Genomic DNA, 144179 nt, shown 5'->3' with positions numbered 1-144179 from the left:
CATTTAATATTTCAAAGCAGGGGGCTCTCCTGGTCTCTCTGCAACCCCAGGGACTGCCACGTTCCCAGGGCTCTAATTACATTAAATGTGGGTGGCCAACCAGGCTCCTGTGGCCTTGGGTACAGCCATCTCCCCAGGGCATTTTTGCTATTATAAGCAGGGGGGCTGTGTGGCACCCTCAGAGCCCTAGGGTCCACCACCTCCCCGGGGCATTGTGAAAATTGAGTGTGGGGGCAGCGTGGCCCCCGCCAAGTCCAGGGACCACCACCTCCCGAGGGCTGTTCGTTGAAGTGGGGCACATGGCCCACCTTAAGGAACCAATGATGGCCCTGGGGACCTCCACCCCCTGGGCCGACTCCTGCTATGTCCAGGGGTGCCCATTACCAGGACATAGCTGTTTGCTGTGGCTTGGCGGAAGCTTTGACAGATGCCACCATGTCACAGCAAACACTCTGCTCACAGCAAGGGAGAGCTCCCCCTCGCTGTGAGCAGAGGTTTGCTTTGTCTCCCTACCTGCAAAAATGCAGGCAGGGAGACAGAGGAAACAAGTGCTCTCACGCAGAAGGAGCTCCTGCCCTCGCCATGCACTGCTAATTACCCCAGATATTACAGCAATTAAGACGACTTCTATAACGTCCTTCAAACTATAAATGAAAGATTAGCAGTCAAATTTTTTAAGAAAAAGCTGTATGGCGAGGGAGCGAATTTTAGTTACCTGAGGGCGTGAGTTATAGTTACTAGAAAGAACTCTAAAACTGCTGAATTTTGATGGATTTGTACAAGTAAATTCGAAACCTAACTATAACGTCCCTGTAACCAGTTTTTTCAGTGAATATATATATATATATATATATATATGTATATATATATATATATATCTTTTAACTGTCATCAATGGTAACACTGTGGAAGTGGCTGTTCCAATGGCTACTGGTGGCTACAGCCATCCCCATTCTCCCTCTCTCTCTCTTTCTCTCTCTCTCGCTCTCTCTTTCTTTCTCCTTATCTCTAACATAGTTTGTATCAGCTATTGTGCATGTTAAGACCTCTGACAAGTCCTTGATGAATAACCATGACTTCACTGTGGCAGCTCTTGCACAATGCGTTCTGTGCCCACTCTGATTTGCAGGTTGAATCATGAGGAGGGTGACTACATCTCTGTACACTCCATTTTCAGTTTGCTTTGCGCTTCTGACTTCTTCCAACTTTTTATGAAATTTGTGATGCATTTTGCACTTTGGTGTCCCAGCCGCGTGGGTGTGTGCACCGTGTCATTACCATTTTCCTGTTTTGTTCTGTATGGCAATCTGTGCATGTTATTTGTAGCATTTTTTCATTTGAAATTCTACTTTCTCCTTAATTAGTGTGCTATTGCTGCTGTTGGCACCCATACTGTTTTTCCCTTGGCAGTGTAGTGAAAATTGCATACATAATTAAGACTACCACAATTTACACTGCGCTTTGTACTATACTTAATCTCAGTCCTATTATTTTACAAAGATTCATAAATGCTTGTAAACACATTTCCAGGACTTAGTGGGTGCCATCCAGTATATGACACTTAGGGGCAGATTTACCAAAGTGTATGTCTCATTGCGCTGTGTGGAACTGCTATAGCGCTGTGCTGTGTGTGTTGAAAATATCTGCACCGCATCATATGTACAACATGATACATCGCATCGACATGCATCCGCAAAAAAAAAGAAGTGTCTTAGTGCAAAACAATATTGCATCATGCAAGGCATATCAAGGCACGCATAATAGCACAAAACAAAGCAGAATTTTTTTTAAAGGTGAAGTTAGTAAAATGTCAGAGAATCATACCCCAGACTAGATGAGTGGCACACAACAGTTACCTCATGATCCAGTTTCAAATATCTTTCTAAAAGAAACACAGGAGGGAGGAAGAAAAATAAAGTAACAATTTTCAATGGAGGAGATACAGATCCTAATAGCTGAGGTAACCAAATGTGAGCATCAATTGTTTAATAATTCCAAAGAACCTCAGTATAACAAAATGGCATATGAAGATCCATATTAGTGCAAATAAATGTATTAGCACCTTAATCCAGAACTGTAGAAGAATGCAAAAAGCATTGGCATTATTGCAAAAGGCGTACAAAAGAGAAGTTGGTGAGGAATCGTCATGCTGTCATGGCAACTGGAGGCGAACCTGAGTGCATCACAAAACTGACACCAATTGAGGGACAAGTAACAGCTGTCATTGAACCAGAGCTTTTGGTGGGATAGATGGGCTACATACTGCAGACCATGATGAACCTGAACATCATTGTAAGTTGGTGTTTATTTCATTGTTGTAGAATTTTAAGAGAAGTAGGGAGGATGCACAATGCCTGCCATACCAGCACACAATGTGGCCTAAAGCACTGTGTTAAATGCAGTACAGTACAGCACTAAGGGCCAGATGTAGGTAGAAACCAATTTGCGAGTTGCAAATTGCGAGACCTTCCGACTCGCAATTTGCAACTCGCAAATTGGTATGCAGAAAGGGGTCTCAGACACCTTCTGCGACTCGCTATGGGGTCGCAAAGACCCACCTTATAAATATTTATGAGGTGGGTCGCAGTTTGCGACCCCATAGTGAGTCTAGGCACTCACGGGGATGGTGGCCTGCTGGAGACAGCAGACCACCATGTCCGTGACTGCTTTTAAATAAAGCAGTTTTTTTTTCTCTTTGCAGTCCGTTTTCCTTAAAGGAAAACGAGCTGCAAATAGAAAAAAATACCGAAACCTTTTAGTTTAGGTTTTTTTCAGAGTAGGCAGTGGTCTGTAGGACCACTGCCTACTCTGAAAAAACATTATTGTGAGCATTCGCGGTCACAAATCAACCCTACATCGCGGTGCGACTCGCAAATAGGTAGGGAACGCCCCTTCCTATTTGCGAGTCTGAAACACATTTTGCGAGTTGGTACCGACTCGCAATATGTGTTTCAGCATCGCGTGAGGGCATTAGCGCCTCGCAAACAGCGTTTTTCGCTGTTTGCGAGGCACTAATGCCTTCCTACATCTGGCCCTTACTTCATTTGAAAGTAATTGCCTTCCCACCATTATTTGTGCATGTACTAGTGTGCATGTAAATATATGTCTACCAGGATGTTTGACTTGCATTACTAGAGAATAACACTATAAAAGTTTTTGTTTTGTCAGTGGAGCTGACAGTTTTATCTGCTTTCTGGAGCACTGCTATAGTGTGTGTGCATCCCAGTGAGCTTCACAGTCCTGTAAGTCAGAAAGGATTGGTGAAAGATACACAGCACTGGTCTCAACAAAAAGCTGTAACCAAATGTATGTAAAATGAAGTAAGTGTGAACAGGCAGAGCATTAATTATAATACATCTCAGTGAACTGTGTGGTGAAGACAGAAAGTGTGTTCACTCCAACCTTTAGAACAGTGACAATATGTCATGTTGAAACTACACAACGTGGTCAGTTTTAGAGCTAGTAGTGTCTGGGTTGATATTGTGTGTACTAGTTAGGAATGTAATAGAGAACAAGGAAATATTTTTAACCAAAATCATATGAACACATGTACATGTTGAATTGGTGTTCTATAAAAGCCCTGGCAGATTAGAATAGTATGAGTGGAGTGTTAGTAAGATATACTATAGATTTATGTCATGGTAGAAAGTGCTAATCAAGTGTATAGATGTGTTCAGGTTTAAAGTGGGAGTACAAGCACATTACTACTGTTAAGTAGGGGTAAATCCCATAAAGGCAAATGTGTATATGAGAAAGCAATTTTAAAATTTTGTTTGGCAATATCACCCAAACCTTTTTCCCACAAAAAGTAACAAATTGTATTGAATGCACATGACATTCAAAAGTAAATGTGTTACCCAACAGAATGTGAAACGTACTCCTTAGAAGTCAAAATCAACCACATATGTACCCTTCAAGGCAAAATTGACATCAGTGGAGCCACTATGTATAACACAGGGGTTAGTATATCCCTCATATTAGGGTCCAGTATATGTCTATTTTCAAATGCTCATCTGGGTCCTTCCATGCCAAGTGTTCCTGCACTTTGTTGTCTCCTTGTGCTACTCTACAAGGATGAACCACACTATGGGACCTATAGATGAGCCGGTTTGTGTCACTCTTGCACCACACAACGTGGTGCATGAGTGATGCAAAACATACATGTGATTTATGAAGCCAGCAAGGCCACTTTATGTGGCCCTGAATGGCTCCATAAATCTGGAGTAAGGCAACGCAGAGTAAATTGCTGTGTTGCCTTACTCTGCCCTGGGAAGATGTTCTGTGGGTGTTCCCATGCAACCCCCATGGTTTTTGACACATTCCCTGATTTACCAGAACTTGTAGACCTAAGAATGTGCCAAAAAATATACCTTCTCAGGTGAGGCGTAACAAGGAAAACTGCCTCTTTCCATGTATGCTGCATTCAAATCTGCAGCACACATAGAAAGAGGAATATGCCTATCAGGATTGTTTTTTGTGCAGAGAAGTGTCTCTTTCTGCACAAAGACAATCCTGCATGCAAAGCAGGCACCCTTTCACCATGGTGCAAGGGTTCCGGCATTAGTGCTAGGACATGTGCAGGGGAAAAGGCACGAATGTACCCATTTGCCTTAAATACAGCACATTCCTGCCCTTTCTCTGTCACTCAGTGCACCACAGCAAGGTGACTTGCTGTGCTGCACTGTATGACATTCTCGTAAATAGGCCCCTAACTATGTACTGTCTGTTCTGAGGTCATAGCAGGGCAACATTCCGTCTATTCTTCATGATGCTGAGAAAGTGCTGTTAGAAATGTCTGTCTTTTGGCCGCACATATATATCTGATCTTGGCAGTGTGTAAATTCATGTTGACTCCTTAAATTCAGACAATATCTAAAATTATTCCAATCATTCACTCTACCCGATGTTCCAGTTACACAAGGTCATAAACTGGTTCACCTTGTGGTCTGATTTTGTGCTCACCCAGACTTGGTAGTAGGTGTTAGACCTGACAGCCTTAGGGTGGTCTTCCCCCAAACATTTTGTCTGCTTGACTCACATTTTTGCTGATTTCTTTTTGTTGGACTTCGAATACAGAGCACTTTACCACAGCAGACAAGTGCTAAACTGCATATGCTCTCTCTTTAACACATAGTTTGATTAGTATATACTTAATTGGCATAGTTAATTTATTTATAAGTCCCTAGAAAAGTGCACTACATGTGCCCAGGTCCTGTAAATTAAATGCTACTAGTGGGCCTGTAGCACTGCTTGTGCCACTCACTTAAGTAGCACTTTAAAAAAGGTCCCAGGCCTGTCTTTGCAGCCTGAATGCAGTGCTACACTGCCATGCCGACACAGCATTTAAAACCCCTTGCCAAGCCTTAAAATCCCCTTTTATTACATACAAGTCATAGGGCAGGGTGCTATGTAATTAAAAGACAGAACATGTACCTTTAAGGTTTACATGTCCTGGTGGTGAAAAACTCTCAAATTTGTTTTTCACTACTGTGAGGCCTACCTAGCTCACAGGATAACCCTGGGGATTCCGTATTAAATTTAATGGGCTGTAATTCCTGATTGGGAAGGGGTCAACCTGTCATGTTTAGTAACTATGAATTGTAATGATAAATCTTCTATAGTGGTAAAGTCGGATTTATTGCTACAATTTTGAAAATGCTACTTTTAGTCAGATGGCATTTTCCTGCTTTTAGCCCTGCATAGCTATAGCCTGTCTCCAATACACATCTGTGGTGGGGTGACAGCTGGTTTGTGTATTCCTTCTAGACAGCCACACACAAAGGGAGCTTAGGGGTAACAGATGGGCCATCAAAATCCTGATGGGCCATCCTGGGCAGGATGGGAGAGAGGTGGTGGCCACACCCTCACACTTTCACCTGAATAGGCTGTGTCCTGATGCCACACAAAGGACATCCTAACCCCCTGTAGTAAGTATAGAGCGTGGCAGGAAGGGAGGACCTCTGCGCACTTCAAAGCCCTTCTTTGAAGTCTCTCCCACTTCAAAGTGACCACTGGGTATAAGAACTGAACTTCTGACCCTACTAACTCAATACACTATTGGACCTGTGGATACTCTGCCAGGAAGAAGAGCTGCTGTGGTAATACTAGTACTACTACTCTGCAGGTGAGGTGCTCTGGAAAAACTGTTTTATTGCTGTGCAGACCTGCTGCACTTATTGCCTGGATGAGAAGGACTGGACCCACAACACTTGAACCCAGAACCAGAGTGACCCAAGGGCCTGCTGAGTTGCCTCCTGTTCTTCTGATGTCTCAGGATATCTGAAGTCCCAGAGAAACAAAAGACTCCCACCTTATCACCTGTAGCACCTGGACTCTGTCATCTGTAAGTCTTGCTCTGGCAAGTGGTGCCAGCACAGTCCTTGGCCTTTGGAAGTGGGTATAACGTGCTGCTTCAGCCCAGAATCGATGCATTGATGCTGTTGCGCTGTGCCAAGCAGGCTTATCTCCATCGAAACTGATGCATTGCCGCTGTTGCAAGGATCGGGAACACTGCAATGCTGACTGTGCAATGCATAAGCTCCATTCCCTTATTCATCTCTGACTATATGCGGCTCGGAGCCAACGTATCACCTACATCTGCTGGATCGAAGCCAGTGTATCTTCTTCTTGGCTCCTCATTTCTTGCTCCTGAAGTTGATGCATCTCTGAACCAAGGTACTGTTTCAGAGGACCAAGACTAGTCCCTGTATCCGATTTGTGCTCCATTGCCGTCAGTCTGAATTTTTTACCCAGTCTATCATGACCACACAGCTCCAGTTTGCCCTTTATGCTTTTAAGCACTGCAACTAAGTTTATTATTGAAAAATTCAGATCTTCAACTTATTGGATGTTTGTTGTGATGGTCTTGTTTTGTTCACTAAATCAAGCTTTATATTTTAAACAGGTTTGGTATCTTTTTGTGTGGTGTTTTCACTGTTCTACTGTTTGAAGAGTTGCACAAATGCTTAACACATTGGCCCTCATTACAACATTGGTGGTAAATGCCACTTACCGCAGTGCAGAAGACCGCCAAAACACCGCCACGGCCGCGGAATTCCACCACAGCTATTACGACCCACAGCTCGGAATCCGCCAAAATCTTGACACCCACACAAGTCCGCCACACCAAAGGTCAGTGATAAACTGGCGATAACAAAACCTCCACCGTCACGCCAAAAGGAATACGCCCACACTATCACGACCCACGACTCCACGTGGTGGTCTTTCAACCGCGGTAAACCATTGGCGGTACGCACCGCGGTGCACAAAATACACACCCATTTACAAAACACTATCACATTGTACATTTCCAAATACACACACCTGATACACATACACACACCACTCCCACACACCCAATACAATATAAAACACCTGCCCACATCACCCACAAACCCTTACTACCAAAAATGTAGACGAAGGCCAGAGAGACAGCACAGCAAAGACAACACCAGCATACAGAGGCACACAACACCATCACACATACACATCCACGCACAAAACACCACACACCCCTAAACATCACCCCACACATCACAACACACACCACCTCACACATCACCCACACCACCACATGGCACCGCAAAGACACCCCAGGTTTTCTGAGGAGGAGCTCAGGGTCATGGTGGAGGAAATCATCCGGGTAGAGCCTCAGCTATTCGGATCACAGGTGCAGCACACAACCATAGCTAGGAAGATGGAGCTATGGCGCAGAATCGTGGACAGGATCAACGCAGTGGGAGAGCACCCAAGAACACAGGATGACATCAGGAAGAGGTGGAACGACGTACGGGGGATGGTGCGTTCCGTGGTCTCAAGACACCACATCGCGGTCCAGAGGACTGGCGGCAGACCCCCAACTCCTCCCCCACAACTAACAACATGGGAGGAGCAGGTCTTGGCTATACTGTATCCTGAGGGCCTCGCAGGAGTAGCAGGAGGAATGGACTCTGGTAAGTCAAATCTTAACTATTACATCTCCCACCCTACCTGCATGCTATCACATACCCCCACCCTCGCCCTCACCCCATCACTCCAACTCCTCACATATGTCCCACTATCACAAACCACACATCCCAACACCAGGCCCTGCATGCAGCAACAAAGCATGGACACCCATCACCAATGCATGGCCACTACACATACCCACACAGACCCCTAAACAATTAGCACACAAGGTCCTACACAGGAATGCAAGCACTGGGGTACAGGGTCACCCACCCATTGCACACCATGGCACACACAGATGCAATAATCATGCCTTTACACCCCTGCAGGACCCCTACCCAACGTCACCGGACAGGAGGTTCCAGACATGTCCATTCCACCCACAGAAGAGGTCCACAGTGATGACAGCAGCTCTGTCCATCTGAATCTAGATGACCAGCCTGGCCCATCTGGGCCCTCGGGACAGTCGGTTCCCCTCACACTGGCACAAGCCACAACAGAGCCTCCCCCTCTTGAAACTCCAGCACAGCACCCACCCAGCGGGCCCATACCTCTGTCCGCAGGACACGTCAAGCAGCAGCGTGTCCACCACTACAGGGAACCCAGGCTAACCCACCACCCCAAAAACAGCAGGGACCTGGGGGCAGTGGTAGTGGGCTCACGGTTTGGGGGACAGAGGCCCAGGAACACAGGGGAACTGGGCGGGCTGCTGTGCGACAGGGGGAGGACAGGCCCAAGGAACCCACTCTCCACGAGGCCTTCTCCAACATCACGGGAGCCTACCACCATTCCCAGGAGATGATGGTAACGGTACTGGACAAGTTTCAGGAGACCCAGCGGCTGCAGGAGGAACAGTATTTGGGGTTCAGGGAGGAACTCAAATCCATCAATACCACCCTGGACACCATTGTAGGGGTGCTGAAGGAACTCATGAACACCAGGAGGGACACTGTGGCACAACAAGGGGCCCCTGATACTAGCCTGGACGATGAACTGCCCACCACCTCCGCCAGCACTAGTGGACAGGAGGCACCGCCACAGGACCACGACACCATCACCCCACCCCCTGCAGATGGAGAACCACCCTGCAAGCGCTCCCTGAGATCCAGGACAAAGACAGAGAAGAATGCCAAGACCCCAGCCAAGAAATGAGACCACCCTGATTGTCATTCTTCTGTCCCACTTTGTCACCCTGTCCATCCTTAAACTGCCCCAGCTCCACTTCCTATGTCCCTTTGGACAATGCACCTGTGAGACAAATAGACTGGACTCTGCCATGGACATTCTTCCACCATCACCCCTGACCATTTTACAACCCCCTCCACTATTTAGCACTTAAATAAACACCCTTAAATCACAAAACTATCTGGGGTCAGTCTGTGCTTTCACAAATGTGTGTTTGCAATAACTGAGGGAAATAGCAATGTCCATTGTATTGTCAACATACCTATGTCACACAGCTCTAGTCCATGAGGAAACATAGCAGAGATCCACATCTGTGAAATCGAAAGGGAAAGTGATAAATCAGGGTCCATACACTGGGTGAAAGTGACAGACAGATGAGAGGTAGAACAAGTATATCAGATGTGGGAGGCAGTGATGTCTTCTTACCTGTGTCTCACTGGAAGTATTGATGAATCACTGTGTTTCTGTTGTCAATATCCTCTTCTTCTGCCTCCTCTTCTTCACTGTCCACAGGCTCCACAGCTGCCACAACACCTCCGTCAGGACCATCCTCCTGCAGAAAAGGCACCTGTTGTCACAAAACCAAGTTGTGCAGCATACAGCAGGCCACAATGATCTGGCACACCTTCTTTGGTGAGTAGAATAGGGAACCACCTGTCATATGGAGGCACCTGAACCTGGCCTTCAGGAGGCTGAAGGTCCTCTCTATAACCCTCCTAGTTCAACCATGTGCCTCATTGAACCGTTCCTCAGCCCTTGTCCTGGGATTCCTCACTGGGGTCAGTAACCATGACAGGTTGGGGTAGCCAGAGTCACTTGCAAATGTCGAGGGACAACTGTTAGACACACAGTAACCCTTAGGGACAACCCCAGACCCAGACAAATATTCACAGGGTATAGGGTCCATGTCCTCACCTAATAACCACACACGGTGCCTCTGGAGTTGCCCAATCACATAAGGGATGCTGCTATTCCTCAAAATGTAAGCGTCATGCACTGAGCCAGGAAACCTGGCATTCACATGGGAGATGTACTGGTTGGCCAAAAACACCATCTGCACATTCATAGAATGGTAACTCTTCCGGTTTCTGTACACCTGTTCACTCCTGTGGGGGGGCCAAGGCCACATGTGTCCCATCAATGGCACCTATGATGTTGGGGATATGTCCCAAAGCATAGAAGTCACCTTTCACTGTAGGCAAATCCTCCACCTGATGGAAAACGATGTAGCTGCGCATGTGTTTTAGCAGGGAAGACAACACTCTGGACAACACGTTGGAGAACATAGGCTGGGACATCCCTGATGCTATGGCCACTGTCGTTTGAAAAGACCCACTTTCCATGAAATGGAGTACTGACAGGACCTGCACTAGAGGAGGGATACCTGTGGGATGGCGGATAGCTGACATCAGGTCTGGCTCCAACTGGGCACACAGTTCATGGATTGTGGCACGGTCAAGTCTGTAGATGACAATTACATGTCGCTCTTCCATTGTTGACAGGTCCACCAGCGGTCTGTACACTGGAGGATGCTGCCATCTCCTCACCTGCCCCAGCAGACGTGCTCTATGGATGAGAACAGCGAGCAGAGGGTCAGCCAACACTGAGGTACGAACACACAATTTTATTCCACACATTTGTCAATCTGCTATGTGCCTGTCTTAGTGTGTATGCAAGGCCTAGATATGTGTGACACATTTAAAATTAATGCCATGCGGCCCCCTGAAATGGCGGCTGCCTAACCTGTAAGGTGGGACAATGGGATATGAGGTAACTGCGCTGGCATTGTACACCGTCGCAGTAGGCGGTCAAAGACCGCAGCACAACCCTGCATTGGTTGACATTGGACCCTATGGGTCCCAGGATCCGATGACGATGTACGGCGGTGGTGACGGTACGCACCGCCGTGGACGTGACCACCATTTTCTCTCTGTTCACTCCCTTGATACTGGATCTTCGACAGGAGAGGACCTACACTGCAAGTGCCGCTGTGACCTCAGTCTGGAAGCGACAATGGCTACAGTGTCTGGGGAAAGGTCCTCTGCCTTCACTTCGGAGGGGTTGGAGAAACTGGTGGATGGGGTCGTCCCCCAGTACACGCAACTGTACGGTCCACCAGACAAACAGGTGAGTACACTGTGAGCATGCTGTATGGGCAATGCCTGTTTGGAGTGGTGTGGATGGGAGAATGGGGGGGGGGATGAGGCGTTCAAGAAACAACGGTGAGTGTATCTGCGTCAGGGCAAGGGTGGGTGGGAACGTGGGCCAATGACAGTGACGGTCCAGACGGTTATATCTTCTCCTTTTCCCCTGTACTATTCCTCTAGGTCAGCGCCCACCAGAAGAAGGATATTTGGCGTGCCATAGCCAAGGAAGTCCGGACCCTGGGGGTCCACCACAGACAGAGCACCCACTGCCGTAAAAGATGGGAGGACATTCGCCACTGGAGCAAGAAGACGGCGGAGGCCCAGCTGGGGATGGCCTCCCAATGTGGGAGGGGTGCCCGTCGCACCATGAGCCTCCTGATGTTCCGGATCCTGGCGGTGGCGTATCCGGATTTCGATGGGCGCTTGAGGGCATCACAGCAGCCACAAGGGGGTGAGTACACACTCATTCAGCTGATTCAGCGCATGGGAGGTGTCTGGGTGGGGGAGGTGGGCAGTGCGTTACCCTAGGCCAGGGCGAGTTTTGCAGGCAAGGACCCTTTGTGAGGCAGGCTCAGTGGCACCCCATCCCCACCAGTGGTAAGAGCCATCTATCCCCAATCAGGCTCCTGTGACTTCCATGTCTGCAGCAATCGGGCATAGGCCTTGTACCCCATGGCCCTGTGACTAATTAGGGAACTTGCATGGCGTAGTGCAGAGGGCTGCTGTGTCTGTAGTGTCCGCCAACGGTAGCGGTATTGCATGCACTTAGCACTTTCTACTTTCTTTCACCCCCCCTTTTTGTGGTCTCCCTGTTCTTGTGTGCATTAGCATCATCAGGCGGAGGAGCAGTGCCACCGGAGCAGGAGGGAGCTGCATCCCACAAGGCCCTGGAGGGCGAGACTACGGACTCCGAATTCACCAGTGGGACAGAGGGCGAGGGGAGCTCCACGGCGGGGACAGGAGCTGAGACCAGTGACACTGACTCCTCCTCTGATGGGAGCTCCTTTGCGGTGGCGGGCCCCTCTGTGCCCACTGCATCTACAGGTACAGCTGCCACCCCCCCTACCAGCACCGCCCTCCCAGCAACCCCTCAGTGTGTATCCTGTGGCCGCTCACCCAGGAGGGTGGGCATCTCCTTCGCCCCAGGCACCTCAGCCCCTGCCTCTGTCAGCCCTGCTGCCCTCAGTGAGGAGGCCATTGACCTCCTCAGATCCCTCACTGTTAGGCAGTCTACCATTCTGAGTGCCATCCAGGGTGTAGAGAGGCAGTTGCAACAGACCAATGCATACCTGGAGGGCATTCATTCTGGGCAGGCAGCCCAACAGCGAGCTTTTCAGACTCTGGCCTCAGCACTGATGGCAGCCATTGTCCCTGTGTCCAGCCTCCACCCTCCAACTTCCTCCACCCAGACCCAATTCCCAGTACCTCAGCCTATCCCAAGCACACCATCAGACCAGCATGCACACACCTCAACACACAAGGGTAGCTCTGGCCAACATAAGCACCACACATCCCACAGGCACTCACATAAGCATCATACCCATGCAGACATGCCAACATCCACTGCCTTCACTGTGTCCCCCTCCTCCACGTCTCCTTCCTCCCTCCATGTCAAGTCTCCACTCACACCTGCATGCACTACATCTTCAGCCACTATTTCCATCACCAGCACGCCCATCACCACACACCACTCACGTGCACTCACCAACCCCACTACCATTCACACATCCCCTGTGTCCTCTCCCAGTGTGTCTGTGAGCCCTCCTCCCCAACTACACAAATGCAGTCACACACCCACCCAACAGCCATCCACCTAACGACAGCCTCCAGCCCATGCACCTTTACCCAAAGTCAGCAAACGTACACCTCCTACAACCACTACCTCTTCCTCCACTCCCAAACCCCCTCCATCTAGTGTGTCTAAAAAACTTTTCCTGTCAAACCTTGACCTCTTCCCTACACCTCCCCCACCCCTTCCGTTCCCTAGGGCCCGCCTGCCCAGGCCCCAACCCAGCACCTCAGCCACCACGTCACCAGGCTCAGTGGTGCCAGCAGTAACTGGCTTCTGGAGTGCGCCAAGCAGCAGGGCAGCCAGTGTGACAAGAAGCCAGCACAAAGGACATTCCCTCACCTCAAAAAGTAAAGAAGTTGGCCACAGCCCGGAGAGAGAAGGCCAAAACACCTGCCACCAAGGGCTCTCCCAGGACTACAGTTGTGAGTGGCAAGACAACTGCGCCATCATCCAAGGTGGGGAAGGGCCAGAGGAAGAAAGGGAAGTCACCGCCAACCTGCACGGTGGACAAGACCGCCACATTCACCGCCGCCACGGGCGCCGCCGCCCAGGACACAGCTGCCAGCAGCACGTTCACTGAGCCAGCCACCAGCACCACCGCCCAGGACACCGCCGCCCGCAGCACGCTCACAGAGCCAGCCACCAGCACCGCCGCCCAGGACACCGCCGCCAGCAGCACGGTCACTGAGCCAGCACCGCCGCCCAGGACACCACCACCAGCAGCATGCTCACTGAGCCAGCCACCAGCACTGCTGCCCAATGAGCGCCGCAAGCACCGCCGCCAGCGGTCACGCCACATCCTGTGCCAGTGGTACCACCGCAGACATGGCTGCCATCCCCAGTGGTCAGTCGTACGTGGCTGGTGGTCAGTTCCAGGGGCCTGGGCAGCTTCCATGTTGGCCCACCGTCAGTGGAGAATGACATTCGCTACCTCTGTCCTTGGTAGGATGAAGCACTCTGGGCACAAAGCCCCCTCCAGAACCAGTGAAGAATGGCATCCACTACTTCTGTCCTTGGAGGATGAAGCACTCTGGGCACAAAGCCCCCTCCAGAACCAGTAGAGAATGACATCCACTACCTCTGTCCTTGGCAGGATGAAGCACTCTGGGCACAAAGCCCCCTCCAGAACCAGTGGAGAATGACATCCACTACTTCAGTCCGTGGCAGGATGAAGCACTCTGGGCACAAAGCCCCCTCCAGATCCAGGGGAGAATGACATCCACTACCTCTGTCCTTGGCAGGATGAAGCACTCTGGGCACAAAGCCCCCTCCAGAACCAGTGGAGAATGACATCCACTCCCTCTGTCCTTGGCAGGAGGAAGCACTCTGGGCACAAAGCCCCCTCCAGAACCAGTGGAGACTGTTATTCACTTGAGAGACTGTGGCTTTGCACTCCTCAGGATAAAGCAGTGGGCAAACCACCCACTGGGGAGACTTGTGAGACTGTGGCTTTGCACTCCCCAGGATAATGCAGTGGGCAAACCGCCCACTGGAGGGACTTGAGAGACTGTGGCTTTGCACTCCCCAGGATAAAGCAGTGGGCAAACCGCCCACTGGAGAGACTTGTGAGACTGTGGCTTTGCACTCCCCAGGATAATGCAGTGGGCAAACCACCCACTTGAAACACTTGAGAGACTGTGGCTTTGCACTCCCCAGGATAAAGCAGTGGGCAAAACACCCACTCGAGAGACTTGTGAGACTGTGGCTTTGCACGGCCCAGGATACATCAATGGGCATGGAGCCCCCTAGTGTAGCTGGCCTCATGCACTCATCCGGCTGAGGTGCCCTCCCTTCCCTTCCCCCTGAGGTGCCTGTTTTATTTCGATACAATGCCCCAGCAGTGTTCTCTCCGTTTGGATCGGGTATCTTGTGTGTGCCTCGCCCATGCATTTTGGGCCCAGTGGTCCACGGACTATGTAGGTGCAGTACACGGACTTGAAGTCTTGGTGTACATATTTGTTAATAGTGTATATATATATATATATTTTTGACTAATGGATTTTTACTCATTACAATCGTTCAAATTGTCCTTGTGTTCTTCCACGGGGGTTAGGGGGTGTAAATGTAAAGTTTAAACATGTATTTGTGTATATGTTGTTGTGTGTGAGGGTGGGGGTGGGGGTGTTTCGTGTTGCGTGTGTGTGTCACTCTCTTTTCCCTCCCCCTCCCCTGTGTCGTAGGTGCAGTACTCACTGTGGTGGTCGCCGCCATCGGTTGTGCTCCTAGTAGAGGAGCAGGAAGAGAATGGCAGGTAGAATTTGGAGTTCTGGCTCCATAGCGTCCTGGTTCCTCGTGGAGTGTGTAGAGGTGAGCGTTTTATCTTCCAAGTCCTGTTTCCGCCGCGTTTTTGTTCGCCAAACTCATAGAGAGGCACTTAGATCTTAATTATTTTTCACTTAGAATGCCTCAAGCATATAAGGTGAAAACCAAACCAAACCTAACATATCTGTGTGTATCAACCATACATAGAGACCCTTATTACGAGTGTGATGGTCTTGAGACTGTTACACTCGTGGTGGCAGTCGGACCACTGCCAAAGTGGTGGTCCGACCACCATATTATGACCGTGGCGGAGATGCCACGGTCGGATCGCAGGCACCACCAGGTTGCCGCCGGTCGACAGCTTGGCGGTGCCGGTGATCTTAATCCACCAGGGTAGTGCTGCCCTGGGGATTACGAGTCTCTTCTCTGCCCTATTTTGCATGGCGGTTCTACCGCCATGCAAAGACTGTCAGAGACAGGGTGCCAGGGTCCCCATGGACAGCCCTGTCGCGTTTTTCACTGCCTGAATTACAGGCAGTGAAAAGCTCAATGGGTGCTATCACACCCGACGCACGCAACATTGCTGCGGGCTCGATTACGACCCAGCTTTAATGTCTTTAATGTTGTGGACTGTTTCCCGCTGGGCCAGCGGGCGGAAAGGCCATATCCACCCCCTAACCCAGCGGAAAACTCGTAATAGGGCCAGTGGGGGGACAACTGGAGTGGCAGTTTTCCGACCCAAAGAGTTTGGCGGGCGGCCTCCACCGCCCACCAAACTCTTAGTAAGGCCCAGAGTATTTTCTTACAAAACTAGGTACTGTTGTAAGGCAAGAATTTTTTTCTCAAAGCAGGGCCACCCTTAGCACATGTGGGGCCCAGTGTCATAATTATTCATGGTACCCCTCTTACCTTCTCAATGGATTTGCTCAGTAACACTCTCCAACACTGTCCCTCATTTCCCCATACGCCCTCTCTTCCAGGCATTTCATTTATTCTAAATACTCATAGCAGGGTAGGATGTCTGAGCTATTTCCATCAAATTCAAAATATACCTATACAATGAATCATACATGTGTAAAGCAGTCTATCTCAGTGGTTCCCAAACTGTGGTCCGGGGACCCCTAGGGGTCTGCAAAGCCTCCTAAGGGGGTAACCGACTGCTTGGAAAAATAAATTATATTTACAGATGAATAAAGTGTATTTGAAATAAAGAGGCTAAAGGTACAAATGAAAATTTTAAAACATAGTGTAAATATCACGGAATTTGAACTTGAAGGCTAAAAATCAAATTGGTTCTCCTCAGATTGCTTTGTGGGAGCAGTGCATGCACATCAAACAGAATATAGTATGGCTGATGTGTGGTTTCATTAGAATTTAGAAAAGCTCCAACCTTCCTATTAAAATTAGATTTGTTTTAATTTATATTTGTTTGCAAATTCAGTAAAATGTGTAATCATTTGTGTATTTGTTTCATGAATGCTTGTGTATTTTGTTGTGTATTGCTTTGCAGTTCAAATCATCAACAATGTTTAAGCTGGGGTCCCCAGCTTCCAGTAATGACTCAGTGGAGGGTCCCGGATTTCAACAATGATTTACTGGGGTTCCCAGGCTCTAGTAATAAGGTGGGGGTCCACAGAACTCAAAAGGTTGAGAACTACCAGTCTATAGGAAAAATTACATAGGACAATGTGGATTACAAAATGTAGGAATCACATGTGATCCATAATAGTAAGTACTATAATTAAAGAATCTTTGGTTTTGAAAAGCACAAATTATGGGCCAGATTTACAAACATTTAGTGCTGTTTGTGCTTCACAAAAGTGACACACAGCCGCACAAAATATGTTTTTTTTGTATTTACTTTCCAGCGCAAAACTTGTTTTGGGCTGGAAAATTGTCAATAAGTAACAGAAATAAGTGGGAAGAGCTGCTTTGCATTACGTAGCATCAATGGGGGTGTAATATGGATGGTACATGGGCATTCCCATGCAACCACTCATGCTTTTTGACATAAAATCCTATCTACTAAAAATTTTAGTCTGCCATTTGCATTAGATGTTAACGGCACATGAAAGCAGGTGCTAAAATGAGAACTTTTTCAATGTTCCCTTTCTTTTCTGACTTGGGGTGTGTGCTGCACTGTACAGCACACAAAAAGTAGGAAAAGTTTAGTTATTAAATGCATCTAAGTCAGTCTTATTCCCAGCTAAGACTTACTCACAAGACCTAGAAGGGGTGTTGAATCTACAGATAGAAACACAGGGCTTCAGATATCTGGAGATCTTCATCAGACAATAGCCTAAGCTCGCCTGGGAGAGGAACACTGCACCGTTAATGGAGGGGCCCACAACTGATCAATGGAAATGGACACTAATCTCCATAAGATGATATCACTGCCATGGTTTCTGTATCACCTACAGGATTGCCCTAACGATATCCCATCAGGCACAAGTTAACACTGGTTTGGCATTGGCTCTAAGAGACATCACATGTAAATAGGTAGAGGTGAGGCCCTGTGTAATAGGGGAGTGGAAGAATGGGCTTCACCATTTCATGTACGTGGAAGTAAGTCACTGAGGAAGACAAGCTTGCCTGTAAAGCCTCCCCTAAACAGTTCAGGAAAAATATAACCAAAGCCTGTCTGTTTGCCAAAAAAATTGATGATTCAGAAAACACCCCTAGAACAATCCCACTGCAGATAATCAATCCATCCCGTTAACACAGTAGTTTCAGATAATATCTCTGAATTTTTGCACAACAAAGTTTTTAACATCATCTCCAAATTTACAAATACCAGTACAGACTACCCTATTTTGCCTCCTCCTGATTCTCAGAGTAAGATACCTCAACTTACATCTTTTGAGCACATCTCCCTGAAGGATTCTAAAATTATGATCTAAAAAGCCAAATCCGAATCCTCACTGGACATCTGCCCACTGCAGATTCTCAAACAGGCCGTCCACTCCACTAACCCACAGATCATGTCCATAGAGTCTGGCTTGGTCTCTTCCCACTGGAAAAAGGCATTAGTGCTTCCTCTCTTAAAGAAATTCAGCCTAGATCTGCTATGCCCAGCTAGGTACTGTCTATCTATATTCTCCCAGTTTTAGGAAAGATGCTTGAGTCTCCGGTTAACCATCAGGTTAACAGATTCAATGAGAAGACTAACATCCTATATCCTTTGCAATCTGGTTTCCATGCTGGCTTCAGCAATGAGTCAGCACTCTTAGAAGTTACTAATTTTAATAAAACTCAACTTGATCTAGGCAGAAAATCTATAGTTATTCTGCTTGACTTATCTGCCATTTCGATATGGTGTCACGTGATATTCTACTACAACAGCTGTGAAACACTGGCACATTGGGCCCCACTGGGGAATAGCTACATTCCTTCCTCTTTAACAGAAAGCAAACAGTCCACCTTCCCCCCTTTACTTAAGAGAGGTTAATTGTGGGGTGCTGCAGAGATCAGCCCCATTCTTTTTCACATTTATATGGCTCATTTTGCTTCCATTGTTCAATTTTTGGGCTTCAATGTGGTGTCCTATGATAATGACACTCTGTTGATATGCACCTTCAGTCACCTGGATGGCAGTGTCACAGCCAATATCCATGGCTGTCTGTTAGCAGACGCTGAGTGGAGATACCCACAGGCTGCCTTTGTCTGAACTCAGATAAATCTGAGGTCTTGGTATTTAGCTCATCTTCTATATTCGACCTGACCTGTCTATGGCACACTGGATTGGACCAACTCCCATTACTTACCACCACTGCCAAAAATCTAGGGGTAAACCACACTATTTTTATGCCACAAATCAAAGCCACTGCAGGAGTCTTTTTTCTTTGCTGAAATCCTTAACAAAGATGTTTAAATTTCTACTTGAGCACAACCAAATCATCAATACTCATGCCCTGATCACATCAAGGCTTGATTACGCAAATGTTCTGCTTCTTGGCTGTCCACAAGAACTGATTAGCAAATTACAACAGGTTCAGAATGCTGCAACCAGACTAGTTTTGAACATTCCAAGGCATCAATCAATTCAGAAGGGCTTGAAAACCCTCCACTGGCTAGTTATTAACCAAAGAATAACATTCAAAGCTCCTATGATTTCATTCAGAGCAGCTCAACAGATTGGTCCAGCATATCTCTGCAAAAAGATTAAAAAGTATCATCCCTGCAGAGCCCTTGGCTCACCAAAACTGGTTATCCATCCCCAGGGTTTTTAAATCAAGAGCATGCGGCTTCTCTTTCACTTTCTTAGACCCATAACTATGGAATTCGCTCTCCCTGAAGATATCAAGAGCATTACATCAGAAGCCACCTTAAGGTCCTCTTGAAGACTGATCTCGTTAGAGTGGTTTGTTCAGGCGTAATGCTTAAATCTTCAGTTAGTGGTTTCTCTTGCTCTCTTTCTATAACCCAAAGCCAGGATGCTCCTGCTCAAGCAGCTGTTGTGCTATATAAACCTGTTCATTCATTCATTCAAAAGACAGGTATGTGAGACCAGAGGGTAACCCCAAAAGCAAGGGTATAGGGAGACTGGGTGTGATACAGAATGATAAGCCTCCTTGCAGTGTCCGCTAGGGCAGATATCCTGGAGTCTGAAATATACAAATATGCAGAGTAAGGAATGGTGGGCCTGGAGGGGGTTGGAATGGATGGGCCTGGGTTGGACAGTTACCATACATATTGACCTGATAGAGAGAGGGTGGTGGCGGGAGAAGGGAAGGATTGTCAACTATTCATCTTGTTTTTTGGTTGTTTTCAATGTTCATATTTTAATTCTCTTTTCACACTGCGATGTACCTTAAAAATGCAATAAATTGCGTCTTTAACAAAATCTGTTTAGACATGATATTTTGTACAGGATGGGAACCCTTCCTCTACAAAACTTATGCTAGAGTCACGGACACACCCTTGCACTATGGTGCAAAGGTGTGTGCACGGTGCTTATCAGCATAATTCTGCACCAGCACCAGAGAGGGGGTGATAGAGCCATATCTCTGTATACACAGCCCTCTCCTGCTCGATCTTTCTCAGCCAACGCAGTGCAGCATTTTTAGCTGCAGCACTGCATGAGAATTTAGGAAATCTAGGCCTATGTTTTCAAAAGGTACCATATTAGGTTGGGTTAACCGTTACTACTAAGCATGTCTTTCTACCAATACTTAGCATTTTTAGCAACATTAGGATTATGAAAGACTTGGGAAAAACATAACACTCCAACCCTATGCCTTGCAGTTTGCGTGCAGATATTGCATGATAGTTCATATGGTATTGAGCTATATTAAGCTTGTAACCTCTGAACTTAAAAAAACCAAAAGGATCTTAAGGACAAAATCAGTACCCCACAGAGCTATCACAAGAAATACAATTATGTGATAGGCATGGTAGTAGTTGTTTGCAGCAGGCATGTTAACCCTCTGCACTACTTAATAATTATGATCTTTCCATGCTTTGATGTAATAGTACTTGCACTAAAATGTTTTGCAAACTGATGCAAAATTAGTGAAAAGCCATGTGAAATGATGCAAATGTATGTCATCATCATGCAATGCATGTCAAAGCATGTGATCAGTATAGGGAAAGGTGCGGAAGACATTGTGACGCGAAGGGTTAATTAGCTTGAGCAGTGTAGATGAGCGTGATGCCTGCTGAAACCCCCAGAACAACGTGGTAAAGTTCATGATATTATTTTCAAGCTTGTTTGTGTAGAAGACTCCATCTCAATCTTGAGAACGAGAGTACAGGGAGAAGATGGAATGAAAACAAAGGCTGAGGAAGGGCAGAGCAGCCAAGTGCTGATAACATAGCTAGAAAATGCCAGAAAGAGATAGAATCCAAGCTTCGAGTTATTTAAGCACTAAAGTGTGGGTGAGGGACTTGAAGCTTGCAGGTGGAGTTTTGAAAGCTGCCATGGCCCAGCGCTGCCTCCCTGTTTTGCTGACCGTGATGCTTGAGGGGGAGAGAGGTCCAAACAGGCGGTAGAGGGCCTCCCAGCATTTCGTGGACTAAGTTAAGTTCCACACAGGGATGAAAGGCCTTTGTTTCTCTGCTCTATTATTATGATTGATTATTTATGCTTGCACTGTGTTTATAACCTGAAGTATTCAGCTCGTTTATATTTTGCTTTCTAAACATCGTAGTGTGAGCCTGCTGCAGTAACTGAAACATGTATTTTGGTGTGCAGTAAATAAAAGCTTATCTGAAGTATTCAGCTCGTTTATATTTTGCTTCCTGAACATCGTAGTGTGAGCCTGCTGCAGTAACTGAAACATGCATTTTGGTGTGCAGTAAATCAAAGCTTATCTGAAGTATTCAACTCATTTATATTTTGCTTCCTGAACATCATAGTGTGATGCATTTTGGTATACAGTTAATCAAAGCTTATATCTGTCAATGAACTCGTTGCTTATATATATGCATAGATGCTCTTTGTAGTGTACTTATATATAAATAGATGCTTTTCATTGCTATTCTTATTCTACTATTGTTAATGTGCTAAATGCCTACTTTTACCTGAAATTCTAGTAAAGCTAAATTGTATTTATAATTGGCGTGTGGTCCTTCATTGAGCGTCCTTATGGACTTATACCGAACAGGTGTCAACCAGTTACCTGGATAAGACATTTTAGTACCAGGAGTGGGTAGAAGTCAATAATGCCTCTTTGGGGACGTAAGAAAAGTGAGGCAGAGAGTGGAAGGCAGGATGGGGCAGAAGCCAGATCCATTCCCGGGTGGTTAGCAACTGACCCGTTCTCTGGGGTGGCAGGACTCCTGAACCGGTGGGCAGCGCTGGTGTTATGGGAGGCATTAGATGAGAAAGTGACTCCTCTCTTAGTGGAAGATGCGGTTGAGAGCGTGAAGCTAAGAGGGGCGAAGCTGGAGCTGAAAGCAGCAGGGCAAGTGGGATGGCTTTTCCTGTCTGCGCTCCGTACGGTATACAGGAAAACATTAACACAAGATGCAGAGATAAGAAAACTGCGGGATGAGGTTGCAGCCTTGCAGGAAAGGCAGTTACTTATGAAAGAGACCATAGAAAGTGCAGTGACTAGGGGTGATCAAATGGAGGCAAGGTGCACCGCATTAGCAGTACGAGTAGCAAAACAGAAGAGTAGGCAGAAGCCTAAAATGCCCTCAACTGTGCAAGTGAGGGCACTAGTACACAAACAGAAGAGTAGGCAGAAGCCTAAAATACCCTCAACTGTGCAAGTGAGGACACTGGTACGCAAAGAAAATTGGGATCCTCATACTTGGGAGGATGAGGTGGAAGTACGTGTAACAGAACTAGGTGGAGTTTAAAGTGTAGAAGGACGTGTAGGTGAAATTGAAGGTGAAAAGGGAGTGAATGGTGGGCAAATACAGAATTCTTGTTCGGTAAGAGATTATACGCAGAGTGAGTTGTTGGAGAGAACCCGTATGTTTAGGCAGATGCCTGCAGAGCCTTTGTTTAAATGGTTGGTGAGATCGTGGGACACTGGAGCAAAAGATGCACTACAGAATCCTTTTACGTTACGTCCCATCACAGAAGGAGACCCGTTTGAGCTGGAAATGATAGTACAGGATGATGTAGTGATGTGGAGCTTATGGCAGAGGCAGGGAAAAAAAGAGGGTGCCACAAGATTGGGCCTTAGTGGAAATAGAACGCATAACTGATGATCGGCCGGTCACCTTAAAAACATGGGTCCCCTTACTAGGTTGGACAACAGAAGGAGGGGTTGGCAATAAAGTAGGCAGAGCGCAGGAGTTTGCCATTGTGAAGTGGAAATGGTATCTGCAGCAGAGGGCAAAACCTGGACCAGCAGTAGTGTGGAAGTTACAAGAACATAAGCTAGGGGCAATGGACTTGCAGGCAATGGCCCCTGCGCCAGAGCCCTCTGAAATGGAATCCTCACCATTTAAGACAGCCCCGCCTTTTGAACAACTCACCGAAGAAGAACAGCAAAATGCATGGTTTACAGATGGTACCGCCTAGTACTAACAAGGAAAAAGACAATGGCAAACAGTCACATTCCAGCCTGCTACAGATACGATGTTGCTGCGAGGAGTGGATAATGAATCAAGCCAGCTTGCAGAACTGCAGGAGGTAGCAGCAGTGATCGAACAAGCCCCCATCGGAGAGAAAACATTTGTGTACACTGACAGTCGGGCCACTTACCAAGGACTAGTAAGCTGGGCCCCGACTTGGCGCCAGGATGGATGGAAAATTAAAGGCACCCCCATTTCGGGAGGCGAGCAGCTATGGGAAGAGATGTGGGAGAAAGGGAAAAAAAATTCAAATCTGTGTGGGACATGTGGATGCCCATTGCCCATCGGATACCTCACTTGCATCTCTATTCAACAACACCGCAGATCAAATGGCCAAAACGCGAACGGTGGTCATCAAGGAGGAAGCTGAAGCTGCTTTAGCAAACAGGGCCCATGCAACATCCGGACATCTAGGAGAGAATGGCACTTATGCATGGGCACAGCAACGACAAATTCCAGTCACTAAAGAACAAGTGCAAAAAGCAGTAAAGGAGTACCCCACATGCAACCAGATTAGACAAATGCCCTTGCAAAAGAAGCCTAGCGGCCATATCAGAATAGGGACTGCAGCTACTACAGTGTGGCAATTGGACTATATCGGGCCGCTACCAAAAGAAGGAGGAAAAAGCTACGTATTGACCATGGTGGACACCTACTCTGGCCTTATGTTGGGTATACCCTGTAAGTCTGCAGACCAAAAGTCCACTTTGCGAGGGCTAAATTACCTGATAAAACATTATGGGGCACCTGTTGAGATCCAAACAGATAGGGGCACACAATTTTCATGGAAAATAGTGCCGGGCTGGGAGCAGGAACAGGGAATTCAGTGGATTTTGCACCTTAGTTATTATCCACAAGCTGTAGGCATGATTGAGAGATATAACAGATTGTTGAAAGAAAAGCTAAAAAAGTTATCAGCACATGACAGACTTGCACAATTGATTTGTGAACAAGCGTACACCCCACACATTGAAGAAAGATCTGCCCCCCGATAATACCCAGAGAGGTGAGGGAGGATTTGGAAGCACAGGAAGAACAGTATGGGTGAACTATCCAGGGAAAAAGCCAGAGGCAGGAGAGATATTGAGTCAAGGGGTGGGGAGTACGTATATTGTACTTTTAAAGAATTCTAATGTACCTGTATGTGTACCTGCAGTGAGACTTACCCCACGGTCGTAAATGATGACATCTGCATCGATGATGTGGTTCATGATTATAACCGGAAAAAGTGTATGGGTCCGACTGAATATAGCAGAGAATGTCGTTGCGGACCTTCATGTCACTTGTGCACCTCCAGCCGCTACCGGAACTGATGACCAGGGAAATGTTTCACTTCGCAACGTGGAGGTACCTGGAGGCAAGTGGATGGCTGCCAAAGCTGTGACTGGAAGGTAACTGGACAGCAAATCCAACATGCCAACGGACTGAACGAGGTGCAGGGGACGCCAGCAATAGTACAGGCTTTGAGTTATATGCTAAACATGATATGTAAATATTGTGAAACCAGGACACATGGTGGTCGTTACAATGAACAATGAAACCAAAGGAGTTCGATACTCCAAACCACCAGCCTTCATGTTTTATGTAACCGAAAGACGTATGATTAGCAAATGAAGCAAAGTTTCTATGGTTCGATATAGAATAGGATGTAAGAAAGCTCTGCATGCAAGCATAATTAATTGTATTGTGTTACAGATAAATATTGCCAAGGGGAATGTCTCAAAGTATGATCCATTATGTGCACCATGGACACCACAGTTATGGCCCTTGCCAAAGTTACGCATAGAAGAGATCTAGGGTCCTTGATAGCTGGGGCCACCGGAATCGGGGTAGGGGCCCTGAATTCTTTTGACGTTGAAGCCATTAGAAATAAGCTATCTTCTACAGGAGATAGTACAGGAGAGGCCATAAAAGTAATTTCTCAATGGGGGCCCACACACTAACAACAAGTATGGAAAGTCCTGCGTGGGTTGTATCGCAATTGGCAATGGCAGAATTTCACTTATGAACAATTTGAAGAAGAAAAAAAAAGCTTTTAAAACACACAAGCAGTGTCCAAGGGTATCCAGTGCATACTATGGCAAAGCATTGTTAATCAACAGTATGCAGACTTTAAAGCAGAATGGGGACAGCTTCAGGGTGAATATTGGAGACAACAATTGCATTTGCCTGAAGAAATATGGGTAAAGCCCATACAGTTTCACTGTGAGGAAGAAATGTGTTATGCTCTTTTTGATATAGCAAGAAGTCATCTTCCTCCTGACATATGGGGCCCCTTTATATTGCTCCCCGTAGTGATAAGTAAAAAAATGGTGGATACCTCACACTGACAAAAAGTGGACTGATTAAATAAATCACACTGTAAATCCTACTAGATGTGTAGATTGGTCTAAGGGGTGGGTATGTACCCACACTGGACGGGTGCTAGATCCATGTCTCCACACAATACCGGTAGAATGTGAATGGTTACCTTATCCTATTGAATGGCACAGACTTATATCAGATAGGGGCAGAGAGCATATGTTATGTCATTAATCATCCCTTACTTATTAACGGATTTATACAAACCACCGGAGAGCAAGTAATGTGTATGCGCAATATTACCAGCATTATTGACATAAGCACTCACATCTTGTACCGACCAAGTTCACCATAACCACATTACAGACGCAAATACGTGCGCAGTTAAAGTGGAACATCTCGCTTGTTGTTAAGCTACCCAGATTAGAGGCAATCAGGCACTATGCACAAGTTACCTTTGCTAAATTTGATATGGCAGCTAAATACACCAAGGATACAGCCATACTAATGACCATAAACGCTAAACAGCTTATACACACTGCTTCATGCATCCAGCAAATAACTGAGCATCATTGGTATGACATCTTCTTAGGCTGGGCACTAGGGGCTTTGAAGACGCTAAATATAGTGTTACAACAGCTAATTGGGTTATTGATTGTTTATGTTACGCTAATGACTATACTATGTAGACTATATGTATGCACAAAACAGCTTTATACTAAGATGCAGGCGCTTAGAATAACGCTGACCAGTATTAGTAGCAACCTAGCTAGCGGAATGTCAAAGTAACTGATATCTGTTTTGCATGCATCACACTCATCTAAGGGGTGGAGTGATCAGTATAGGGAAAGGTGCGGAAGACATTGTGACGCAAAGGGTTAATTAGCTTGAGCAGTGTAGATGAGCGTGATGCCTGCTGAAACCCCCCGAACAACGTGGAAAAGTTCATGATATTATTTTCAAGCTTGTTTGTGTAGAAGACTCCGTCTCAACCTTGAGAACGAGAGTACAGGGAGAAGATGTAATGAAAACAAAGGCTGGGGAAGGGCAGAGCAGCCAAGTGCTGATAACATAGCTAGAAAATGCCAGAAAGAGATAGAATCCAAGCTTCGAGTTATTTAAGCACTGAAGTGTGGGTGAGGGACTTGAAGCTCACAGATGGAGTTGTGAAAGCTTCCATGGCCCAACGCTGCATCCCTGTTTTGCTGACCGTGATGCTTGAGGGGGAGAGAGATCCAAACAGGCGGTAGAGGGCTTCCCAGCATTTCATGGACTAAGTTAAGTTCCACACAGGGATGAAAGGCCTTTGTTTCTCTGCTCTATTATTATGATTGATTATTTATGCTTGCACTGTGTTTATAACCTGAAGTATTCAGCTCATTTATATTTTGCTTTCTAAACATCGTAGTGTGAGCCTGCTGCAGTAACTGAAACATTCATTTTGGTGTGCAGTAAATCAAAGCTTATCTGAAGTATTCAGCTCATTTATATTTTGCTTCCTGAACATCGTAGTGTGAGCCTGCTGCAGTAACTGAAACATGCATTTTGGTGTGCAGTAAATCAAAGCTTATCTGAAGTATTCAACTCATTTATATTTTGCTTCCTGAACATCGTAGTGTGATGCATTTTGGTATACAGTTAATCAAAGCTTATATCTGTCAATGAACTCTTTGCTGATATATATCCATAGATGCTCTCTGTAGTGTACTTATATATAAATAGTTGCTTTTCACTGCTATTCTTATTCTACTATTGTTAATGTGCTAAATGCCTACATTTACCTGAAATTCTAGTAAAGCTAAATTGTATTTATAATTGGCGTGTGGTCCTTCATTGAGCGTCCTTATGGACTTATACCGAACAGGTGTCAACCAGTCTCCTGGATAAGACAGCATGTGTATGCCACATACTTTCCACTTAGTCAATTTCTAAAACTACAGGAGCTTGAGGAGAATCACATCTAGGAATGCTATATTGGTAACTGTTTTTGAACAGATACCAGTGCAAGCATAAAACTTTTAATATCGTCTAGCTTACATTGTTTCAGTGGTGTTAGCTAAAGGCATTTTTTGAACATGTTCAAACATAGGCACGGATCACAGGGAGTTAAAAGAGATACCGCCATGAGTCGAATGGATCACTGACACATATCAGAACCAACAATTTTGTGTAACAAAAATATTCTGTAAAAAATATTGTTTGCGAAAAAATCATTTCTGCATTATCATAGCAGTAAGTCCAAAAATATTGAAAAGCTATTCTCTCACACAAATGTCACTAAAAAATAAAAACAAATGTGTTTATTATATATATATTAAAGTAGTAAATCTGAAATATTGTAATATATATTTTAATATATAAGATTAAAAGAAGGTTAATTAAATAAAGCTCACTATTATTTTATACTATATAAATGGATAAATATAATGTTACACAATTAAAAATATCTATTTTACATTATATGCATCTTGGTTTACCCATATAAATAGCACTATAGATATATGTGTGTACATATATGTATACACACACAGACACACAAACACACACCCACATCTTACATGAAACATAAGAAATATTAACAATTCAATTTGAAAACATCAACATATTAAAAAACTAAAATAAAAAATAAAAAACACAAAAAAGACATTTACAAAAAATATACAAATTAGAAAGAAAAATATGAAAAAATGCTATAAAATTAAAATGATATCCATGCATGTGTGCTGTTTTTTGTTTGTGCATGGAATCTTACTAATAATGCATTGACCAATTTTATTTTACTTATATGAACAGGTTAAACATGTTGATTACAACACTGTGTTCACAATCACTTTGTATCATGTCATTAAGCATTTTTAATCATGGTATGTCCTAGTTATAAATGCATGTTATTTCAGAAGGAGCAGAACCCATTGACCCATTTGAGTTTACTAGTGACAATGTGGATGATTTTAAGTTTATGTTCATAAATGCGCTGTATTAGTTTGAGCATTATTTATAGTATTAAGTGTGCAGTTATATTTAGAAGACAGAATTACAATTATGACGTCATTAAATTATGCATCTATCATCATTCATGATTTGTATATGAGCCTCATGCTAACTATTTTATAAAACAAATTCAGACACCCTTTCCTAACATGGTTAACATGTATTTTACATCCCAGTGCAAGTTCTGGCCAGGACAGTTGAATCAGAGTCTCACGAAGCTGGTCGAAGCCTAGCTTTATGTTTTTGTAATGTAAGCTGGATTTGTAGATCACGGCTCAACACCCATGAGGATATTCAGCCGCTGTGTAGGTGAGGGTAGGGGTTGGTGAGGCCTGTAGAGGCCTTCTCTCTTTTTTAAGTGTCATAAAAGCTTTCCATGGGTGGTAAATGGGCATTCCCCTGCAACCACCCTTATTTTAAATTTTGTAAAGGCTACTGTAAGAAATTGTGTTGTTGGTTGACTGGAGTGTGGGCCCTGGTCAAGCAGCAACCACAATCCTTGCCAGGGTGAGGCACAAGTCAACTCTAAATTAACCTGTGCTAAACCCTTTGGTAGGTTTGTGCAGAACAGTCAGGCTTCACTTGGAGGCAATGTATGAAGTCTTTGTGCAACACTTCATACGGTAATAATGTGAAAACAACACACAAAAAGGATCCCACACCAAGTTAGAAAAAGAATTCTTTACAAAAAACAAACAAAATCACAAAAATTCAATGGAAATATGCATTTTTTAAAAATATTTTAGTGAAAATAGTGTCATAAAGAACAAAGTGCCAACTGTGGTTATCCTATTGCACCAGACTGTACAAAGTCATAAGGTCAGGCTGACCACCATGGGGTCTACAGACACCAGATTAACAAAGTGTTGAAGACACGATCTGCAATGCACTGAATACAAAGAGAACTGGTGACATAAGAAGTAAAAAAAAAAAATATATATATATATATATATATACACATATATATATATATATATATATATATATATATATACACGCACACACACATATATATATACACGCACACACACATATATATATATATATATATATATATATATATATATATGTATGCATATTTACCTACTGGCAGTTGCCAGCAGGTAATTATACGTAGTACCATGTTTCCATAGAAAAGGTGTTTTTGGACTTGCCTATATCTTTGGCACTGTTTGACTAATCTTCATGTTATTTTCCAAAAAAAGTGGCCTGGTGATTCTTGTTGCGCACAGGACGTTTCTGGGTGATCTCTCAAACAGGGGCTGAGAAAAAGGGGGCTCAAAAAACATTGCTTTTCCCATATTTATCGCTATAGGACCTGTCAACACGTCTACAGCCCGAACCACTGGACGGAATTACACTAAATTTGGCAGAAAGCTAGCTGCTGGTACGCAGATTGTGGTTTTTGCTATTTGGTGAAAATCCATTCAGTAGTTTAGGAGATATTTAAGGAATATTTAAGGGAAATAAATTTGTATATCTCTGGCTGCGATTAATCACAGCATTTGTGAATTTTTGCGAATACACATGTAAAAAGAAGCTTTGCAACTGGCTGACCACATCCTGACTAAAAAGTTGCGACATTTTATTTCATGCAAAATGGTCCCTGGGGGTGAACATTTTTATTGAAAGTGGCATAAGGAGTCAGGGTGAAGGTACCCTGACCCCAGGGGTATGATATAGGTGTGTTTTGAGGCAAATTATAGGTGAAATCTAATTTTGTGTCACAGTGCATGATATTCATGAAAATTTTTGAATTTTTGCAGTTTATGTGCAAATTATTAGCTATTATGGAAACATTTGAAAGAAAAACCAGAGACTCACTCATACACTAATTTATTTACTCATACATGCACTCAGAGACCCATGCTACCACTCACACACCCACTCAGACCCACTCAGTCTTCCCCATGCACAGCTAATTACTCCACTTATTATGTAATTGATGAGATCGTGTATGGTATCTTTGATATCACTGCATTATGTGCAATAACATTTTTGATAATAAAACTGTGCTTGGCAAGGGCGCGAGTTATAGTAACCTTAGGGCGGGAGTTAGTTACTTGAAAGAACTGCTGAATTTCTATGGTTTTGTACAAGTAAATTCAGAACCTAACTATAACGTCCCTGTAACCTTTGTTTTTTTTCAGTGAATATACAGTATATATGTGTATATATATATCAAAAACGAAGTTGTCCTCATGTGAAAGCGCACTCCCAACAGGTTATATAAACGGGAAGAAAAAGCAAAGCCAGCAACTCACAGTGAATTCTTTAAGCAGTTTCATTATTCCAGGCCTTAAGTTATAAAATCAACTCTGGACACGTGTTTCAAGGTCAATCCTTTCTTCAGCAGAGATTTCTTACTGAAAAGACCGGCATGGCTTCAGCTTGTCTAATTACAGGCACCTGATTAGTCTCTTTAAATACTAATCCGCCCCAGTGGGCCTCTTAGGTGAGCAGTGCATGCTGGTTTTGGTGGTCCTGCAATTTTTTCATTTTGCCCCAAGTGGGTTGCTGGAGCCAAACGAAATAATGACCCAAAGTGCAAAACCTTTGTAGGCGAATCCAAAGTAAAATTGTCAGATTTGCTGTGAATAACCCCACCTGATTGCTCTTATGTGACAATCCATTTTTAGTCACACAGACCTGCTTCGATGTGCTGTGGTGCTGCCTTCCCGGCTGGACAGGCCGGTTAATTATCAAAAACAAAGTTGTCCTCATGTGAAAGCGCACTCCCAACAGGTTATATAAACGGGAAGAAAAAGCAAAGCCAGCAACTCACAGTGAATTCTTTAAGCAGTTTCATTATTCCAGGCCTTAAGTTATAAAATCATCTCTGGACACGTGTTTCAAGGTCAATCCTTTTTTCAGCAGAGATTTCTTACTGAAAAGACCAGCATGGCTTCAGCTTGTCTAATTACAGGCACCTTATTAGTCTCTTTAAATACTAGTCTGCCCCAGTGGGCCTCTCAGGTGAGCAGTGCATGCTGGTTGTGGTGGTCCTGCAATTTTTTCATTTTGCCCCAAGTGGGTTGCTGGAGCCAAACGAAATAATGACCCAAAGTGCAAAACCTTTGTAGGCGAATCCAAAGTAAAATTGTCAGATTTGCTGTGAATAACCCAACCTGATTGCTCTTATGTGACAATCCATTTTTAGTCACACAGACCTGCTTCGATGTGCAGTGGTGCTGCCTTCCCGGCTGGACAGGCCGGTTAATTATCAAAAACGAAGTTGTCCTCATGTGAAAGCGCACTCCCAACAGGTTATATAAACGGGAAGAAAAAGCAAAGCCAGCAACTCACAGTGAATTCTTTAAGCAGTTTCATTATTCCAGGCCTTAAGTTATAAAATCATCTCTGGACAAGTGTTTCTAGGTCAATCCTTTCTTCAGCAGAGAAAAATATAAAAGTGTTTCACCCTCATAGGTGCAGCCAGTGCTGGAAGTGTTCCAGGCATTCCTTTCTTACTGAAAAGACCGGCATGGCTTCAGGTTGTCTAATTACAGGCACCTGATTAGTCTCTTTAAATACCAGTCCGCCCCAGTGGGCCTCTCAGGTGAGCAGTGCATGCTGGTTGTGGTGGTCCTGCAATTTTTTCATTTTGCCCCAAGTGGGTTGCTGGAGCCAAACGAAATAATGAACCAAAGTGCAAAACCTTTGTAGGCGAATCCAAAGTAAAATTGTCAGATTTGCTGTGAATATCCCAACCTGACTGCTCTCATGTGACAATCCATTTTTAGTCACACAGACCTGCTACGATGTGCAGTGGTGCTGCTTTCCCGACTGGACAGGCCGGTTAAATATCAAAAACGAAGTTGTCCTCATGTGAAAGCGCACTCCCAACAGGTTATATAAACGGGAAGAAAAAGCAAAGCCAGCAACTCACAGTGAATTCTTTAAGCAGTTTCATTATTCCAGGCCTTAAGTTATAAAATCATCTCTGGACACGTGTTTCAAGGTCAATCCTTTCTTCAGCAGAGATTTCTTACTGAAAAGACCGGCATGGCTTCAGTTTGTCTAATTACAGGCACCTGATTAGTCTCTTTAAATACTAGTCTGCCCCAGTGGGCCTCTCAGGTGAGCAGTGCATGCTGGTTGTGGTGGTCCTGCAATTTTTTCATTTTGCCCCAAGTGGGTTGCTGGAGCCAAACGAAATAATGACCCAAAGTGCAAAACCTTTGTAGGCGAATCCAAAGTAAAATTGTCAGATTTGCTGTGAATAACCCCACCTGATTGCTCTTATGTGACAATACATTTTTAGTCACACAGACCTGCTTCGATGTGCAGTGGTGCTGCCTTCCCGGCTGGACAGGCCGATTAATTATCAAAAACAAAGTTGTCCTCATGTGAAAGCGCACTCCCAACAGGTTATATAAACGGGAAGAAAAAGCAAAGCCAGCAACTCACAGTGAATTCTTTAAGCAGTTTCATTATTCCAGGCCTTAAGTTATAAAATCATCTCTGGACACGTGTTTCAAGGTCAATCCTTTCTTCAGCAAAGATTTCTTACTGAAAAGACCGGCATGGCTTCAGCTTGTCTAATTACAGGCACCTGATTAGTCTCTTTAAATACTAGTCCGCCCCAGTGGGCCTCTCAGGTGAGCAGTGCATGCTGGTTGTGGTGGTCCTGCAATTTTTTCATTTTGCCCCAAGTGGGTTGCTGGAGCCAAACAAAATAATGACCCAAAGTGCAAAACCTTTGTAGGCGAATCCAAAGTAAAATTGTCAGATTTGCTGTGAATAACCCCACCTGATTGCTCTTATGTGACAATCCATTTTTAGTCACACAGACCTGCTTCGATGTGCAGTGGTGCTGCCTTCCCGGCTGGACAGGCCGGTTAATTATCAAAAACGAAGATGTCCTCATGTGAAAGCGCACTCCCAACAGGTTATATAAACGGGAAGAAAAAGCAAAGCCAGCAACTCACAGTGAATTCTTTAAGCAGTTTCATTATTCCAGGCCTTAAGTTTTAAAATCATCTCTGGACACGTGTTTCAAGGTCAATCCTTTCTTCAGCAGAGATTTCTTACTGAAAAGACTGGCATGGCTTCAGCTTGTCTAATTACAGGCACCTGATTAGTCTCTTTAAATACTAGTCCGCCCCAGTGGGCCTCTCAGGTGAGCAGTGCATGCTGGTTGTGGTGGTCCTGCAATTTTTTCATTTTGCCCCAAGTGGGTTGCTGGAGCCAAAAGAAATAATGACCCAAAGTGCAAAACCTTTGTAGGCGAATCCAAAGAAAAATTGTCAGATTTGCTGTGAATAACCCCACCTGATTGCTCTTATGTGACAATCCATTTTTAGTCACACAGACCTGCTTCGATGTGCAGTGGTGCTGCCTTCCCGGCTGGACAGGCCGGTTAATTATCAAAAACGAAGTTGTCCTCATGTGAAAGCGCACTCCCAACAGGTTATATAAACGGGAAGAAAAAGCAAAGCCAGCAACTCACAGTGAATTCTTTAAGCAGTTTCATTATTCCAGGCCTTAAGTTATAAAATCATCTCTGGACACGTGTTTCAAGGTCAATCCTTTCTTCAGCAGAGATTTCTTACTGAAAAGACCGGCATGGCTTCAGCTTGTATAATTATAGGCACCTTATTAGTCTCTTTAAATACTAGTCCGCCCCAGTGGGCCTCTCAGGTGAGCAGTGCATGCTGGTTGTGGTGGTCCTGCAATTTTTTAATTTTGCACCAAGTGGGTTGCTGGAGCCAAACGAAATAATGACCCAAAGTGCAAAACCTTTGTAGGCGAATCCAAAGTAAAATTGTCAGATTTGCTGTGAATAACCCCACCTGATTGCTCTTATGTGACAATCCATTTTTAGTCACACAGACCTGCTTCGATGTGCAGTGGTGCTGCCTTCCTGGCTGGACAGGCCGATTAATTATCAATAACGAAGTTGTCCTCATGTGAAAGCGCACTCCCAACAGGTTATATAAACGGGAAGAAAAAGCAAAGCCAGCAACTCACAGTGAATTCTTTGAGCAGTTTCATTATTCCAAGCATTAAGTTATAAAATCATCTCTGGACACGTGTTTCAAGGTCAATCCTTTCTTCAGCACAGATTTCTTACTGAAAAGACCGGCATGGCTTCAGCTTGTCTAATTACAGGCACCTGATTAGTCTCTTTAAATACTAGTCCGCCCCAGTGGGCCTCTCAGGTGAGCAGTGCATGCTGGTTGTGGTGGTCCTGCAATTTTTTCATTTAGCTCCAAGTGGGTTGCTGGAGCCAAACGAAATAATGACCCAAAGTGCAAAACCTTTGTAGGCGAATCCAAAGTAAAATTGTCAGATTTGCTGTGAGTAACCCCACCTGATTGCTCTTATGTGACAATCCATTTTTAGTCACACAGACCTGCTTCGATGTGCAGTGGTGCTGCCTTCCCGGCTGGACAGGCCGGTTAATTATCAAAAACAAAGATGTCCTCATGTGAAAGCGCACTCCCAACAGGTTATATAAACGGGAAGAAAAAGCAAAGCCAGCAACTCACAGTGAATTCTTTAAGCAGTTTCATTATTCCAGGCCTTAAGTTATAAAATCATCTCTGGACACGTGTTTCAAGGTCAATCCTTTCTTCAGCAGAGATTTCTTACTGAAAAGACCGGTATGGCTTCAGCTTGTCTAATTACAGGCACCTGATTAGTCTCTTTAAATACTAGTCCGCCCCAGTGGGCCTCTCAGGTGAGCAGTGCATGCTGGTTGTGGTGGTCCTGCAATTTTTTCATTTTGCCCCAAGTGGGTTGCTGGAGCCAAACGAAATAATGACCCAAAGTGCAAAACCTTTGTAGGCGAATCCAAAGTAAAATTGTCAGATTTGCTGTGAATAACCCCACCTGATTGCTCTTATGTGACAATCCATTTTTAGTCGCACAGACCTGCTTCGATGTGCAGTGGTGCTGCTTTCCCGGCTGGACAGGCCGGTTAATTATCAAAAACGAAGTTGTCCTCATGTGAAAGCGCACTCCCAACAGGTTATATAAACGGGAAGAAAAAGCAAAGCCAGCAACTCACAGTGAATTCTTTAAGCAGTTTCATTATTCCAGGCCTTAAGTTATAAAATCATCTCTGGACACGTGTTTCAAGGTCAATCCTTTCTTCAGCAGAGATTTCTTACTGAAAAGACCGGCATGGCTTCAGCTTGTCTAATTACAGGCACCTGATTAGTCTCTTTAAATACTAATCCGCCCCAGTGGGCCTCTCAGGTGAGCAGTGCATGCTGGTTGTGGTGGTCCTGCAATTTTTTCATTTTGCCCCAAGTGGGTTGCTGGAGCCAAACAAAATAATGACCCAAAGTGCAAAACCTTTGTAGGCGAATCCAAAGTAAAATTGTCAGATTTGCTGTGAATAACCCCACCTGATTGCTCTTATGTGACAATCCATTTTTAGTCACACAGACCTGCTTCGATGTGCAGTGGTGCTGCCTTCCTGGCTGGACAGGCCGATTAATTATCAATAACGAAGTTGTCCTCATGTGAAAGCGCACTCCCAACAGGTTATATAAACGGGAAGAAAAAGCAAAGCCAGCAACTCACAGTGAATTCTTTAAGCAGTTTCATTATTCCAGGCCTTAAGTTATAAAATCATCTCTGGACACTTGTTTCAAGGTCAATCCTTTCTTCAGCAGAGATTTCTTACTGAAAAGACCGGCATGGCTTCAGCTTGTCTAATTACAGGCACCTGATTAGTCTCTTTAAATACTAGTCCGCCCCAGTGGGCCTCTCAGGTGAGCAGTGCATGCTGGTTGTGGTGGTCCTGCAATTTTTTCATTTTGCCCCAAGTGGGTTGCTGGAGCCAAACGAAATAATGACCCAAAGTGCAAAACCTTTGTAGGCGAATCCAAAGTAAAATTGTCAGATTTGCTGTGAATAACCCCACCTGATTGCTCTTATGTGACAATCCATTTTTAGTCACACAGACCTGCTTCGATGTGCAGTGGTGCTGCCTTCCCGGCTGGACAGGCCGGTTAATTATCAAAAACGAAGTTGTCCTCATGTGAAAGCGCACTCCCAACAGGTTATATAAACGGGAAGAAAAAGCAAAGCCAGCAACTCACAGTGAATTCTTTAAGCAGTTTCATTATTCCAGGCCTTAAGTTATAAAATCATCTCTGGACACGTGTTTCTAGGTCAATCCTTTCTTCAGCAGAGAAAAATATAAAAGTGTTTCACCCTCATAGGTGCAGCCAGTGCTGGAAGTGTTCCAGGCATTCCTTTCTTACTGAAAAGACCGGCATGGCTTCAGGTTGTCTAATTACAGGCACCTGATTAGTCTCTTTAAATACCAGTCCGCCCCAGTGGGCCTCTCAGGTGAGCAGTGCATGCTGGTTGTGGTGGTCCTGCAATTTTTTCATTTTGCCCCAAGTGGGTTGCTGGAGCCAAACGAAATAATGAACCAAAGTGCAAAACCTTTGTAGGCGAATCCAAAGTAAAATTGTCAGATTTGCTGTGAATATCCCAACCTGACTGCTCTCATGTGACAATCCATTTTTAGTCACACAGACCTGCTACGATGTGCAGTGGTGCTGCTTTCCCGACTGGACAGGCCGGTTAAATATCAAAAACGAAGTTGTCCTCATGTGAAAGCGCACTCCCAACAGGTTATATAAACGGGAAGAAAAAGCAAAGCCAGCAACTCACAGTGAATTCTTTAAGCAGTTTCATTATTCCAGGCCTTAAGTTATAAAATCATCTCTGGACACGTGTTTCAAGGTCAATCCTTTCTTCAGCAGAGATTTCTTACTGAAAAGACCGGCATGGCTTCAGTTTGTCTAATTACAGGCACCTGATTAGTCTCTTTAAATACTAGTCCGCCCCAGTGGGCCTCTCAGGTGAGCAGTGCATGCTGGTTGTGGTGGTCCTGCAATTTTTTCATTTTGACCCAAGTGGGTTGCTGGAGCCAAACGAAATAATGACCCAAAGTGCAAAACCTTTGTAGGCGAATCCAAAGTAAAATTGTCAGATTTGCTGTGAATAACCCCACCTGATTGCTCTTATGTGACAATAAATTTTTAGTCACACAGACCTGCATCGATGTGCAGTGGTGCTGCCTTCCCGGCTGGACAGGCCGATTAATTATCAAAAACGAAGTTGTCCTCATGTGAAAGCGCACTCCCAACAGGTTATATAAACGGGAAGAAAAAGCAAAGCCAGCAACTCACAGTGAATTCTTTAAGCAGTTTCATTATTCCAGGCCTTAAGTTATAAAATCATCTCTGGACACGTGTTTCAAGGTCAATCCTTTCTTCAGCAGAGATTTCTTACTGAAAAGACCGGCATGGCTTCAGCTTGTCTAATTACAGGCACCTGATTAGTCTCTTTAAATACTAGTCCGCCCCAGTGGGCCTCTCAGGTGAGCAGTGCATGCTGGTTGTGGTGGTCCTGCAATTTTTTCATTTTGCCCCAAGTGGGTTGCTGGAGCCAAAAGAAATAATGACCCAAAGTGCAAAACCTTTGTAGGCGAATCCAAAGTAAAATTGTCAGATTTGCTGTGAATAACCCCACCTGATTGCTCTTATGTGACAATCCATTTTTAGTCACACAGACCTGCTTCGATGTGCAGTGGTGCTGCCTTCCCGGCTGGACAGGCCGGTTAATTATCAAAAACGAAGTTGTCCTCATGTGAAAGCGCACTCCCAACAGGTTATATAAACGGGAAGAAAAAGCAAAGCCAGCAACTCACAGTGAATTCTTTAAGCAGTTTCATTATTCCAGGCCTTAAGTTATAAAATCATCTCTGGACACGTGTTTCAAGGACAATCCTTTCTTCAGCAGAGATTTCTTACTGAAAAGACCGGCATGGCTTCAGCTTGTATAATTATAGGCACCTTATTAGTCTCTATAAATACTAGTCCGCCCCAGTGGGCCTCTCAGGTGAGCAGTGCATGCTGGTTGTGGTGGTCCTGCAATTTTTTCATTTTGCCCCAAGTGGGTTGCTGGAGCCAAACGAAATAATGACCCAAAGTGCAAAACCTTTGTAGGCGAATCCAAAGTAAAATTGTCAGATTTGCTGTGAATAACCCCACCTGATTGCTCTTATGTGACAATCCATTTTTAGTCACACAGACCTGCTTCGATGTGCAGTGGTGCTGCCTTCCCGGCTGGACAGGCCGATTAATTATCAATAACGAAGTTGTCCTCATGTGAAAGCGCACTCCCAACAGGTTATATAAACGGGAAGAAAAAGCAAAGCCAGCAACTCACAGTGAATTCTTTGAGCAGTTTCATTATTCCAAGCATTAAGTTATAAAATCATCTCTGGACACGTGTTTCAAGGTCAATCCTTTCTTCAGCAGAGATTTCTTACTGAAAAGACCGGCATGGCTTCAGCTTGTCTAATTACAGGCACCTGATTAGTCTCTTTAAATACTAGTCCGCCCCAGTGGGCCTCTCAGGTGAGCAGTGCATGCTGGTTGTGGTGGTCCTGCAATTTTTTCATTTTGCCCCAAGTGGGTTGCTGGAGCCAAACGAAATATTGACCCAAAGTGCAAAACCTTTGTAGGCGAATCCAAAGTAAAATTGTCAGATTTGCTGTGAGTAACCCCACCTGATTGCTCTTATGTGACAATCCATTTTTAGTCACACAGACCTGCTTCGATGTGCAGTGGTGCTGCCTTCCCGGCTGGACAGGCCGGTTAAGTATCAAAAACGAAGATGTCCTCATGTGAAAGCGCACTCCCAACAGGTTATATAAACGGGAAGAAAAAGCAAAGCCAGCAACTCACAGTGAATTCTTTAAGCAGTTTCATTATTCCAGGCCTTAAGTTATAAAATCATCTCTGGACACGTGTTTCAAGGTCAATCCTTTCTTCAGCAGAGATTTCTTACTGAAAAGACCGGTATGGCTTCAGCTTGTCTAATTACAGGCACCTGATTAGTCTCTTTAAATACTAGTCCGCCCCAGTGGGCCTCTCAGGTGAGCAGTGCATGCTGGTTGTGGTGGTCCTGCAATTTTTTCATTTTGCCCCAAGTGGGTTGCTGGAGCCAAACGAAATAATGACCCAAAGTGCAAAACCTTTGTAGGCGAATCCAAAGTAAAATTGTCAGATTTGCTGTGAATAACCCCACCTGATTGCTCTTATGTGACAATCCATTTTTAGTCACACAGACCTGCTTCGATGTGCAGTGGTGCTGCCTTCCCGGCTGGACAGGCCGGTTAATTATCAAAAACGAAGATGTCCTCATGTGAAAGCGCACTCCCAACAGGTTATATAAACGGGAAGAAAAAGCAAAGCCAGAAACTCACAGTGAATTCTTTAAGCAGTTTCATTATTCCAGGCCTTAAGTTATAAAATCATCTCTGGACACGTGTTTCAAGGTCAATCCTTTCTTCAGCAGAGATTTCTTACTGAAAAGACCGGCATGGCTTCAGCTTGTCTAATTACAGGCACCTGATTAGTCTCTTTAAATACTAGTCCGCCCCAGTGGGCCTCTCAGGTGAGCAGTGCATGCTGGTTGTGGTGGTCCTGCAATTTTTTCATTTTGCCCCAAGTGGGTTGCTGGAGCCAAAAGAAATAATGACCCAAAGTGCAAAACCTTTGTAGGCGAATCCAAAGAAAAATTGTCAGATTTGCTGTGAATAACCCCACCTGATTGCTCTTATGTGACAATCCATTTTTAGTCACACAGACCTGCTTCGATGTGCAGTGGTGCTGCCTTCCCGGCTGAACAGGCCGGTTAATTATCAAAAACGAAGTTGTCCTCATGTGAAAGCGCACTCCCAACAGGTTATATAAACGGGAAGAAAAAGCAAAGCCAGCAACTCACAGTGAATTCTTTAAGCAGTTTCATTATTCCAGGCCTTAAGTTATAAAATCATCTCTGGACACGTGTTTCAAGGTCAATCCTTTCTTCAGCAGAGATTTCTTACTGAAAAGACCGGCATGGCTTCAGCTTGTATAATTATAGGCACCTTATTAGTCTCTTTAAATACTAGTCCGCCCCAGTGGGCCTCTCAGGTGAGCAGTGCATGCTGGTTGTGGTGGTCCTGCAATTTTTTCATTTTGCCCCAAGTGGGTTGCTGGAGCCAAACGAAATAATGACCCAAAGTGCAAAACCTTTGTAGGCGAATCCAAAGTAAAATTGTCAGATTTGCTGTGAATAACCCCACCTGATTGCTCTTATGTGACAATCCATTTTTAGTCACACAGACCTGCTTCGATGTGCAGTGGTGCTGCCTTCCCGGCTGGACAGGCCGATTAATTATCAATAACGAAGTTGTCCTCATGTGAAAGCGCACTCCCAACAGGTTATATAAACGGGAAGAAAAAGCAAAGCCAGCAACTCACAGTGAATTCTTTGAGCAGTTTCATTATTCCAAGCATTAAGTTATAAAATCATCTCTGGACACGTGTTTCAAGGTCAATCCTTTCTTCAGCAGAGATTTCTTACTGAAAAGACCGGCATGGCTTCAGCTTGTCTAATTACAGGCACCTGATTAGTCTCTTTAAATACTAGTCCGCCCCAGTGGGCCTCTCAGGTGAGCAGTGCATGCTGGTTGTGGTGGTCCTGCAATTTTTTCATTTTGCCCCAAGTGGGTTGCTAGAGCCAAACGAAATAATGACCCAAAGTGCAAAACCTTTGTAGGCGAATCCAAAGTAAAATTGTCAGATTTGCTGTGAGTAACCCCACCTGATTGCTCTTATGTGACAATCCATTTTTAGTCACACAGACCTGCTTCGATGTGCAGTGGTGCTGCCTTCCCGGCTGGACAGGCCGGTTAATTATCAAAAACGAAGATGTCCTCATGTGAAAGCGCACTCCCAACAGGTTATATAAACGGGAAGAAAAAGCAAAGCCAGCAACTCACAGTGAATTCTTTAAGCAGTTTCATTATTCCAGGCCTTAAGTTATAAAATCATCTCTGGACACGTGTTTCAAGGTCAATCCTTTCTTCAGCAGAGATTTCTTACTGAAAAGACCGGTATGGCTTCAGCTTGTCTAATTACAGGCACCTGATTAGTCTCTTTAAATACTAGTCCGCCCCAGTGGGCCTCTCAGGTGAGCAGTGCATGCTGGTTGTGGTGGTCCTGCAATTTTTTCATTTTGCCCCAAGTGGGTTGCTGGAGCCAAACGAAATAATGACCCAAAGTGCAAAACCTTTGTAGGCGAATCCAAAGTAAAATTGTCAGATTTGCTGTGAATAACCCCACCTGATTGCTCTTATGTGACAATCCATTTTTAGTCGCACAGACCTGCTTCGATGTGCAGTGGTGCTGCTTTCCCGGCTGGACAGGCCAGTTAATTATCAAAAACGAAGTTGTCCTCATGTGAAAGCACACTCCCAACAGGTTATATAAACGGGAAGAAAAAGCAAAGCCAGCAACTCACAGTGAATTCTTTAAGCAGTTTCATTATTCCAGGCCTTAAGTTATAAAATCATCTCTGGACACGTGTTTCAAGGTCAATCCTTTCTTCAGCAGAGATTTCTTACTGAAAAGACCTGCATGGCTTCAGCTTGTCTAATTACAGGCACCTGATTAGTCTCTTTGAATACTAGTCCGCCCCAGTGGGCCTCTCAGGTGAGGAGTGCATGCTGTATATATATATATATGTATGTGTGTGTGTGTGTATATATATATATGTATATATATATATCAACAGTCACAAAAGTAATGAGCTCATCCTGTTTATTCTTCATTTAATGCGTTTCAGCTGTCACAGCCGCCTTGCTTACATGTGTGTGTATGTGTGTGGGGAGCCCTCAGGGAAGATTTCTAGGCTCGGACTTAGATGATTTTGAGATGAAAATCCTTTGACTGGGGAAATCCTGAATCTTGATCCAACGTTTAAGGAGCCCTCTTCGGATACCCTGTGCCGGAGGTCCCGGTCAACTTTATCCGTTTGGACTTAGTCACTTTTTCAGATATTTTCTTCACCGGGATGAACCTGCAAGTCAGGCCGGGTCGTGGTTGAGGCAAGCCAGCTAGAGTTGCCGTGGCGTGTCGGTCCGTCTATGGAGCTTTTTCCAAAAAGTTCTCCAAACTTCTCCAAACTTCTGGATTTTCTTCCAGAAGGTCTTTTAGGAGTCCACAGCTCACCCCAAGGTTCCGGAAGCTCTGAGTTGCTCCTTGAGGGTACGGACTACAACTCCCAGAATGCTCCTGGGGCCTCTGGTTAGCACTTTTCCACCTGTAGCAAACAGGGAGTCCCTCCTTGAATCAGTTGAAGCCAGGCAAAGTCCTTCTTGTGGTGAAGCCCAAGTGTGCAGCTGGTGCAGTCCTCCAGAGTGCAGTGTCCAGGTGCAGGTCAAGGGTCCAGCCGGGCAGTCCTTCTTTTTCTGTAGTGCTGCCTTGTTGGAATCTGGTAGGAATCTTAGGTGTGGGTGCAGCTCTGCCATATTTATCCTTGCTCCTGGGTGAGAAACATGGGGGTCCTAGTTCTCCAATCAGGTGCAGAGTCCTTCCCCCTGTGATGACCACTTCCTGGGAAGTGTGGCAAAAATCAGTCCCAGAGAGCAACATTCCTTAAAAATCCACCATGGCTGAAACTGATTTTTGGAGGTTACACCTGGCTGAGCCCACCCACTGGTGTGGCTGCAAATCTTAAAAACACCATTCTTCTGCCCTCTCCTAATCTAATCAGAGGGCACCTAATTGTCTGGGTTTGCAGGATGTGAGAGAGGTGCTGGGTTGCTACAAATGTCCTTCCCTTCCCTTCCCTTGAAGACCAGTTTGGCAGCCCTCCCCCTTCCTGCTTCTCCATCTGCTGAGGGAAGATATCCTCCCACAGGCACATTCCTTTGTATTGTTCAGCCCAGGCTACTTCAGACCTCATCAAGGCAGCCTGGCAACTTTTTAGGTAGTGTTTAAAACTCTTTACCGGAACAAGGTATATTAAATCCAACAATTGTAAGTTGTGGGATTTATTGTAACCATTAATTTGATACCAAACGTAAGCTATCTAATACTTGAGGGGACTTTATACATTAAAATAAGGTCCCCCCATTCTAGCCTATGGAGGCCATTCACTACAAGGAGGGAAAAACAAATTTGGCTGTTTTACCTCACCAGGGCTTATAAAACTATTTCTATAGGGTCCTTGCTGTTGCATGGCACCCAGCCCTAGGGGCACATAGGGCACACCTTAGGGGTGAACTATATGTAAAAATAAGGTAGTTTAAGACATTGGAAGTACTTTTAATTCCAAAGTTGAATTTGCATGTTTAAAAGCAGCCAGCAAGACAGGCCAGTCTTTAAAATGACACTCGACACCTCGTCAGTGCACCTATGGCTACACTACCTATGCTGGGGTCCCTAAACCTACATGCCCTACCATATACTAGGGACTTATAGGTAGGTTGACATAGACAATTATAATTTGCCTAATTTGCATACTCATTTTATACAGAGCACAGGCCCTGGGACTGGTTAGCAGTACCCAGGGCACCATCAGAGTCAGGAAAACACAAGCGAAAAGTGGAAAATGGGGGCAAAAGGTTAGGGGGACCTCTTCACGCAGCCCTGTTTTCTCACAGGAAAAACATTCCAAAGGGGATCAGAGACCATTGATTTGAATGAATTGATCTTATATGTGGATGGTAGAGGACACCAAATTACTGCAAGGCATTGCACAAACAATTCCTATCCTCACCACTGATCACCAATGTTAGAAATTGACTCTCTAGTTGGCAGAGGTATGCACCCTGTCCAAGGAGGGACCACAATCCTAGTCAGGGTAAGTCAATTACACACCATAAATTAACCAGTGCACACCCTCTGTAGCTTGGCACAGAGCAGACAGGCTTAACTCAAGAGGCAATGTGTAAAGTATTTGTGCAACATTTTAAAACAGTACACCAGCAATAACACCACACAAGAATAATCCACACCAAGTTAGGAAATTAGATCTTAATTTAATAAACAAAGCAAGACCAAAATTATAAAAATCCAATAAGTAGAAGCCGAGATATGCCTTTTTAAAGAATATCTGCAATCATAGTGCTTAGAAACTTAAAGCAGCAACTGGGGCTATTTAGGCGTGCTAGACTGGGGTAAATCCAAAGTTCAGATCGACCATGATGGAGCGCAGGTGGGCTCGAAAGGCTAACCTTGTCACTCTGAAACAGAACATTATGTGGAGAGTTAAGTCGACCTTGAGGATCCGATGCATGGCTCAAAGGCAGCAATGTGAAGGCGATCCATCTGTTCTAATCCCCACCATCAGGGGATGCATCATCAATCTATGCAGTTGTTGATGCAGTGTCCTTGAAGTACAGCATCAAACCATTTACAATGAAGATGATGTGTCATTGCTGAGCTGCGCAACAGGCGATAAGACTGTGATGCGCCGGGCAGATAATGATGCATCAATCTGGAGCCACTCAGTCCATGATGCAACGTCCTCAGCATACAATGGTAATACTTCAGTGTTGAGAAGCGATGCGGTGGTTCCGATCTGCACAATGGCAGTGCTGCATCGATGTTGAGAGTTGCAGCACAAAAGAACCCACTTTCAAAGGCCAAGAACTGAATTGGCACAACTTGGTAGGGCAGGATTCATAGGCGGCAGGGTCCAGTTGCTGTAGGAAATATGCAGGCAGTCTTTGGTGTCTGGGAGGCTGCTCAACAGGAGGCAAGCCAGCAAGCCCTGGGACTCATTTTGGTTCTGGGGTTGTAGAAATGCAGGTCTAGTCCTTCTCACTTACAAGCAAGGAGGGCAGCAGGCATCAGGGCAGGCACATCAAAGAGGGAGTCCAACAAAGACCAGCAGAGTGACAATTCTTTCAGCAGTAGAGCAGTCCTTTTCCTGGCAGAATGCCCCCAAGTCCAGAAGTGTACTTATTTGGTGAGGTTTGGGGTCCAGTATATATACACTTTGAAGTACACAAAGCCCCTGTTCATACTTCACTGGCTTCAGACACACCACAGGGGTCTATGCAGCCCTTTGTGAGGGGAGAGGCACATTCATATTCAGGTGTACGTCATCTCCTCCCTCCCTTCTCGCCCAGGAAGATCCATCAGCTTCGTGATGGGTCACCAGGTTGGAAAATGGCACACCTCAGCTTCTTTTGTGTGCACCTGTCTAGAGGGAATGCACAAGAGCCCAGCTGCCACCCACCCAGACGTGTATTCAGAGACAAGTAAAACACTGAATGTCAACTTTCTAAAAGTGGCATTTTCAGACTTGCAACTCAAAATCCAACTTCACTCTAAGTTGGGATTTTACATTGTAAATCCAGAGACACTAAACTCAAAATATCTATCTGGTCCCAAGTTGGGATAAAATGTAATAAGGTAATCCCAATGTCAATCTATAGTAGGGATAGGGCCTTGGAGAAGTGAAAAAATAATTTAAAGAGTTTTTAACGACCTGGACATGTAAACCCTAAAAGTACATTTTCAACCTTTTAAGTACACAGCACCCTGCCGTTGAGGCTGTCCAGGGCCTACTTTAAGGGTGACATATGTATTAAAAAGGAAGGTTTGGGCCTGGCAAGAGGGATAACTTGGTAAGCCAACATGGCAGTTTTACACATGCTGTGCAATGGCATGCCTGAGCCATGTTTGAAGGGTTACTGAAGAGGGTTGAACAATCAGTGCTGCAGGCCAGTCAGGTAGTATTTAATGTACAGGCCCTTGGCACATGTAGTGCACTTTACTGCAGACTTATAAGTAAATTAAATATGCAAATTGTGGATAACCAAATGTTGTCAGGTTTTAGGGAAAGAGCACATGCACTTTAGCGCTTGTCTCAGTGTTAGAGTGCACAGAGTCCTAAAGCCAGCAAAATGAAGTGAGCAAAACAGGAGGTCAGAAAGCAAAAAGTCTGGGGAAATCCCACCAGTGATGCTAGCTCTGACACAAACACACATGCACCTTGGGCCTAAGTGCGCCAACAGCATCTAGGTATGAAACAATTATGAAATGATCACACAAGTGGGATGGATCACGTGTGTGTGTTTGTGTGCCAAGAGCTATGTGCTACTTGCTGGGCTCTGATGTTTCATACACTGTGAGGGGCATTCCATTATATTTGCTATGATTTTGTTGGCATACTTTACTCACACACACTTGCCGCTTTCAAGTGTGAAGTGTGGAAGCTTAAAATAATAACATAAAAAAGGTAGTGAAATTGTAACATATCCTTATCGTTCAACAGCTGTTTGGAGCCAGGTACCATTGTGACATGTTAATTTTACAGAAGTTAATGTGGTTTGGTGTGGTTTAATGCAGATATATGCACAAACAATATATATCAAATGAGAGCCTTTGCTTGCCCAACCAATAGAGGTGTAACACACATTTTTCTAATCATTATTGAGAATTAGATCCATGACTGTATATAGTACATACAGGAAAGAACAATGCAATATTTTTATTCATGACACATGTTACAATACAACGTCTCTGTCGTATACAGCAACAGCTGGTATTTCTAGCTGTATTAAGAACATGAAGTAGACCTGAAAATTAATTGCTATACATTCCATCTTGTACATTTAGTCACATAACTCTATAAGTAATCAGGTCACATGATGATGGGGTAATGTTGTGAAGAAATTATTCGCTACATCCTGCCTACGCCTAACACCTTCTTGGGATTCCAATTCATCCGTATTTATAGCATCTTCTTCAGATACATATCTTTTATCAAGAGCTTCTTTAATATCAATGGATCTTTTACCACAATGTTATGTAATGTACAGCAAACCACATTCTTACACACAATGTGTGGCTTGTGCAAAAGTCTACCTCCAGATAAATCCAAATATTGTAACCTTGATTTGAATATGCTAAATGCTTGCTAAAATTATGGCACATGTCCTTTGCTGTGCTGCATTATATGCTTCACCAGATGGTGTTTTTGGTTTGCTAAAGGGTATTAACCAGTGTCTGAGAGCGTATCCCATATCACCTAAAACGTAAACATACTTAAGATCAGAACTTGGCTTTTTTACATCATTTTGAATGACAACGGCCCAGATTAGTGTGTCACAAAACTCTGCCAGCCGTTCTAAGTTCCTGCGCAGAGTGCACGACAAGAAGAGAGCAGGAAAGCACCTTATTTGCAGAGATATGGCACAATGATGCTTTATCGTTTGCACTGGCACACACCCAGCCAGCTAACACACACACACCTTTGTACCATAATGCAAGGGTGTCTAAGTTATCTTTGCATAAGTTGTGTACTAGAAGTCTAAACTTCCAACAACAAATACAATGTTTAGACTAAATTCCAAATTTGTTTGACATTGTATGTGTGCTGTATGGTGCAGCACAGATACAAATTGGGGAAAGAGTTACAGTCTGTCTAGGATTTTTATTTTGGTCTGGAAGGGTACCCTTCCATGTAAAAGCTATGCTAGACTCATGCAAACATTATTGCACCAAGGTGTGCAAGTGTGACATTCAGCAGCCTGATTGTGCAGCTGTGCTGAGTAGTGGGGAGGAGAGTAACATATCTATAGATGGGACACATTCTTGTTTTCTCCCTGTCACACAACAAAGTGCATCAACTTTGGGTGGTGCACTATGGTGTGGGGGATTTTGGTAAATCTGGGTCCATGTGTACTAAGGTTAGTTGCTAGTGTTTTAGTTAAATAAAAAGACCAGGTGAGGTTGTAACACCCATGTTGCACCCACGGAATGCTCCCTTAACAAAGAGAAAGGCTATGCTCGACCTATGCCCTGCTTTGCATAACTTTGAGGGACTTCAGAAGTACACAAAACTAGTAACACTAACCAAGCAACATGTTTGGTATTCAACACCACCATTTGCTATGCTTTTAACAGAAATATTCTTCTATGTTTTTAAAAACTTATTTAATATTGATAATATGATTACAACACTTATCAACCAATGGACCCTCTCCATACATTCCAGTTTCAAAATGTTGATTGATGGTGCAATGCCTGAAGATGTAAGAATCTTGCGAGGTACCCAGATATTTTGCAACATCTGTGAAGCAGTACTTATCGTCACCGATGGCTGGTACATTTAAGGAGTAGGTATGCTTTCTATTCCTATATAGATGAGCTGCTTGTTTGGGTGAAAGCAAGTTCACATGCATACAATCTATTGCACCAAGGAGATGTGGGAATTGAGCACTTTGATAAAATACTTGCTTTACCTATTTGTGATCATGTGCATAATTTGGAAAACAGGTGTTGTGGCATTAATTTCATTGTAGCTTTAAAGACGTGGCAGAAATTAAGACAGTGTACTCTGAGACACACCAGCCACTGTAGCACAATATATTTTAGTGAACCAGAGGCAAGAAGGTGTAGTACTGCCATTACCTTCACATGAGCTGCTATGGCATTTGATCTTCCAGTTGTGGGCTCAAGGGGTAATCCAAATTGATTTACTAGGGAGATAATCATTTCCCTTTTGAGCCAGAATGTCTCTACAATTTCTTCTTCAAGCAAATCAACCACAGAAGTTCTCTGCCTAAAAATGTTTTCTTTCCTCTGTTATTGTCCTTTTAACAGGGCTAGAAGATGATGATAGATTCTTGCTATGACAATCTCTATGGTTGTCTGCACACAATGAAGTGCCATGTTGTTCTACTGCATATTACAGGGAAGAGCCCTACTTTTTGCCCCTGGTTTTCAAACATGCAATTTTTCACACACTTTACTTTTGAGCAGCTTTGTGTCACTCTGCGTGACTTTCATAAATACATACAGCGCCATAAGGAGGCTTTTTTGCATAGGTTCTGCCCTTCCATGCCCACATTCTATACATAATTTGTATTCTGGCGTAGACCACTGCAAAATACGTTCAGGGCCACGCATCGTTAGAATTCCATGCAAATACTGATATGAGCCTAAAAGTAAATATGTGTAAAGGTTTGCATAACAAAAGCGCCAGCGCTATACTTTGGTAAATCTGCCCATTTGACCTATGTCAGCGTCACATCATCATTATTTTTGCACCAAGGCTAACTGGACTATGTGTGAGCTTTTTCCCTTTTTTGCACTGGATTACTTGGCAAGCTCTGACATATTTTGTCCACCAAAATTGACTTAAATGTCAGTTTTGGTGCCCAAAATGGAATATTAAATGAAGAAATAAGGAATCACAAAATCCTTAACAATGCAGAATACTTATATTATTTTAATGCCAAAGTGATGCTCTTTTTTGATTTTAACACCCAAAACCTTTGTGATTCCAAAGAAGGATGGCATAACTTTATTGGCTTTTTTCAACACCATGGACGTTTTGAGCCCGGACACCCTCACCATCACAAGTCTCCACCAAAATAAAACTATTTAGATCAGGGGTCTAACAGGATCTACTTATATTACAGGATCTACTCATGCTCAATTAAAATCTACTCATGCTCAATTAAAATCACCCACCATTTATTGTAGAGGCTTGTGGTGTTCACAATAGGCATCCATGGCTTGAGTAATAATACATTTTATTGTTTTTATTCATTGATGAATTATCAACAATACAAAAAATCAACAATCAGTTAATTTAGAGATTATGTCAAATGGAGCCATATGGCAAAGGTTATAACAAAATTAAAACATGAAATACACCATAGAGCATCGAACTAATTTGTGAAATTAGTCTTAAAGTACAACTTTTTAAAAAGAGACAGTTATTCGAAAAATAATGTGTACTATCTGGAAATATAATTCGTTGTTTTTTTCATTCCCCAATCTAACCTGCTAAATATGAAAATGATGGCTAAAAAGATTCCAGCAGTTAGTTGTAAACCTATGACTAAAAACAACTCATATATTGGATCACACTGATTATGCTGTCCAGTGCATCTAAGTTCATTTCAATGGACATCTGCTGCTTACAGGCAACTGTCAACAGTAATCCTCGGGCTTCCCTTCCTACATTCTCTAGCATGTATTCTATTTGTCACCTTATCAAGTTCTCGGATGGCCAAAGTATTTCAGTGCTCCACAGATCAGCTGAAAGGCAGGTAAGCAATGCTGATAGTTCTTGATCTTAGTGCTGCCTTTGACACAGCAATGCCAATGTTCTCATGGACTATCTAAATCAACCAAGAATCCATAACTCAGCCTTGACGTGGCTCACATCTTTGCTTTCCAACATTTCTCATGCTGTACATCTTCTCTTTTTAGTCCTTTTTTTCATTATCTGATCTGTGATGTCCCTCAAAGGCTCTTCATTGAGCCCTTCTCTTTTTAGTTTTTATATGTTTCTGTTGCCTGGCATATTTTGTCATTTAGATTCTCATTTGAGGCTTGCCAAATGATTCCCACTAATGAGGCATATTTAAGCACAATCTACTTGACTTGACACACTTTAGGCTGCAATTTCGATCTGGGTGAAAATTAACTCCCCAAAGTTAAATAGGTTATAACTATAAGCCCTTGTCTTCAATACCCCTACTTCTGTAACTCAGCCTGGTGGCCAACAGATATTGAATCAATCCCCACTCTGGCCACTTTAGCCCACAATTTAAGTGACCTATTTGAAAGCTCTCTCTCATTCAGGAATTGTATTATCAAAATTGCATCAACACTTTTGTTACCATTAAATTCTTAGGAAATATCTTTCCATATTTTCTTCTCATCTTAATCAACAGGTTGTTAAGCCACTTATATTGTCTCAGCTTCATTACTCAAAGCTTCCTTTCTTAGGGTGTCTTCCCTTTTGCTTATACACCTTCAACATGTCCAATATTTGGCATCATGCCTTATTTGTATTCCTTCCATTAGAAAGAACTTGAACATTTTACATTGTTTACCCATTTCCCAATGCATTTCATTCAATTCTTCTGTATCAGTCACCAGATGCTTCATAAAATGTGCCCCTCATATCTTTAAGATACGCTGATTCCCTAGTCTCCTAATATAACACTGTGGTCCAGCAATGGCTTTCTACATCAATGTTTCTGTTTTTCCAAAGCTTGAATGGTGGGCCATTCCTCTTCGTCCATAACACCAGGCACTGGCACACCCTATACCTCTTAGTACATATTATCCATGCATACTTCAGTTTTTTATCTCAGTTTAAAATGCTTCTGTTTACATCATCACTCACTCATGCTTTGGGCAGGGCCCAGACTGGTAATGAAAGACTGTTGAACCCAAAAATAAAAATTAAAAAATAACACATATGCTGAGTGAACACGAAAATGTGTCTAGGGTTTATATATGTATTACTTCCAAATGTGTAAAGTTTTTTGTTTGTTTGATGGATGTAGGAATTCAGCACACCTGTGGATGGCAGGTACTAGCCTGCTCACATCTGAGGCACATGATCTTAGTGAGCAATTTTAAGCACCAGTTTCCTTTAGTCCAGTGTCAATCTTTTTAACGGTGTTCCTGTTTGACTGCCCCCATTGTTTCCTGAGTTCCTCTGTTTTTGCAATTCTTGTTTGCAGAATATTCCTGAGCCTTAGTTTGCTCTTTACCCTTGAACTATCACTGCTTGGAGGGATACCTTGATTCTTGAGATTCCTGAGCCAGCAATAGTTTAGTGCATCCTTGATCCTTAAACATTCTTTCTTCCAGTAGTTAACTTTTTTTATTCCCAGCCTTTACCTTTACCTTAGTTCCAGTTTCTAGTTTGCTACCTGTTTTCCTCTACTGACTTAACTTTCACAACTTTCAGTTTCCTATTGTAGTTATTTTCTAGCTTTCTGTCTGGTGTTCCCTTTGATTTTCCTCTTTCCTAATATGCACTCCTCCTTTCTAGCTCCTTGTCTAGTGTGGGTGTATATCTTAGTTCTCCACCATTGCTGTTACCACCTTGCGTGTACCTGTTTGATCATCAGGATTTGTGGGCACAGCTGACAAACTAGGTATTGTTTCTTTTCCACTGTATTGTATTTATGTCACTTTAATAATATATTTGTACAATGTACTGCTTCTTCAGGGCACTCCAAAATTTCACTAGGAGGATAAATTCAAATTTCAGACAATTCGAAGTGTGCTAGACTGGATAGTCCCCCCCTCCTCAGCACTCAAGTTTCAGAAATTAGTTTGCTGTATATCAGAAAACAATACAATACTAATACAGTCTTCATTTTTCAAAAACCTATTTGCTTTTCATTTCATCATCGAATAAATCAGAAGTCTTGCTGTAAAATTCAGTATAGTAAATTAGTTTGTGTTAGTTTAAAAATCCTTTGAAAAGTTAACCTCCAATTTCTGTGTCAGACTCCAATGCAATTCAGACAAGAATTGTTCTTCATTTGGAGTCATTTTAATCTTGGAATAATCACATCTTCACTGAAAATAAAAAACAAAACACTAAATCACTGGAGGAAAACACATGAATATAAATGGAATATACAATAGGTTATTAAAAGAAAAACAACTGCTCAAAACACAGCAGCATCCTAAAACTCTTGTATCAACATACCCAAATGTTTGCTGTAGTGTTATATGAATTAAAAGGCTGGAAATTCAGCATGCAAATAAGAGAAAACAGTAAAAGGCATGAAAGCAGCATTTAACAGATTTGTAAGTTTGCCTGAAAGATTTGAAGATTAGCATGCAGGCACATGAAGGTAGTTACAAAAGCTGTAGGCAAAAATCCCATACTTTTTAATGTATGTGCGACTGGGATCCTCAACAACGTAAATCATGTGTCTTGCTAGGAAACAAAGACAGACATATTGGAATGGTCACGTGTTAGTGAGAGTTGTCTGTATGCGTACAAATAATAATGCTTGCATTACAAAAATAGATAATTTCATATGAGGTTCAAAGTAGTGTATGAGTGCATGTCACGTGTCAGGAAGGCAGAAATGCTGGAATGGTTGTGTGATAGTAGGCGTGTGTTGGGTCTGGTCCTTTCTGCAGGGTCACTCCTGTTTTTTAATGGTCTGCCTTCATTTGCTAAAGTTGTTTAATTCTTAAAGCCCCGAAAGGTAGTGCCCCTGCATATTAATTAAATATAGCCCCAGGAAGGTGGCTGTCCCCGGGGCTCTGGGGTTGTCTGACAACCTCCCCCACATAATTTAAATATAGCCCCAGGGAGGTGGTGGTCCCCGGGGATGCGGGGGGCCTCGCAGCCCCACACTTTAATCTTGATCATCTCCCCAGGGAGGTGTCGATCCCCAGAGCACTAGGAGGGGGCCAGGCACCCTCCCCCACATTATCATAAAAATGCCCCTGGGACTTGGCCCACCCAGGGGCTTAAAAAAAAGAGCGTAGGAGCCCATGCTTCATTTTATTTTCTGCTTTTACGGTGGATCCACAGTGACTCCTGATATAAATTTTAAAAAAAGAATGCTTTTTAGCTCTGGAGCACCTGAGCCAAGGGGTCAAGGTGTCTGTACCCTGCCCCCTTTTCTTTTTTTTTTTAAGATTATTGCCTTGGACTCAGCTCAACCCGAGTCCCAACATGGCTGACAACACTTCCTTGATCAAGTGTTGTCAGCCAGTCAGATCTCAGCCCAAGATTGGGAGGGGTCGCAAATCCTTCACTTCATATACAAATTTGAATGTCCTTAATTTCTCAGGAGCTACTGAATGGATTTACACCAAATAACAAAACTGTCTCTTTCTGGACCAAGAGCAACCTTTCTGCCAAATTGTGTGTAATTCCGTACAGTAGTTTTGGTGCTATCGTTGTTCAAAATCCCTATGGAAATATGAATGGGGAAAACGTGTTTTTGGACCCCCTCCCCTTTTTCTCGGCCCCCCTTGGACAGATCACTCCGAAACTTCCAGACAGCAGCTGAGTGTGAATGTTTTTTGGAAAGTGGCTCTAAATTTATTAGCAAAACTAAAAATGCTTTTTCTATGGAAGCATGGTACTAACTATTACTACCTAGTGGTGACTGCCACCACTAGGTATATACATACATACATATACATATCTATACATACACAAACACACACAAATACATATGTATATATATATATATATATATGTATATATATATAACCTAGTGGCAATCGCCACTAGGTAGTTATAGTTAGGACCATGCTTCATAGAAAAATCATGACTTGCCTAAATCTTTGGCACCGTTTGACAAATCTTCACAAAATGTTCCTAAAAAAGTGCCATAGTGATTCTTGTTGAGCACAGAAAGCTTTGGGGTGATTCATCAAGCGAGGGCCGAGAAAAAGGGGGTAAAAAAAGTTGCTTTACCCATGTTAATTCTCATTGGACTTTTAGACACAACTACAGCCCAAACCGCTGGACGGAATTACACCAAATTTGGCAGGAAGCTAGCTTTTGGTACACAGATTGTGCTTTTGCTTATTTGGTGTAAATATGTTCAGTAAGTTTGGAGATATTAAAGGGAAAATACATTTAGATATCTCTGGCAGTTTCAAGTTTGCAAATAATAACGAGCTCCTGCAGGGAAATGCACAGCTCTGCTTGGCTGTCAACACTTCATACCAGGAAGTGTTGGCAGCCATGTTAGGACTCAGCTTGGGCCGAGTCCCAGGAAAAAACAAACAAAAAAGAAAAGGGGCCAGGGTAGGGACATCCTGACCCCTTAGATCCGAAGGTGGGGTCCCAGAGGTACCTCCCCAGAGCAAAAAAGCAAATTTGCGATAATCTTTAATTCCTGGCAAAAAATAATTTAAAAATACAAGCATAAACTCCCACCGTTTTTTTTTTTTAAGCCCCTGGACAGCCCAGGTCCTGAGTGCATTTATAATTTTGAATGTGGGGGTCTCCAGGCCTCCTCACAGCCCCGGGACCACCACCTCCCCAGGGTGATTTTTGTTATATGTGTAAGGGGGCCAGGCACCTCCCCAAGCCTCTGGGACCACCTCCCCGAGGCTTTTAAATAATATGGTGTTGGTGGGTGACCCCCCTGCAGCCCCGGGACCACCACCTCCCCAGGGTGATTTTTGATATATGTGCAACGGTGCCAGGCACCCCCCAAAGCCTCGAGGACCACCACCTCCCCGGGGCTTTCAAATAATATGGTGTTGGCGTATGACCCCCCTGCAGTCCAGGGGACCACCACCTCCCCGGGGCATTTAAAGAATCAGGTATGGGGGCAACATCTCCCCCTGAAGCCCCAGGGACCACCACCTCCTGGGGGCATTGTAGAAATTGGGTGGTCTGTTTTGGACTCCCAGGCTGAGGGACCACCACCTCCCCAGGACTATTTCCACATTGGAGGGGGGACGCGGGCCTCCCTCCAGGGGTCACTGATAGCCCTCGGGAGCACCACCCCCAGAGCTGGATCTTTTGCTATGTCCCAGGGTGCCCAGCCCTAGAACATAGCTGTTTGCTTTTGCTTAGTGGGAGCTGGCCAATCCCACCAAGCAAAAGTAAACATAACTCTTCTTTCTGACAGTGGGATCTGTCAAACAGGTCTGCTATCAGAAAGCAGAGTTTTCATCTGTCTTCCCTGAATGCAGATATGCGTGCAGGAAAGACAAATGAAAACATTGCTCCAACAAGCAGGGAGCTGCTATTAAAAGCAGCTCCTCGCTTGCTGGAGCAATGCCGGCTCACGCAGTAGTCAGGAGCCAGCTGGGAGCATGGAAGGGAGGCCTTGAGGCTCCCCTCAAGCCCCACACAACCCATCACGGGCAAAAAAAGGGCTTAGAAGAATATATAGTCAAATGATGAAGGTCACAGACTTTCATACTGAGAGTTGAGGGTTCAAGTCTAGGTGTATCTGTAGTCATTTGCCTCCTATAATTTCTTTTGAACTGCAAATTTTTAAGGCTCATATTGTAATGTGACCTTACTCTTTTTAAATGACAACTACATTTTTCTTTTCAATTTGTGTAGAAATATCTCATTCTAAGTATTTCATCCATCAAAGCCTAACCAACTCTCTCTCTCTCTCTCTCTCTCAATCTTTCTCTTGCTCACACACCCTCTCAGACCCTTACGTACCCACTCACAGACCCACTCAGACACACATGCACCCATTCAAGAACCACTTAGACCCTTGTGCACCCACTCACAGACCCACTGACACACTCATTCACTCACTCACTCACACACCTGCTCACAGACCCACTGACGCCCTGATGCACCCACTCAAACCTGCACAGACACTGACTGACACATCCACTAAGACACTGATGCACGCACTCTCACATCCAGACAGACTCTCACAGCCACTCTCACCCCCAGATCCACCCTCTTGCACCTACTCTCACACCCAGAGAGATAGGCTGTGGCCAACTCCCTCCATGCACAATCAAAGGGCCATGTGCAGAGTAGGGTTGGGTGGTTAGGGGGGTTGGCCTCAAGGACGGGCAGCAGGTCAGGCCTTATGGGCACACCCTGCTGTGCACAAGTGAAGGCCGTTCACGGTGCATGGTTGGTTGCTGATACAGGGTTGGCCTCAAGGCCTGGCCACAGACCAGGCCCTATGGCCAACTGCTGCCACGCTCGGCCAAAGGCCATGCATGCAGTGGTTGGATTAATGTATAGTAATGAAAATGACTACACGTTAAAAAAAAACATAGGAATTCACTGAAAAAAACAAAGGTTACAGGGAGGTTAAAGTAGGGAAATAGAATTTAAAAAAACATTGAAATTCACTTAAAAATCAAAGGTTACAGGGACATTATAGTTAGGCTCACATTTTAAACATACAAAACCATAGCAATTCACCTGTTATAGTTAGAGTTATCTCAAGTAACTATAACTTGTGCACCAAGGTAACTATAACTCGCGCCCCTCCCCAGCCGTATACAGCACTGAATAATTTATTGGAGGGGCTGCCCCCCTCCCCGAGCTACATACAGCACCGGGGAGCCCATCACCTGGGCCAAATGTATTTATAAGGGTAGGGAGGCCACAGTCCCCCACCCTGAGCCATTATAGGCCTTGGAGGCCCAGGGCCAAAATCTCCCAAATAGAGGAGGGGTCCACATGACTACCTGAGCCTTTTTCAACCCCAGAGACCCTATCCCACAGAGACCAATGAAATTAAAATGGGGGAGGGCGTGTGTCCCCCTCCACAAGCCATATTCAATTTAGCCCCAGTGACCCCATCCCCCGGGGCTCAATGGTCATTACACAGGGGAGAGGGGGCCGCATTGCCCCCTCGCAAGCCCTTTTCAGACCTGAGGACCCTTCCTCTGGGCCTCAATTTAGTAATTTAGGGGAGGGGACATGCAGCCCCCTCCCAAAACCATATTCAACCCTAGGAACCCTGTCTCCTAGGACCCAAAGTATTTTTTAAGAAGAGGGGGCCTGCGCAGTCCTCTTCCCTAAGCCTCTTTATGGCCCTGAGGTTCGGGCCCCTCCCTGAGCCATTATAGGCCCGGTGAGCCCACCTCTGGGGTCAAAGTCCTTTATAAAAGGGGTGGGACGTGCGGCCTCCTTTGCCAAGACTGGCTTCTAAAATCAGCACTGTGTTGAATATTCAACAAATGCCAATGAAAATAAAAATGAATTGCCTTAGCAGTAGTAGTTTTACTAATCAGTCAAAAATATGGTTTACCATAAAAAATATTGTGTCAGATCAAAGGTAAACATTTCTAAAACAAAATGAATAAATGAATGAAGAGCAAAGCAAACACTTTTTCAAATAATGACACCTGATTCTAAGTATCAAAAAAAGACAATGCATAACATTTTATAGCACAATATATAATTGAGGGAACTTTAAAACACAAACATTTCCCACCCATAAAAAGTAAAATAAAATATAATATACACATTTGTAGTTGATGTCCATGATGTCAAAGTAATTAAAAAATCCACAAATATAGAGGCAAAAGAATCCCCAAAATGCAAAAATTCAATTAAATAAATATCAAATGCAAACCAAATACATGTGAATCATCCAAAACAAAAAAAAAACTAAAAACAAACAAATGTTAGATAAATAGAGAATTTCTTTAAAAAATACATGTTAAAAAAACGAGGGAAGATGGCTGGTTCCTAAGAAAACACCTGTAATAAATGCAACTTACCCACCCACACACTACAAATATACTATTAAACATAACAAATCTAATAGCAATAACTTTAAAAACATTCTTATAATACATGTCCAAAAAACATTACATTAATAAATATACAATATATTAAAGCCTATTGTGCTACACTAATACTACAGTCTGACATCTGACAACTTACAAACCTCAAAGCACTTACCTGATTCTAGCTAACCATCAACACAAGCCCTCTGCTATTAAAAAGTAAATTAACATTTGTTTTACCTGATCCAGAGGGACAGAATGGGGAACTGAGACCACACCAAAGATCGATCAATCCAAAATGAGGTTGACAGACTAAAAAATAAAAAATAATTTATTTTTAGCTTTACTTGTAGGTAAAAGTCACCCACTGAGAGCCTACCCACAGGGAATTATCTCCACCCCTCCGCCGCCTCTGTCCTCTTGCCCTCTCCATCAGCACACATATAAGTGAGAAATGTACAGGTGGCTGCATATCCTCTCATTACTCCTGAAGGAGTATTCACTCCTTCAGCACACTTGCCAATGCCCCTAACTAATGTACAACACTTACTGTTGAATGAGTTGAGATGACCTCTTCATGTTTTGCAATTGTTCAAAGCAGAAGAGCGAAGATTGTGGGGTTCAGTGCAGAACACACTGCATAGACCAATACGCTTGGTCTATGGCTTTTCCCTTGTTCTCACTGCTTTCTCCTTGCCTTTCTCTGTTTTTATGTGCCTTCTTATTGCTTTTCCCTCATTTTCACAACTTTCTCCTTGCTTTTCCCCCGTGTTTTGTGTGTCTTCTTGCTTTTCCCTCATTTTCACTGCTTTGATCTTCCCTTGTTTTTTGTCTGCTTTCTCCTTACTTTCAGTTATTTGCACTGCTTTGTCCTTGCCTTTTCCTTGTTTTTGTGTGCCTTCTCTTAGCCTTTCCCTTCATTTTCACTGCTTTTTCCTTGTTTTTTCCCTGCTACTCCCACATGCTGCCCGTTATTTCCTGCCTTCCACCTAACCCTGACCACCACCTCGCAACACCCCCCCCCCTTCCTCCCAGGACCTAACTAATAGAAGCTGCAACCCACCCAATTGAGCAGGTCCTAGGCCCAGCTCTCCCCATTCTGCTGCACCGCTCTTGTCCTGTCTTATCCTTGCTTTTTCACCACATTGAGAACCTCACTTGTGATTTGTCGTGCTTTATAAATCCTTGACTGATTGATTGCTAAGCATCCTGCAGTATAATTTTGAACTCTATTCTATAGAGCTCAATTACTTTATATTGGTTCCCTTGCCAATAGAAGCTCAAGGGACCATTTCACTGGCTTCACTGATTTAGCAGATCAAAAGGTCCACCTATTGAGTTCTTACATTTCTATGCTTAGAAAGTGAAATGTCCATTCATTGCAGCTGTGAAAGTCAATGCTCTTTGTTATGCTTTAGGAGATTTTTCTTTTTACAACAATCATTGTGCTGTTTTCTGATGCAAGCCATGCATTATGTTTGCACTGTATGAAAGTGACACTTAGGTCCTGATCAGGATTTTGGCGATCCAACTCCCGATTGCTGTTGCAGCAGTCAGAAGAAAGGTGCCAAGCCGGTGCCATCCTGCCCGCCGGATTACGACCCTACCACTAGGCTGGCATTGTGTCTCTGGCGGTGGCACTGAGGCAGCCTGCTTCAGCTCTTTAAGCAAGCCTGATGCACATGCTGCTGCAGTACAGTGCCAGATGCACCTTGGGCTCACTGTTGTCACAATGTTGTGCATGGCAAATGGTGTGCCCCAACAGTGCAGGCATAGGGGGGCCACAACTTGTGCCCCCAGCCACACTGTCCAATGGGCTTAAAATCACCATGAGGCCCTGCTTGGGACCCCTCCCCTGCATTTCCGCACAGTTTTTCATGGCAGGGTCCTCACCATGAAAAGCTTAGCAGAAAGGCAGGTCGTGATTAGCACGGCGGTGCCAGCATTGTATCCGCTGTGATTGATCACAGCTTTTCCTACTGCCACTGCCAGAGGATCCGAGATCCTGCTGGTTGCCGCAGTCTGGGCCACTGAGGAGGCTGTGGTCAGACAGCCACTGTGGGTACAGCGGTCACACGACCGCCGTACTCGTATTAAGGCCCTTAGTGTTGCATCATACAGCTATCTGTTTCTCTTTCCTCTTAACCTTCAGCTCCTCTACAATTACTGTACCACACTGATGGTTGTTAGAAATGACATGTTTTTGCATTACGTTTTCCCAGATTGTTGTCTTCTTGTGCTGAACCCTGCACTCTGCAAACTTTACCCCTTCTAACCAGTAGTGCATGTGCTTCCCTTTACAAACATGGTAACATTGCTACATGCCTGTCTAGCACATATAATTTACTTTTAAGTCCCTAGTAAATGTTACGTCATGTACTGAAGGCCTTTAAATAAATAGCGCTAGTAGGTTGGAGCACTCGCGCCACCGACACTGTAAAAATCTGATTCAAGGCCTACCACTGCAGCCTGGGTGTGCAGTTTTAAACAGCCATTTAAACCTGTTAAAATTATGCTTTTGACAGATCTTAACATTCCTTTTTAATACCTATATGTCACCCCGAAGTTGGTCCTTATTACCTAGTAGGGATATGTTGTGTGATATTTAAAATTAGGTCACGTAAAAACTAATGTTTTACATGTCCTGACAGTAAGCCCCTAAAAGGTTTCTTTTTCACTGAAGCAAGGTTGGCTCTCCCTCAGGCTAACACTGGTTTACATTATTACATTAAAGAAGTGTTAAATTCAGTTTGGCAACAGATAGAAAAATAATTCAAGCACTCATTTTAATAGTAATTTAAAATCTAATTAAATGCTACTGGAAGATTTTATATTCCTATTAGGGAAAATACACTTTTATAAGGTTATCTCTTTTCTGCCTAAAACCAAAAGGCCTTTCTGTCAGTCTCCAACTGTCACCTGACTACTGTGGGCCCTGAGTATGGGTACAGCCCTTTCCTGACCTACAATGAATACCTACCCTGTCAATGGCGGATGAAGCTCACACCTAGGCATGCCTCCTATTGGTCTTTCTAGTCAGGCTCGCTCCAAACCCACTGAAAGGGGTCAGCTGCCCAGAACTAGGTAAGAGGGTGGACAAAAGATTTCCCTGCACCCACAGGCTGGCACTGGACATAAAAATAGCATCTCCAGAAGTCTCCTCAGAAAACTCCTAGACCTGAGAAGAACAAGAAAAAAGACTGCCATGCTGTCCGAAGAACCACAAGGGAAATTGGACATGTTACCTTGAATTCATGACCCCAGAAGTGAAACCAAGGGGTCAGTTGGTTGAACTCTCGTTTGGGCTACAGGACACAACCAGCTTCTGGAGGCCTTAACCTGCTTTACGGCTGACCAGTCCCAACTGGACTTGACCTGTTCTCCTCTTCTGGACGCATTGGGAAGTCCTGAACCCAAGTATGTACCAAAGTCCTAGACATAAGGTTAGGCTCAGAGTGTACTCCTCCCTACCTGCCTGCAAGCTTCACCATATTCGACAGTGAGCATTGATACCAACAAACTTTGTTAATGGCTTCACTGAATTTGAAGTCTAGCAGCACCTAATTTAATCCCCTTCAGACTTGACATTGAGCAGCACCCGGATGATGCTGACAACGTTCTTCAATGACTTCACTGTGCTGATGACGAGCAACCACCAATGAACTCCAAGACCTTCCAGAGTGGCTCAATGGCGACGATCATTTTTTCTCCAGAAAACTTTCTAACTGTTTGTGTACTTCATAAATACTTTACACATTCCTCCCAAGGAAAGCCTTGCTGCTCTGTGACACAGCCAACAGGGAGTTGAGCATAGGTTTATTTAGTGACATTTTTAATTGATTCTGACATGGGTTGTGATTATTAATTGAGGCGGGGGGTCTCACCCCACTCAACTAATACTTCAATTTCTTATAGTGTTTTTCTTAACTGAGCAGTAAAATCATTGCAACACTACTGCTTGAACAAATTAGCATTTCAGCTGTTTGAATTTGAAAATAGCCCTAACAATAAGCCCTTTGTACTTTGAAGGTATGGAAGAGCAATCATGAATATTACCTCTCAGAGTCCTTGGCAACATGGATATTCGCTTTCAGAGTCTTTGACTCACCAGTGTTGGTGATGTCAACATCCATTTGTTGACTTCCAGGGCCCCTGTCAATATATTTTGTCATACCTATTGCCCATCTGCCCAACCAGCTCTCCCTTTACATTTAGAGGTTGGCAATTGGCAGTCAGCACTCAATTATCCAATGAAAGTTGGCTAAAAGATACATGTATATAAGAAAAAAAAGAGCACATGCACCACCAACACTAAAGCCAACAAGGTACTTCTGAAGCACTTCACCTTCTCAAAATCCTTAGATAGTAGACTTGAGGCAAAGACATCGACTTGTAATCAGCCAATTACATTAAAAGAAAAATATGGGGAGCGTGACTCAGTACGATCTCCGTACACAAGACTAATAAGGCCTACTGTGTGGCGTTGAGGAGTCAATTATTATACCACTAGCATTAACACCAGAACAGGGATGGGACGTACTAAGCAGGATAGACCAACAATGGGTGCACCCGGGGCACAGGTCTGTGGTGTGATTGGAGAAAATATGTGCTCCCCACCAGAACCCCTGGCGCCAACTTTAGTGGAGCACTCTCAAAGGTTTGACGAAATCCTAAACGCTGTACTTGATATTAAAACGACATTGGAACCCAAGATTGATGAACTACGCATAGATATGAGCCACATGCGGGAAGACCACAAGAAACTGAAGGAACATGTTGAGGCTACGGAATCTACAGTGACCTCCCTTAGACCAACGATCTCAGATGCCACGACCCACATCAGGGCTTCACAAAGGGAGGTGGCTCAACTACAACAAGTGGAGGATCAAGAAGGCAGATCCCGCCGCAATACTATACAGTACGCATAGTGGGTCTTCCAGAACGAGTGGAGGGCCCCCACATGGACTTATACATTGAAGAATGGCTTTTAGATACAGCACTTCAGAGTAAACATTCAACATTCTTCTCAGTGGAGAGCACTCATAGGGTCCCGCCTATTCAATTACCGAGATAGAGATCATATACTACAAGTATCCTGCGCAAAGAGTCAGTGGATGGTACAGGACTCACAGAACTCACAGGTGCACATTACACCTTGGAGGTGCAGCTCAAGCAGTCCTCTTTCCTATTTGCCAAACACACCCAAAAAGAATTCAATATAAAGTATGCATTGCAGTTTCCTGCAACGCTTCGAATCCTGGATGACAGAGTCACCATATTCTGCAACATGCCGGAGGAGACATAGGCATGGATGGAAAACAGAGTCATAAGCTTGGGTGCCAGGGGGCATGAGATGTGGGAATTGGGTTCCGTGCTGCCGCAGGGCACCAATGGGCCCACCCAGGAAGCAGGCGGCCAGGGAGAGGGCCCAGGCGGTGGCAGAGGTGGAGCAGCGAGCCTTATCGCCATCTCTGCCCTTGCCCGACCAGGAGCTCTCAGATGATGAAAATTGAGAGACTGACAGGACCCTGGTGGACACTGCTGGGTGGCAGCCCTTGAGTGACCCCACAGACAGCAGATGAGATGACACAAGAATTCACTGAATTAGCAGACAATGGGGTAAGAACTGCTTGAAATGGAGACAAAGTGACGAAGTTAAGGGATCTCCACCTAAATATGCACATAATACGAGGTGGGGAATATGTCTGCATTATCAGGGCTGGATACTGTAATGCAAGATCTTTGAGGATACTCACATGGCCTTCTGACCCTGTTCCCCCCTCATACATGAAAGGTGTATCCGATGTTGGTCAGTTGTTAACTGTATTACTTGTGTGCATCATAGTGCTATTGGCTGATAGCTCGTTGGCGCAGCAGCCTGGGACAGGAGTTTGCTGCCACACTTGGAGTGTGACAGAGGGGCTGTTGTAATGGATCAATGTATTTACAGTTTGTACATATATGGGTGTGTGATTGAAGGGGAGCGGACTGGAGTTGGTCGAGAAGCTGCAGGGAGAAGTCTCCGTATGGTCCTAGTGACACATTAAGACACCTGTGGAATTAACAGTCAGATATGCAAATGTCCCAATACTCTTTTTTGATTCAGAATGTCAGAGGGTTGGCGGGGTTTGTTAAAAGATACTGAGTGTATCAATTCTTGCGTAGATGTAAACCTTATGTGGCGCTGCTGCAGGAGATCCACCTCACCGCCCTGCACCTGGAAAAGGTACACAAATCCTGGTGGGGCACATTGGTGAGAACCAGGTATTCTAGATACGCTAGAGGGGCTCTCAATTGAGTAGTATCAGGGGTACCACTAGAATTGCTACACACTCGGATTGACCCTGAGGGAAGATACGCAATCCTGGAAGGAAATTTAGACGGTGCACCAATCTCAATAGTCTCTCTATATACTCCAACCAGGCCACATTTTTACAAACACTTACTACAGCACTCTTACATAATATATTGGCACCATGCTACTGGGGAGGGGACTACAACTGCGTCCCGGAAATAGATCTAGATGGGTCGCGCCCACCAGTATCCGGGGCCCAGTCCACGACTCGCACACAACACTTGCGATGATGGGTGACACATAACTAGCTTTCGGATGCATGTAGGGGTCTATATCACACTGACTGTGAATATTCCTATTACTCTGGGTTATACAACTTACACACTAGAATAGACCTCTTTTACTGTAACTCGGAGGCACTAACGAAGATTGGTAATGCAGAATACCTAGGGCGCCCACTATTAGACCACTCTCCCCTGCGGTTATGATTGACGTGGAACGAAAGCCCCCCGTGCATACCCACGTGAAGACTTCCTACGCCGGCCCTACAAGATGATGCACTCAGGGACTCCATTAGGGAGCACATTGTCACTTACTTTGAGACAAATGCAGACTCGGCTACGGACACAGAGATCGAGTTGGATGCATTCAAGGTAGTGCTTAGGGGCCACACGATAAAAACGGAGTATGGCGTCAGGCTAACATTATGCAAGGAACTTCAAGAGTTAGAATCGGAACTGCGGTTCTACGAAAAACTCTTCCCAACAGACCGGTCGGCGGCAGCCCCCCTATGAAAAGCTTGCATTGTATATAAAGATGCCATAGATAGGCTTGGTAAGTTAGACTAAAGGAATACCAGGCACGGAAACACTTGGAGGGTGATAAAGCTGCCAAACTGTTAGCCTGGCTCCTGAGATCTGATGCTACCTGTGTCCCCATCATTGCTATTCGAGATGGAGTTGGACAGCTACTTAACACACAGGTGTCTGTTAACCCCACCTTCTACTTGTATTATTCCAAACTATATCCCGCCCCAGAGGAAGCCGAGGGTGACCACATTGAATCATTCTAGAGCAGCATGAACATACCATGCATAGCATCAGAAGCCCTATATACCCTGGAAACGGCTTTGCAGATCTCAGAAATAGAAGAGGCACTCAAACACATGGCACAAGATGAAACACCTGAAACAGACGGGTGGCTGATTGAATTCTATGCCACATACCAAATTTTATTGGGCCCTCAATTATTGGCAACATACAACACTGCATATACATACACCTGCCTGCATCCATGCACAAAGTGACACTGGTAGTGATACCCAAGCCAGGTAGAGATCCATCACTAATACACCTGATTGGGGCCTACGGGTGGGAGATAGTTGGCATATTATTGTTATGCGCTGAAAACACACTTTTATATCTACACAATAAGGTCAGGGTACTGGATCAATTGATGGCTGTCCTACAATAGTTTGGAAGGGTGTCTGGCTTATGGGTACACTGGAAGAAATCTCGCTTATCTCCCCTAGCACCGCTATCTGAAGAGCAATGGGAAAGACTACTGTCCACTCCCTTGACGTGTGCCTGTGATACCATTAAGTACTTGGTTAGAATATATCACTCGGAAAGGGACCTTATAGACGCAAACATCGGCAAGGCCTTATTGAATGCAAGGTATTAACTGCAGTTTTGGACGTCCCTGCCCCTCTCCCCAATAGGCATAATTGCCATTTCCAAAATGCTAGTGCTTCCTAGGCTGCTATTTTTTCTCAGCCGTTCCCGCCTTGCTCTCACGCAAAATGTTCACTGAAATGCGTTCTATGTTGATAACATTGATATGGGATAAGGGCAGGAGACAGGAGGCAATAGACAAACTATGGCCCTTATTACAACCCTGGTGGTAAATAATAAAGCGGCGGTAATACCACCAACAGGCCGATGGTAATAAATATGGAATTATGACCATGGCGGAAACCGCTCAGAGTGACAGACACTTTAACACACCGACCGCCAGGGCGGAACCAACAAGCACCACGGTGGTAACTGCCAACAGCCAGGAGGAAGACAATGTTCCGCCCACTGTATTATGACCGGCCAATCCGCCACCTTTTCCCGGGCGGTACCAATGACATCAAAAGCCTGGCAGAAACACTGCACAGAAGGGAAACGACTCACCTCTGGAGACTCAGGGAACAACCACACCGCCATGGAGCCTGAGCTGCATGTCTTCCCCATGCTCGTCTACCTTCTGCTCCATTACGAACACCAGCGCCGGTGAAGACGACCACAGTGAGTACTTCCGCATAGCACACAGGGTAGGAAAAATAGAGTGACACACACAACACCCCATACACATAACATATCATGTGTATTTGTAAAGCGCACATTCACTCATAGGCATCTTGGCACTGAGTTACAGATGTTTATTGTTACCCAACTCAATGGTACTCATTTTATCGACCTCAGAATTTTGGATGAAAGGATGAGTGAACCTGCCAGGATTCAAACCTGTGACCATGAGGTCAAACCCAGGCTTCTACAGTGGACACATTAGTCCACTAAGCCACCAGACGCTCAGGAACAATGCAAGGACAAAATGATTTGAAGAAAGTGAGTGTAATAAGATAAAATAGTATAAATACGTGCATCAAAATCCAAACGTATATACATATTTACAATTGTAGGGACACTGCCCAGTACTCAATGTCCGTGGGCCACAGGGCCACATCACATAGTCCAAGGCTCCACCTAACTCCTGCAACAACACGGAGAGAACACTGCAGGGGCATCAGGTCAAAAACAGCCAGGTACCTTAGGGGGACAGGGAATGGGGGGGCACCTCAGCCGGAAGATGGTACAATGCCACTGGTCCTGGAGGGGGCTACATGCCCTGTGCGCTGTCCTGGGGAGTGCACAGTGAGCTTCATCCTGGGAAGGATGGGGTGAGTGGATGGCTTCTCCACTGGGTCTGGAGGGGGCATTGTGCCCTGTGAGCTTCATCCTTGGAAGGATGGGGTGAGTGGATGGCTCCTCCACTGGTTCTGGAGGGAGCATTGTGCCCTGTGATGCAGATCTTGGGGAGTGCGAGGACACAGACTCTCAGCTGGGTGTCGGACCCACAGGATTTGCTGGTGCCAGGCCGCACAACAGCCCATGGATGCAGGAATACACACTGTCCGCCAGCGGTGGCGGCTGCTCAGTGGTGGCAGTTGTGGTGCTGCTGGTGGAGTTGGCAGTGGTGGGGGGAGGCTCCAGCACTTCCCGTGCAGCCTCGGACAGCTGCCCACTGGGGCTGCTGCTGCTGGAAGTGGTGCTGGTGGCGATGCTGGCGGCAGTGCTGGTGGCAGTGCTGGTGGCGGTGCTGGCAGTGGTGGGGGAGGCTCTAGCCCTTCCCCTGCAGCCTCGGATGGCTACCCACTGGGGCTGCTGCTGCTGGCAGTGGTGCTGGTGGTGGTGCTGGCAGTAGTGGGGGGGGCTCCAACCCTTCCTCTTGCAGCCTCGGACGGCTGCCCACTGGGGCTGCTGCTGCTGGCAGTGGTGCTGGTGGCGGTGCTGGTGGCGGTGCTTGTGGCGGTGCTGGTGGCGGTGCTTGTGGCGGTGCTGGCAATGGTGGGGGGAGGCTCCAGCCCTTCCCCTGCAGCCTCAGATGGCTGAACCACCGTGGTTGGTGTTGGGGGATCCAAATGAGACCCAGCACCAGGCCTCTTGTCCTTCCTGCCTGCTGGTGAAGGCACCTTGCCCTTCCTGTCAGCAGCCGGGGATTGCTCCTTGCCCTTCCCTGTAGCAGCTGGGGGTGCATCCTTCCCCTTCCTTGTAGCTGCTAGGGGTGCCTCCTTGCCCTTCCTTGTAGCAGATGGGGGTGCCTCCTTGTCCTTCCCTGCAGCAGCTAGAGGTGCCTCTTTGCCCTTCCTTGCAGCACCTGGTGCAGGCACCCTTTCAGTGTGGCTGCCTGGTGCCCAGTATCCTCTCCCACCTGGAGCAGCTGTGGGCACTACTGTGCCCGTGGACTGGGTGGCTGAGGTGCTCGCCTGGGCTCTGACCACACTGGCCTGACGTGAAGGACGGGATGGAGGGGTAGGGAAGAGGTCAACGGTGGAGAGGAAAAGCTTCTTAGGGACATTGGGGCAGGAAGAGGGAGAAGGTTTGGGAGTGGAGGAAGAGGAAGTGGTTGTAGGAGGTGTCTGTCTGCTGTGTTTGGGGGCAGGTGCATGGGTTGGATGCTGTTGTGAGGTGGATGGCTGTTGGGTGTCTGAGTGCTTACGTTTGTGTACTTTGGGAGGAGGGGCACAGACACAGTGGGAGAGGACACAGGGGACGTTTGCATGGATGTGGGGGTGGTGACTGCCAGTAAGGGGTGTGTACTGATAGGTGTGCTGGTGATGGAGGTAGTGGATGAGGATGTAGTGCATGCAGGTGTGAGTGGAGACGAAACTTGGAGGGAGGGAGGTGGAGGACAGGGAGGAGGGGGCCACAGGGGAGGCAGTGGATGTTGGTATGTCTGATTCTGGATGGTGTTTGTATGAGTGCCCATGGGATGAAGTGTGGTGCTTGTGTTTGCCATGTCCACTCTTATGTGTTGTCCTGGGGGCATGCTCGTCTGACTGTGTGCTTGGGATAGGTTGGGGTTGAGAGGAATGGGATTCAATAGAGGAAGTTGGAGGGGGAGGCTAGAAACTGGGACAATGGCTGCCATCAGAGAGGAGGCCAGGGCCTGGATTGATCTATGTGGGGCCGCTATGCCAGTGTGAATGTCCTCCAGGAATGTATTTGTCTGTTGCATTTGGGATGCCAGCCCCTGGATGGCATTCACCATGGTTGACTGCCCAACAGAGATGGATCGCAGAAGGTCAATAGCCTCCTCACTCAGGGCAGCAGGGCTAACTGGGGCAGGGCCTGAGGTGCCTGGGGCAAAGGAGTTGCCCACCCTCCTGGGTGAGCAGACATGGGAAACTCACTGAGGGGCTGCTGGGAGGGAGGTGCTGGTACGGGGGTGACAGCTGTACCTGTAGTTGGGGTGGGCACACAGGTGTCCACCACCACCAGGGAGCTTCCATCAAAGGAGGTATCACTGTCAGAACTGTCCGGTCCTGTGTCTGCCGTGGTGCTCCCCTCGCCCTCCGTCCCACTGGTGCCCTCACCGTCAGTGGATTTGGCATCCTGGGTCCTGTGGGGTGCAGCTCCCTCTGTTGCCGGTGCCTCTGATCATCCACCAGATGATGCTAATGCACATAAGGACAGGGTGACAAAACAAAAAGGGGGTGAAGAGACAAAGGATACACTTGGTCAAAGGCGGCACCAGCACCACTGTTGGTGTACATGATACTCACACACAGGGAACAGTCCTACACACTAGGCAATGCACTACCAGTCACAATGCTAGTCACCAGCCCATGGATAGGGACACCTAACTCCAATTGCAGTTACCTGAGACCCAAAGACCCCTGCCCAGTAGTGGATGCCTACTAGCTTGGTTGAAGGACTTTCACATCAGAACCCTGCCCAACATGGGACTTACTCTTCAATGTCAGGCCTGGCCTAGGGGCACCCATAGGCCCACATACCCCACCCAGATACCACCCCACCACGTGCAAGTTGTATATTGGGGCACTGTACTCACCCCCTTGTGGCTGCTGTGATGCCCCCAAGTGCCCATCCAGCTCCAGATAGGCCACTGCCAGTATGCAGTCCATCAGGGGGGTCAGGGTTCGACGGGCACCCCTTCCTCGTTGGGAGGCCATCCCCAGCTGGGCCTCCGCCGTCTTCCATGCCCAGCTTCTCAGGTCCTCCCACTGTTTCCGACAGTGGGTGCTCCGCCTGCCGTAGACCCCCAGGATCCGCACGTTCTTGGCGATGGCACGTCACATACCCTTTTTCTGATGAGCGCTGACCTGCAGGGAAATGGAGACAGGGAAAGGTATTAGTCGGACCGTCCTACCTGTTATACTCATGGCCCACCATGCCACTTCCCGCCCCCATTAGCACAGACATGGCCCAGCATACATGATGCATGCTGCCTAGGGGACATCCACCAACCCCCCCTACACGAGGCCTTCCATGCATTAATGCCCCATGCATCTTGCTCACAGTGTATTCACCTGTTGGTCTGGAGGCCCATCCACCAGTCGCTCCAGCTCAGCCGAGGTGAATGCAGGGGCCCTTTCGCCAGTGACACGAGTCATGGTCGGTTCTAGACACAGGTCACAACAGCACATGCAGTGTAGTTCCTCTCCTGTTGAAGGTCAGGAAGCAATTGAGTGAACAGATAGAAAATGGCGGTGACATCTGCAACGGTGCGTACCGTCACCACCGGCGTACATCACCATTGGCCACTGTACCCCATAGGGCTCAATGATAACCAATGAGGAGTTGCACAGCGGTTCTCAACCGCCTCCTTCAACGGAGCACAACTTCAGTGGAATTACCTAATTTCCACATGTCCCTCCATACAGGACAGGTGGGCACCATTTTGGGGGGGGGGGGGGTGGAGGCCATGGCTCCTAACTGCGTCACAGTACACATATGCATCATTTCGACCTCTCCATCAACATACTGTTACAATCACAACATGCATTGAAGTTTAGTGGTTGAAAATATGAGATACTGGCCAGCTGCTCACCATTTTGCCCCATAGATTGCAACCGCTGCAGATGAATAGGGGATTGAGACAGCCCCCCGTGTACAGATCCCTGGTGGACTTGGCAACAATGGAGGACAGGCACATTATCCTCACCTACAGACTGGACAGGGCCACAATCTTAGAGCTGTGTGCCCAATTGGAGCCTGACCCAATCTCTGCTATCTGTCACCCTACCGGGATCCCCCCTCTTGGGCAAGTCCTATCTATGCTCCATTTCCTGGCAACTGGCTCCTTCCAAGTGACAATGGGCTTGGCAGCAGGAATGTCTCAGCCAATGTTCTCAATAGTGCTGACCAGAGTGTTGTCTGCCCTGATTAATCACATGCACAGCTACATCGTTTTCCCCCAGGTGGAGGATTTGGCCACAGTGAAAACTGATTTCTATGCAATGGGACATATCCCCAACAATATTAGGGCAATGAACAGGTGTTCAGAAATCGAAAGAGCTTTCATTCCATGAATGTGCACATAGTGTGCCTTGCGGACCAGTACATCTCCCATGTCATTGCAAAGTATCCTGGGTCTATGCAGGATGCCTCTATCCTGAGGAACAGCAGTATCCCATATGTGATGGCTCAACTCCAGAGGCACAGGATGTGGCTAATAGATGAGCCCTGGTTCCCACCCAGCATATGTTGGTGTAAGGGTATGGTGTGGGCCCTAAGGGTTAGTGTGTGGCTAACAGATGCCCCTCGATATTTTCAGGTGACTCTGGTTACCCCAACCTCTCATGGCTACTGACCCCTGTGAGGAATCCCAGGACAAGGGCAGAGTAACGTTACAATGAGGAACATGGGTGAACAAGAAAAATTACAGAGAGGACATTCGGCCTTCTGAAGGCCAGGTTTCTTTGCTTCCATCTAACAGGTGGTTCCATGTGCTACTCACCCAAGAAGGTCTGCCACATCATCGTGGCATGCTGTATGTTGCACAACCTTGCCTTACGCCGCCAGGTGCATTTTCTGCAGGAGGATGAGGCTGGAGATGGCAGTGTGGCAGCAGTGGACCCTGGGGACAGTGAAGATAAGGAGGCAGAGGATGAGGACAACAGAAGTGCAATAATGTGCTAATACTTCCAGTGACACACGGGTAGGACAGTGTAACTTAACATTTAATTGACAGTTTTGTGTTTGATGTTGTCACTGGCAAGCTGATTTTCCCACTTCTATGGCCACTCACTGTACCCTTTGGCATCTCTATTTGGAGATATTTGTGCCCCACTATCACTCCTGGTGTGTTGACTGTAGCCAACTACAGGTCATTCCTATGTATACATTTCTGTACAGTTGAATATATACTTAAATAATTTGACATACTGCATACTTGTATTTTTGCAAAGGGTGTTTATTTAAGTGCTAAGAAGTAGAGGGGGATGTGCAATGGGCTGGGGTGATGGTGGAGGAAAGTCCAGGATAGAGTTCAGTCTATTTGAATCACAGGTGCAGTGTCCAAGGGGGCATAGGAAGGGAAACAATGGCATTCAAGGTGGACAGGGTGACAGAGTTGGACACAAGGGTGACATTCAGGATAGTCTTATTTCCTGGCGGGGTCTTGGCAATAGTCTCTGACTTCTGTCTGGATTGCAGGGAATGTTTGCGTGGTGGTTCTCCTTCTGCAGGGGGAGGGGTGCTGGTGGCCTGTTGGTCCTGTGGTGGGGTCTCCTGTCCACTAGCAGCAGCGGAGGTGGAGGGCTGTCAATCGGTTTGGCTAGTGGTAGGGGCCCGTTGGTGTGCCACTGCCTCCCTCATAGTGTTGGCCATGTCTGCCAGCACCCCTGCAATGGTGACTAGGGTAGTGCTGATTTTCTTCAAGTCCTCCCTGATCCCCAGGTACTGTCCCTCATGCAGCCGCATGTTCTCCTGCAGCTTGTCATGTATCTGGCCCAGCGTATCCTTGGAATGTTGGTATGCTGGGCTGGGCCTGTCCTCCGCCTGTCACACAGCAGTCCTCCCAGCTTCCCTGTTGTCCTGTGCCTCTGTCTCCTGGACCGTGTACCCACTGCCACTGACCCCAGGTCCCTGATCGTCCTGTGTTTGTGGGGAGGCCTGGGGTCCCTGTAGTGGGTGTGGGTTTGGATACCGCCAGTTTATGACCCACCTTTGGGCTGGCGGACTTGTGTGTGGCTGTATAGTGACGGATTGCTATGTGTTACATAATATGCTTGGCGGTTACTTGCCGCCGCCGCGGTATGTTGGCGGCAGTCGGCATGGTGGTAAGGGGAACTTACCACCAATGTCATAATGAGGGTCTCTATATACCATTGACAAGGGGGGGTTAAGTGCACCAAAGCACGAGCACTACTACACAGCTGCCCAACTTCAATGGCCTATGCACTCGCTTGTATCGCATAACCAGAATGAATTAGGAGATAGCTATCAAGAAGGCCCCTGCACTAAGATATTGAGGTGGATCATGAAAACTGACCCAAACACCCCAGGGGAAGACACCAACACCTTAATGAGAAGTGCCAAGAAATGTTTGAATACATATACACTAACCAAACACCACAGATTCCCTTATGCACCGGTTCTTCCACTGTGAGTACTACCAGGATGTGTAGACATGCACTCTGGGATGGATGCAGTCGCCTCAGAGAGAGTGAGTATAACAGAATGGGAGACCTCTTTGTGGATTGGATTTTGGTCACGTTTGATAGTGTGGTGGATGACTACAGCATATCACCAGGCACCTTCCTGACATATGCAGTAATTACACAATACCTCAAGCACTACTGGGACAAAACACAAGGGAAGCCTACTCCTTCTGCACAACTCCAGACATTGTTAACTCAGGGGGGCGCACAACGAGCTGTCACTAACATATATAGTGCTATACGTATGGACAAGGAACAATCCCTTCAGGCGGTCAGAGCTTACTGGGATTCAGCCTTCCATATATCGCTTACAGACAAACAATGGTCGCAGGGTCTCTCAATACCGAAGATCATATCTACAAACGCCAGGCTTAAATATACACAATTCAATTACCCTCATCACACTTACCTCGCCCCAAAAGACTGGCGAGTATGTACCCGTAAGCGGAGGATATATGCCCGAGGTGTCAATCAAACAAAGCCAATTTTTTGCACATGGTATTGACATGCGCCCTGTGATCACCTATTGGAAGTCCATAACCGTGATTTTAAACGCAATAACAGGAGAGCAATTACATAGGGATGGGGTGCATTACATAGTAGGGATCATGTCCCGCACAGCACAACGCAAACCTATTAACAAATTCATGGATCTGGCGCTGATCCAGGCAAAACGCAGACTAGCAATGTGCTGGAAATCAAATACAGCACCACATATCACACTGTGACTATCTGACCTGTGGACAGAGATACTCTTGGAACAGCCAGTGGCACTCACAGCGAGCATGTGCGGCACCCCTAAAACCAGGCTACCAGACTGGCAGAAACTTTTAGGAGGTTGAAAGACAATTGATCATGCAGGGATCCCGAACGAACACATCACACCAAAGACCCAACCCAACATGAGGCAACTCCCTTTACGCCACCATCGCACCACCACATTGTACATAAAATACTGTTCATTCGTAAAACCTGACACACACGCCCTAGAGATTCAGATTCTAAGAAGTTGCTGTACAGGTTGCTAGGGGTACTCCACATACATAGGTAAGACTGTAGGAACCAGTGTGACAGCAAGCACAAATAGGAGGAGAGGTTATGTCATATGTATCACAAGTAAAATGTATATTGTTAATAGACCAATAAACAACAATGTGACTGCAAATCACTTGACATGTATGCTTTTGTGACAACTGTAACAGGTATTACTTTCTGTATTTTGCGCCCTTTTTGTTTCTTAAACCAATAAAGATTTGTTTTTAAAAAATTCAAAATATGTGGCATTCAAAAAGATCACAAGAATACAAGTGGAAAGGTGGATGACTAAGGTTCAGCTCATCAGCAAAATTGGAGAGTGCATAAGAAATTTTTTACTTTATGTGAAGCTCATGACCACATCAGGGATTGACTAGGAAGCTCATTCAGACTTTGACAGTACAGACGTTTTGCCTTATGTTGGCAGTGCTGTGGTAAACTTAGTTCATTTGACTTATTTAGAGCTAGGGGAAGAGCAGGATGTACTGTGTTGGAGCTTCAGGTGGCATTGTCCATTGGTTGTACTGTCGGCATTGACAAACCTGCCAGGTCAATCGGGATTTCGTGAGGGAGGTGGTCCTCCCCTATGCATCACAGCCTAGAGCCTCTGCTGACCCAGTGGGCCCAATTACATAATATAAATGATTCTGTAACCAACTGGAAAGTGGTATATTTTACAACATTTTTATGAATATATTTATGAAGCGTACCACTGAGGCCCTCATTTTGACATCAGCTGTAAAAACTGCCTATCGCCGCGGCGACGGCCACCAAATGACCGTTGCGGCAGCTACCAACCATCAGCCATATTATGACCACAGCCGGATTTCTGCCACAAGAATGGAGGAAATTCGGCTGTGGCCATACCAGAGGATGGCAGTAAGGTGGTGCTGCTGCCACCAGCAGCGCCATGCCAGTAGACCGCCACCAGCTTCATTATGACCCATAATACGGCCTAGCAGTGTTCTGCTGGCGGGCGGTACTGGCGGTAGCAGCGCCCCGTCCCGTCTCCTTCCAGAGGACCCCCTGGATCCAGGTAAGTCGGGTTTCTGACAGGGGAGGGGGATAAGGGGTGTTGTGTGTTGGGATCTGGGGGGGTGAATGTATGTGTGTGTGTGAATGTGGGTGTGTGTTGAGTGTTGAATATGTGTGTGCATGTATGGAAGTGTGAGTGCATGTATGTTGTGAACGTGAATGCGTGTCTGCATGCATGTTTGGAAGAGTGTGCGGATGTGTGTGAATGGATGTATGCATGAGTGCCAGCATGTGTGAATGATTATATCTACGCATGTGTGTGTGAAGGGGTGTGAATGTAGGGGGGTTTGGAGAGGTAGGAGGCTGGGGGGGTAACTGGAGAGGAAGGGGGTGAGACCCCTATCAATGACAGGGAAGGAACTCCCTGTCACTGATATGGCCTGGTAGGCAGGATTATAATCCTGCAGGCGGAACAATGACGGAACAATGATGGATATCCATCTCCAGCCCGGCGGCTGTTACCGCTGTGGCGGTCAGAGCGGTAAATTGGCGGGTTGGCTTCAGCCAACCCGCCAATGTCATAATATGGCGGTAAGTACCACCAGCCTGTTGGCTGCACTACCGCCACATTAACGCCCACCTCCGGGGTCGTAATGACACCTGAGTGTTTCATTCTTATTAATTCAGAGCACCCATTTTGCCCATTTTTTGCCCATTACATATGTATCTCTTTTAGGAATACTCTATTTACTTACTGCCCTGAAAACATCCTTATAAAATATGTGACAGGTCACCAGTGGTGAAAAATGCTAAAATCTTATGACTAGCAATCTCTTGATGAGGAGGCAGTAGTAATCTGTCTAAGGGGCCTGTTCACAAAGGTAAATATTCATGTGTATATTTATTCATGTATGTATTTACCTAAGTGTAACTCTACTCTTTGTTGCTATTCACCATTTCCAAGAGTAGAATTATACCTAGGAGGTGACTTACATACGCCTTCGAATGAAGAGCTCAGCATCCTGCGATAGGCTGTACAAATCTCAGGTTATTACCAGTAATTTTGCACCAGTAGGAGGCGCTCTCCCTCAGTGTGATGGAGATCTCACTATGGGAAGTATAGCAAAAATATTAACGTTTACTATTCTTTCAAAATATTTCAACGAAAAATAGAAAAGTAAATTCTTTCAATTTAATTATTATTAATAGAGGATTAAAACAAAAAAAAGGCCCAGCACAATAATTAAAAAATTATATGAGTAGTGAATAAATAATTCATAAAAAATATAGATATAATTTATAAATAATGTTTTTAAACACTAAGTAAAATAAAATCCCATTCCCACTATATTTTATTTAATATTAGTAAAGATTGTTAACAACCATGGACCTGATTCACAAAGTGTACTTTGTAGAACATTTTTTAGTACTGCCAAACATACTGTGAAACAAACTACACAATTTAAGTTTTGGCTATAATTATGTGTGTGGAGGTCCTCAACCCAACTACAGAATCCCAACACATGTAAGGATACATTTTAGCAGTAAATGTGAAAGGGACACAGGGAAGTAGTTGGGCAATGCAGCAGACTTGCTAATGAAAGGAACGGGATTAGGGAGGAGTAAGAGGGGTTTAGTGAGGGTCAGGTAGGGGTGTAAGGAGGAAATCCACCCACCCACACCCGTGTAAGCCAATTGAATTGCTCTAGAGGTGGAGACATGTAACTTTCACTTTTGTAATAAGATTATATATAGAGAACCTGTTTCACAGATTACATTTTTGAGTAAGTTTACACTTTTGAGTCAGAATACTACTTTTCAGTATTCACAAACTGCCCTTTTGTGGCAATTTACTCTTTTATAGTATGTCCATCACTACACATGGCCAGCCACTGATATTGCCACCCTCCCTTTGAAAAGAAAGATCGCAGGGACTTGAAAAATAGATTCCCAACAGAAATTATTTTAAGCAAATTTAAATTATTTAAAATAGTTAAAAATATAAATGTTAAAAATAAATATTTTTAAATAGTACATTTTATTTCTTTTTTTGAAGCTATTTCATTTTGTAAAAATTTAACAACAACCCATGTCAGCACCATGTATCACTCAGGATACCACAACAATATATGAGGTAAACTCCCTGAATTACCAACTCCAATCCTCAAACCCCCTAAAGACAAGGAATTACGATATCCATGGTCTAAAATTCTAAAATAAAATTACTGTCTCCAATGGACCGTCAATGAGGCTCCTATATCTCCCTCACAATTGTCATACATATTTATTCTTTAATTCTAAAATAGTTAACAACCTATTTGGAATTTAAAAAATTGTTTTTACAATCAAAAGGGATAATGTAACATTACCTTATTTTTAATGCAGCACAATGTAGTCCTCGGGGAACATTACTCTCTTTGCTGGGACTCTCTAGGCCCTAAGGCCCCCTGACTACTTCCTTTGGACCTATGGGTCCAGCCAGAGTCAGGGGGTACCTCTTTAGGGGTCAGCCCCCCATAGGGCCAGTCAACAGAAATTACAAGGAGACATCTCTTCCACATGCCAAAGAAAGTCCACTCCTCTCCTGTCTGCACAGAGGGAGTGAGGAGGGTAGTGGCACTGGCCTTGGCCATAAAAATCCACAGAGTTAAAACCAGTACAAGACCAGAGTGTCACATCACCCCAGAAAGGGGTTAATCAAAAAAGGGTTTTATCTATCTTGAATCTAAATAGGGTAAAAAAATCGAGAAAGTTGGCACCTATGCCCTCTACAAAGAAGACAGATCACTTCACCCGTGTCCCATCCCTCCAGTACAGAGTCTTTGCAGTTTTAAAGATGGTGACTTAAAGTGGTCAATGGTCACTGCTCTCTGAGAGCTCTAAGTCCCGCCCCTAACTGCCATTGCCAAACTGGTTCTGTTCTAGTAAACTTCAAAGGGGCATGCTAGAGAGAGTGGAGACAGATCTGGCTGCTTCCTTGTTGTTTCTCTAGGAAGGGCATGTCCAAGCTTGCTAGACACTGAATTTAATTAACCTATGCACATTCTGTCATCACCCTCTTCCTGTCCCAAACACAGACACAGACCTCATGTTCAGGCATTATCTCCTTTACATGGGGCTACTATGTGGTCTTTGATCTACCTATCCCAGCAGGGCAATTACCTATCCAGCTTGGCCCAGTAGGGTAGTTAGAAGCCTCAATATAAGCATGAAGATAATTAGGAAAAACATGAGAAAACTCAAAGTTCAGACATGGGCAAATTAATAATATATTTGCACTTGGGTCCTTTGTTTATTAGTTAAGTGCATGTTAAACTTCTCTCTAAGTCCGGCCAAAGTGAAGCTGGCATTTAGTGCATTGTTTGCTTACAGTGTGAGTACAGTAAAGCACTATAAACTGACAGTGAAGCACATTATCATAATTTTTAACTACACAATCAAATGATAAAGCCTGCACAGGCTATAAACAATTTGTTAAATGCCCTGTAAGAAACTGGGTTACTGATTGAGGGCGGTGAAACCTTTTGCAAACAAGAACCACCATTGTTCTCAGGGTGAAATCACAAACCACTCTAAATTAACCTGTGGTCAGCTCTCTGGTAGCTAGGCACAGAGCTGTCAGGCTTAACTTAGAAGCAATGTGTAAAGTAACACACCGAAAACACACCCCAAAAGGACCTCACAACAAATTTAGAAAAATAGATCAGATTTTAAGAAATAAAACAAGACTAAAACAAATATCGAATCACTTGAACCGGTGATATGCAACTTTAAAGATTTTAGTTAAAAGAGCAGCACAAAATAACAAATTCCAACAGTGGATATCTCTTTGCATCGGATAGGGACACGTTCAAACCAACCACAATGAAGTGCAGGCTGACTTCAGTCATCCAGTTAGGCCCGCTGAAAAAGAGTAACTGAAATCCTGGTTGCAGAGCGTTGCAAGGCCCCTCATTGAGGATGCATAGTGCAGACAAGGCTGTGCATCAGGTCAGAGGAGCTGCAAAGTTGTGATGAGAGGTTCTGCATTGTGGTCAAGCATCCTGTTGACGAGATCTTGCAATGCAGAGTCCTGCGTCTGGGATGTGTTGCACAACTGAGGTAATGCATCATTTCAGAGGTGCTGCAAGGCTGTGATGTGAGAACCTGCGTAGTTATCTAGGCTGCTGTTGGTGAGAGATTTGTGATGTAAGAACCTGCATCGGGAATGCATTGTACAGTGGCAGTTCTGATGCAGGCTGTGAAGAAGGAGTGGAGTTCTTGCACAGGGAAATTCCTCCCAGCAGACACCATGTGTTGGTTCTGCTCTAGGTTGTGCCCACAACAGAGGCGATGCGTTTGTTCTGGTGGGGCCACAGATGGGCCAGCAGAGCACCCTCAGGCTGGCTTCCAAGGGTCCAGGACTAGGGTTGCACCAACTAGAATGGTAGACCTCACAGTTTCAGAGTCCAGGTCCTGGTTACAAGAGACTAATCCTTGGGGGTCCTGGGTATTGTTGTATTTAGAATGTAGATTTAGAAGAAGGTTGGAAGGTTGCTTGGTAACTAGGGATGGAAGTTAGATGTATGTGAATAGATTTTAAGGCAGACTCAGTTGCTGCTGTGATTTGCCAGGGTTTGGATGCTTACATCTTTCAAGAGCAATAAACCAAGAAAATAAAGAAAAAAGGAGAACCTTGCTTTCTTTAGGTATAGGTTGCAGGTCCAGTTTTTCTCACCCAGGCAAGAGGGCAGCAGGCAACAGTTCAGTACAGCAGGCAGCAGTCATTAAAAGGCAGCTGTCAAGCAGAGTGGCAGTCCTGTCAGTAGCACAACAGTGTTGTTCCTAGTGAAGTCTTCTACAGGTTCAGAATTGTACTAAAGAGTTAGGGTCAGAGGTCCAATGTTTGTACCTGGTACTCACTTTGAATTATAATAAGCTTCCAAAGGCTTCCACCCTCAAAAGTGTTTGGAATTTCCTGACTCCCAGCCATGCCCCAAGCTTGTGTGGGGGTCACAAAACACTAGTGACAACTTCTTTGTGGGAGTGCTCAGGCAGAGCCTTTGTGATGTACAAGCATGGAATGTGACAGTTCCTCCTCTTCGGTAACTCAGAGTGGCCCATCCTGCCAATACCTATTGTCCCTTGGTCTCACTGTCTGGGAACAATACACAAAGACCAACTATCAGTAACACCTAGTCATGTGACCCAGGATCAGGCTGCAGGCACAAATAGTTAGCAAACAAAATGCTAACTTTCTAAAGGTGGTATTTTCAGAATTGTACTTTACCATTAAAGAGGGTTTTTATCTACAATTCTGTAGACACCAAACTTAAACTTTTTTCCTCTACCCAATTGGAAGTTACAGCTTCTAAAATTGCTAAGGTAATTCCAATGCTATCCAATAGGAGAGGCATGCCTCGAAGTAGTGAAAAACAAATTTAAGGGTTTTTCACTACCAGGGCAAGTAAAACCTAAAAGTACAGGTCCAGTTTTTTAAGTACACAGCTGTCTGCCCTCAGGGCTGTTCAGGCCATACCATAGGGATGACTTATATGTATTGTTAGATCTGTGAGCTCTAAGCGTGGTTTCCACAGTATTTTTTGGCTTCTAACTTCCTGTTTTTTTTATCTTGTGCTGAATATCGTTTTTGCTGGCTTTAGGACTCTGAGTGCTTTACCACTGCTGACCAGAGCAAGAGCTTTCTGTCTAAATTATATTGGTAATTGGTTTTTCCATGATTTGCCAGTACGTCCCTAATAACTGTACCACATGTGCCTAAGGCCTGTGAATCAAATTCTACTAGTGGGTCTGCAGCACTGATTGTGCCACCCACATGAGTAGCCCTATAAACATGTCTCAGACTTGCCACTGCAGTGTGTGTGTGTGTGTAGTTTTGCACTGACAGTTTCGACCTGTCAAGTGTAGCCACTTGCCAGGCCCACACCTTCCCTTTTACTACATGTAGGTCACCCCTATGGTAGGTCCAATGAAGGCCTGTGGGCAGGGTGCAGTGTATTTAAAAGGTAGGACTTGTACTGGTGTGTTTAAAAAGTATGGATAGTGAAATACTGCCAAAATGGGTTTTCCCTATTGCAAGGCCTATCCCTCCCATGGGTTAACATACCTTTTAAGTATAATTTCCCAGTGGGAGTAGATAGAGATGTGGAGTTTGGGCTCTCCGAACTCACAATTTAAAAATACATTTTTTGGTAAAGTTGGTTTTTAGATTGTAAGTGTGAAAATACCACTTTTAGAAAGTGGGCATTTTCATGCTTAACCATTCTGTGCCCCTGCTTGGCTGCTGAATCCATGCCTGGGTCAGATTGACAGTTGGGCTGTTTGTAAATTCACTCTAGCGAGTGACACAAAGGGAGCTGAGGTGTGTCCTGCATATCCTAATGAGCATTCCTGGGCTAACTTAGGAGGGAGGAGCTGACACCTGCATTTAAAAGTGCTGTGCCTGACCTTACACAGTACAGTCTCCAACCCCCTAGAGTGTGACTGGGGCAGAAAAAGGAAGAGGCAGGGTCTTGTGCACTACAAAGACTTTCCTTTGAAATTTGCCTACTTTAAAGACAGAAATTAGTATAAGTATTGGACCGCTGGCCCCACAGTTTCGGAACACTCCTGGATTGAGGACATTCTGCCAGGGTAAAGAGCTGGATGATTGAGGAGGATCTGCCACTCTTCCTGTTGCTTTGATGTGCTGGCCTGCTGCTGCTGCTTCTGCCTTGAGAGTGAAAGGACTGGACTTTGCTTTCTACATCCTGCTTTCCAAGATCCTCCACGGGCTTGAACTGCGCTTGCCTCCAGTTGTGAAGTCTCAGGGACATCAATGACTTCATCTGCCAGTGCCTGGGATCTTCTGCTGAGAGTCCTTACTTGCTAAGTGGTGCCAAATCAGTTCCAGGGCCCTTAGAAGCAGAAGCTGGTAACCTGCAGGGGAAAATCCATGCACCACTGTGTGCATGTCAGAAAAATCAGTGCAGCACCTGTCCCGCAGCTGAAGATTTGACGCAGCGCCTGGAGAATCGACACAGCAACTGTTCTCAAAGCTTCAGATAGCGCATCAGAATTTTTCATGCATCAACCCTGGGTGTCAAATCAATGCCTAGAGGCTGCGTGTGCAGGAATCGGCGCATTGTTCTCCTGCGGTGGAAAGAATTTACGCATCGCCTACCTGGTGGGAGGAGAAAAAAATCAACGCTCGACTTCATTTGCGAGTGAGGAATTGACACAACTTGCTTTTCTGACACATCATCTCTCCTGTGACTTTATTTGGGACCCTCATCAGGTACTTTGGAATAAAACAATGCATCCATTGATTTAAAAATTTATATCTTCTCTTGTGTATGTTGGATTTTGGTTGTTTTGGTCTTGTTTGATTTAGATAAATATTGGCTATTTTTCTAAACTGACGTGGAGTCCTTTTGTGGGGTTTTCTCTGTGTTACTGTGTGTGTCTGTACACATACTTTACACATTGCCTCTGAGTTAAGACTGGCTGCTTGTGCCAAGCTACCAAGGGGGTGAGCAGGAGTTATCTTAGGTGTGTGACTCCCTTACAATGACTAAAGTGAGGTCCCTACTTGGACAGGGGGCAAACTGACTTCCAACTAGAGACCTAATTTCTAACATATATGAAAAAGAAGGTTTGGGCCTGGCAAAAGGTTTACTCTGTCAGGTCAAAGTGGTAATTTAAAACAGCACACAGGCTGCAATGGCAGGCCTTAGACAGATTTGCAAGGCTGTTTAAGTGGGTGGCACAACAAGTGCCCCGGGTACATCTAGTTCCACTTTACTAAGGGCTTAAGTAAATTAAGCATGCCAATTGGGTGTAAGCCAATTCTACCATGTTTAGAGGAGAAAGCACAAGAACTTTAGCACTGGTTAGCAATAGTAAAGTGCACAGAGTACAAAAACCAGCAAAACGAACTCAACAAAAAGCTTGATTGGAAAGACAAATCATTTGGGGTGACCCTGCAGAGAAACAGAGAGAGTCAGGTCCATCAGATCCCATCTCTGGCTGAGTTGGGCAGTAGCCGAGTTTTTTTAGCCTAAACATGCATGCACAAACATGTTATCAAATGGCCATGTGGAACCAGCCCACAGCCTCTTACCCATGCTGTACAACAGCAGACCTTAATTTAGAAGGTGGGCACTGAACCATCCACACTAGGGTTTTCCTGCACACACACTCAAAACAACACTACATTGGACAATTCAAACTCCACACACCTGACACACATACACACACCACACCCACACACCCACAATGCTATAAAACAAACACCCACACTACCCACAACCCCTTACGACTCAGAAATATTGGCAACTGAGAGAAACAGACCAAGAGCACCCACAAAACCAGAGCCACAAAACACCATCACCCATACACTGTACACATACCTCACAGTACACACCCCAACACATCACCCCACACACTCACACACATGCCACTCACACTACGCCCATGGCACTACAACACCACCCCAGATTCTCAGAGGAGGAGCTAAGGGTCATGGTGGAGGAAATCATCCGGGTAGAGCCACAGCTATTTGGATCACAGGTGCAGCAGACATCCATTGCCAGGAAGATGGAGCTATGGCGGAGGAACGTGGTGGAACGACCTACGGGGGAAGGTGCGTTCCATGGTAGCAAGACACCAGATAGCAGTACAGAGGACTGGCGGTGGACCCCCACCTCCTCCCCCACAACTAACAACATGTGAGGAGCAAGTCTTGGCAATCATGCATCCTGAGGGTCTGGCAGGAGTAGCAGGAGGACTGGACTCTAGTAAGTCAAATCTTCACTACTTTTACCCCCCTACCTGCATGCCATCACATACCCCCACCCTTACCCTAACCCACAATCCCATCACTCCACCACCTCCCACACACCCTACCATCACAACCTACCCCTCCCACAACCAAGCCCTGCATGCGACACCAATGCATGGACACCACTCACAGCCCTGCATGGACACCCATCACCAAAGCATGCACACTTGAGGCAATCACCTAGCCCCCCAAATCACCACTCACACAAGCCTAAGCTGCCAGAGCAATAACAACCATAGAGGGCAACACACCCATGCACAAGATGGCACACGCAGAAACAATAACACTGCATTTACATCCCCACAGGTCCCCCACACGTCACCGGAGAAGAGGTGCCAGCAACACCCAGTCCCTCCACAGAAGAGGCCCACAGTGATGACAAAGCAAAACAAAGCAAAACACAAATGATTGACGGAATGCGGAACCAATCAAACATTCACCCCCAGTCACAGATCTGGGTTTAATCCATTGTTCTTTTGCTCACCATGTCACCCCAGTTTAGACCCAGCCATATGCAAATCAGTCTTGACCCTGTTCCTCATGGGAACAGTACAGCCTGAACTGCCAGGCCTGGTCCTCCCTGGACCAGAAACAAGCATCCTGGGACCGGTTTCAGGGTTTCACCCTTCATCAGCGAGGCTAGCTTGAATACAGTGGCATAGTGAGCCCGGGACCCACGTCTGGGCATACCCTGCGCACTTATTGCGGCAAAAGCAAAGCAAAACACAGTGATGACAGCAGCTCTGCACGCCTGGATCACGATGACCAACCTGGCCCATCAGCAACCTCCGGACAGTTGGTTACCCAGGCACAGTCCCATACTACCACAGAGCCTCCCCCCTCAGGAAACACCAGCACAGCACCCACCCAGGGTGCCCATACCACTGTCCCAAGGACACGTCAATCAGCAGTGTGTCCACCACTACAGGGACTCCAGGCCACCCTACAAACACAGGACGATGATGGACCTGGGGTCAGCGGCAGTGGGCACACGGTTCAGGGGACAGAGGCACAGGACAACAGGAAAGCTGGGAGGACTGCTGTGCGACAAGGGGAGGACAGGCCCATGGAACCGACTCTCCAGGAGGCACTCACCAACATCCTGTGAGCATACCACCATTCCTAGGAGACGATGGGCCTGATACTGGCCAAGTTGTAGGAGACCCAGCGGCTGCAGGAGCGACAGTACCTGGGGATCAGGGAGAACCTGAGGGACATCCACACCACCCTGGTCAACATTGCAGGGGTGCTGGCAGACATGGCCAACACCATGAGGGAGGTAGTGGCACACCAACAGGCCCGTGACACTAGCCAAACCAATGAACAGCCTTCCACCTCCGCTGACGATAGTGGACAGGAGGCCCGCCACCGGAACAACAGGCCATCAGCACCCCTCCCCCTGCAGAAGGAGAACCACCATGCAAACCGTCCCTGTGATCCAGGCAGAAGCCAGAGAATATTGCCAAGACCCCCGCCAGGAAATAAGACTCTCCTGAATGTCACCCATGTGTCCCACTATGTCACCCTGTCCACCTTGAACTGCCATTGTTCTACTTCCTATGCCCCCCTGGATAGTGTACCTGTGATTCAAATAGACTGGAACTTTACCCTGGACTCTCCTCCACCACCACCCCAGCCCATTGCAATACCCCATCCACTTATTAGCACATAAATAAACACCCTTGTAAAAAATACAAGTATGGAGTGTGTCAATTGATTGCACTACGTATTCGTTTAACAAGCTGTAAACATTGCAATTCAACTGTACAGTAATGGATACATAGGTATGACCTGTAGTTGGCTGCAGTCAGCACACCAGGAGCCAGAGTGGGGCGCAGATATCTGAAAATAGACATGCCAAAGGGTACAGTAAGTGGCCATAGTAATGGGAATATCAGCCTGCTAGTGACAATATCCAATACAAAACTGTCAATGGAAGGTGAAGTAACAGTGTCTTACCCGTATGTCACTGGAAATACTGTTGTATGATTGCTGTTCTATTGTCCACATCCTTATCCTCTGCCTCCTCTTCGTCACTGTCCACAGGGTCCACTGCTGCCACACGCCCATCTCCAGCCTCATCCTCCTGCAGAAAAGGCACCTGGCGACGTAAGGCAAGCTTATGCAACATACAACATGCCACGATGATCTGGCAGACCTTCTTGGTTGAGAAGCACAGGGAACCACCTGTTAGATGGAGGCACCGAAACGTGGCCTTCAGGAGGCTGAATGTCCTCTCTATGATTCTTCTGGTTTGCTCATGTGCCTCATTGTAACATTCCTCTGCCCTTGTCCTGGCATTCCTCACAGGGGTCAGTAGCCATGAGAGATTGGGGTAACCAGAGTCACCTGCAAATATCGAGGGATACCTGTTAGCCAAACACTAACCCTTAGGGCCAACCCCTACCCATATACTGGGTGGGAACCATGGGCTCACCTATTAGCCACACCCGGTGCCTCTGGAGTTAAGCCACCACATATGGGATGCTGCTATTCCTCAGGATAAAGGCATCATGCACAGAGCCAGGATACTTTGCATTGACATGGGAGTTGTACTGGTCCGCCAGGCACACTATCTGAACACTCATAGAATGAAAAGCCCCTTTGATTTCTGAAACAACTGTTCATTTCTCCGGGAGGGGACAAAGGCAATATATGCACCATCAATTGCCCCAATAATGTTGAGTATAAGTCCCATTGCATAGAAGTCAGCTTTCACTGTGGCCAAATCCTCCACCTGGGGGAAAACAATGTAGCTGCGCATGTGTTTCATCAGGGCAGACAACACTCTTGTTAGCAATATTGATAACATTGGCTGTGGCATTCCTGCTGCCAAGCCCACTGTCACTTGGAAAGAACCAGTTGCCATGAAATGGAGCACAGATAGCACCTACACAAGAGGTCTGGCTCCAATTGGGCGCACAGCTCTTGAATTGTGGCCCTGTCAAGTCTGTAGGTCAGGATAATGTGCCTGTCCTCCATTGTTGCCAAGTCCACCAGGGCTCTGTACACGGGGGGATGTCTCCATTTCCTATTCATCTGCAGTGGTTGCAATCTAGGGGGCAAAACGATGAGCATCTGGTCAGTATTCCACATTTCCAAAATGTACACTGCACTGTGACTGAAACAGTATGTTGTTGGATAGGCCCAAATGGTGCCTATGTGTACTGTGACGCAGTTAGGTGCCATGGCCTGCCCTCCCCTGAAATGGTGTCCGCCTGCCCTGTGTGGCTGGACAGGTGGAAATGAAGTAATGCCGCTGACGTTGTGTGCAGTTGCGGGAGGCAGTCAAGTACCGCTGTGCAACTCCTCATTGGTTGTCTATGAGCCCTATGGGTTACAGTGGCCGATGGTGATGTACGCCGGCAGTGACAGTATGCACCGGCGTGGACGTGACTGCCATTTTCTATCTGTTCTCTCACTTGCTAACTGACCTTCAACAGGAGAGGACCTACACTGCAAGCGCTGCTGTGACCTATGTCTGGAACCGACCATGGCTCGAGTCACTGGGGGAAGGGCCCCTGCCTTCACCACTGCTGAGTTGGAGAGACTGGTGGATGGGGTCTTACCTCAGTACCGAAAGTTGTATGGGCCTCCTGACCAACCGGTGAGTACACTGGGAGCACGATGCACGTGGCATGAATGCATGGTGTGCTGTGTGTGAGGGCCTCGTGTAAGGGGGGGTGGAAGGGTCCTTGGCAGCGTGCTGCATCTATGGTGGGCAATGTCTGTGCATAAGGGGATGTGAGGGATATGGTGGGCCATGAGTGTAAGAGGCCGGACGGTATGGCTGATACCTTTTTCTATGTTTATTTCTCTGCAGTTCAGCGGCCATCATAAAAAGGGTTTATGGCATGCCATCACCAAGGAAGTGCGGACCCTGGGGGTCTACAGCAGGCGGAGCACCCACTGTCGCAAACGGTGGGAGGACCTGAGACGATGGGCACGGAAGACGGTAGAGGCGCAGCTGGGGATGGTCTCCCAACGAGGAAGGGGTGCCCATCAAACCCTGACCCCCCTGATGTTCCGCATATTGGCGGTGGCCTATCTGGAGCTGGATGGGTGCTTGAGGGCATCACAGCAGCCACAAGGGGGTGAGTATAGTTTCACAATATACTACTTGCGCGTCGTGAGGTGGTTTCCAGGTGGAGGATGTGGGCCTGTGGGTGCCCCTAGGCCAGGCAGGACAGTGCATGGTAGGTCCCATGTTGGGCAGGCTTCTGATGTGAATTTCCTCCAACCAAGCTAGTATGCCTCCACTACTGGGCAGGGGACTGTGGGTCTCAGGTATGCTGCTAATGGCCTTAGGTATGCCTGTCCTAGGGCTGGTGACTAGCATTGTGACATGTAGTGCATTTCATAGTGCGTAGCCCTGTTCCCTGTGTGAGTGTGCTGTGAATGTCAATGGAGGTGTTGGTGCAGCCATTGACCAATTGTATCCTTTGTATCCCCCCCTTTTTGTTTTGTCACCCTGTCCTTGTGTGCATTAGCATCATCTGGCAGAGGAGTAGAGGCACCGGCGTCAGAGGGAGCTGCATCCCACAGGGCCCAGGAGGCTGAATCCACCGACGGTGAGGGCACCAGTGGGACAGAGGGCGAGGGGAGCACCACGGCGTAGACAGGAGGGGACAGTTCAGACAGTGATACCCCCTCCGATGTAAGCTCCCTGGGGGTGGCGGACACCTCTGTGCCCATCCCAACTACAGGTACAGTCGCCACCCCCGTACCAGCACCGCCCTCCCAGCAGCCCCTCAGCGAGTTTCCCGTGACTGCTCACCAAGGAAGGTGGGCATCTCCTGTGCCCCAGGCACCTCAGGCCCCGCCCCAGTTAGCCCTGCTGCCCTGAGTGCGAAGGCTATTGACCTCCTGCGATCCATCTCTTTTGGGCAGTTTACCATAGTGAATGCCATCCATAGGCTGGCAGGCCATTTGCAACAAACAAATGCATTCATGAAGGGCATTCACTCTGGCATGGTGGCACAACAGAGATCAATCCAGGCTCTGGCCTCCTCCCTGATGGAAGCCATTGTCCCTGTCTCTAGCCACCCCCCTTCAACTCCCCCTACCCAGTCCCATTCCCCTGAACCCCAACCTATCTTAAGCATTCAGACCAGCATACACCCAAGACAACACACAGGAGTGTCTCAGGCAAATACAAGCACAACACATCATCCCATAGGCACTCACACAAACACCATCCACAATCAGACACACCAACATCCACTGCCTCCACTGTGTTCCCCTCCTCCTCCTCATCTACCACCCTCCCAGTAGCATCTCCACTTACACCTGCATGCACTACATCCTTATCAACTACTCCCATCACCATCACACCTATCACAACACACCACTCCCTGGCAGTCACCACCCCCACATCCATGCACACGTCCTCTGTGTCCTCTCCCACTGCATCTGTGCCCCCTCCTCCCAAAGTACACAAACGCAAGCACTCAGACACCCAACAGCCATCCACCTCACAACAGCATCCAGCCCATGCACCTGCACCCAAACACAGCAGACAGACACCTCCTACATCCACTCCCTCTTCCTCCACTCCCAGACCTTCAGCCTCTTCCCACCCCAGTGTCCCTAAGAAGCTTTTCCTCTTCGCCGTTGACCTCTTCCCTACCCCGCCGTCCTTCACATCAGGCCAGGGTGGTCAGAACCCAGGCTAGCACCTCAGCCACCCAGTCCACCGCCACAGTAGTGTTGGCAGCTACTGCAGGTGGGAGAAGCTCCAGGGAACCAGCCATAACCACTGACAGTGTGCCAGCACCAGCTGCTAAAGGGAAGGACAAGGAGGCACCACCAGCTGTGAAGGGCAAGGGCAAGGACCCACCACCAGCTGTAAAGGGCAAGGGCAAGGAGGTACCACCGGCTGCCAAGTTGAAGGACAAAGATGCTCCACAAACCGGAAAGGGCAAGGGGCTTGCCCCTGCAGGCAGGAAGGTCAGGAGGCTAGGTGCAGGGACAGAATCTGAGCCCCCACCACCAACCATGGTGGTTCAGCCATCCAAGGCTGCAGGGGAAGGGGTGGTGCCTCCCCCGACCACGGGCATTCCTCCCACTAGCACCGCCACCAGCATCACTGCCTGCAGCAGTGCCAGGAGCAGCAGCCCCAGTGCTGCCAAATACTGCATTTCCTGGAATCTGCTGCTAACTGCTTTGACTCCAGTTTCGCAAGAAAACAATGGGTGAATGAATTAGCACACCTATGGCTGACTGGTGCTAGCATGATCACACTTAGGGCATGTAACCATTAGTGAGCAATTTTAAAGCCTTTGTTTGATTCTGTCCAGCAACCGAAGTTAATGCATTCTACTTATTTGGCTTAACCTTTGTTTCCACCCATTCCTGATTCCTGTGCTGTAGAAATTCTGTTTCCTACACCTGTGCTGTTTAGTAGTGTAGCATTGCCTCTTGAACTAGCACTTCTGTGCATGGCATCCTTGTTTCCTGAACTTGCACACTGTTTAGCAGTGTTTCCTCATTTCTTGAGCCAGCAATACATCCTTGTTTTTTTAACTCGCTTCTGCTTTGCAAGGTATCCCAGTTGCCAGAGGTAGCATTTTTCAGCATTGTTTCCCTATTGCTTGAAAATGCACTATTATTGTGTAACCGTATTTCTTGAACTTGTACTACTTTTCACAGTTACTCTTTTCACTGTCCTTGTCTACTTATCACTAGAGCCTCAGTTTCCATTTCCCTAGTGTGAAAATCCTGCTTGTGTTCTGCCAAGGGTTTTCCTTTCTTTATTGTTAAGCACTATTTCACTCCAGCTCCTTGTCTAATGTGTTTTGTTTATTATGCTCCCCCACCTTGCTGTTACAGCCTTAACTGCTCTTGTTTGATCACCAGAATTTGTGGGCGCAGCTGGAAACCTAAGAGGTGCTTCTTATTCAATGTAAGTATTATTTTTACTTTATCTTTTACAAAATATCCACAGTTATCATCTCTACAGACTCTGCCCTTGCATGTAAGTCCTACATGTGGATATGTTGCAGACAGTATCTGTATCAGATATTGAGGGTGAAGAACTTACTGTACTTCTGAGTTACTGTCTGGAGTGCCTGAGTGTTGTGCCCCACCCCGTTTTAACATTAGTATTGTTATCTTGATGTCTTGGTTGTCCTGGAAGTTAGGTATTCTGATGGCTGAATACCTCCTGAGTGCCTCTTTTTGAGCTTTGACTTTCTTTGTTACTTTATGAAGGGCGTTCTAATTCAGTCCCTCTTTTTCTTAAACTGCCTGTGTGATCTTGAGCAGCTCTGTTACCAATAATGTTTTCCTTTTGTCTGCCTTTTCACAAATCTCTCACAGACCCTTTAGAAAAAGCATGGTGGAAGCTTTCTGTACCAAATCTAGCAACATTGTTTTTCATATCCCTAAACAGCAACATTTTTACACAGTTAATTCCTATAATCCAACCATGAACTGACTGTATTTGTAAATGTTGGGTTCTTGCTTTTCTGCACCAGGTAATGAATGTCATATCTCTGAAGTTGATGGGTGCAGGTGTCCATAACAGCTAGAGATGTGAGATATCAGAGAAAGATTTCTGTCAAAGTTGCCTCCTAGGATTCTAATTTGGTCAACCATGGCACTATAATTGCCCATGATAAGCCAATAGGTGGTAGGCCACAGGCTTGCCCTGCCTCTTGCTATCAAGGTCTGAAATTGGTTTGAGCAACCTGTCATACATATGCACCCTGACGCAGTGTTGCTGAAATTCATCAGTCAGCCTGACCTTGTTGTCCAGTCTGACTACATCACATGTATATTCAGCATATAGGTAAAACTTAAGGCATGTGAGCAGATCATCTCAGCCAGAACCTTAATGTAGATGTCAAACATGTGAGGAAAAAGTGCAGATCCTTCATGACCTCACAGTGAAAAATGAACAAGAGGATATGATGGGAGTTAGGGAGATGAATTGACAGTGATTGGATAAGAAGTGGATTGGTCAAGATCCAGCCATATCATTGCTGAATTACTAACTTGAGTCTTTTTTGGAAACAATGTATGGCATTGTCCCTATTTTTCTCTAATGCTCTAATGCCCAACCTTTGACCTGCTAAATAACTCAGGACTCTTCTTTGAACTCACTTTGTTAATTTTGTCCCCAAGTAATACACTTAGGCCCTCATTATGACATTGGCGGGAAATCCCACTTACCGCCATGCTGACTGCTGCCAACATACCGCCGCAGAAATCCGTTCAGCATATTATGACACACACACACCAATCCGTCACTATTCAGCCACATTCACAATTACACCACACCAAAGGTCAGTGATAAACTGATGGTCCCAAAACCTACACTGTTACGCCAACAGAACAACGCCCATCACATTATGACCCACAAATCACCACGGCGGACATTCAATGGTGGTAAACCATTGGCGGTACATACCGCCGCACTCAAAATACACACAAACAAAACAACACCACGTTGGACAATTCAAAATACACACACCTGACATACACCACACCTACTCACTCACACCACTATAAAACACAAACCCATATTACCCACAACCCTCTACCATTACAAACAATTGCCACCAGAGACAGCAACACCACTGACACAACCAGAGCCAAACACCACTCACACCTATACACCACTCACGCACCCCACATCACACACCCCAACACATTACCCTACACACCCTTACCTACACACCTCACACAACACCCATGGCACCACAAAGACACCCCTGATTCTCAGAGGAGGAACTAAGGGTGAGGTGGAGGAAATCATCAGGGTAGAGCCACAGCTAATTGGTGCACAGGTGCAGCAGATATCCATAGCTAGGAAGATGGAGCTATGGCGGAGGATCGTGGACAGTGTCAATGCCGTGGGACAGCATCCAAGAACAAGGGAGGATATCAGGAAGAGGTGGAACGACCTACGGGGAAAGGTGTGTTCCAATGCAGCAAGACACCAGCTCACTGTACAGAGGACTGGCGGTGGACCCCTACCTCCTCTCCACAACTAACAACATGGGAAGAGCAAGTCTTCGCAATCATGCATCCTGAGTGCCGGAGTAGGAGGAAGACTGGAGTCTGGTAAGTCAACTATATTCTACTATCACCCCCCTACCGGCATGCCATCTCATACCCCCCACCACATCCCACTCATTCCAATGCCATGCCCTGCATGCACTACCAATGCATGGACATCACTCACAGCCCTGCATGGACACCTATCACCAAAGCATGCACACTAGAAAGAATCAGCTAGCCCACCACATACCAACTTACACAACTGAAAACTGCCAGAGCAAATACTTAAATAGGGTAACCCACTGATGCACAATTTGTCAGACACAGAAACAATAACACATCATTTACATCCCCACAGGTATCCCAGCCAATGTCACCGGAGAGGAGGTGCTAGCAATATCCAGTCCCCCAACTGAAGAGGCCCACAGTGATGACTGCAACTCTGGTCACATATTTCAAGTATGTATACATTTAACCAGGTACAAACATTGCAATTCAACTGTATAGTAAATGAGCACAACGGAAAGACCTGTAGTTGGCTGCAGTGATCACACCAAGAGCTATAGTGGGGCACCAACAATATCTCTAAAATAAATTGCCAAAGGGTACAGTAAGTGGGCATAGAAGTGGGAAATAACAGCATGCCAGTGCCAAAGAATTTCAAAATAATGACAATGAAAAGTGAAGTAACACTGTCTTACCTGTGTGTCATTGGAAGTATTGTTGTATCACTGCTGTTCTGTTATCCTCATCCTCACCCTCTGCCTCCTCATCCTCACTGTCCACAAGGTCCACTGCTGCCACACAGCCATCCCCAGCCTCCTCCTCCTGCAGAAAAGGCACATGGCATCTCAGGGCAAGGTTGTGCCACATGCAGCATGCCATTATTATTTGGCAGACCTTCTTGGGTGAGTAGCACAGGGATCCACCTGTTAGATGGAGGCACGGAAACCTGGCCTTCAGGAGGCCAAAGGTTCTTTTTTATTATCCTTCTGGTTCGCCCATATGCCTCATTGTAACGTTGTTCTGCCCTTGTCCTGGCATTCACAGGGATCAGTAGCCATGATAGGTTGGGGTAACCAGAGTCACCTGCAAATATCGAGGGACAACATTTAGCCACACACTATCCCATATGGCCCACACCATACCCATACACCAACATATACTGGGTGGGGACCAGGGCTCACCTATTAGCCACACCCTGTGCCTCTGTAGTTGGGCCATCACATTTGGGATGCTGCTATTCCTCAGGATAAAGGCATCATGCACTAACCCAGGATACTTAGCATTGACATGGGAGATGTACTGGTCCGCCACGCACACCATCTGTCCATTCATGGAGTGGAAACTCTTACAATTTCTGAACACCTGCTCATTTTGACGGGGGGGACAAATGCAATATGTGTTCCATCAATCGCCCCAATTATGTTGGGAATATGTCCCATTGCATAGAAGTCAGCCTTCACTGTGGCCAAATCTTCCACCTGAGGGAAAACAGTGTGGCTGCACATGTGTTTGATCTGGGCAGACAACACTCTGGTCAGCAACATTGAGAACATTGTCTGTGACATTCCTGCTGCCAAGCCCACTATCACTTGGAAAGAACCAGTTGCCAGGAAATGGAGCACTGATAGAACTTGCACAAGAGGGGAGATCCCAGTCGGGTGACGGATAGCAGATATCAGGTCAGGCTCCAATTGGGCACACAGCTCTGTGATTGTGGCCCTGTCAAGTCTTTAGGTGAGGATGATGTGCCTGTCCTCCAGTGTTTCCAAGTCCACCAGGGGTCTGTACACGGGGGTATGTCTCCATCTCCTATTCATCTGCAGCGGTAGCAATCTAAGGGACAAAAGAGTGAGGAGCAGGTCACACACTGAACAACGGGGCTACACCAGTACAATGCATGCTGTCAATTAGTAATGGGTCAGTGAGAATTGTCCTGTATGTTAAAATTCTAGCAGTGATGCAGTTATTATTCAGGGCCTGCCCCCCACCTAAAATGGCATCCACCTGTCCTGTTTGGAGGGAAAGCTAGAAGTGAGGTAAATCCGCTGACGTTGTGCGCCGTTGAGGGAGGTGGTCGGGAACCGCTGTGCAACTCCTCATTGGTTAACTTTGGGCCCTTTCGGGGAACAGTGGCCAATGGTGATATATGCCGGCGGTGACGTTATGCACCGCTGCAGACGTGACCACCATTTTCTATCTGATCACTCACTTGCTACCTGACCTTCAACAGGAGAGGACCTACACTGCATGTGCTGCTGTGACCTGTGTGACCATGGCCCGTGTGACTGGGGAAAGGGCACCTGCCTTCACCTCGGCAGAGTTGGAGCAACGGGTGGATGGAGTCCTACCCCAGTACGGACTGCGCATGTCCTCCAGACTAACAGGTGAGTAAACTGTGGGCACAATGCATGTGGCATGAATGCATGGAGTGGTGTGTGTGAAGGCCTCGTGTTGGGGGGTGGGTGGATGTCCTCTGGGCGGCATATTGGTTGTGTGCTGGGCCATGTGTGTGTAAATGGTGATGTGAGGGGGTATGGTGGGCCAAAAGTGTAACAGGTACGACTGTCTGATTGATGCTATTTACCTGTGTGTATTTCCTCTGCAGGTCACCGCCCATCAAAAGAAGGGTATATGGCGTGCCATCGCCAAGGACGTGCGGACCCTGGGTGTCTACGGCAGGCAGAGCACCCACTGTCGGAAACAGTGAGAGGACCTTAGACGCTGGGCACGGAAGACGGCGGAGGCCCAGCTGGGGATGGCCTTCCAACGAGGAAGGGGTGCTCATCGAACCCTGACCTCCCCTGATGGCCCGCATGCTGGCCGTGGCCTATCCTGAGCTGGATGGGCACATGAGGGCATTACAGCAGCCGTAAGGGGGTGAGTCCAGTTCCCATCATTACAACTTACGCGTGGTAGGGTGGTATCCGGGTAGGGGATATGTGTCAGTGGGTGCCCCTAGGCCAGGCATGACACTGCAGAGTAGGTCCCCTGGTGGCAAGTGACCTGAAGGAATAATCCTGCTCCCTAGCTCTTAGGCATCCACAACTGGTCAGGGCTGCGTGGGTCCCAGGTGTGCTGAATTTGGCAGTGTGTGCCCCTCCCCATGCCTTGCTGGCTAGCAATATGACTGGTAGCGCAAAGCATAGTGCGTAGGGCTGTTCCCTGTGTGTGAGGGTGGTGTGTATGCCAACGGTGGTGCTGGTGCAGCCTTTGACCAAGTGTATCCTTTGTCTCTTCCCCCCCTTTTTGTTGTGTCACCCTGTCCTTACGTGCATTATCATCATCTGACGAGGAGCAGAGGCACCAGTGACGGAGGGAGCTGCATTCCACAGGACCAAGGAGGCAGAGTCCGCCGACGGTGAGGGCACCAGTGGGAGGGACGGCGAGGAGAGCACCACAGCAGAGACTGGAGGGGACAGTTCAGACACAGATTCCTCCTCCGATGAAAGCTCCCTGGTGGTGGCGGACACCTCGGTGACCACCCCAGCTACAGGTACAGCCGCCACCCCACACCAGCACTGCCCTCCCAGCAGCCCCTCAGCGAGTTGCCCCTGCCCGCTCACCCAGGAGGGTGGGCATCTCCATCGCCCCAGGCACCTCAGGCCCTTCCCCAGTGAGCCCTGCTGCCCTGAGTGAGGAGGCTATTGACCTCCTGAGATCCATCTCTGTAGGGCAGTCAACCATTGTGAATGCCATTCAGGGGCTGGCAGCCCAGATGCCACAGACAAATGCATTTCTGGAGGGCATTCACACTGGCTTGGAGGCCCAACAGAGATCACTCCAGGCTCTGCTCTCCTATCTGATGACAGCCATTGTCCCTGTTTCCACCCTCCCCCTCCAACTTCCTATTCCCAGTCTCATTCTCCTCAACCCCAACCTATCCCAAGCACACAGGTTGACGAGCATGCACACAGCACAACACACAAGAGTGGCACAGGCAAACACAAGCACCACACATTATCCCACAGGCACTCACACAAACACCATCCAGATGCAGACATACCAACATCCACTATTTCCACTGTCTCCCCCTCCTCCTCCACCTCCCAGTTCCGTCTACACTCACACCTGCATGCACTACATCCTCATCCACTACCAGCATCACCACCACACCTATCAGAACCCACACCTCCCTTGTAGACACCTCTACAACAGCCATGCCCAAGACCCCTGTGTCCTCTCCCACTGTGTCTGTCCCCCCTCCTAAAGTACACAAACGCAAGCACTCAGACACCCATCAGCCATCTATCTCACAACAGCATCCAGCCCATGCACCTGCACCCAAACACAGCAGACAGACACCTCCTACAACCACTCCCTCTTCCTCCACTCCCAAATCTTCTCCCTCTTCCTGCCCTAATGTCCCTAAAAAGCTTTTCCGATCCACCATTGACCTCTTCCCTACCCCTCTCCCCGTCCTTCACGTCTGGCCAGGGGGCAAAAACCCAGGGAAGCAGATCAGCCACCCAGTCCACAGCCCCAGTAGTCACCACACACACTTGTGGTGGGAAAAGATCCAGGGCACATGTCCTGAGGGTGAAGGAGCCTGCCCCAGCTGCTGCCCGGAAGACCAAGGAGCCTGCCCCAGCTGCTGTCCAAAAGACCAAGGAGCCTGCCCCAGCTGCTGCCTGGAAGGGCAAGGAGCCAACACCAGCTGCTGCCAGGAAGGGCAAGGAACCTGCCCCAGCTGCTGGCAGGAAGAGCAAGGAGCCAGCAGCAGCTGCTGACAGGAAGAGCAAGGAGTCAGCACCAGCGGCTACCAGGAAAGACAAGGAACCTGGGGGAAGGGACTCCCCACCACCAACCATGGTTGTGCAGCCATCCGAGGCTGCAGGGCATGGGCTGGAGCCTACCTCCGTGGGCTGCTGTGCAGCCTGCCCCCCTGCAAATCCAGTGGGTATGACACCCACCTGAGAGACTGTGACCTTGCACTCCCCAGGATCAAGAGAACAGGGCACGATGCCCCCTCCAGAGCCAGTGGGTGAGACACCCACCAACCCCAGCCTCCCCAGGATCAAGAGCACAGGGCACGATGCCCCCTCCAGAGCATGTGGGCGTGTCACCCACTTGAGAGACTGTGGCCTTGCACTCCCCAGGACAAAGCACAGGGCATGTTGCCCCGTCCAGAACAAACCGTGAGGCCTGGCCAAATCAGGTTAACTCATTGGTGCATCTGAATATGCTACATACACAATGAGGCATATCCCTAATTGAAAACAAATCAATACCTAAATGTGGGACTAATATTATTGACTCAGCCAAAACACCTCACCACAGCTTTGACTGAACTGATTGTCCAAAATTATTTCTATTTTATCTGCATGACAGAAACCCTATTTGGTGCTAACTTGTGACTATCTTGCACTGGGTAAAACATTTACATAAAGAGAAACAAGGAGGTGTCAGGACACGGTTCCAAGCATGGTTAAATTCAGAGGCTCAGAGCTCTCTAAAGGGGAGGATGATCCGGGGCTCCTGCAACCAGCACTCCGAATATATAGTTTTCAAAATAAAGTGGGGCAGTCACTTAAGCATCCTTGAGTTTCTGAGGTAGACTTGGCAAGTTGTCTAAGGCTTAACTCAAAAACGGTATGTGTGAGTCTATAAACCATAAAACACAGCAATCCAGGTAATGATAAAGCATAAATGTCCAGTCAAGGATTATGTGTAAGCAACACTTGTGACCCTTTCAAGGCCTGTGTTGCTATGCATTGCATGATATATTGTCCATCAAAAGACCAGAGAAAGGGACAATAAAATGCATTTTCATCATAGACAGTGCAGAAAAATAAAAACTGCAATAAGCATTATTACAAACTACCAAACATTACTCAAAATGCAGAAAAGATTAATTGAGTTTGTACTCTCGCTGTGAGAATAGCAATCCGTAGAATGAGCGCTGCGCCAAAAAACAGTTGTAAATGCAACAATGTTCTAAAGTGGTGTTCCTGGATCAACTCACTAGAATCTCAGTACATAGTGTGAATATTTGCAAAGCCCTATACTTAAGAAAACGATTATGACTTTGAATCTTGTAACATGTAGATCAACCTTCAGGCAGAAAAGACAAATCAGCGAGGGGATGTGCATTGATACAGTCTCAAGAGACCACAAAAGGCTACTATTCAGAAAACTCTATGGATATGCATATAAAACAAATGCTCATAGAAATAACTCTTAAATTATGCTAAACTAAATGTTCATAAACACTGATTTAGGCAATAACTAGCAAATACAACAACAGCAGTGCGACCAGGTGATGCAACTGGCACAGTAGGGTACCAGCCCTACAGCACAAGTTGCTCATAGTAGACCACTAAGGTACCTCTATCCGTAACCTGCTAATCAAGATATTCAACAGAATTAAAGGAGAAGGGAGGAATGGTTACATATGAAACCTAGTACCCGCAAACTACGCAAAGTAAGAGCAAGAGGAATAAGAGGGCAATGGTTTTTCCTCTGTAGGCAGCACTAATCCTCCATCTTGAAACTGTCATTCATGCTAAATGATAAATGTTTCTTATCACTTAGGGGTAACCTTAAAAGTAGGTATACGGGTAACGATCGTGAACCCCCATCATCATATCTCATGCACAACAATGTTTGTAAACATTATATGTAATTTGTCATACTTGCAACTCAAGTGAAATCCCAGGCCTTCTGCAGGGGTGATAAGGTTTTGCCGCTCCTCCCGCGAACAGTTCTCAGTTTAGGATTGGAGACTGTCAGCTGGCATGTGTTCTTGAGTGGGGTTGGGAAGAGTAAAACAAATTTGTTGTGCGATCTCCTGGGTGCTTTGTTCTCTCTCTTTTACTTGGACTCGTCTTGTATTCAAACGATCCTTCTCTTCAACATATTTGGGACGTGCGATTCTTCAGGTTTATCTGTTATGATTACGAATTAGTAAAATCTACCATCAGTATTACGTTTAACGTCTTCAACGTTATTCATAAAACACAAGGGCTCTTTTACAAGTAAGTATTTTATATAATTCGTACCTTACAACTCGGATTCCCAAAATGTACAAGATCTTGTCGAGGCTTTCTGAAGGGTGACTTGGAAATTACCTAGATCTTTTCACTAAAACCGTAGTCCTCTGGTTGTCTTTCAATTAAAGTTTAATTCTAGACTTTCCTGTGGGATAGACTGACACCGTTATTTCTGCATGGTGGTTCTCGACTTTTCTCAGTCATTTAAAATAAACTTGGTGATACGTAAAAGTACCTCCTGTTTTAGTTCACTAACCTTGTTGTTTGATGCTGCAAGCGACTGTGCTCCATGCCCTGCAATGCGTTTGGTTGTTTACTGTTATTTTGTCCTTTTTCAGGTCTTCTCTCAGGTGGAGAACCGTGGGCTGGATCTCGCCGAATCAAATTCTTCTTTTTCTAGTAAGTGAAGGTATTCTCCAGACTTTTCTTCACTTTCTTGCTGCTGAGACATGGGTGGAAATCTGCTTATCTGCCAGATGACGAAGCCAAGCAAAGCCTCCTGTTAAGGTCACAGTACATATACCATGAACAGCTAAAGTGGCCACTGTACCATGCGATAGCCTCGAAATCGCTTGATTTCTTGCGAAATTTCAAGCACAATATCATGTTAACAATCTGGAAGTATTATCATCCAATAGCAAGTCCAAAGGAAGGACGGCAGGAGAAACACGTGGGCAGAATGGAAGAAAATGGGAACATAAAGCATTTTTGCACTTATTTAATTTAGGAAGCCTTTAAATAAGCTCTACTCTGACAGGATAGAAGACACTGGAACATGTACATGCTAAACTGGAGAAATGTGCAGGGTTGATACCATGATGCGAATACTGCACCCTTTACGACGTTCCTTACATAATCAATAAAGAAATACAGATAATGGCTCCTTTTGGCCTAAGCTTCTGGGCTTCTATTTAAAAAGGGATCGCCACTAAGAAGCTTATCTGTATACATGTAGCTTTCCCCCCAAAATAAGATTAGCTGCCAACAGCCAGAGATCTGGCCAAGGGGCTATGGGTGATGCTATCTCCATACATGTCTAATATAACAGAAAGATTTTTGGTTCCTCCAGGGGAAGAATATGAATTATCTTCCACACAGTGGTTGTACCATAAATAAATTTCTGTACTGATGAAGTTTGTGAATAATATATCACATTTATTGGAAATGTACATTCCACAAATTCCACAATTTAAAGTAAAGTAATCAAGGCGCTCCTGTATAACAGTGCAGTGTGAGTGAATTATGTCTTAGTATAAGTGCTACAGTGCTACTTACATGAAAACTAAAACCAAACTGTGGGTAAAAGCATGAGGTCTCAGATAAGCAACTATAACAATAGGTGCTGTGAGCCTGCTGAATTTTTCAAAAGCCAATCCACATTTTCAAATTCAATGTGAACGTTTCGACCCCCCAAAAAATCACATTGCTCCACCACTATGCCACAAGCAAACTTGCTCTTATCAATACAATATTATATTCCCACCAAATTCTTCACATATTCATGCACACATTCCTTCATACATCACTCACACTGGTAATCTCCCCTGAAATATGGAGGCCCCACATGCTTTGTGCTGAGAAACACACCTAACACATGTAGGAGCACACCACATCATAATATTTTTCCCAATTTGCTGTGACTGTACAGTATAGGGCTACATAGCAAAGGTGTACTTTTTCATGTTTTCTATGCAGATGTAGAACTATGTTGTGGAGGCAGTTTTCCACCACTAGCATCACACAGGAAATGATATGGGTGGTCATTACAACCCTGGCGGACGGTGTTAAAGCTGCGGTAATACCGCAAACAGGCCGGCAGACTAAAAAAGGGAATTACGACCCTGGCGGAAACCGCCAACTAAGACAGCCACTTTAACACACCGCCTGCCACGGCGGTACAGACAAACAGCGCGTTGGTCACCGCCAACAGACAGGCGGAAGACAATGTACCGCCCACACTATCACAACACACCAATCCGCCACCTTTTCCGCAGCGGATTCACCGTGGATAAAAACACGGCGGAAACAGCCATTTCAATGGGAAAACGCTCACCTCAACATATCCCATGAGGAACGAGGACACCATGGATCTGGAACTACAAATACTCCCTGCCCTTGCATTCCTGCTCATCTACGACCAACAGAGACGTAGGCGCAGAACATACCGGTGAGTACAGCACCTACGACACGGGGGAGGTGGGAGAGCAAAAGTTACGGGGACACCCACCAAACACCCCCACCCTCGCATATTACAACATACACACCAATGCATTCACAAAAATCACAGCCCACAATCCCCCCGGAAGAATGCAAAGACGAATCAAATAGCGGTCAAACTTTGTATTGTGCCAATATGCTACTCATTAAAAAATATACGGATATATATATATCACAAAATCTGTCAAAAATAAATGTACAATACAAGAAGTAGTGCAGATATGTACACAACAATGTCCGTGCACCAACAGTCCAAAAATGCATGGGCGACACCCACAATAGATACCTGACCAAAATCCGAGAGAACACTGTCGGGCATCAGATAGAAACACTACAGGCACCTCAGGGGGAAGGGAAGGGGGGGCACCTCAGCCACATGAATGCGAAGCCTGATCCACGACGGGGCTCCATGCCCATTGATGTATCCTGGGAAGTGCAAAGCCACAGTCTCTCAAGTCACTTCAGTGGGTGGGTTGCCCACTGTGCCATCCTGGGGAGTGCAAAGCCACAGTCTCTCAAGTCACTTCAGTGGGTGGGTTGCCCACTGTGCCATCCTGGGGAGTGCAAAGCCACAGTCTCTCAAGTCTCTACAGTGGGTGGCTTGCCCACTGTTACATCCTGGGGAGTTCAAAGCCACAGTCTCTCAAGTCACTTCAGTGGGTGGGTTGCCCACTGTGCCATCCTGGGGAGTGCAAAGCCACAGTCTCTCAAGTCTCTATAGTGGGTGGCTTGCCCACTGTGCCATCCTGGGGAGTGCAAAGCCACAGTCTCTCAAGTCTCTACAGTGGGTGGGTTGCCCACTGTGACATCCTGGGGAGTGCAAAGCCACAGTCTCTCAAGTCTCTACAGTGGGTGGGTTGCCCACTGTGCCATCCTGGGGAGTGCAAAGACACATCTTCGCAAGTAGATGCAGTTCTCTACTGGTACTGGGTGGGACTGGTGCCCAGACTGGATGAGTCTCCACGTGAAAGTACATGTCCTGTCACAGTCCCAGCTGCACATGGGAGAACGATGCCTGATGTGCCGGACTTTTCATACCCACACGGTCTTTGCCCTGTTCAGCGGTGCTTTGCCATGGATGTCTTTGCCCTGTTCAGCGGTTTTCACCATGGCGGTCTTGGCCTTGTTCAGCGGTGCTTTGCCATGGCGGTCTTTGCCCTGTTCAGCGGTGCTTTGCCATGGCAGTCTTTGCCCTGTTCAGCGGTCTTCACCATGGCGGTCTTGGCCTTGTTCAGCGGTGCTTTGCCATGGCGGTCTTTGCCCTGTTCAGCGGTCTTCACCATGGCGGTCTTGGCCTTGTTCAGCGGTGCTTTGCCATGGCTGGCTATGGACTGTTCAGCGGTGCTTTGCCATGGCAGTCTTTGCCCTGTTCAGCGGTCTTCACCATGGCGGTCTTGGCCTTGTTCAGCGGTGCTTTGCCATGGCGGTCTTTGCCCTGTTCAGCGGTCTTCACCATGGCGGTCTTTGCCCTGTTCAGCGGTCTTCACCATGGCGGTCTTTGCCCTGTTCAGCGGTCTTCACCATGGCAGTCTTGGCCTTGTTCAGTGGTGCTTTGCCATGGCGGTCTTTGCCCTGTTCAGCAGTGCTTTGCCATGGCAGTCTTTGCCCTGTTCAGCGCTCTTCACCATGGCAGTCTTGGCCTTGTTCAGCGGTGCTTTGCCATGGCTGGCTATGGACTGTTCAGCGCTCTCCACCATGGCAGTCTTGGCCTTGTTCAGCGGTGCTTTGCCATGGCTGGCTATGGACTGTTCAGCGGTCTTCACCATGGCAGTCTTGGCCTTGTTCAGCGGTGCTTTGCCATGGCGGTTCTGGTACGGATATTGGTGTGTGGCATTACGATCTCCACAATGGACATTGGTGTGTGGCATTGCGATCTCCACACTGGACATTGGTGTGTGGTATGACGATCTCCACACTGGACATTGGTGTGTGGCATGACGAACTCCACACTGGACATTGGTGTGTGGCATGACGAACTCCAAACTGGACGTTGGTGTGTGGCTTGATGTTCCATCATTGCCCAGCGGGGCTCTGGACCCTCCTGACCAGTAACGATACTTGGGCCCCCCTGGGCTATGACTCTGGCGGTGGTCTCCTGACCAGTTACGATACTTGAGCCCTCCTGGGCTGTGACTCCGGTGGTGGCGGTGGTCTCCTGACCAGTAACGATACTTGGGCCCTCCTTGGCTATGACTCTGGCGGTGGTCTCCTGACCAGTTACGATTCTTGAGCCCTCCTGGGCTGTGACTCCGGCGGTGGCGGTGGTCTCCTGACCAGTAACGATACTTGGGCCCTCCTGGGCTATGACTCTGGCGGTGGTCTCCTGACCAGTTACGATACTTGAGCCCTCCTGGGCTGTGACTCCGGTGGTGGCGGTGGTCTCCTGACCAGTAACGATACTTGGGCCCTCCTGGGCTGTGACTCCGGCGGTGGCGGTGGTCTCCTGACCAGTAACGATACTTGGGCTCTCCTGGGCTATGACTCTGGCGGTGGTCTCTGGACCAGTGACGACGGTGCTGGCGGTTGTGTCTGGACCGCCGGAAATGATGGCGCACTTCTCCGGAGACTTCCTCGGGACCTTCCCCACCTTCTTTTGAGTTACAGATGACTCACCAATCGCCTTGGATCCCATTTCACTGTGTGTCCCATCAGGAGTCTTGACACGGTCCCGTTGTCCACTCTCCAATTTCGGAGCCTTTACAGGGGGTGGGCTGACAGTGCCTTGGCTCCGAGTCCTACTGCCTGCCCTGGTGGACAGGGCACTCCAAAAACATGGTACACGCACCACTGGTACTGGAGGCTTTTTGGCTGAGGCGCTACGACGGGACTGATGAATTGGAGGGGGGGGGGCAAAAAGGTCAATTTGACATAGGGACAGTTTCTGACGTACACTGGGATGGGTAGCTGGAGGAGCTCTGGGAGTGGAGGAAGAGGAGGTGGTTGTAGGAGGTGTCACTTTAGCTGTTTTGGGTGCAGGTGCAGGTACTGGAGGCTGTCGGGAGGTGGATGGATGTTGGGTGAGTGATTGCCGGCGTTTGTGTACTTTGGGAGGGGGCGTCACAGACACACTGGGAGAGGACACAGGGGACGTGTAAATGGCAGTGGAGGTGGTGAGTGCAGGTGAGCGGCTTGTGGTGCTGGGTGTCCTGGTGCGAGTCCTAGTGCCTGTAGATGTGGTGCATGCAGGTGTGTGTGTAGACAACACTGGGAGGGAGGAGGGAGAAGAGGAGGAGGGGGACACAGTGGAGACAGTGGATGTTGCTGTGTCTGTATGGGTCTGATGCTTGTGTGAGTGCCTGTGGTGTGTGTGGTGCCTATGTTTGCTTGAGCTACTTTTGGGTGTTGACTTGTGTGCATGCTGGTCTGTAGGTGTGCTTGGGATGGGCTGGGGTACAGGGGATTGGGTCTGGGTGGAGGAAGTTGGAGGGGGGAGGCTGGACACAGGGACAATGGCTGCCATCAGTGCTGAGGCCAGAGATTGCAGGGTTCGCTGAAGGACAGCCTGACCAGAATGAATGCCTTCCAGGAATGCATTACCGTGTTTCAACTCTCGTTCTACAACCTGGATGGCATTCACAATGGTAGACTGCCCAACAGTTAGTGACCTGAGGAGGTCAATGGCCTCCTCACTGAGGGCAGCAGGGGTGACTGGGGCAGGGCCTGAGGTGCCTGGGGCGAAGGTGATGCCCACCCTCCTAGGTGAGTGGGCACGGGGCAAACGCTGAGGGGCTGCTGGGAGGGCGGTGCTGGTAGGGGAGGTGGTGGCTGTACCTGTAGAAGTGGGGCGCACAGATGGTGCCGCCACCACAGGGGAGCTCCCATCGGCGGACGAGTCCGTGTCGATTTTTGGTGATCCTGTGGCCGACGTGAAGCTCCCCTCGCCCTCCGTCCCACTGGTGAATTCAGAGTCTGTGGTGTGGCCCTCCATGGCCATGTGGGATGCAGCTCCCTCGTGCTCCAGTGCCACTGTACCTCCGCCTGTTGATGCTGATGTACAGAAGGACAGGGAGAGCAGAAAAAGGGTGGAGACAGAAGAAAGAGAGTTTTAGTGCATGGCATACCGCTACTGTTGGCGGACAAGACAAAATGCAGCAGCCCCCTGCATTACGCCGTGCTCCTGCCCTCTGCACATGCAATTTCTGGGATATGGCCTACATGGCAATGGTAGAAATCTGCCCACATGGATGGCAAAGGGGCAACTATACATCAATTTGCCTTTTTTTTGAGCTGGGGTAGAGAGCCACATGGCCTACATAACGGCGGGGCCTTGCCTACCTAACTCGCCCTGGCCTAGGGACACCCACAGCCCACCAACCCCACCCAGAAAGCTCCACTGCACGCAAAGTCCATAGGATGAGGTTGTACTCACCCCCTTGTGTCTGCTGTGATGTCCTTAAGCGCCCATCCAACTCCGGGTAGGCCAGTGCCAGGATCCGGAACATCAGGGGGGTCATGGTGCGACGGGCACCCCTCCCACGTTGGGAGGCCATCCCCAGCTGAGCCTCAGCCGTCTTCTTGCTGCAGCGGCGAATGTCCTCCCATCTCTTCCGTCAGTGGGTGCCCTGTCTCTGGTGGGCCCCCAGGGTCCGGACTTCCTTGGCGATGGCACGCCAAATGTCCCTCTTCTGGTGGGTGCTGACCTACATGACATGCACAAGGAAAGAGGAACAGTCATTTCCTACAGCACCGTCATTGTAATTGGCCCCCTCCCAACTCTATCCCTGTGGCCCATTCATCCCCATGCATGACTGTTCTATGTACTCTGCCCCCTTCCCTCATCCACCCAGCCCTGTCCACCCAGGCCTAGCCCACACAAAGTGCTCCCTGTGTACTAACCTGTTGGTCTGGAGGACCGTAGAGTAACGTATACTGGGGGAGGACCCCATTCACAAGTTTCTCCAACTCCTGTGCAGTGAAGGCAGGGGCCCTTTCCCCAGATGCAGCAGCCATCGTCGCTTCCAGACCGAGGTCACAGCAGCACTAGCAGTGTAGGTCCTCTCCTGTCGAAGGTCAGGTATCTTGTGATTGAAGAGATAGAAAATGGTGGTGACGTCCGCGGCGGTGACGTCTGCGGCGGTGCGCATCATCACCGCCAGCGCACCTGTTCATTGGCTCCTGGGACCCATAGGGTCCAATGCTAACCAATGCAGCATTGCGCCGCGCTCTACAACCACCTACTGTGACGGTGTCCAACGCCAGCGCAGTTACCCCACAATTCCATTGTCCCTGTTTAGAGGTCAAGCAGCCGCCATTTCAGGGGCCCACATGGCTTCAATTACTACTGCTTCACAAATACCGAGGACTACACTCAAAACCTTTCCTGGATGGGTTAATTGTCTGGTGTAGTCTTGTGTGTGACTGTGGGTACATACCTGGAGGAATGCTGACAGTTTTTTTGCTGTTGCCCTTCTTAGGCACCGTCACTTGGGACACATTGGAAGATGGCGGAATCTGCCGGTGTACCGACCGCTGGTGGACCTGTTGACAATGGAAGAGCGACATGTCATCGTGACCTACCGGTTTGACCGTGCCACAATCCGGGAACTAGGTACCCAGTTGGAGCCAGACCTGATGTCACCAATCCGCCATCCAACTGGAATCCCCCCTGACGTGCAGGTGCTGTCAGTGCTCCATTTCTTTGCAAGTGGGTCTTTTCAGACAACAGTGGCCATGGCATCAGGGGTGTCCCAGCCTATGTTTTCCAACGTTTTGTCCAGAGTGTTGTCTGCCCTGCTGAAACATGTAAGGAGATACATCATTTTCCCTGAGGTGGCGGATTTGCCTACAGTGAAAGGTGACTTCTATGCCCTTGGATATATCCCCAACGTCATAGGTGCCATTGATGGGACCCATGTAGCTCTGGTCCCCCCGCAGGAATGAACAGGTGTACAGGAAGAGTTATCATTCGATGAATGTCCAGATGGTCTGTTTGGCAGACCAGTACATCTCGCAGGTAAATGCAATGTTCCCTGGCTCAGTGCATGACGCCTACATCCTGCGGAATAGCAGCATCCCTGATATGATGGGTGAACTCCAGGGGCACCGTGTATGGCTATTGGGGGACTCTGGTTACCCCAACCTGTCCTGGCTACTGACCCCAGTGAGGAATCCCAGGACCAGGGCAGAGGAACGGTACAATGAGGCCCATGGGCGGACTAGGAGGGTGATCGAGCGTACCTTCGGCCTCCTGAAGGCCAGGTTCAGGTGCCTCCATATGACAGGTGGGTCCCTATTCTACTCACCGAAGAAGGTGTGCGACATCATCATCGCCTGCTCCATGCTCCATAACTTGGCATTACGACGCAAGGTGCGTTTTCTGCAGGAGGATGATCCAGATGACGGTGCTGTTGCAGCGGGTGAGCCTGTGGAGCCTGTGGACAGTGATGAGGAGGAAGCTGAAGAAGATGAAAACGACAACAGGGAGTCAGTCATACAGCAATATTTTCAATGAGACACAGGTGAGTACAATTTCATGTTGCACATTATATTACATTTCACACGTCTACCTCTATCCTCGACCTACATTTCACTCCCTATTTGGTAACTGAGTTGTCCCCTTCCATTTCAGTTTCAGTAATGTGGTAACCTACGTGTCAACAGCTTGCACCCTTGAAAGGCTTGTGATGTGTGACATTGGTATGTTGACCTTCCAATGGGTAACCTTTTTTAACACTGTAATTGACAATACAAAGTTCACAATCATTGACTGACTCCAATATTATTGAGGTTTCAAGGGTGTTTATGGAAGTGCATAAAAATATAGGGGGGTTGTGAAATGGGGAGAGGTCATGGTGGAAGAATGTCCATGGCAGAGTCCAGTCTATTAGTCTCACAGGTACATTGCACATCTGGCCATTGGAAGTGGAGCTGGGGCAGTTCCAATCTGGACAGGGTAACAAAGTGGGACAGTGGGGGACAATCAGGGTGGTCTTATTTCCTGGCGGGGGTCTTGCCATCTTGCTCTGTCCTGTTCCTGGATCTCAGGGCCCGCTTTCGTGGTGGTTGTCCGTCTGCAGGGGGTGGGGTGCTGGTGTGGTGGTCCTGTGGTGGGGCGTCCTGTCCACTAGCGCCGGCGGAGGTGGTGGGCATTTCATCGTCCTGGCTAGTGTCAGGGGCCCCTTGGAGTGCCACGGTGTCCCTCAAGGTCTTTTGAATGTCCGTCAGCACCCCTACGATGGTGCCCAGGGCGGAGACAATGGTCCTGAGCTCCTCCCTGAACCCCAAATACTGCTCCTCCTGCAGACGCAGGGTCTCCTGCAACTTGTCCAGTACCGTTGCCATCGTCTCCTGGGAGTGGTGGTATGCTCCCATGATGGAGGATAGGGCCTCGTGGAGAGTAGGTTCCCTTGGCCTGTCCTCCCTCTGTCGCACAGCAGCCCTCCCAGTTCCCCAGTGTTCCTGTGCCTCCGTCCCCTGGACCGTGTGCCCACTACCACTGCCCCCAGGTCCCTGTTGTTGTTGGGGTGGTGGGTTAGCCTGGGTGCCCTGTAGTGGTGGACACACCGCTGATTGACCTGTCCTGGGTAGGGAGGTATGGGCCCGCTGGGTGGGTGCTGTGCTGGTGTTACCAGAGGGTGGAAGCTCGGTGTTGGGCCGTGGCTGGGCAAGGGGAACCGACTGTCCTGAGGCCCACGATGGTCCGGGCTGGTCATCAAGATCCAGTAAGGCAGAGCTGCTGTCGTCACTGTGGGCCTCTTCTGGGGGTGGAGTGGTGTAGTCTGGACCCTCTGGTGTGGTGACATTCCTTCGGGTTCCTGCGGGGGTATAAGTATATGATTATTGCATGTGTGTGTTTCATGGTGTGCAATGGTTGGGTGTGCGTGAACCCCAGTGCAGGCATTCCTGTGTTGGGGCTTGTGTGGTGATGGTTGGGGGGTGTTCTGGGTCTGTGCAGTGGGCATGCTTTAGTGATGGGTATCCATGCTTAGTTGTGTCATGCAGGTCTTGGGGTTGGGATGGGTGGTTGGTGTTACGGGTAGATTAGTGAGGAGTTAGGGTGATAGGGGAGGGTGTGAGGGTGGGGGTGTGTGATAGCATGCAGGTAGGGTGGGGGATATGATAGTGAAGATTTGACTTACCAGTGTCCGTTCCACCAACGATTCCTGCGAGGCCCTCAGGATGCAAGATGGACAAGACTTGCTCCTCCCATGTTGTTAGTTGTGGGGGAGGAGGTGGGGGTCCGCCGCCAGTCCACTGTACCGCGATGTGGTGCCTGGATACTGTGGAACGCACCTTCCCCCGTAGGTCGTTCCACCTCTTCCTGATGTCCTCCCTATTTCTTGGGTGCTGTCCCACAGCGTTGACCCTGTCGACTATTCTTTGCCATAGCTCCATCTTCCTGGCTATGGATGTGTACTGTACCTGTGAGCCAAATAGCTGTGGCTCTACCCTGATGATTTCCTCCACCATGACCCTGAGCTCCTCCTCGGAAAAGTGGGGGTGTCTTTGGCGTGACATGGGGTGTTGTGTGTGATGTGTGGGGTGGTGTATGTGTTGATGAGTGTGGTGAGTGTAGTGGTATGTGGTGTTTTGTGCGTGGATGTTGTGTGGGTGATGGTGTAGTGTGCCTCTGTGTGATGGTGTTATCTATTCTGTGCTGTCTCTCTCTGGCCTTCGTCTCTAATTTGTAGTCGTAGGGGTTTGTGGGTGATGTGGGTGTGTGTTTTATATAGTGTTGGGTGTGTGGGAGTGGTGTGTGTATGTGTATCTGGTGTGTGTATTTGGAATTGTCCAATGTGGCGTGTTTTGGAGCTGTGTGTGTATTTTGAGCGCGGCGGTGTGTACCGCCAATGGAATACCGCGGTTGAAAGACCGCCGCGTGGATTCGTGGGTCATAATAGCATGGGCGTGTTTCTGTTGGCGTGGAGGTGGAGGATTTGTTTCTGCATATTCATCGCTGACCTTTGGTGTGGCGGACTTGTGTGGGTGTCTGAATTTCGGTGGATTCCGTGATGTGTGTCATAATAGCTGTGGCGGTCTCCCGCCGCCGCTGCGGTGTATTGGCGGTCTTGTGCACGGCGGTAAGCGGCTTTTACCGCCAATGTTGTAATGACCCCCATAGTGCTTATAGGTGTGTAAGCATTCCTTCATCTCCTTGAACCTGAGCAAATCACTCGATCATGCTCATGCCTGAGAGAGCCGGCTTGTTATCCTCCATGTTGAGTGTTGGATTGGTGCTCAAGACGTTGTGGGGTAGAGATTGAGCCATGCATGGAATACTAATTTACCATCTGGATCAGGAATGGTAGAATGGTTATGTCCCATTAATCTCTCCCAGATGTACCTGGTGGGAGTCCACATTAGGAATAGACATTGCCTTAAAGACATGTAATTTCATGGGCGCCTCTCATTTTTTCTTCCAAGTGCCAATGCACAAGAAATTTTAATAACTGTTTAGTAAGCCTTTATTAGAAGGTGAGCCAGTGAAAAGAATTGGCAAACTATAGTGGCATACACCACACAATTGTGGTGGCTAAAATCAACAGAAAGTAAACACTATAAAATAAGTAGTATTCTACATACGTCCTTTTTCTACTAAGCCTTTTCCAATAAGAACTAGAACTGAAAAGTCTGCCATTGAAAGGAGTCCAGTACATTATATTTGCATGCCTGTTCAGAATGGTCAAGATGTAATGTGAGTGCAGTGCCATAGCCTGTCTACGAGAGACCACCTTCTTATCGGGCAGTGCCCATGATGCTGGAGTGTTGCGCTCCCTAGATTTCTGGAACCTAACGTGCTCTTCTCTTCCTGCAAGATCTGAAGATGCTCTATTTGTACTGTTTCTCAGAGCTGTCATGAGAAAACAGCACCTTGATATGTAACATAATTTGGACATTACATAAATCTATGAGCTTAAAATAAACTATGATAATACTTGACCAACTTCACATACTGTTATGCACATTTTTAGCATTAATAGAATAAAAGAAAACAACATTTGCATTCAGTAATCAGGGACCATAGTCTACAAAAGAATGGTAGGGAGACTCATGGGTTGGTTGGCACCTCTACTGATATGATTTCTGGACTCCTTTCCAGAACACAGCACAGAGCTCGGCTTTCTAAACCCTCTGACACTTAGTCAATCTACTAAAATGAGAGAAAAAACACAGTTGATTTCAACCACCCCACAACTCACTGAGCATTATTTTAATGAGGTGTGTTTTAACCTTGTAGGATCTTGCTGTCATAGTTAGTTAAACCACCCTTTTTTATTCTGAAGAGACACAGGGGGTCATTCTGACCTCGGCGGTAAAAGGCGCTTACCGCCGGTCAGAAGGCCGCCATAACACCGCTGCGGTCGCGGTAAACCGCCACGGTCATTCTGACCCGCTACCTGAAAACCTCCAAAAACCCGACAACCACAAAAGTCCGCCACAGCAAAGGTCAGTGAAAAAATGGCGATGACCAAACCTCCACCGCCACGCCAACAGAAATAAGCCCATGCCATTACGACCCACGAATCCACACGGCGGTCTTTCAACCGCGGTATTCCATTGGCGGTACACACCGCCGTGCTCAAAATACACACACCCTTACAAAACACTACCACATTGGACAATTTGAAACACACACACCTGATACACATACACACACCACTCCCACACACCTAAGACAATATAAAACACACACCCACATCACCCACAAACCCCTACGACCACAATTGCGAATCAAGGACAGAGAGAGACAGCACTGCTAAGAGTAGACCATCACACAGAGGCTAATCACAACATCACCCACACAATTACAACGCACAAAACACCATACACCACCACACACATCACACTCCACAACACATACAACATCCCTCACCTCATCCACACCACCCCATGGCACCCAAAGACACCCCAGGTTCTCTGACGCAGAACTCAGGGTCATGGTGGAGGAAATAGTATGTGTAGAGCCCCAGCTATTCGGGGCACAGGTGCAGCACACCACAATTGCTAGGAAGATGGAGCTATGGCAAAGGATAGTCGACAGGGTCAATGCGGTGGGACAGCATCCACGCAATCGGGAGGACATCAGGAAGAGATGGAACGACCTACGGGGGAAGGGGCGTTCCATGGTATCAAGGCACAACATTGCGGTGCAGAAGACTGGCGGCTGACCCCCACCTACTCCCCCAGAATTCACAGCATGGGAGGAGGAAGTCTTGCACATCCTGCATCCTGAGGGCCTCGCAGGAGTACGCGGAGGAATGGACTCTGGTAAGTCAATTCCAACAACTACTTCCCACCCCCACCCCATCTGCATGCCAGCACATACCCCCACCCTCACCCCCACCCCCATCACACCAACTCCTTCCTAATGTCCCACCATCACAACCCACCCATCCCAACACCTAGACCTGCATGCGACCACAAAGCATGGACACCCATCACCAAAGTATGCCCACTGCACACACACATCACCCCCACAAGCCACCCTCACAAAAGCCCCCACAAGGGAATGCCTGCACTTGGGTACACGGACACCCATCCATCACACGAAATGCCACACACAGAACCTATAACCATACCCTTATACCCCTACAGGACCCGAACGCCACCACACCGCCACGGAGGGTACAGAGATGTCCATCCCACCCCCAGAAGAGGCCCCCAGCGATGACAGCAGCTCTGTCTCCCTGGACCCAGATGACCAGCCCGGCCCATCGGGGACCTCTGGACAGTCGGTTCCCCACACACAGCCACAGGCTACACCAGACCTACCCCCCTCTGGGAACACCAACACAGCTCCCACCCAGCAGGCCCATGCCTCTGTCTCCAGGACACGTCAATCAGCGGTGTGTCCGCCACTACAGGGCACCCAGGTTGACCCACCACCCCAACAACAACAGGGACCTGGGGGCAGTGGTAGTGAGCACACCGTCCAGGGGACAGAGGCCCAGGGAAACAGGGGAACTGGGAGGGCTGCTGTGCGACAGGGGGGAGGACAGGCCCAGGGAACCCACTCTCCAAGAGGCCCTCACCACCATCATGGGAGCATACCACCACTCCCAGGAGACGATGGCGACGGTACTGGCCAGGTTCCAGGAGATCCAGGCACAGCAGGAGGAACGGTACATGGGGTTCAGAGAGGAACTGAGGAACATGGGTTCCGCAATGGGGACCATCGTCCTGGCCCTTAACCAGATAGTCACCACATTGCGGGACCATGTGGCACCCCAAAGGGCCCCTGTCACTAGCCTGGACCACGAACAGCCTACCACCTCCGCCGGCGCTAGTGGACAGGAGGCCCCAACACAACGACAGGCCACCAGAACCCCACCTCCTGCTGAAGAACAACCACCCCGCAAGCGGAACCTGAGATCACACAAGAAGACAGAGTAGGATTGCAAGACCCCCGCCAGCATAAGATACCCCCTGATGTCATCCCACTGTCCCACATTGTCACCCTGGCCAACCTTGAACTGCCCCTGCTCCATCCTTCCACAGGCATATGGACAATGCACCTGTGCGACTGAGAACTGGACTCTGCCATGGACATTACTCCACCCCCTCCCATCACCGTTTTACAATCATGTACCTATATGTAGCACTTGAAATAAATCACTTATTGCACTTACAATAACAGGAGTCTGCTTGTATTTTAGAATTATGTATCACAAATAATGGTGCAATTATGTTCTGTTACATTGTGATGACAACATACCAATGACAACAAGCTGTAGTCCATGGGCAAACAAAGCAGAAGTCATGCAGTTGGTCAAACAGCTCTGAAAAGTGAAGGGAAAGCCACAATTCAGTTAAAAGGAAATGGGGGGAAACACAGAAAGTAGAGACGCAGGAGGCCTGAAGTAAATGTAAAATGGCGTGGGTGAATCTTACCTGTGTGCTACTGAAAATATTGTTGTATCACTGTATCCCTGTTGTCCGTGTCGTCCCCGTCGTCTTCCTCCTCTTCACTCTCCACAGGCTCCACAGCTGCTACAACACCACCATCTGGACCATCCTCATGCAGAAAAGGCACCTGGCGTCGCAAAGCAAGATTGTGAAGCATACAGCAGGCCACGATGATATGGCACACCTTCTTTGGTGAGTACATTAGGGATCCCCCTGTCATATGCAGGCACCTAAACCTGGCTTTCAGGAGGCCGAAGGTCCTTTCTATGATCCTCCTAGTTCGCCCATGGGCCTCATTGTACCGTTCCTCTGCCCTGGTCCGGGGATTCCTCACTGGGGTCAGTAGCCAGGAGAGGTTGGGGTAACCAGAGTCACCTAATAACCACACACGGTGTCTCTGTAGCTGTTCCATCACATAAGGGATGCTGCTATTTCGCATAACATACGCGTCATGCACTGACCCAGGGAACTTGGCATTTACATGGGAGATGTACTGGTCTGCCAAACAGACCACCTGGACATTCATCGAATGATAACTTTTTCTATTTCTGTACACCTGCTCACTGCCTTTGGGGGGTACCAAAGCCACATGGGTCCCATCAATGGCACCAATGATGTTGGGGTTATGTCCAAGGGCATAGAAATCACCCTTCACTGTAGCCAAATCATCCTCCTCAGGGAAAACAATGTAGCTCCGCATGTATTTCATCAGGGCAGACAACACTCTGGGCAAAACCTTAGAAAACATAGGCTGAGACATCCGTGATGACATGGCCACTGTTGTCTGAAAAGACCCACTTGCCAAAAAATGGAGTACTGACAGAACCTGCACCAGAGGGGGAATCCCTGTGGGTTGGCGGATGGGGGACATCAGGTCTGGCTCCAGCTGGGAACACAGTTCATGTATAGTGGCTCTGTCCAGTCTGTATCGAAGTATTATATGTCATTCTTCCATTGTCGACAGGTCCACCAGCGGTCGGTACACGGGAGGATTCATCCTTCTCCTCGCAAGTCCCAGCGGACGGTGCCTAGGAAGAACAACATGGAGACAGAGTGAAGCAACCCACAGGTTCGTTCACACAGCTTGCACAGTAAATGAATCGCAATGCAGTGAAAGGCGTGTATGAGTGGCAATGCACGGCCTAGGCCTGTGTGACGCAGTAGAAATTAAGCCATGTGGGCCTTTGAAATGGCGGCTGCCTGACCTGTGAAGTGTGACAATGGGATGTGAGGTCAATGCGCTGGCGTGGCACACTGTGGCGGTAGGCGGTCGAAGATCGTGGTGCGAAGCCGCATTGGTTAACATTGAACCCTATGTGTATCAGGAGCCAATGACGATGTGCGCCGGCGGTCGCGGTACGCACCGCGGCGGTACGCACTGCCGCAGGCATGACCGCCATTTTCTATCTGCTTAATCACTCGAGACCTGATCATCCACAGGAGAGGACCTATACTGCAAGTGCTGCTGTGACCTCGGTCTGGGAGATACTATGGCTGCTGCGACTGGGGAAAGGGCCCCTGCCTTCACTTCAGAAGAGTTGGAGAAACTTGTTGATGGGGTCCTCCCCCAGTATGCGCTACTCTACGGTCCTCCAGACCAACAGGTAAGTACACTGGGTGCACGTTGAATGGGCTATGCCTGTGTTGAGTGGGGTGGATGTAAGATGGTGGGGAGGGGAGCGAATGAGGAGTGCAACGCACAACAGATGAGAGCATGTGCCACATGGCAAGGTTGGGGAGGGGGGGCAACTCACATCTACCATGCAGAAAAGTGATGATATTTCCTTTCCCACCCTGTACATGTCAAATAGGTCAGCGCCCATCAGAAGATCGAGATTTGGCATGCCATCGCCAAGGACGTCCGGGCCCTTGGGGTCCACAACAGACGGGGCACCCACTGCTGAAAGAGGTGGGAGGACATCCGCCGCGGGACCAGGAAGACCGCCGAGTCTCTGCTGGGGATGGCCTCCCAACGTAGGAGGGGTGCCAGTCGTACCTTGACCCCCCTGATGTCCCGGATCCTGGCGGTGGCCTACCCCGATTTGGATGGGCGCGTGAGGACATCACAGCAGACACAAGGGGGTGAGTATCAGCACATTCTGCTATCTTTGCGTGCAGTGGAGGTGTCTGGGTTGGGGAGGAGGGCTGTGGGTGACTTTAGGCCAGGGCGCCTTCTGTAGGCTAGTCCCCTCCTTTAGGCATGGCCCTGTGCCCCCGCCCCCCACCTCTGTAGGGTGCCAAGTACAGCTATCCATGGTCCTGCATCACCCATGTGTGCATTTGTTGTCCATAGACCTGTAGGCCTAGTCACAAGTACTGAGTAGTGTACCCCGATTGCGCGGCGTAGTGCAGGGGGCTTCTGTGTCTGTCCTCTCCGACAACAGTGTTGCCAATGCATGCACTCAACCTGTCTTTATTTCTCCCCCCACCCATTTTCTTTATCTTCCTGTGCATGTGTGCATTAGCATCATCAGGCGGAGGAGAATTGGCATCGGAGCACGAGGGAGCTGCAACTCACATGGCCCCGGAGGGCCATGCTACAGACACCGAGTACACCAGTGATACGGAGGGCGAGGGGAGCTCCACAACGGGGACCCGTGGAGACGTCAGCGACACCGACACGTCCTCGGAAGGGAGCTCCCTTGCGGTGGCGGCAACATCCGTGCCCACCGCCACAACAGGTACAGCCGCCACCCAGCGCACCAGCCCCGCCCTCCCAGCAGCCCCTCAGCCTTCGCTCCGTGCCCGCTCGCCCAGGAAGGCGGGCATCTCCTTCGCCCCAGGCACCTCAGGCCCTGCCCCAGTTACCCCTGCTGCCCTCAGTGCGGAGATCATTGACCTCCTCCAGACCATCATTGTTGGGCAGTCTACCCTTTTGAATGCCATCCAGGGTGTAGAAAGGGAGGTGCATCGGACCAATGCATACCAGGAGGGCATTCATTCGGGTCAGGCTGCCCATCAACGATCGTTCAATGCTCTGGCCTCAGCACTGACGGCAGCCATTGTCCCTGTTTCCAGCCTCCCTCTTCTAACTGCCTCCACCCAGTCTCCTGTTCCTCAGCCTATCCCATCCACACCATCTGACCAGCCTGCACACACCTCAACACCCAAGGGCAGCTCATCCAGACATAAGCACCACAGATCCCACAAGCATTCACCCAAGCAACATCCAGATGCAGACATGCCAACAGTCACTACCACCTCTGTGTCCCCCACCTCCTCGTCTCCCTCCTCCCTCCCTGTGACGTCTCCACTCACACCTGCATGCACACCACCATCAGCCAGTACTTCCATCACCAGCACACCCTCCAGTACAGTCCGCACACGTGCAGTCACCACCCCCACTGCCATTTACACGTCCCCTGTGTCCTCTCCCAGTGTGTCTGTCACCCCCTCTTCCAAACCACACAAACGCAGGCAGCCACCCACCCAACAGCCATCCACCTCACGACAGCCTACGTCAGAAGCACCTGCACCCAAAGACAGCACACCTGACTCTCCTACAACCACATCCTTTTCCTCCACTCCCATAACCACTACACCTACCCGTCCCTGTCTTTCCAAATTGCTTTTCCTTTCCAACCGTGACCTCTTTCCAACCACTGACAAACCCCCTCCATCTGGTAAGAGTCCTAAGAGCACCTCAGCCACCACCAGCCCTGCATCGAGTGCGACCATTGTGCACGGGTATTGGAGTCCACCTTTTCCTAGTGCAGATACATCGGCCAGCAGCAAGGGGACAGCCAGCCCACCCCCTGGGAAGAGAACCAGAAAAACAAAGGGCCGGCGCGAGAAGGCTGAGACCGCTGCCACCAAGGACCGTAGTCTTGGCCCGTCACCTGCCACAACATCAAGGGGAGGCAAGGGCCAGAGAGCTTCATCGAAGGAGGGCAAGGGCAGCAGGGCGGAGAAGTCAGCCAGCAGGCGCGCGGACCAGGAGGGCCCCACCAGCCCCATACCGGGTGTGACGGAGGACACCCACGGGCCCAGGACTCCGTCACAGGAGGGGCCAGCAACCGCACGGTCGGAGGGCGACTAAGCGGGGAGTCTTGGCCAGGTCTGGATCTCTAGTAAGACAGGACAGGCACCGCTGAACAGGGCCCCGCCGTGAAGAGCACCGCTGAACAGGGCCCCGCCGTGAAGAGCACCACTGAACAGGGCCCCGCCGTGAAGAGCACCGCTGAACAGGGCCCGCCGTGAAGAGCACCGCTGAACAGGGACCTGCCAAGACAGGCACCGCTGAACAGGGCCCCGCCGTGAAGAGCACCGCTGAACAGGGCCCCGCCGTGAAGAGCACCGCTGAACAGGGACCCGCAAAGACAAGCACCGCTGAACAGGGCCCTTCCTGTCAAGCACCGCTCCGCTGGGCCCTTCTTGTCAAGCACCGCTCCGCTGGGCACCGCCGTCTCAAGCACCGCTCCGCTGGGCCCTTCCTGTCAAGCACCGCTCCGCTGGGCACCGCCGTCTCAAGCACCGCTTCGCTGGGCCCTTCCTGTCAAGCACCGCTGGCCCATTGACAGTGCCGGTTCTGTGTCGAGCTGGTGTTCACGCTGCACTCTGGGCACCATGCCTCCTCCAATACCAGTGGAGTCGGTTATCCGACCGTGGCTTTGCACTCCCCAGGATGGCACAGTGGGCAACCCTCCCACTGTAGAGACTTGAGAGACTGTGGCTTTGCACTCCCCAGGATGGCACAGTGGGCAACCCTCCCACTGTAGAGACTTGAGAGACTGTGGCTTTGCACTCCCCAGGATGGTACTGTGGGCATGGAGGCCCCTCGTGGATCTGCCGTCGTGGACTCCTGTGGCTGAGGTGCCCCCCCCTTCCCTTCCCACTGAGGTGCCTGTAGTTTTATCATCTGATGCCCCAGCAGTGTTCTCTCCAACGGTATCTGGTCTCCTGTGTGGGCTTTGCCCATGTGTTTGTGCACATTGGCCCACGGACTATGGAACTTTAACAAAATGTGCAGGACTTATTGCCTATGTATATAGATTTCGCAATGTTCATTCTTTATTTTTTATATTTCATATTGATAATTTACCATGACTTCAATGAACCTATTTTATATATAAATTTTAATTATCATTTTAATTATGTCTTTGCATTTTTCCAGGGGGTTTGGGGGTCGTCACTCTGAGTTGTTGTTGCTCTGCATTGGTGTGTAGATAGTTGGGGGGGGTGGGGGGGTGGTTGTGTCGCGTATGTGTGTGCCCGTAACCTTTCCTCCTCCCCCCTCCCCTGTGTCGTAGGTGCAGTACTCACCGTTGTCGTCTGCGCCAGCGTTCGTACTCGTGGTAGATGAGCAGGTAGACAATGGCTGGTAGGATGTTTAATTCGGGTTCCATGCTGTCCTCCGTCCTTGTGGAGTGTGTAGAGGTAAGCGTTTTCCCGTTCGTATGCTGTTTCCGCCGTGTTTTTATCGGCGGGGCTCCCGCCCCGGAAAAGGTGGCGGATTGGTGAGTTGTGATAGGGTGGGCGGTACATTGTCTGCCGCCTGCCTGTTGCTGGTGACCGCTGCGCTGTTTGTCTGTCCCGCCGTCGCGGTCGGAGTGTTAAAGTGGCGGGCTGTGTTGGCGGTTCCCACCAGGGTCAGAATTCCTTTTTTTTTTACCGCCTGCCTGTTGGCGGGTTGGCCGCCGCTTTATCACCGACCGCCAGGGTTGGAATCACCCCCACAGTCAAGAATTCTGGTAAATGGGGATCATACTTTCAAGATTTATTCAAATCAAAATCCTATTTTAATGCATGCAATATGAATAGAACTGCTATAAAAGTAAACATGATAGTGGCAATAATACATGTCAAAAGGCAAAATAATGGATAAAAATGTAAAATGATGCTGTATGGCGTACTTACATCGGTATCTCCAAATTCTCCCTTCCCTAGTCTCAATAAGGTAAATTTAGCACCCAAACAGGGCTGATTTCAGTTTCATGGATGGTTCATATTTGTATACCTTTTCTCAACAATGGAACCAATGTTCAGCAAAGCAACAACAGCTGCTGTTCCCATTTGCAAGTCACAGATAAGCTCAACGAAGGCTGGTTATACTTTCTCATACCCTTCAGCAAGGGAAAATGATTACAGCTTCTGTGTGATCCTCAGTCTTGAAACCCTAGTATGAAGTTCCTCTCTATCTCATAAAGCTCTCTTCTAGTTTGCATATTTTGTCTGAACATTGTTTATTGTTTTCAAAATAAGCAACCTGTTGTAATGCCCTCTTAAACATTTCACTTACTTAAATTCTGTGAAACCTTGCTTATTGTTTAAACAGCAAGTGAGAAGTGAAGATATCAATTTCTGTGAAGCCTTGTTTTTTATTGAAAAACAATCTCTGGCAAGAATATTCAAACTACCAAAAAATGAAAATATTCAAACAGGCAGAAGTATCAAATTTCAATGAAAAATAATATTAACCCCTTGGCTGCTGGCATTCTCCCCCCACCCCCCAGCTATTTGGGGTAGTTCATGCTTAGGGCTTGTTAGAAACTGGGTCTGTAGTTGGCAGAGGTATCCACCCTGTCCAAATAGGAACCACAATGCTCACCACATACACCCTAGTCACATACACATCCTAAATTAACCAGTGTTCACCCTTTGGGTGCTTGGCACAGATCAGTCAGGCTTAAATTACAAGAAAATGTGTAAAGTATTTATGCAACACTTATTTACAGCAACACAGTGAAAAACACCTAAAAAAGACTCAACATCAGTTTAGTAAAATAGATAATATGTTTCTGATTAAAACAAGACCAAAACAACAAAAATACAATCAGTAGAAGTCGAGATTTGAATTTTGAAAGATTAAGGGGGTCATAATGACCCCGGCAGGGAGTGTTAATGTGGCGGTAGTTCCGTCAACAGGCTGGCGGTACATCCTGCCACATTATGAGAATGGCAGGTTGCCTGCAGCGAACCCGCCCCTTCTCCACTCATACCGCCATGGCGGTATCAGCCGCCGGGCCGGAGATATCAATCTCCAGCCTGGTGGCCAGGCACACTACTGCCGGCGGCATTAGCCTGCCTACTACCATGGCTTTCGTGGTGTTAGCAACACCATGAAAACCATGGCGGTAGGCCCTACCGGTGACAGGGAATTCCTTCCCTTTCACTGGTAGGTGGCTCTCCCACCCCTCCAACACACACCTGACACCTCCACCCCTCTCCTTTCAAAAGCCCCACCCCCATACACACACTAACTCTCCACCCCGACATTCACATACACCCCCCACCCTGATCCAAACACACACACTCCCACCCCGATCCAAACACCCCCCCACTCCCTCCGATCATCATACACCCCCCAATACATGCACACACCCGTAGACACGCACCACGCATACACCCAATCACTCACACTGGCATACACGCATGCTTCCAGACATGCTCACACACATTCTTACACACAATCACACTGACATGCAGACACGCACTCACTTCACCATTCTTACACGCATTCATAAACACGCATACAACCATGCAAACACCACAACACACACAGACGCATTCACACACTCACTCACAAATTCATGCACACACTCAGACACACACAACACCCCCCACCCTCCCATCCCCTCAACCTGTCAGAAGCACGAATTACCTTTGTCGAGGAGGTCTTCCGGCAGCGCCCCATTAGCAGAACACGCCAGGCCGTATTACTTGTTATAATACGGCTGGCGGCATTCTACTGCCGTGGCGGTGCTGGTGGTAGCAGCACCACCTTACCACCATCCATCACCATAAACACTGACGGATTTCCGCCCTTCTTGTGCCAGAAGTCCAGCAGTGCTCATAATATGGCAGACGGATGGTAGCCACGGTGGCGGTATTTTGGAGGCCGACACCGCGGCGGTAGGTGTTTTTTGCCGCCAATGTCAAATTTATCACCTAAATGTGAAAACAGTGCTTAGAAGTCTATAGCGGTAGACAGCTTACTTGAGGTCGCAAGGGACCAATGCGAACCCAAAATCCAGGCCGACTATGATTGAGGGGAGGCCAGCTACAGAACCCTCGCAGGGTCCGCTGAACAGTACTTTTGTTGGAGCAATGCGTCAATGGTGAGGACACAATGCGTCAGTATTTCTGTTGCACTTGTGGCAATGTGTCGTCATCAGGCACTGAAGAAGTGAATGTGATGCATCACAGTTGGGCCGAACAGAGCATCGTTGTTGAGCCGCACAGTAGGTGAAGCTGCTGTCATCAATTGGCTGCTGCCTTTCCTTAAGATGCAATGAGTTGACTTTTCTGCCAGACTCAGATAGATGTGACAGTTTTTGAGGTTCGTAGCTTCAGAACCCACTTCTGAGGCCCGGAACTGGAGGGGGCACCTCAGTCAGGAGTAGGACTCACAGATGGCAGAGTCCAGTAGCAGCAGGAGAGTTGCAAGCAGTCTTTGATGTCCCTGAGACTGTAGAACAGGGGGCAAGCCAGCAGGCCCTTGGAGATTCTTAGATGGAAGGATGTAGAGAGCAAGGCCAGGCCTTCTCATTGCAGGACAGAAGCAGCAGGCAGCAGTCCAACAGCAGAGCAAACAGCAATGTAGCAATCCCTCCCCCAGTGCACAGCAACAGTAGGCCAACACAGCAATACAGCTGCAGAGTGGCAGTCCCTCCTGGCAGCATAGCAGTCCTTCTTCCTGGCAGAGTGTCCTTGGTTCCAGTAGAGATCTGATTTGATGGGGCTTGGGGTCCAGTATTTATACTGTGGTGCCCTAGTTCTGGAAAGTAGGATACACTTCCAGGCCTTCTTTTGAAGTCCACAAGGTCCCTGTCCTGGCCTCCCTGGCCCCAGACACTCTACAGGGGGTCATGCAAGTCTTTCTATGAGGAGAGCCAAAACCCCATTCAGGAGTAAGTGTCAGCTCCTCCCACCCATCTAGCCCAGGAATACTCATCATCAGCCTGGTGATGGGCCATCAGGATGCAAATGTGACACCCAGGCACCCTTTGAGTGTGGCTGTCTAAAGGGGATACACAACATCCAGCTGACAGCAACCCCAGCTGTGTATTCAGAGGTAAGCAGAGGCAGAAATTGGTTAAGGTAAGAAAATGCCAACTTTCTAATAGTGGCATTTTCAGACTTACAATTTAAAATCCAACTTCACCATAAGTTGTGATTTTAAATTGTGAGTCCATGGATACCAAAATCCACATGTCTATCTCTTCCCAATTGAAAACTACACAAAAGATATTTTAAGGTAATCCCAATGCTATCTTATGGGAGAGATAGGCCTTGCAATAGTGAAAAATAAAATTTGAGAGTTTTCCTCTCTGGACATGTTAAACTTAAGTGTATATGTCCAACATTTTAAACACACTGCACCCTGCTCTTGGGGTTAACTAGGGCCTAGTTTATGGGTGACCTACATGTAATAAAAAGGAAGGGTTGGGCCTGGCTGGGAAGTGGGTATACTTGCCAGGTTGAGATGGCAGTTTAAAACTGCACACACAGAATTTGCAGTGGCAGGTTTTAGTTCTGTTTGAAAGGCTACTCTAGTGGCACAATCAGTGCTGCAGGTCCATTAGCAGCAATTACTTTACAGCCTTTGGTCACATTCAGCACACTTTACTAGGGATATACAAGTAAATTGAATATGCCAATTGGGGAGAAGCCAATTTTACCACATTTTAGATTACAAAGTACCTGCACTTTAGTACTGGTCAGCAGTGTTAAAGTGCCCAGAATCCTAAAAGTCAGCACAAAATAAGTCAGAAAAACAGGCGGTCACAGCACAAAATGCTGGGGGAACCACGCCAAGGGTGCCAGGTCTAACATATGTCCTCTCAGCTAAAAGTGGAGAGAGCTACCCAACCCCTTGGGAGTTTTCCTTACTACGGCAGAAGAACCTGGAGAGACCATCAGCATTGGTGTGGTCTGTTTGAGGATGGTGTTCCACTGTAAAGTCCATTCCAGGTAGGGAGAAGGACCACCTCAATAGTTTGGGATTCTCACCCTCTTCTACATTGAGGGGTATGTGGTCTGTCTGAACCCGGAAGTGAGTTCCAAACAGCTTTTTCCTTAGCTTCCTCAGTGCCCAGACCACAGGAAAGGCTTTCCTTTCAATCAGACTCCACCGTTGTTCCCAACAAAGGAACCTTCTGCTAATAAAGGCTATAGGTTGGTCCAGGCCCGCTTCCATTTAGTTGTGAAAGCATGGCCCCATGCCATACTCTGAGGTGCCCATCTGAACAGGAAATTCTTTGGAGAAGTCTGGGGCCCTGAGCATGGGTGCCTTGCACAAGGCTTTTTGGCACACCTCTGTCCATATCACCTGACGGGACTGCTTCTTTGAAGCCAGCTCTGTCAAGGGGGCAACAATGGTGCATTACCCCTTAAGAAATCTCCTGTAGTATCCAGTGAGACCTAGGAAGGCTCTGGGGGATGTTCCAAAGCCACAATGGTCTCAATTGTGGCCTGGAGGGGCCGCACCTTGTCACCTCCTACTTAGTATGGAAAGTAGACCACAGAACCTTGCCCTATTTGGCACTAGTCAGGACTGCCCTCTGCAAAGCCTGAAGCTCTTCCTTCAGGTGGCACAGGTGGTCCTCCCAGCTAGAGCACTGAAGTTCTCCAGACCAACTAGAACCTGATTTACCGACCTCTGGAAGGTGGTAGTGGCATTCTTTAACCTGAAGGACATGACCCAGAACTGGAAATGCCCTTCTTATGTAGCGAACACAGACCTCTCTTTGGCCCCATCAAGTAAATCTGCCAGTACCCAGATGTTAGTTCAAACGTGCTGAGGAACTTACCAGCTCTAAGCCAATCTGTTAGCTCATCAGCTCTGGAGATGGGGTGTGCATTGGTGTTGGTGACTGCATTGAGCCTGTGGTAGTCCACACAAAGCTGGAGTTCAGGTGTGACACTTTGAAGGGCATCCTTGGGACCAGCACCACTGGACTGGACCAAGGGCTGTTCGAGTGCTCAATAACCCCAAATGCCAACATATTTGAAACCTCCTCCATGATGTTAGCCGTCACCTTATCAGACAACTTGTAAATTTTGTTTTTTACCAGTGGACTGTCCCCAGTGTCAATATCATGGGTGCACCACGTAGTGAGCCTTGGGGTAAGGGAGAATAAAGACAAACTACCCCAACAACTGTTGGCAGTCAGTCTGTTGATATAGGGTCAGTGTAGGGGAGAGGCTGACACCCTCCACTGACCCATCCTGCTCTTTGGAAAATAGGAGGTCAGGGAGAGGTTCACCCTCCGTTTACACCCCATCATCAGACCTCTCAAAGAGGGGCTAAAAGCAGCTTACATGTAGAACTCTCAAGGGATTCCTAGGAGTTTTGAGATTCACCAGGTAGGTGACATTGCTCTTATCCTGCTTGACCTCATAGGGTCCAGACCAATAGTCTTGGAGAGCACAAGGCTTCATGAGCTCCATAACTCACATTTTTTGGCCAGGTTGAAACTCCACCAAATTGGCATTCTGGTCATACCAGGGTTTCACGTCCTCCTGGCTGGCGTCTAGGTTCTCTTGAGCAAGCTTCCTGAAGTGAGCTGTCTGGTTGAGAAGGGAAAGCATGTAGCTGACCACATCCTGGGGGGCTCTTCCGGGAATTTGTTCCCAGCCCCCCTTCACCAGAGTGAGAGGCCCCTTACAGGATGTCCATACAGAATTTTAAAGGGGCTGTAGCCAACCCCCTTCTGCAACACCTCCCTGTATGTGAACAGGCATGGCAGGAGGACACCCCACGTGTGCCTCATGGGTTCAAGTAGACCCATAATAATGCCTTTCAAGGTACAGTTGAACCTTTCAACCAAGCCATTGGTCTGGGAGTGGTGAGGAGTGCTGAATGTAGAGGTCACCCCTGTCAAAGGTTTTGTCCTGCCCCAAATGACCTGCTAGTGGCACATCATGAGCCAGAAACAGTAGGAAGAATCTGTAGCACTGGGGGCCACCAACACATGTGTTGCACCAGGCGCAGGATCCTTAGGCTCACTATACAGGAGACCATTCTTCCAATAAATCAAGTGCTTACAAGAGGAATCACCAGCTGTCTGGGCCTCAGTCTGCTGCCGAAGGCCCACAAGAGTAGAGCACTCTTTTTGTGCATGCAGAACTCCTCCCTGGTGGAACGCCCTCCCTGCTGCCAGTTGGACAGCTCTGGCAGGTTCCCCAGCTTGTCTATGTCATCCCTTGTAGGTACTAGGGCATCCCCCACAAGGTCAGCCTCCTCCCGGGTGGCGGGAATCTCAGAAGTGGGTTTCCCATGGACCTTGCCATTCCTCTTTTTGGCACTACCCGGGCTATAGTTTCAGGCTCCAGGTCCTCCTGAACACCATCACAAGCTGTCGTGGACAATGTGGTCAAGCACACCAACTCATGTAACCCCATCATATCCAAGTATGACTGGAGCTCCACCTCTTTCCAGATGTTGTGCTCCAGGTCATTGCCCAGCAGACAATCCACAGGCCTGCTTGACTCACAAGTACCCTCAAGGAACCAGAGATCCCCCCACTCAAAGGGAATCGGAGCCACTGGGTAGAGGTGCTCATGGTTGTCAGCAGCAACAACTTGGTGGAACGTAATAGGGACTACCTGCTCTGAAGACACCAGATGACACCTGACAGTTGTCATTCTGGCTCCTGTGTCTCAGAGCTTCCACCCTCTGCCCATTGATTACACCCACTGACAGTAGTTCTTAGCATTGCAAGGCATGTGGGTTTTCTGGACCATCTCTCCAGGGACACCAGGGTTAACTGTAATTCCTCCCCAGCACTAACTAGGGACATCCCCTTCACAGGTGCTACACTAACCAGCCCTAGTGATTTCCTACCAGTCGTTGCTAAACCCGCTTGGGACACTTGGCATCTCCCTTGTAGTGGTCTTTCTAATGACATTCAAAGCACTTCATAGGATCCTTCCCTGCAGACTTGTTCTCATGGAACCACTTTTTCTTATTCCCACAAAAGGGAGAGGAACCCTGTCCCACTGAACTAGTTTGAAGCCATTTGGAGAAACCTTACTCTTTTTGTCCTACCTCTTTTGGTGAGGACCCTGCCCACCTGGTGTGATCCCCCAGGTACCTTCATGGGGACCTGAGTAATAACCCAGCGGTCCGCCTCCTTGGGAAGCTCTCTGGGGTCAGTGAGCGTGCTGTCTACGAGGTGTTGGTGCAGATCTGTGAAACAAAGACTGAACAGGTGCTCTGTTGCAAACAAACTGTAAAATCCATCACGTTTGTACCTCACTGCCCAACTACACAGTCCCTTGCAAAAATAATCTTCCCAATCCACACTGATCTGTTGGAAAACCTTTTGACTATCCCTACATTTCTGCCTGTATTTTTCTAGGGTCAGTCCAAACTTCTTTATCAGAGCCTTCTTCATGGCAGGATACCTCATCCTGCCCCCTCCCCCAGGGCCAAGGGAGCAGCCCTCCCCTCAGTAGGGATGTGTTCCTACAAACCAGCTCTCAAAGCTGCTTCAGGGATCTTGACCATTCATAGGGCAATCTCATAGGCCTCCAACCATCTGTCTATGTCATCTCCCACCACAAAATCAGACAACAGATTCTTGGATATGTAGACCTTAGAAGACACAGTAGAACTACTGCCACCATCCATGCTGGACTCCACCTGTCTGGCCCTGATGCCGAGCTCCTTCAGGCTCAACTCATTAGTCAAAACAAACTTTCTCCTCCTTTACCTTGTTCCTCTTCTTCTATGACCAGCTGCCTTTGTTCTTCCTCAAATTTGAGCTGGGATGATACACTGCTCCCTGCCCTGGAAGGGGCCCTTGTTCCTTGGAGTAAGTTGCTGCCCTCCCCCACAAACAGCAGCCCAAGGACTCCACTCAGACCTTGGTCTAATTCATCCTCCACATCCAGCTCATCCTCAGTCTCCTCAGAGGTCTCATTTGTTACAGCATGGGCTGCGCAAAACCCTTACAGAAATACTTGAGCTGGGCCACAGTGTATTCCTGAAGCATGGACATCTCAAACTCCATCTATGCAGTTGCACATGCAGAACCTCCAAACAGAGGGATGATTTAGAGTACAAATAAAATGCCAGTTAGGGAAAATGGAAAATTGTAATTAAAGAGAGCAAGAGAAAAAACGCCAATGGGGATCAGAGACAACTGATTCAAATTTGTCTATTCATGAGTATTAGTGTGCACTAAATCACTGTAAGGCTCTGCACAAATGCAAGTCCTATCTTCACTACTGATCACCAATGTAAGAAATTTGGGGGGTTATTACAACTTTGGAGGTGGTGTTAATCCGTCCCAAAAGTGACGGTAAAGTGACGGATATACCACCAGCCATATTGAGCAGCAGCCATTCACGGAGATGCCACCTTTGCTACTGGCTAAAACCGTCTTTCTAAAACATTCTCCTACGTAGAAGGCAGTTATGTTGTTCTGAAACAGTTGGGTGTGTGCGTAAGTGATGTGTGGAATAGTAAATAATGACAGTCACCTTACCTTGTCTTCTTCACTAAATCAGCAGGTTCTCCAAAGACACTAAAAAAACAGTATTACTTCACCTTGCAACATACCCATCATCACAGCCTTTAGCACTGGTGGTGCCAAGTGCGTCAATCATTTTTGGTGCCATCCTCATGACCTTCTCCTTGGTTTCCCTCACTACCACCTAGCAAAAGTGCCCCAAATCTCTCCATAGCCCTGCTCTTACATACATTTGATTTGTTTTAAAGCCCTGGTAACTGCTGGCTTTACTAATCCACTCAGCTATCCACATAAAATACAGATCTGTTCTTTGTAGCAGGCATATTAACACTCTGCTGTACTTTACGGCGCATCAAAACTGCCACTAGCCAAAAGTCCGATCCCTCTCTCTAACAGGGACATAATCACCAAAGCTATCTTGACATTTTCACTGCTGCCAAAAAGCTCTGTAGGCTCAGGCCGAAACGTGTCGCATTTTGTCTTGGATTTGCACTAAGAACTTTATACTTCATGCATTAAAATAAATGGAACTGTTGGTTTCGAATTGGTGCTGCTGTCGTCATATTTATGAATGAATCCAGGGAAGACTGGAATATGATTGTGGAATTAATTTTTAGTAAATATATATATATATATATTTTTACTGAAAAAACAAAGGTTACAGGGATGTTATAGTTACGAAAGTATTAAAAAACAGAAATCCACAGGAAAAAAAGGTTACAGGGACGTTTGGTGTGGCAGGGGAGTAAGCTATAGTTACCTTAGGGTGCAAGATATAGTTACTTGAAATCAATCAATCACAGATTTGTAAAGGGTGGCTAACCACCCATAGGGTCTCAAGGCACTGAATGTAGGTGTGCTGCTTAGTCGAAGAGCCAGGTCTTGAGGTCCTTCCTGAACTGCTTCAGTGATACAGTCTGCCTGAGCTTGAGAGGAAGTGTGTTCCATGTCCAGGCTGGTAGGTAAGAGAAGGATCTTCCTCCTGTTGTAATTTTCAGGATCTTGGGACAGCTGCAAGGCTGAGCTGCGAGGAACGGAGACTTCTGTTGGGTAAGTAGAAGGTGAGGCGGTGGTTGAGGTATGCTGGTTCTATGTTGTGCAGTGCCTTTAAGGTGTAGATCAGGAGTTTGTAAGCGATGTGCTTGCAGACCTGGAGCCAGTGTAGGTCTCTGTGGTGGGAGGAGATACAGCTGTGATGGGGGTGTCTAGGATGAGTCTGGCTGCTGCATTCTGGACTCTTTGTAGTCTAGATTGAAGTTTCTTGGTTGTGCCAGCATAGAGTGTGTTGCCGTAGTCTAGTTTGCTGGTGATGAGTGCATGGGTGACTGTCTTCCTTGTGTCAGGGGGAATCCATTTGTAGATCTTCTGCAGAAGATGGAGGGTGTGTAAGCTTGATGACGAGATGGCGTTAACTTGGTGGGTCATCAATAGAAAGGAGTCCAGGATGATGCCCAGGTTGCGTGCATGGTCAGTGGGGGTGTTACCCAGAGCAGTGGGCCACCAGGAGTCGTTCCAGGCAGACAGGGTGGAGCCAATCACGAGGATCTCTGTCTTGTCTGAGTTGAGCTTGAGGCAGCTGGCATCCATCCAGGTGGTAAGTGCTCTCATCCGGTGTGGAAATTCCTCTTGGCTTGCATAGAGTCCGCGGACAGGGAGAGGATAAGCTGGGTATCGTTGGCAAAGGAGACTTTGTTTAGCTTGTGTTGTTTGGTGATTTTAGCGAGCGGGACCATGTAGACATTGAAAAGCATTGGGCTGGCTGAGGATCCTTGGGGCACTCCGCAGCAAGTGTTTTTAGGTTCTGATGTGAACCGTGGTAGTCCAACTCCAGTTCAGGGCTTTGTCTTGAATGCCGGCGTCGTGCAGTCTGTCGCAGAGAGTGGAGGACCATGTCATATGCAGCGGAGAGGTCGAGGAGGCAGTGCCTCGGCGATCCAGTATGAAGCGTATGTCATTGGTGGCTGCCAACACTTTGCTTTCAGTGCTGTGGTTGCTTTTGAATCCGGACTGGGAAGGGTCTTGGATATGGTGTGTCTTGAGGAACTCAGTGAGCTGCTGGTTGATGTCTTTCTCTGTTACCTTGACAGGGAAAGGGAGCAGAGAGATGGGTCTGTAGTTCTTCAGCTTTCTAAGGTCGCTGGTGAGTTTCTTGAGTAGTGGGCTGATTTTGGCATGTTTCCAGTCTGAGGGGAATGTGGCAGTCATGAAGAAAATAACTAACTATAAATGAACATTCAGAACATTGCACAGAGAGAGGTGAAGCATAGTCACCTTTATAGTCATTAATACATTCAACACAAAAAGTAAAGCAGTCAGACCAAGTCACACAGTGCACAGGCGGTCCTCAGCACATAAGCAGGGAGTCCCATTCTATACTGTGGGCCAAAGTAAGGGTGGTGGGGGGGTGATTTAGGCTCCATGGAAATGGACAGCAATGGGCATGTTGTCAAGTGTTTTATATTTATTAAATGTTTTTAGAGAACTCTCAGAGTCTCTCTGGTTATTTCAGAGCGCTAAGTAAGAGACAGGGCAGTGATAAGCTCTGAATTCCTCAAATGGCTGGTGGACTGTGGATTGATGGACAACATTTGCTTTGAAAAGCCATAGTCACAGTGGGGACCACAATAATAAAGGAGGACACATCTTATACATGAAGCACATAGCCCCAGTGATGCAGGGTGTTACTGCTAAGACCTGGCCCACCCAGGGGCAAAATATAAGAAAAGGACAGGAGACTGCCCTTTAAAAAAAATATATATATATATAATCTCTGGAAAATCTGCCACTCCGTCACTGGATTTTTCTGAGAATGTATTTTAAAAATTGCTTTTTAGCCCTGGTGGGGTCAGTTAGGAACTTCTAGACCAAGGCTAGGGGCTCAGGGTGACCCTACCCTGGCCCCTTCTCTTTATTTAGTTTTTTAAAATTTTGTGGGACTCTGCTGAAGCCGAGTCCCAAAATGGCTGCTAACACTTCCTTGTTAAAGTTTTGGCAGCAATCAGATATCAGCACGGGGGCAGTTGGTTCCATGGAGGATCCACGTCACTAGATCACTATTTTTTAATTCTTATAACTCAAAAACTACTGAATCTATTTACTCCAAATTACAAAAGTACACTTTCTGGACCACGAGCTAACATTCTGCCAAATGTGGTGAAATTCTGCCCAGTAGTTCGGGCTGTAGTTTTGTTCACAATCCCTATGGGAAAATGCGTGGGGAAAACACATTTTGGGCCCCCCCTTTTTCTTGGCCCCTGCTTGACATGAACACAGGACCCCCCCCACCTAGGTAAGCTGAATGGGTAGAGGGGAGCTGTGGGTACTAGGAAATCCCAAAGGTAAGTACCACAGTGCCCCCTAGCGACTAGGAGGACAGGAGTAAATTACTAGATTTTCCCCAAACCACCCAAAAGGAAGAAAATGAAGAAAATAAAGAAAATGCAACACGCAGACTAGACTGCAAGAAACCAGCGGGTGATTCCTGAAATGGAAGACCTGTGGAAGAAGGGGACCAAGTCCAGAAGTCATAGAAGAGTCCCGGAGGAGTAGGAGCTACTACCCAACCAGCTGTGGATGCAGGAGTTGGTCGACGGTAGGATGGAGACGGTCAGGAATGCAGCCCTGGAGCAGGTGAAGAGTTCCTGGAGGATGCAGTTGACGTCCCATGCCGAATGGACAGTTGCAGTTGGCCAGTGGTGTGGAAAAGCCACCAACAAGCCTTGGCAAAGGCAGAAGTCGTGGTGAAGCAAAAGTGGAACTGCTGGGGACCAGCAAGGTCCAGGTGGACTCAACCCATGGGGGCAGTCAAGGGGGATCCTCAGCAAGGCAGAAAGTCCACAGAAGAGGCAGCCCCCACAGGAGACCCACTGGATGAGGAGCCAGGAGTCACAGAGGAGCCCATGCAGCTCACATGAAGGCTCCTACGCTGCAGGAGGAGCATGCGGAGGGCTAGGCATCACAGGAAGGAGTGTGGGGGCTCGGGCTACATGGAGCCTAAAGGTCCCTTGGAGGAGATGCAACCGAGCTTTGGCAGCTGCAAGAGATGCGGTATATGGGGATACTGCCCTGCGTGGGAAAGCAAGAGCTAACCTCCACCAAAGTTGGACAGCTGGCAGAGAGGACAAATAAGTCTACTCCAAACCACCACACAAAGAGGCAGGATCCACGCAGTTCAGGATGAGAGGAGATCCACGCAGCCAGTCGTTGCAGGGGAGTGACTCCTTCACTCCAAAGGGAGATTCCTTCTACCTTCTCATGCAAACTGAAGACTTGCACCCTCAGAGGATGCACAGCAGGGTAAATGTTGCAGAAGCTGGAAGGAGCTGTGGAAACAATGTTGCAAGTAGAGTCTTCATCGTGGATGCATATTGCTGGTTCACTTGCGGTTCCAGTGGCTAGAAGTCAAAATAATGTTGCAGAGGGGTCCTTCTGGAATCTTGCAAGCTGAATCTGAGGACTCACCCAAGAAAGAGACCCTAAATAGCACTGAAAGGGGGATTGGTCACCCAACTGGGTGACCACCTATAATGAGGGGCTCTGACATCACCTGTCTGACCTTGGATTCAAGATGGCAGAACCCAGGGACCCTCTAGAGGAGCTCTGGGCACCACCCCTGGGGTGGTGATGGACAGAGGAGTGGTCACTCCCCTTTCTGTTGTCCAGTTTGGTGCTAGAGCAGGGACTGGAGGTCCCTGAACTGGTGTAGACTGGTTAATGCACAGAGGGCACCAAATGTGCCCTTCAAAGCATACCAGTGGCTTTGGGAGGCTACCCTTCCCAAGCCATGTAACACCAATTTACAAAGGGAGAGGGTGTTACCCCCATCTCCCGAAGGAACTCCTTTGTTCTGCCCTCCTGGGATTGAGCTGTTTAAGCAGCAGGAGGGCAGGAACGTGTCTGAGAGGTGGCAGCAGCTTGGGCTGCCTGGAAAACCCTAGAAGGCTGGTAGAAACAATGCTAGGGGTCATCTAAGAAGCCCCCAGAGAGCATAGAATCATACTTCTAATACTGGCAACAGTATTGGGGTATGATTCCGACATGTTTGATACCAAACATGCCTAGGTTCGGAGTTACTATTATGCAGCTGGACATAGGTAATGACCTATGTCCAGTACAGGCATAAAATGGTGTCACTGAACTCATAAAGTCTATGAAAATGGCACTGGAGTTTGTGGGGGAACCTCTGCTAGTGCAGAGGTGCCCTCACACACAAGTACTTGCACCCTGCCATCTGGGCTAGGAAGGCCTGCCATAGGGGTGACTTGTAGTGACCTGGTGCAGTGACCTATGGTGAAAAAGAGTGCATGCACCCTTTCACGCAGGCTGCAATGGCAGGCTTGCAGAACACTTTGCATGGCTCCCAATGGGTGGCATAATACATGCTGCAGTCTATGGGGATCCCCTGGTACCCCAATGCCCTGGGTACCATACATTAGGGACTTACATGGGGGCAACAGTATACCAAGGGCCATATTTATACTTTTCGACGCAAAACTGCGCTAACGCAGTTTTGCGTCAAAAGATTTAGCGCCGTCTAACGCCATTCTGAAGCGCCATGCGGGCGCTGTATTTATTGAATGGCGTTAGCCGGCGTTAGCCGACCGGCGCTGCCTGGTGTGCGTGAAAAAAAAACACGTACACCAGGCAGCGCCGGAGTAGGGAAAAATGGCGTTTGGGCGTCCTAAAAATGGGGCAAGTCAGGCTGAGGCAAAAAAATCATCTTAACCCGATTTGCGCCATTTTTTTTGGGCGCCCAGACGCCATTAACATGACTCCTGTCTTAACAAAGACAGGAGTCATGCCCCCTTGCCCAATGGCCATGCCCAGGGGACTTCTGTCCCCTGGGCATGGTCATTGGGCATAGTGGCATGTAGGGGGGCACAAATCAGGCCCCCCTATGCCACAAATTTTTTTTAAAAAAAATACTTACCACAACTTACCTTTTCTTCCCTGGGATGGGTCCCTCCATCCTTGGGTGTCCTCCTGGGGTGGGCAAGGGTGGCAGGGGGTGTCCCTGGGGGCAGGGGAGGGCACCTCTGGGCTCATTCTGAGCCCACAGATCCCTTAACGCCTGCCCTGTCCCAGGCGTTAATAAGAGGCGCAAATGCTGGGTTTTTTGCCCCGCCCACTCCCGGGCGTCATTTTTGCCCGGGAGTATAAATACCACGCACATGCCTGGGAGTCATTTTTTAAGACGGGAACACCTACCTTGCATCTCATTAACGCAAGGAAGGTGTTCACGCCAAAAAATTACGCTAACTCCATGAACTTTGGCGCTAGACGCGTCTAACGCCAAAGTATAAATATGGAGTTCGTTTTGCGTCGAATTTGCATCGAAAAAAACGACGCAAATTCGGCGCAAATGGAGTATAAATATGCCCCCAAATGTGTGGTGAAAATGGTACAAGCTACCAAGTTAAAAGAGAGAGAGCATAATCACTGGGGTCCTGGTTAGCAGGATCTAAGTGAACTCTGTCAAACACACTGACAACAGGCAGAAAATGGGGGTAACCATGTCAAGAAAGAGGGTACTTTCCTATATGGGTCATCTGCCAAAAATCAATAGATGTGCCGGCACTAGCTTCTAAGCTTCCCACCTCATTATTGGGGAAAAAGGTTTCTTTTCAACAGTAGAGATTCCGCCTGCTTTGCTTCAAAACCCCTCTTCTGAAGGCCATTTGCTGTACTACCTGATTTATGGGGTTAGTAGACCTAACCTTTTTATAGAGAGCCTTTTGGTGATGTTTCCTCCCAGGGCTATGATGCATAAAATGACTGGTGTGGGTAGACAAAATATCAGAAATGTCCAACATCGTCTTGTAGTAAGATGGCAGCTTTTCATGGACTTTATTTTCATTTTTCAAGAATAAATCCCTGCTTTAGGGGTTTGACTTTAAAAAGTGAAAATACAAATGCTATCCTGTCCATCTTGCATGGGCCGATCAGCATCCTTTAGTTTAGCATATAGTGCTCTTGCCATATTAGCAGGAGCACTTTCATCGTGGATTAAACATCTCCTCTAAGCCCTGAAACTCCAACTCTGGTTGCTGTGATGTTGCAGAGGTGGCAGACACAGTGCTGCCACTTACTGAGCTACTAAGCAGCCCTCCCGCTCAAAAAAAGGTTCCCACATCTTCAATGAAACATTAGAGGCTATAGGCAGTGTTCATGTATGGAAATAATGGGATAAATTGTCCCATCTTTGGTTCTCTTATCTCCTAAAAAGGTAGCAGTGTCCATCATAAGTTACGTGGTACCTTTTTCCCACAGTACATCTGCCAGTGCAAATTGTGTACCATGTAAACAATCCACACATGTGTTTAGAACCAATAAGCATACTGGAAGGGCAATGCCTATCCACACACACCTACAAAATTGTGAGTGATCATGAATGGAGCCATCATCATAAAAGGAAACATCCACAATTACAACCCAAGCAAGCCCAAAGTCACATCCAGCAGCTTTGACTAAAGTCACACCTCACACACAGGCAGTGGCTGCCAGCTCCTATTTCTAATGGGGGTCAGGAGAGGGAGATAAAATAAAAATAAAAGTAAAAAAATGAGGCACCTACCTGGTGAAGATCTTCTCATGTCACATGTCGTTTCTCACAGCTCCGACAAGCGACATGACAGGAACCAGGAAACTGCACAAGCCAATCCTGATGCTGGTTTCATGCTTGTAACTACCATGAAACCACGGTGAGGATTGGTGGGAGCGGGCTCTCTTAGCACAGAAGGCCTGTGCCTTCTGTAACCCAGCTGTCTTCAGACAGCTGGGATAGAGATGTTTAAAGTGCGCATGTGTGGCTGGCTGTCGCAAGACGGCTGGCCAAATGGACATGCGCACTTTAAACATGTGCACAGCTCCCTGCTGCCACTTTGCAGCAATTGCCAAACCCCGTCCTGACACTCAGCTCAGGACGGGGCATCGAAAAAATAAGATGGTAATAAAAAAAGTTTATTACCAGTTTATTTTTCTGTTATGGGGGGCATTTTGTTGGCGGGGTGACACTCCTCTGCCCGTGTGGAGGGGTGGCCCCTGCACACAGGCCAATCACTGAAAGTGATAGAACAAACTTTTGATCGCAGAAAGACATGTTATATGTATCTTGACCACAAAGTGAAGGATGCTGCTGTTCTCACCAGATGTGGTATGCAAAAACATCCTGACCTATTGTGTTTTGCAGAATATCACCTTCTAACAAGTCATGCAGATAAACCTTAACCCTACCTCAATCTCGGTCCAGCTTCCAAACTCATGCCAGAATCCATTGGTCATAGCTAGGAGCGCATAAAGTTGAGAATTTCATTAAAATTAAATGACATCCATGTAATTTTATGAAACTAACTTACCTATATCTCATGGGAAAATTTAATGTGAGGGCATATGTCACATTTAAAAGTCATTTGAGACACAGACAAGAGATTGATTTGAAATGAAAATATTTATTGCGAGAAGGTTCTGCTTGAACCAGTCTCACTCATGCAAAAATTGCATTAGGTTTCAAAATTACTTGAGGTTTTAGAGACATAAAACACTGCACAGGCCTAGTCATAATCTGCATGTTTGCAACAAACTCAGGGCCTCAAACTTCCTAAGTCAAATATCTGGTTGTTCAACAACGCAGAACAACAGAGTCAATGATAACATGAGGAATAAAGCTCAGTCCATATGTAGCGTTCTGAGACACCATTGTTTTACCTACCTGATGCATTGGAATGACATGCTGTTGCTCTAGCAACAGGCAATTCCCAAAGTAAAGCCTGTGTTCTTCAAGCAGTACTACACACGAGCAGGTGATGCTGCAGTGTGACGGGTCAGGCTGACAGAACTTTGCATTGCTGGGCTGTGCAAGTGTCAATGATTGGGTACCACCAGGCCCATTTGCAGTTGCTAGAAGCCCATAAACTTCAATTCAGCCTCTCTGAGGCCACACCAAGGGTCCAGGACCTGAGGGACACCACTTGGGGGTCAGAGGCTTGCTCCAGCTGGATCTGGATGCTAATGCAGGTAGTTGGGAGCCTGTTAGATCCCTGTGGCTCAGGACAGGAGGGCAGCAGACTAACACTTGGAGTCACTCTGGGAGTCCTGGCTTCAAGAGGTGGAAGTCCAGTTCTTCTCATCCTGGCAAAAGGATAATAGATAGCATGGCAGCACAGCAAGTCAGTAAGGCCATAGTGTGGCCTACTGGCAGTCCTTCAGCGGCTCAGCAGTCCTTCTTCCTGGTGGAGTATCCATAGGTCCAGAAGTGTACTGAAGGATTTGTGTCTTAGGTCCAGTATTTATATATAGATGTGCCTTTGAAATGAGGGAGAAGCTTCTAGAGATTTCCCTTTGAAGTCCCCCTGCTTGTCTGCTTTCCCTGTCCTGTCTCCAGACTAACTACAGCAGGTATGCAGCCCTTTGTGTGGAGGCAGGACACAGCCTATTCAAGTGTAAGAGGAGCTGTGCCCAGCTCCTCCCTCCCATCCTGCCAATGATGGCTCATCCAGGCATATCTAAGCTCCCTATTTCTTGTGGCTGTCAAGGAGGAATACTCAAAGATCAACTGTCAATTTAATTTTTATTGCAAAAACACTGATTAGCTTGCAATCATAACTGGGCCTTTTTCACACAAATAAAATGGTTTTGTAAATTGAGCTATTTTTTTTTTGGGCAGTTTGTTGGAATGCATTGGAGCCTTTCCTAAATATTCAGTTTCGTGTATGATATTGTTGAATAAAATACAGCTTCAGAGACAAAGCAGCATAAGAACTAAGATTCCGTTACCTAGAAGAGGTAGTATTTGAACTGATCCTAGTGGCTCAGGCCCGAGACATAACCAACAAACTTGCCAATGGTGTATAAATTAATGCATAGAACATTCAGTCCAGATTTTATGGATGTTTGGATTGTACTTGTAACAAAAAACACTATCCGAAACGGCAGGGCTTCTCAGATGTAATCAATTGAGTTTCTGAGGTTCACTTTGGTGGCATTCAAATCTGTAGAATCGAATGGAAATGTGCAGTTATATATTCAGAGGTGGGACTTTCTAACAGTAAGAAACCAAGTACAAATTATGTTGCCTTTCAAGATTTTCTACAGCTTCAAACATTCAATGCCAAACTTACTTTTTATTCACAGATTTTGAAGAAAATTAAATGGGCATCGAAAGGTTGTTTCGTGTGTATAAAACATCTTTTGCCCAGCACCCAATACATAAAAAGTTTTACACTGCGCTGTCACCGATTGAATAATTAGTTTTCTTTATTGCACTAAAACGCGTCTCTTGTGTATGCTCTCTGACAGGACAGTAATTGAGCAAAACAGACACTGCTTCATTAAAGTTTACGGGCCTTGTCCACATGGAGCATCTGGTTCTCCTACACTGAAAACTATAGACCTGGGGGTAGGAGAGCATGGCCAATCAAGATGACAGATAGGACGTGAAACCCAATTGCGCCGGACGCCACACGCTTAATCTGCATAATTCTTGGGAAACACTGGACCTGGAACGTCTGGGGCTATTTCTGTGGATGTGCCTTAAGTGCTCCCACTAGGGCCATTCAGGCCGTCCCTGGAGCTTGGAGAAGGACTGTGGAAGTGCGGCTGCTGCTGCATCAAAGATCCATACTGCTCAGATGAGCTGCTCTGCTGCCCGGACAGAGAAAAGGGCTGCAGCTGGCTAGGACTACCTGGTGCGGCTGTACCCCGTGGGCCCCGGCTGATCAGACTATGATGTGAAGTTGGCCATATGAGGCCTGTACTAACGACTGATCCGTGGCTGGGCCTCTGGCGTTCGGGGAAGACTGACCCCGAGCGGGCTGGAAGGGCCTCCTGGGGACTTGCACTGCTACATTCGGTGCCCAAAACTACACCACAGCGTAATGATGTGGCAGGGGTCTTGAGCACAGCACTAACACGTAGACTACTGAATGGCATCAAGTGGCAGCCAGAAGGCTGAGGGGTGGCTGGTGATCACTGTTGTCCCAGTTGTTTGATATCGTAGGGGAAGAGAAGCACTCAACAGTTTGGGGAAGATTTTGGAGGCACCAGGTATATTCTGAGAGAGCAGCTTCTCCTGGCACATGACAAAGAGAAGGTGACCAAGTCACAGCAGGGCAATACCACTATTGAAAACACGATGTTGCAGGCTCCATCGCAGCGGACGACAGAGCAGGCTCATTCTTTTTGGACACAGGAGCAGAAAGCTCCTTAGACGATCCCTAGTGATCAGAATTAATGGCAGCAATTCATGGCTCACAAATAGCCCAAGATGGGAAGCTAGAAACAGTTTCTATTGCTGGTTACCTTCTGTGAGCAGATCTGAATGAGGTAACAAATAGGATCCAAATGGTTGGAGGCATGGTGATGGTGTTACAACAGTATTCCAAAACATTGAACAATCAAATGGCCAAGCTAACTAGAACAAGGATTTAGGAGGACAGAGCAGAAGATGCAGAAAATAGCACCCACTGTAACAACCTTCGCTTCCTGGGATTCCTGGAGTATGCAGAGAGGGACTACCTGGAATCCTGTATCCACGAGAACTTCAATCAGAGGGCCCGTCACACTTGTTCACTTTTGAGATGTCTCATTGAGTTATGGCAGTGCATCCTTCGTTGGGGGCGCCTCCATGGGCCTGATTGCACAGAGTCTGAATGAGTACATCCTCAGGATATCTAGGCTAGCATTGCAGCGTACCTTCAGAAACCATGCTATAACCATCTATTCCCGAATACACCAGAATGGTCCAAGCTCAGAGGAAAGCTTATGTGGATGTAAAACAGAAACTAATGGCAATTGACCTCCACTCTATGTGGCTTTTTCCAGCCCGCTTCAAAGTTGTGGCTTAGGGCAAGACTCACTTATTTGTCAAACTTGAATAGGGCCTGGCTTGAGGTGTCAGACAAGGCAACGGCCCAATTGACAGAACAAGTGTGAACAGCAACCAGCGCTAAAGAGAAAACAGACCCAGAAGGTGAGAGAGACTGGGTGCTCAAGCATTGAGTCCCCAGCTTTCACAAATGATCATGATTTGTGTGGAATCCAGCGAGAGAGAGAGTCTTCAATGGATGATCACAGGGAGTTAGAGGAGAGGCTTAAAGTCAACCTTAGAGACCTTCACAGTACCCCATAGTGTGTCTCCTTGGCCTCGGGGGTGTGGCCCCTGGAGCACTATCTAGATGGGAATTCTGCTGAGAGACTGAAGATGCTTTATGAGGAAAGATCTCCTGGTGGCCTGTTTATTAGGAAAAAACCTGGCAGGGGGTTCAGCGTTCTTGCTCATTATAATCTAAAGGGCTGGGAGTGGTTTGGGGCATTCATCACACCTCTACTCTTGGAAGAGGTGAGTATTACTACACGCTCCTTGTGGAGCTGACCGATCTCCAGTGGGTCTTTACAAATGGCATGTTTGCATCTGATGATTGTACACTTACTAAGGGAGGCACTTGCTGGGTCACACGCCACACTCAAATACATTTCATTTCTTCTACTTTCTTTTTGTTCATCTATCCACCCTATGTTATTAGAGGGGTTCTCTCAGTTTAAAAGGTTTTGATAGCTTAGTTTTGATAGGGGTGGTGAGGCTGGCGGATGTTGTACATGTTTGCTCAGTACTCAAGGTGAATTAGTGATACACTTGGGTGGGGGGAGCAGTATCATCCCTTGGGGTGGGGGTGAGGATATGGTTGCCATATCGAATGCTGTGTTTCAATGTGACCTGTTTTTTGAGTAATTGCATGATTTATCGAGAGTTGCTGTCACTGAAGGTGCAGAATGAGTTTTGGTTAGGAATGTAGTGGTGGGTAGTTCCGACTCCAATGGAGGTTTCCTTTGCCTACCCACTGAGATCATGGCTGGAGTGTTAATAACCTTCAACATCAGGGCCCTCAGTGCTGCCCAAAATAATATAGCCTACTCCTATCACTGCAGATAAACGACACACTTTGCAATGCCGCAGGAAACTCACCTGCTGAAAGATGAAATAATGAAACAGAGTGAGAGGCGCCACATGCATGCAACCACAAACTCTGACAATCAAGAGCAGTGGTGACTTGGATAGCCACTGGGTCCTCTTTGCTAAGAGAGTGGTACACAAGGACTGTAATGGTAGATACTTGATAGTGGTCAGAATGATAGATGGGTTGGACTCCTGTCTGGTCAATACTTATGCACACAGTGTGAACAATGGGTCCTCCTTCACGGAGGTGGTGAGGCTCATTGTTTTGTATTTGAGAAAGAGGGTTATCTTGGCAGGATATTTTAGCTACATCCAAAACAAACACATGGACATGTTTCTCCCAAGATAGGCCTCAAACATGATATGAAGGAGTCATTAAGCGAGGTCAAGACTGACCTACTCTTAGTAAACATTTGGAAACATCTCCCGGTAGTAAAAACATGCTCTTATTGATGATGGGTGCTGGGGTCCCACCATATTTCCCATTCTTCCTTCTGCAGATGGCAACAATATTGCATAAAGTGGTATGTAAAAGTATTGCACTGGTCCCCCTTTGTGGAAGGTCTGCCCTTCTGGGCACAGTGACCATTCTATAACATACACAAATATATCTCCTATGCAGCATGGCATAAGGGAGTTGCAAAAATGTTTCAGATTTATTTTTAACAACAGATTCATATAATTTGCACAAGCTCAAGAGCTTTTTGGGTAGAGCCTGGACAATCTCTACACTCCTCTAGTTGAGCTCCCAAAGTGCCCATGATCGGGCCCACATTTCCTAACAATCCAGAGGAACACACTTCAGTGCAGCAATTATTAGCATGCTGCACATGACTAATTCCCCACCCGTATGTGGCTTTAGTGACTGATGGGGTAGGGACCACTGACTGGGACCGAGAGCACTGGAACACTGACAGTA

This window comes from Pleurodeles waltl, chromosome 8, assembly GCF_031143425.1.
Source record: "Pleurodeles waltl isolate 20211129_DDA chromosome 8, aPleWal1.hap1.20221129, whole genome shotgun sequence".
In the NCBI taxonomy this organism is placed as follows: domain Eukaryota; kingdom Metazoa; phylum Chordata; class Amphibia; order Caudata; family Salamandridae; genus Pleurodeles; species Pleurodeles waltl.
The sequence above is the reverse complement of the archived record's forward strand: the minus strand, read 5'-3'. Positions refer to the sequence as shown.